This window comes from Amborella trichopoda, chromosome 1 (assembly GCF_054954075.1).
Source record: "Amborella trichopoda isolate Santa Cruz 75 chromosome 1, AtrichopodaSantaCruz75HAP2 v2.0, whole genome shotgun sequence".
Taxonomy (NCBI): domain Eukaryota; kingdom Viridiplantae; phylum Streptophyta; class Magnoliopsida; order Amborellales; family Amborellaceae; genus Amborella; species Amborella trichopoda.
In genome coordinates this window covers 12,328,522-12,472,700 of record NC_142336.1, presented here as the reverse complement: position 1 = coordinate 12,472,700, position 144,179 = coordinate 12,328,522, and the positions used below count along the sequence as shown (strand labels likewise).

Here is a 144,179-nt window from a genome sequence, read left to right as displayed (position 1 = left end):
ATGATGGCCAGACTTTGCTTGAAGCCATGTCTTAAATAACCAAACAAATGACTCTTCACTTTGATCAACTAGTAAAGCACAACCAAATAACACAGATTGATGATGGTGGTTTACTCCTGTAAATGACGCAAAAGGCATTCGATACTTGTTTGTCACATAAGTTGAGTCAAACACAACAACATCCCCAAAAATTTGATAGTTCATCCTTGATCTAGCATCAGCCCAAAATATTCTACTTAAATGTCCATTCTCATCTACTTGCATCGCATAGAAAAATGCAGGATTCTCAAATTGCATATTTCTAAAGTATTCAAGGACAAGTTTAAGATATCCTTTTTCAAATATCTTTTCCCGACTTTTGGCAATGTGATTTTGACAATGACGATCGGCGAATGCAAGATTGTCACTTCCACCCGCTTCTTGGCTAAGCACAGCCATTATAAGGCACGGACGTAATCCTGCATTGGTGTATGTGTCTATAATATGTTGTGCCGTGTTGGTCATCTTCTTACATGATCGTAAATATTGAACTTCTCCGGGCTTCGCTAGCAAATGGTTGTGATCTTTCACAAACTTCCTAATAACCCACTTTCCACTATCAATTTTCATCACCATCATCATTGCCTTACACCCTTCTCGAGTAATTGCACGTGGTCTTTTAACTCTGTTTTTATTGTCCATATATCTTTTCTCTCGGAATTCTCGTTTCGAACAAACAAATTTTCTAACATTAGCAGTTCCATCATCCATATAATAAAGGGTACTGGCATCCATACCGAAACCTATCCGCCTAGCATATTCATTATAGAACTACTTCCCAGATTCCTCAAATTCAAATTTCAATCCTTCATATGGTTCAAAATTCAAATTTTCATTAGATTCAATTATAACTTTTACCATAGAATTTTCTATCATTATGGCATCATTATTGATATAAGGAGAAGTTGCTGCCAAATCTTCAACTGTATACTTAACCTCACCTACAATAGGAGTAATGTCCCAAGAATCCATCCCACTGTAAGTCACAACATCATTGGTGAGGACGTGACCTTGATCTTCGTTAATATCCATGATAATATGTATTAAAAAATAACCTATGCAGGAAACATCATTCCCATGAGAACTTTGAAATTTTAATAATATCTGAACACAATAAGATCATATATTGTAGAGAGAGTTAATAAGTTTAAAGAGAATATCAACTTGACATAGCTTCAAAAAAATATCAAAGTGAAGGGAAATATGAAATCTTTATGTAGAAAACTAGTCCATCACAAGCATCATAACACCCAAAGTATAAAGTACAAGCACCATGAACCAAAGGAAGCCAACAAAAAGATCTTCTAATACAATTCATCGCATACAACGCAAAATCTTAAAACGAACTGACCTACATTACTTACAAAAGTTAAGAAAATGAGGATGAGCATAGTCAAACACTAATTTAAAAATTAACAGTGAATTTGAGAACTTAAGCATAAGATGTCATAAAAACCAATATGATCAATTTACAATTAGACAATAAAACCTCTAGCAATCAAGAGAATCCCTACATAAATCAAATGCAATTGTCATGATTTTTTCCATGGGAAGTAATAGAACAAAGAATCACTACATAGAGAAAATGGTTTTGAAGCAAAGGAATCTCAAAAACAAGCAATTGAACACAAGCCCAAAATTCCTTTTTTATCATTATCTAAGCAACAACAAGAGTAAATGATGTTGAAAGCAATGGTCTCTTCTATCCATGTAGGTAAGCTGAATCCATTTGGTTAGCCCTTACAATACATTCTTATCAAACACTACATCCATTAATATTCCTAATAGTTTCTTCACTCCCCTTTCAATATTTAGTTACCTAGTAATAAAATGGTTATGCAATGGAATCAAAACAAAATAGCTACACAGCAAAACAACCACATGGCTTACATGGCATATAAAGAACCATGGTGTTCAAGGAGATGAAAGAGAGCATCTATACCATTGTGTTGAAGAACATATTATTGTTGTTTTATTGGGTAGCCATGAGACCTTAAACCCAAGGAGCAATAAAAACCCAATGTTCGCTGAATGAGAATGTTTGGGTAGCCTTGAGACCTTAAATCCAAGGTGCAATAAAAAAAAAAAAGCATAAAAGGGTTACTGAATGAGATTTAAAAGGACCCGATACAGATCTCTGTGTACATAAATGTGCAAATATTTAGCAAAGTTGGCCTACCAAATACCAAACTTTGGCCTAACTTCCCAATTCCAAACTTTGGTTATTCTCATTTACGAAAGGAGAATAAGAGCAAGTTTTGGAAGCAAAGAAGAACATGGGCCATAAATGCTATAGGAATAGTCTGTAAAAATGGTGGTCCTCTGTGGATGGTTTGATGATCTCTGTTTGTTAGATTCCACAAGTATGGTAAAGAAAAAAGGAGAGAGAGGGAGAGAGAGAGAGTTACATATTTTTTGTTGTAACTGATGTAAAGAGATAGAGAGAGAGAGAGACTGAGAAAGTTACCTATTTTTTGTCGTAACTGATGTAGGGAGAGAGGTACCTGTTTTTTTGGGTTAGGGTTTCCCGTTGAGGATGAGTTTGAGCCTAATGAGTTCTCTACTTCGGGAGAGAGTTTTGTCAAGTGGAAGTGGGTATTGAGAGAGAGCTTTAGCGAGTGGAAGTGGGCATTGGGAGAGAGCTTTGGCGGGTGAAAGTGGACAGAGGTAGATTTCGTTTTGGTTTCCCCCGCTTTTTGTAGTCCCTCTTTCTTAGGTGAGCTTTGAGCCACATCTCACCGTTGATTTTAGATTAATGTAACATACGAGATGAAGCCACCTCGTCGTCTCCTTCCACTATAATACAACTATTGCACCATATCACTTCTCTCTCTCTCTCTATATATATATATATATATATATATATATATATATATATATATATATATGAGTTATGTTATAGTGCTCACACTATAAAGCATTTTATAATTGTACTCAACAAATTTTGAACACTTATATCTCATTTTGAATACTTGTATCCCATGCTTTGTACATGGAGCAATTTTTAATAAAGGTATCATTTGTCATTAGGAGGGTGCGACATCATCTACATAGGATGTGAGATCACCCACATAGAGCATACTAGTGGCATTTAATGTTCCATGTACGTGATGTCGCGTCCTATATGGATGATGTCATGCTCCTCCCAATTATCAAAAATACCTTTACCAAAAAAATATTGTATTATAATACAACGGTAAATAAGTACCCAAACTTTGTTTAGCACAATTATAAAATACTTACAAGTGTATTAGTTGATCTTCTATTGTCATTTGCTTTTAAATAACCCTTGATACACATAATATTTCCTTATCTGTGTTTTGTTCCTTATATTTTTCTATTATGCAATTCCGCCATTGTTGGTTCCGAGCCCAGATAAAAAGAGAGGAGGGTTGTATTAGGTTGACAGCCAGCAAAAGCTTTTGTCACATCCTTCCATGAATCTAATCCAATATTCTAAGGGGTTCCCAATAAGCGACATGTTGTACTCACATCTGGTTTTAGTGAGAAATGAGCAAGGTTAGCTAGGGCATTTTTTGGAAGCGACACATCGCAATCATGTGCAGCGGCGACCTAGAACAACACCAGTTAGCACAGGTGATTTGATTCACAGGAAGGCTCTAAAAGGGTGAGGGGATAACTCCAAATGACAAATGGAAGTAGTGAGAAAAGAATATGGTGATTTATGGTCTGACTGAGGATGTGACCTTTGATAGAGCAAAATTACAGGACGAGATTCATGTAGCTGATCCGAAATAATCAGGATATAGCTAAGATGATGATGATGATGATGTTATTTCGATTGTACCATTCTTATTCAACTTTAGGACTCTTTATGACCTTGCATAATCTGAAAATTTGTTGGCGCGTTTGTTTGAAATCCATGGGTAAGAACAATCCAGCCAAATTTTCCTGGTTTGCTATCATCTACCTTTTTTTCTTGCATTAGGCTCCCTAGTGATGCATACAAATTTTATTTTTGGTTAATTTTATTTTTAGAGTTTTGGAAAAAATTTTATTTTTATTTATTAGGATTAATTATTAAAATTAGAACTTTTAGGTTCAGTTTGATAAGTTTGTTAATTTTAGAACCCATGTTTAATTTGAAATAATCTCTTTGTTTTAGAGATAAATCTCTTAGAAAAAGGTTGACCCTTTTGAATTGGTAATACGTGCTTTAGGATTGTTTCTTTAGATAACATTTAGGATGGAGTTATCCATTAGAGATAGAAGGTCACGTTGTGTTTAGGAAAGCTTATATTTTGCATGGGGGGGGGGGGGGGGGTAGGATAGGACATATCATTTAGTCAATTCTTTTTAGGAACTTATTGTATTAGATGAAGTTTATCTTTTGGGATTGGCGCCTGAGAAATAAGAGATGAAGAGCTTTTGGTAAGTTACGTCTTTTCTTCCTTTTGGATGAGTTGGGGCTTTGGTATGTTAATCTTTTTTATAGCTTTTAGGGAGATGCCTTTTTGGATAAGTTGGGGCTTTCGTATGTTTATCTTTTTTAATGCTTTTAGGGAGATATTTTAGGAGGTCTAGAATGAGATCCGTAAATTGAAGGAGGCACATCCCCTATCATAGGGACATGAGATAAAGGAAAATTTATAGCAAGGTAATTATCTTCTTAGTTCTAGAAAGGAAAAGTTACACTTTCTTTGTAAATTGGAATAGGTAAAAGTTGGCTCATAGTATTTTGTTTGTTATCTTTTAGTTTTAGTAGTTATATTTAGGATTGTGAATGTAAGGTCCTATAAAAGGAGCACATGAATTGTAATTGGGGGATTAAATTTTATGAATGAAAAGAATTGATCTTTGAGATCGTGTAGGGGTTATGAATGCAAAGAATTGATCTTTGAGATCTTGTAGAGTGAGAGAGAGAGAGAGAGAGAGAGAGTCTTTTGTGGGTGTTGTTTCTTCTCATTTGTATATGAATACTGATATCTGCACATTTTGTTCTTTCTTCTTGTGATTCACATCTGGATTTTTATCTCTCTCCAAAAGGCGGTTAACTTTATAGGTGTTGTTTGCCGGCAAATTTTATACTGCATCAGGTGCACCTAGTGGCACACCAGAAATACATCAGTTTTTTCGTCATACATCTCCATAGGCTCGATCTCATCGATTTTTTCATCATACATCTCCATAGGATCGATCTCCTCCGGGATCAAGTCGTCTTGATTCTCCACCTGACATAGTATAAAATTTTCTTTTCTATAACGAAGAAGATAATTACCTTACTATAATTTTCCATTATCTCATGTCCCTATGATAGGGGATGAGCCTCCTTCAATTTACGGATCTCATTCTAAACCTCCTAAAATATCTCCCTAAAAACCTTAAAAAAGATAAACATACCAAAGCTCTAACTCATCCAAAAGGAAGAAAAGACGTAACTTACCAAAAGTTCCTTCATCTCTTATTTCTTACGCACCAACCCCAAAAGATAAACTTCATCTAATACAATAAGTTCCTAAAAAGAATTGACTAAAAGATATGTCATATCCTACTTCCCCCATGCAAAAGATAAGCTTTCCTAAACTTGGGTTTGGTGATAGCTAAATCACTATACCCATATTTTCTTCTAAAGAGTAGGGCATTATGGGAAATAGAAAATTGACTTTCTTGATAAGGGAGAAAGTGATATCTTTATAAGAGAGTGAAGGAGGACATAATACCCATCTTTTGAGGGTCATCCCTTTGGGAATGGATCTCTAATAGAGATAGGTCTCTAAGAGAGAGAGACATGGCATCTGAGAGAGGGGCGGTAATCCCATGAGTTTTGGGTTGGTTAACTTTCACTTTTGAAGAGATAAAATCTCTCGGTTGCTCTCAAAGTTATATTTCCAATAGCGGTATCGCGATGGGAAAGAAGATGTTGATCGACTTCTTTTACCAATGTTTAGAGATAGGTATTATCTCTTGTAACCCAAAACTGTAATCTTCATTGTGGTATGGATTTCGAGTTGCCGAGTAGGGTGAACCACATAAATCGTGTGTTGTTGTAGTGTGCTTTTTATGTTTGCTTTATTTCTCGCACTCGATTTATAGTTGTATTCATCTACTTCGCATTACGTCAATCATATGCATGATCTTGAGTGGGATCCAGGTATTTGGGATTCTCGGTTCTGCAAGCTAAGGGTTCACGATAACCCTACAATTGGTATCAGAGCATAAGGTGTGTACGGAGCTAAGAATTGCATTAAGAAAATGATAAATATTGAAGTTTAATGGATATATGGTTTGAGGTGGAGAAATATGGAGGCAAGTGTTTGTAAAAGTTCCACAATGGAGGCAAGTGAGATGAAATCAATAAATATCCATGATTTAAGGTAGAGAAATATGAAGGAAAAGTGTTTGTGAAAATTCCACAATTGAGGTAAGTATGAAGAAATCAAAAAAATTATTCAATGGAAATTGTCAAGGTAATTATGGTGATTTTGCTATCAAGGTGGAGATTATTGGGTTTGGTGATAGCTAAATCACCATACCCATATTTTCTTCTAAAGATTAGGGTATTATGAGAAATAGAAAATTGATTTTCTTGGGAAGTGAGAAAGTGATATCTTTATAATAGAGTGAAGGAGGACATAATACCCATCTTTTGAGGGTCACCCCTTTGAGCATTATGGGAATGGATCTCCAAGAGAGATTGATCTTCAAGAGAGAGAGACGTGGCCTCTGAGAGAGGGGTAGTATTCCCCAGAGTTTTGGGTTGGTTAACGTTCACTTCTGGAGAGAGAATATCTCTTAATTGCTCTCAAAGTTATCTTTTCTTTAGCAGTATTGTGGCAGGAAAGAGGATGTTGATCGACGGTGTTGCTCAGTCTGGAGAGTGGGTTTAGAAGGGAAGATTGGTGGTGGTCTTTTACCGATGTTTAGAGATATGTATTAGCTCTTGTAATCCAAAACTGTAATACTCATTGTGATAGTGGATTTCTAGTTCTGAGGCAATTGATGTAGCCCTACAAGGTGAACCACGTAAATCGTGTGTTGTTGTGGCATGTTTTTTATGTTTGATTCATTTCTTGCATTCGATTTATAATTGAATTTATCTACTTCGCATTTAGTCAATTATGTACACGATCTTGGGTACGATTCCAGTGTTTGGGATTCTTGGTTCCGCAAGTTAGGGGTTCACGAGAACCCTACAAACTCCACCCTAAATGTTATCTAAAGAAACAAACCTAAAGCACGTATTACCAATTCAAAAGAGTCAACCTTGTTCTAAGAGACTTAATCTCTAAAACAAAGAGATTATTTCAAATTAAACATGGAGTCTAAAATTAATGAACTTATCAAACTAAACCTAAAAATTCTAATTTTAATAATTAATTATAATAAATAAATTCTACTCAAACTCTAACAATAAAATTAACAAAAAATAAAATTAAAATTTATAGCCACCAGATTTTGATCTACGTCACTAAGCCCTTCTTTAATGATTGGTGCATAATGTTATATTCTATATACTTATATGCTATATACGTATGTCATTCTCAATCCAATATCAAATTAGATTTCTTTCCACCAAACTCTACTAAACTAGCATCATAAATTTTAGGTGTAAAGTCATAAGAGACTAATTTACCATTATTTTTAAGATGATCAAAGGTATTGGCCTTGGGCTTAAGCTATTTGTGATATTGACAACTCAACACTACATCCCAAATTTGATTTCTAAAGCCAAACCACCCAATAAGAAAAAAACAGTATCATTTTCATGTAGCATCATCCTTTACACTCACAAGTCACTAAGATAATGTCAATATGGCTTTAATGAATATGTAACCTTCAAATAACCAATCAAGGCTCACACTATAGTTGCATTTATCTTTCATATCATGTTGAAACTTAAGGAGTGATGTTTACAAAATTGATATGTCACATGGTAAACAATTTTGATATGTTCAAGTTGCTTTAAACAAACCAAGTCTAACATTTCTTAATACTTATATTTTCTTTTTTTATGGTAAACTTGGTATTCATGAGCAATGTTCAAAACCTTGACCTTCCTGCAAACTGGGTGTGTCAAATCCAATTGGTGGACCAAATCCAATGTAATGAAATTTTAATCAAAGAAATTTTGATCTTTACCATATCGAAATATGATTAAGAAATATTTGATTTGATGACTGTTTATACTTTGTAATGAGGCATAAGAAATCTAATAAATCATGATATATATGGTATTCCAAAAGCCTAAATTGCTTTAAAGGCAGTCTTGAAAATATGACATCCTTAAATGGTGATAATGACTTGTAACATATTAAAGTTTTGACCCACAATGACAAAAGGTATTTTTTTCCTTCTGTTTTTCAGCTTTTAAAAAGATAACCCTGCTAATTATTGTATTTTGCCTATAGATGGGTTTACAATCTTGAAGGGGTTCGGTTTATATAAGGTATCAACCATGCTTGTGGAAATAATGTTGTAAGATTTTTTACCATCTATTTTAGTTGAACAGTGTAGTCGTGGCATATCTTGCCAAATAATGTTAAAAAGTAACACGTTTTTAATATAATTTTATATCTATGTTATCCAACTAAAATAAATTGTATAGCTTATGTAACCTTACTTTTACAAATAATATTGCAAACTTATATAAGCATTTTCCTTCTTGAAATTGTGCCTTTGATTAGTTGCAAGTTAATCCAACACCACAGCTAGGCGCAACATTGGGAAATTTTCCCTATAGCTAAAAAAAGTGGGCTGCTTAGAGAATTTGGTTTCTATAAAAATGGGAATTTGACAGCGAGACTTGTAATATGGTGCGGTTTGTATAGGGCCTAGGCTCTAAACCATCAAATTAGAACCTACCTTTAAATAGTGTCGAGAAATGTGGTTTCAATACTTGAAATATTTTTTATAGCCTTAAAATATATTTCTATTTTTATTTATAAAGTTTAAACTTTTAAAAATAGTGTAGATCAAGAGATCTATGAAAACTTGAAAATCTTGAAAATTGACGGTCTAAAAATGCGTTACAAAATACACTATTTCTAAAAATTGAAAGCCATTTTTTTCTCATGTCCATGCATTTTGATGTCGAGATGATCAATTTTAGGATATTTGGGCATCAAAACAACCTCTTCTAGTGAAATTTTTGAGATAAGCTCTAATTTGATTGTTTAGAGCCTCGGCTATGTATAAACTTTTCCCCTATGATATATGTAACGGCCAGAACACTTCTATGTATGGTTTAGGGTTTGGAATGGATCAATAATACAGCGCTTGTTGATTTTATGGAGCTTTGCTCCTTTATCTACTGAAATTTAGCGGTAAAGTTAAAAATAAAAAATAAAATAAATAAATAAATAAATAACAACTATGTAATGCTTGTTCTTAACTTGCACCGTCAATAAAAATATAACATTCCAATTGGACGTCTTGTTGCACTATCCACGCCGTATCTTAAGTTAAGGACAACAATATAAATAGCTACCTCCTTTTTCCGTTTTTTTTTTTTTTTTTTTTTAAAGGTTGATAAGTGGGAAAAGCGTCGCTATCTGTATTAGCAATGGAGCTCAAGGCATGATGGCATCCACCAGCCTGATCACCTATGCCTTATGTATATTCCTAAATAGGCACTCTTCAATGCTTACAATCTCATGTTTTTGTTATCATAATAAAAAAAAGAGTTTTGTTTTGTCCATTTATCAATTAGGCTAAAAAGGAGGGTATTGCTGCATTTGGGAGAAGTGGAGTTCTAATCCTAATTTTACGCCATGGAATGGTGGCATGTTGGAGTGGAGATGGACCCGAAATCCGATAGGTAGACCCGACTTGGGTTTAGGTATGGGTTAAAAAATTAGACTGAGCTGGTTGGATCCGGTCCAAATCTTGGACCTGAGCACTATTCGAGTCTGGGTCTGAGTTCATGTGGACACGACCTAGACCCAACCCCAATAGTGTTAATAGTTAAAAATATTTAAATAAATTTAACTATATATTTTAGTTATAATTCTTAAATAAGGGATTGTATACAATGAAACTATTTACTTTTATACAAGGAGGTCACAATTATTTACAACCATCTAATGTGAAATCTGATAGTTTGGATGTGTCATAAAGATCGAGAAAATTTCTTTTGAAGTTTGAGCTGAGTCAATGGAACAAATGAAGCCATTTAATTTCTCATCCAATGGGAATATTAATTGTGATCACTTTGTACAAAAGATAAATGGCCTCATTGTATCCTTTTTCTTTAAATAATACATATATACATTTAACAAATTTACAAGGAGTAAACCGTTGCAGAGGGAGTATCAGTGGCGGGTGAGGAGAGTGAAAAAAGGGAGTTCTCAATGATGTTGGGATTAATAAAAAGTTTAGAAGGCGGTGGGGCAGCCGAGTCTATCCTAGAAAAAGTAGGGTTTGGGCCACAATTTGTGGATGGAGGGCTGGGCCAATGACGGCCAAGCCAAGACGGTGATGTGTTGGCCAACCCGGCCCTACCTTGCCCTATATTTTCTTTTGTTTTTTTTTTTTGGCTCCTTCAACCCAATTTGGGCTAAGTTGGGGCCAGCTAGCCCGTTGCCATCCTTGATACTATTACGGCCGTGCTAATTAGAGATAAAATCTACTAATTCATAGATAATTAGTAGCTCGGAGGGTAAAAAGTGAGGAACAGGCCTACGTCTAAAAGAAAAATTGGAGAGGCTCGAGCGGCTTTTCATGAATCAAAGGCTTCTGACATCAACTCATTTTTTTCACATCTGCATTATTTTTATTCTGTGTTTGGAAACATAGATCAATGGGTAGATCGTCTAACTCATGGATCTGTGTCAGATCACCAAACCTTCAAATAGGTGATCCAAATTAACAATAAAAATAAAATAGGAGAAGGAGGAAGACCGAGGCGGTACCAATTCCTTCCTAAAACTAAATTGGTCCCGACCAATTACTAGTCTAGATCGACCATTTTCAATCCGAAACACCGTATTTTCAGCACTTCGTTTTATCCAAAGGTGAAAGCAACTACTAATGAAATGTCCTATGATAATGGAATACACCATCTATTTTCTCTATGTTAAAAAGTTGACATGTATATGGGCCGGATTCACCTAAATTCAGCTATAGTTTATTCCAGGCTTTAGGAATTGAGTCATACCCTATTTCATGACATAGGTTAGGTCGCCCTTTTGAACCTTAAAATGTTAGGTATCTTTTCTTTTCACATTAGTTGCTTGTGCTCGCCAGATTGGCAGTCTATACTTTCAGCCACCGGAGGTACTTCTCATGAGGCCCGTTTGACCTATGAAAAAATATTATTAAGAAATAAATTTTAAGGAGATTTTTCATTTTATTTGTTTGGATCAAAAATCATGGGCAGAAACTTTTTATGACAAATCATATTCTCTATTTTGAACCCGAAACAGAGAAAGTTTCCTAGAAGCTAAAAATTAATTTCCTTGGCAGATTTCCTTACAGAGCTGAACAAAAAAGAAAAGAGTTTGAAATGAACATAGAGCTAGTTAGGGTTAGGCTTCACCTCTCTCTCTCTCTCCAAGATCCAAGTATATTTGCTTTCTCATATTTCTTTCTCTATCTTCCTATTTATAGAAATCTCTTCTTTTTTTCCTTTTTTTTTTTGACAAATAGTATGAATTTTTATTAAAGCAATGCTTCAAGAGCATGAGATTACAAAGATTGGATCAGATCGTTAGAAACTTGTAAAAAGGGAAGGGAAACACCATGTTTAGTAAGTTTATCAGCTACATCATTGGCTTCACGCATGGTATGGCCAAAGCTTATCATCAAACTAGGCCAGGCACATAGGTCTTGAATTTTTAACCAATGAGTAAATAGGGACCAGGGAATCCTTTACTCTTTTCTACACCACTTGATAACATTCAGGGAATCCCCTTGAATTGTAATATCACCAATGAAACCCTTATCAATGATAATATGAAGGCCTTGAAGGAGAGCAGCTAATTCAGTATGATTGGCTGTTGTAGACTCACAAGGGCCCGAATAAGAAAAAAGAACCGATCCAAAATTGTTGCGAAGAAGCACACCAACACCTGCAGGCCCTGGATTTCCAAATGAGCTGCCATCAAAATTAAGTTTGAGGCAAGCTTCTAGACGTGCAATCCAAGTTCTAAGGGGACGACTAGAGTGAGAAGAAGAATGAGCTAGAAATTTTAAATTGATATAAATATCAGCTCGAGGAGCACCTCGTCCTTCAGGCGTGGAGGATTATAAAATGAGAGCTTTTACCCTTTCAATACTATGAGACACCCCATCAAAGGTTCTCCTGTTACATTCTAACCAAATCTGATATAAGATTGCACTTTTGAAAATTTTCCAAATCACAACTCCTTTTTTTGGTAATCCATTGGCAAAAAGATGGTTAATAATGTTGATGAGATTCAAAAGTATCATGAAGAAAAAACCCAATAAAGAGAAGGCCCAGTGCCATAAGCTAGAGGCAAAAGGACAGTGAATGAAAAGATGAGATCAAGATTCTTCATCATTTTTGCACATCAAGCAGATGTTTGGAAGAATTTTACCTCTCTTTTATAAATTGTCTATTGTTAAACTTTGACATGCAACGCATAAGAAGACTTGGATTTTAACTGGAACTGGCCATTTCCAAATAGAACCCAAAGAAGTATCAACAATATGGACACGATCAATAAAAATGAGCTTATACACTGATTTGACAGAAAAAAATCCGTCAGTTTCTGATTCCCACATGACCAAGTCTTCAGCATTAGAAGAGATGTAAACTTGTTCATACTGTTGGAGGAGATTATGAAGCTACGAAATAAACATGTCTAGTAGTCTATTGTAGCGGGATTGTTCCAGACCATACAATTAGAGAGGGAAAGGGAAATCAACTCTGAAAGTTTTACATCAGGTTGAGAAACTCTGGCAAAGAGGTCAGGATAAGTAGAAGAAAGAGGTACATCACCAAGCCATTTGTTAAACTAAAAGAGAGTGTTATCTCTATTGCCAATAAGCATCTGATAGTGTTAAAAACAATATTTCTGCAGCTATAAATATCCTTCCAAATTTGTGACGTGAATTTGTATCCTCTACCAGTTTTAATTGAGTGGGTGAGATGATCGAAACCATATTTAGCAATTAGCACATCCTTCCAGAGATGAAAAGAGTCTTGAAAGATTCTCCACCACCATTTGGATAAAAGCACCTAGTTTACAAGCTTAAGCTTTCTGATATCCAAATCCCCTAGCTTTAATGGCGTACAAACCTGGTCCCAATTCACCAGATGAAACTTGTTGTGATTATCATCCATATTACCCCAAATGAAGTTTCACATATATTTTTCAATAAGCTTAATTACTTCACTAGGTATTTGTAGGATTGATATCAAGTAAATAGGAAGATGTGCATAGGTGAATTTAACCAAATTGATACGCCCACCAAAAGATAAAGTCTTGGTCTTCCATAGGTCAAATTTAACTTGATACATGTGAATAAGAGGGTCCCAAGCTTCACGAGTGAGCTTACAATCAGAGATAAAAACCCCTAAATATTTAAGGTGAAACTTCTCAACTCTGCAACCCAAAATTGAAGCAAGAGAATCCAAAAGGCTATTAGAGCAAGAGATGCCCATAATTGAAGTTTTATGGAAATTTACTTTGAGACCCAAAGCTAACTGGCAAAATGGGAGGAATGTGCTCAGATTCTACATTTTCGCTTCACTGGTATCACAGAAAATCATGGTATCATCTGCATATTGCAAATGTGAAATAGTAGGCCCAGATGGGGAAACTTGAAAACCTATAAGAAGACTTGCATTTACAACATTTTTAAACATCAGGCTAAAATCTTCTGCTACTAAGGTAAAAAGAAAAGGAGATAGAGGGTCTCCTTGTCTAATGCCCCTAGAAGCATGGAAGAACCCCTTAGGAGATCTGTTAATAAGAACCGAGAAATGGGCCGAAGAAATGTACCTAATAATCCAAGAAATCCATTTAACACCAAAACTCATTCTTCTCATAATCTCACTGAGCACTTGTCATTCAACTTTGTCAAAAGCCTTCTCCATATCCAATTTAATAACCACTCCTGGCTGCTCAGAAAGATTTCTAGAGTGAATGCATTCCTGGGCCATAAGAATGTTATATGTGACCATACGGTCTCTAATGAAGGCTGATTGTTCATTAGAGATCACAAAAGGGAGAACCAAATTAAGTCTCCCTTCTCTCTCTATCTCTAAAGAACCCTTACATTTAACCTTTTCCAAGTTAAAATGTATCTTCCAGCGCATTCAGATGCTATCGAAATAGTGAAACCCCATTTTACATAAAATATTTTTTGTAAGAGACATATTTCAAAGGAAATAGTTTTTCTAGGCAATTTGTTCCAATGATCCACCTAAGTGTGCCTTTGATATGCGGAGTTTTTGGGAGTGGGAGGGACTCTCCCGCAAACTATGGAAGACTGCTCTTCCATCATTTTTTATGGAAGGGAGGTCTTCCAAAAATGAACACACTAAAAAAAAGGTGGTGGAAGGTTGCCCTTCCACTTTACAGCTTCCACACTGCAACATCAAACATAAAAGTGGGACATTAACTCCCACTTTAAGAAACTCCCACTTATCAAAACACACCCTAAGTGATTTTGATGGGCAATGCACGGGAGAGAGAGACCCCTTTACTTTTCTTTTATGTGGGGTTTATTTGTAGGGGTTTTTGGTACCTCTCTGTCCACATTTAGTCAAGTGTGTCCAGTTTTTGAAATTTATTTAGTACATGGATTGAATTATCAAATTTTTACAAGTTCATCATTTCAACTACCATTATTATGAATTTCAAAAGAAAAAAATAGACTAACAAAGCTTCATTTTGTACTTTTCTGAGACCCCTTGGACTGATTAATTCTAACTTTCTAAAACAATGTTTTTGGAGCTCTAAATTCATGGAGCTAGTATGGACCAAACCCAACCTTAGCTCCATGAATTTAGACACTTATTTCCACTCTAGGTTTTGGACCGAACCCAACTTGTCAAGTGCAAACATTGCACCCATACCAATACCCATCGGGACCCGTGTCTATCCCATCGGGTCCCTGGTCTGGTTGGGTCTATTGTCACCCTCACTATGAGTTTCTTTTTCTTCTTTTTTTAACCCTTTTTTATTATCATATACCCATATTATTGGCAACAAGGTCACAATCACCCACCATTAGAGTTCAAGCCATTTGATTTGTCATTTAATGTTTAAAGATGACTACGAGTTCTTATTGTATATGATCCTTAGTATGCCCAAACGAATAGGGCTTGAAGTATTTTATCTTTACATGTACAGGTCGGGTACAACTGAACCCAGACCCGAATACTGCTTAGGTTCAGGTTTTGAACCTAGACCTGACCCGCCGGGTCCAAATGTTGGATCCATACCCTACCCATATCGGGTATACCCGGTGGGTCTTGGGTCGAGTCCATGTCCACTGCCACCCCTACACCTGAGTCAATGTATTTACTAAAGGGAAAGCTTTTTGTATGCCACTAGATGTAGGCAATTTATATAAACCACTCTCTCTTAGTCGTTCCACTAGATGTAGGCAATTTTTATAAACCACTCTCTCTTAGTCGTTTGATCAAAATGGATCTCTAGGATAACAACAGCCATAATAACCATAAATGAGACACTGACCGTTTGATCTAGATTTTATGTCTCAGAGCATTACTTTTAGTTTTTTTCTACAAATCATAAAAATAGAAAAAATATTTCAAAAAAATAAAATAACCAAACTACCTCTGAAACTTTTATGAGCATTTTCATCAATTTTTCTATCAAGAATATTTATTTATATTTTTTGCAAGTGCAAGCTTAAGAGATGATTGACGCCTCGATTTGAGTTTCAATATCATTTCTAAAAAATTATTTAAGTGTGACATTGTAATTGAGATCATCTCAACCGTCCATTCAAATTGAGCAGCAAGGAGAGCGGTGGTGTATATTAATTCCTTCGTGATATATAAAAAGCTTTCCTTTCTAAAAGCTTTTTCTCTGTTATTCATGAGACAAAAATAAATTTGTTGGAACTTGTGCTTGCAAGTTAGATAGAGAGATAGAGAGAGATGGGGGGTCTTGTAATTAAAATGACAGAATTTTATGCTCCCTTTAAAAGTGTAATCATGATTTTCCTCTGCCTTTTGAAAGTGAAATCATGATTTTCCTGGATGGTGGGTGGTGCCCTATAGAGAGAAGTTGCCAAAATATCAATGCGTGCGAGGAAATTGACGACCTAATAATACACCTTAACCCATCAACAAATAATATGGAAAGATAACTATTACCACTTTACAAATAATTTTTGATTGAAATCTTTATCCAAAGTTCTAAACCATACATATTCTATCATTTCAGCAACTGCCCCACCACAAATATTTTGCATGAAGACAGAGGGAAGATGGAGTCTCTGGTTGGGGATGATGGTGCGAAGGCTGAACATGAGAAGGTGGTGTCTTTAAGGTATGAACCTTTAAGTGGATTACTTGCAGGGGCTAACTTTCTTGTGATCGAGTCATTTTCTCCACCCTCCAATGATATTTTTGGCCTCTTGGATTGGGTGAGAAGAAATTGGGGTTTATCCTATGCACCCAAGGTTAGGATAATGGCAAAGAACAAAATCATTTTCTTTCTGCTGTCTAAGGAAGATGCTTCTCGCGCTATGTCCTACTGTTTTGTTCGGGTTAAAGGACAACTTTTCTCTCTGGATCTATGGAAACCAGCCTCACATCTATCGTATTTACTTAAAGGAAGTCATAGGATCAGGATTTCAGGTGTTCCCCTTCATGCTTGGTCTTTATCGACCTTTCGTAAACAGGCTAATAAGTACGAGGAATTTTGCGACATTGACAAAGCTGCTTTTCATGGTGTTGACCTGCGTTTTGCTCGTATTCGTATTTGGGTTTGGAGTGGGGTCCCCATCCCAAAGTCTTTGAGGTTTCAGGTAGGCCAAGAAAGTTTTTTTATTTCGATAGTGCAAGTGTCTAAGATGCCCAAGGAAGAAGTGGTTACCCAAAAATTGCATCTTAAGGGGCAGTCTAGTGCACTGCTTAATGCTTAAAAGGTAGTCTGGTGCACTACTTAATGCTCAAAGGTACCACTGAATGAAGATGGCAGGCATCAGGTGCATCGTCCCAATACAAGGATTCAAAAGCCTGCAAGGAATCACCAGTCGACCTGTATTTTTCGGACAAGGATGGGTAATTTTCAAATTTTGAAACTTAGGAAGAGATGGATACCGGTGGGACGCATTGCGAATATTGCGGCTGCTTCCACGCCAAGCGCTCAAGGCTGTCCTAATTGCCCGGTGACGGTTTTGATAGGTGAGGGACCACAAAACTTTTCTGATACGCAGGTGTACGTATCTTCCACAAAAGGAATTGAATCCTCCTTGGTAAGTGGTGTGAAGACTATGGAGAAATGTGTGGCATCTACTGTTTCTCAATCGAAGGCTTATGTCAATCCTTCCCCTTTTCTCTCTTCAATTCCAAAAATTCAACATCTTTGGTCCAACTTGCTTCTTTCGCATGCTAGATCTATAACATCTCTATTCTCATTAGCAGGAGTGGAGTGGGCTTCCTCTTGGGCACTACAGGGAACCTTTGCAATCCTTGGAGTAATGTATCCTCTCTGGCATTACAAAGTAGCAAGGAAAAGTCGCCCTTCGTTGCGTTACTCATTCGACCCTCTTGATGTTAATCCGTTGGCAATGGTAATAGTGGAGGATGATGTAGCCCCTTTGGAGATGGTTGTGGAAGATGAGCCAAATGCTGCAGTAGTGGAGGTTAATAACGCAGTGGAAGCTGTGGCGATGGTTGTAGGGGATGAGTCGGTTGCTGCAGTTGTTGAGGATATTAACAATGTAGAAGATGATCTACTGAAGGAATAGCCCCTTGCGATAGTGGAGCCTAGCCTTTCGGGTCCTTTGTCAGCGGTTAAGGACTGTGGTCTAATGCTTCAATTGACTGCTGATCGGGGTGGTGATATGGCCTCGGACTCCAACCCTCCCACTATCGATATTAGTCTGGATGAGAAGAAAATTGGTTCCATAGTTGAAGATAGTGGGATGGATTTTGATGTTCCAGTGGGAGTAGTTTTTAAGGAGATTGTCACGAATCTGCAGGTGGAGTATTTAGTTAATCGTGCGAAGGAGGCTGAGAACGTCTGTAATAAGGTTGATGTGGAGATGGTTGTTGTGTAGAAGCTTCCTATGTTTGAGGAAGCCGTGAAGAAGAAGAAAGGCAAAGCTATTATGAAAGGTACTTGGTCATCAGCTAGGTTGCAGGCTAAGGGACGACGCCAAGGGGACGCACAAGGTATTGTGATCCATGATTTCTAGGATGTTGATAGCAACTCGCCATCTTCTTTCTCATCTTTGGATGCTGCTCTTGAAGAAGCGATGGAGGAGCCTCATGATGATGAGGCTGCGAACCCCTTCAGTTCGTAACTCTTAATGCTTTATTTTGTCTTGGAATGTTAGAGATCTTGGTGGCCTAAACATAAGAAGGACGTTTGTTTTTTGGTCTCGAACTACAAACCCTCTGTGCTAATTCTACAGGAAACAAAACTTCCATGTCCTTTATTAGGGGCTAGGGAAGTCTGGGGTCCAGGAGCTTTAGATTTTGTTGGGGTCGACTATATTGTAGCTTCTAAGGGTTTCTGAGTAATATGGGATCCTACCATTTTACTTTCTTTCTCTTTGATTAAAAAAGATAACTTTTTGCTTATTGGTTTTGTGGGTCCTGATGAACATTTCCAATGAGGTTTGATTAATGTGTATGGTCCACAGTCTATGGTCCAAAAAGTATCTTTTATTTCTGATCTGATTTGTCAGATGTTCTCTCCATTTGTATTAGGGGGATTTCAACCTCACTAGATGGCTTGAGAAAAGTTCTAGTGGGGGGGGGATCACTGCAGTTATGCGACTCTTTAATCGTTTTATCGAAGCCCGTGCTTTGATTGATCTTCCAATTTTAGGCACATACTTTACTTGGACTAATGGTAGCTCAATTAATCTATCAATGTCAAAGCTTGATAGATTTTTTGTGACAGGAGAGTGGTCCGAGATGTTTCCTTTGGCTTCGATCAAAAGTGTCCCCCGGCTTTCCTCCGACCACTGCCCAATTTTGCTTTCCTCCAAAGCACGGTCTGGGGGCCCCAAACCTTTTAGGTTTGAAATTGGATGGCTCCAGGAAAAAGAAGTGGTTGATATTATTAAGAGTACCTAGGACAATACCATTTTCCTAGGATCAGTAGATTTCCAACTTCATAAAAAGCTTTTATGTATCAGGTAGAAATTTTTGGACTGAAAAGTCAGCAAATTTTAACTCTCTTAAAAAGAAAATCAATGAGGTGTTGGTTAGTATAGAGGAATCAAATGTTTTAATGCAGTAGGCAGGGGTATGGACGGAAGATCAGGCTATGGCTAGGAGAACTAAAATTGACGAACTTGCTGAGCTAAGAAGGGTGGAAGAGGTGTATTGGCGACAAAGATCTAGGGTGAAAGGCTTAAGGAGGGGGACTTTAATACTAAATATTTTCATGCTATAGCCAATGCGTATAGGTGGCAAAATGACTTGGATGGCCTTTCTGTAATGGGAGTAGAACCTGATGATCGTGATGGTATGTCCCAGGCTATTGTTTCGCATTTTCAAAATGCCTTGACTTTTGAAGTTCAATTTCCTCCTCGTCTTTCTAGGGTGGGTTTCAAAGTCCTTCCTTCTAATCTAGTGTCCTATTTGGACAAGGAGGTCACTATGGAAGAATTAAAACAAGTCGTCTTTGCTCTTCCAAGAGATAAGGCACCTGGCCTAGATGGTTTCCCATTAATCTTTTTCCAATATTTCTGGAATTTGGTTAATGGTGAACTATTGGAAATGATAAAAGACTTCATGATGTGGGGGCAGATCTTTAAGGGTATTAATTTCACTTACATAGCCCTAATTCCAAAGAAGTCAACAATTACGCAGTTGGGAGACATTAGACCTATTAGGTTACTTACAAACCTTTATAAAATTGTGGCTAAGGTGCTTGCTGAAAGGCTTAAGGAGGTTCTTCCTACCATTATTTCAAGCCCTCAAGCAGCCTTCATTAAGGATAGGCTTCTCTCGAACAATGTTTTTATTGCGAAGGAATGCATTCATTCCCAGATTTGTAGTGGAAGTCCTGGGGTGGTGATTAAACTTGACATAGAAAAAGCCTATGATAGGGTAGAATGCGTAGTTCTTTTAAAAATTATGAAGCTTATGGCCTTTAGTACTAAGTGAAGAAGTTGGATATATGGGTGCTTATCTTCAGCCCATTTCTCTATTTTGTATAAGGGAAGTCCAACTGGATTCTTTAATGCTACTCTCTCACCTTTCCTTTTCACTTTGTATGCTGAATGCTTTAATCTAATGCTGACCAATGTTGCTAACAGAGGCCATTTTTCAAGTTTTTAGCTTCCTAATGGAGGGCCTTGCATCTCCCACTTACAATACGTTGATGATACGCTTTTGTTCGGTGAGGCGAGTATTGAACAAGTGATTAATATTGCAACTTTTCTCAAATGCTGCCAAGTTGGTTTAGGGCTGAAGGTTAACTTTGCAAAAACATCTATTGTTGGTGTTAATTGCCCAGACGATATGGTTAATGCGTTGGCTCAAGAAATGTGTTGCAAAGTTGAGAAGTTCCCTATTGTGTATTTGGGAATGCCCATTTAGGATGGTCGTTTGCCAATTGAGGCATGGGACAAAATTATCCAGCGTATTCAAGTTAAATTGGACTTATGGAAGTTCAAGTACCTCTCTTTTGGAGGCAGAATCACCCTTCTAAAGGCATGTCTTTCTAATCTCCCTATTTATCAGATGTCCATTCTATTAATACCATCTTCAGTTGCTAGGAGAATCGAAACAATGATGAGGGATTTCTTATGGGGTTCTTCGGTGGATGCGCGTAAGTTTCACTTGCTTCGATGGGACAAAGTGTACACACCTAAAAAGGAGGGAGGCCTTGGTGTGAGGAGAATTAGCACTATGAACTAAGCTTTACTTTGCAAGTGGTGGTGGAGAAGCTTAAACTATAAAGATCAATTGTGGTACCAGGCTGTGGTTTCCAAGTATGGAGTGGATAAGTTTAGTTTGTGGGTTGGAACCAGGAGGGGAGGTAGCCCTTTTTCTCCCCTTTGGAAATTGATTAATAACTGCAAACCTTTTATTCACAAGGATGTTCGTTGGTTTGTGGGTAATGGGAGTAACATTTCATTCTAGAACCACAAATGGATTGGGGATGCACCACTTAAACAGATTTTTCTGAATATTTACCATAAGGTGGCTAACCCAGATGTGATGGTCTCTGGATGCTATGAGCGGCGAGTCGACCAGATATTGTGGAGCATTAATCTCCCTTACAATAGAATCTCGGGCTCACTTTTCCTGGAGCATTCTAATCTGCTTACTCTTCTTGCAGGGGTGTATATTTCTCAAAATGCCTTCGATGAGGTTATTTGGGAAATTGATTAAAGTGGATTATTCTCGATAAAGGCTATGTATCACCTCCTCTTCCATGATAGATGGAGATGGTCAAGACCAGAGTTAGCAGTTATTTGGAAGTGGCCCTTACCCCTAAAGATTCAAGGTTTTATTTGGTTGGCAACCCAAAATAAAGTGTTAACAGTGGATAATCTCATCAAGCGAGGCAAAGTGCTGCTTAATATATGCCTGATGTGCAAGGAAGATGGAGAATCAGGAGCACACCTTTTTTTGCATTGTTCTTTTACTTGGCAGGTATGGAGAAGTTTCTTTGAAATGTTAGAAGTCTCTACAGCTATGCCATCAGATGTGATTGGCATTTTACACACTATGTCAGTAGAGTTGCCCCAGACTGGTTCTATCATTTGGCAAACTTTTAGAGGAATTCTTATGTGGAAGGTGTGGAAAGGGAGGAATAGACGTGTTTTCGATGGTAAGCGTTTGCCTTTTGAGATGATTTGGGGGAAGATTCTGCATTCTATTTGGTTATACCTATCAGTAACCAAATATGGGGAAGATATCTCAGAAGTGGAAGTTCGGAGTAACTTGAGGATTCTTTTCCAATTAAGCTTCAGGAAATGCAGATCGAAAGTTAGGTGGGTGGCGCATTCAGAAGGAATCTATAAGCTTAACTTTGATGACAGCTCCTTGGGGAGCCCTTGGCCAATGGGCTTTGGTGGTGTGCTTCATGATTGGTGTGGGAATGTCATCTTTTCCTATGCTGGTCCATTAGGCGTGCGAATTGCAAATTATAAGGAATTTTATGCCTTCTTTTTTGGCCTACGCCCTTTTTTTTATAGAAATCTGGGTAGCCAATGTATTCTAGAGGGTGACTCTTTAGATGTGATCAAGTGGTGTAAGGGTGAACAGAAGGTTCCTTAGGAGTTAAAAGCGCTTCTTTGTCAAATCTTAGATCTCTCCTTATCCCTTCCTTTCTCTTTTGTTCATGTTTTTAGGGAATCCAATGTTTTGGCTAATACCCTTGCCAAAGGAGGTTCCAGTCTTTCTAAGATTGCTGTTTCCAATTCTGTAATTTCTCTTTAACTCAATAAAGTTATGGAATTTCTCTCAAAAAAAAAACTACATATTCTATCATTTTATTTCCAAAACCTCTCAAGAACCCTTATTGACATGTGGCACATATCATACTCCATTAATAGAGTATGATACGTGACAATGTCTATTACGTATCATACACCAATTGTGCGAAGTCTCTTTTTTTTTGTAAGTAAAGGTGGTAAGTCAATGGGCATTTTTCGGGCCCTTACACTTTTGGTTAGAAGGAACAGATAACTCATCATGGGGCTCAGCAATACTACCACCAACGCCCAGGTCATTCTCGAAAAAGTGATTTGGTCCCCTACCCGAAGATAGAGTCGGAGACCTCGCCATTAGGCTTAGTCTTTTTATTTTTGGTCTTCTCTCTCCTAAAATATTGGTTCTCCTAGCTGTGATACTTATTCTCTAAGTTTGAAAGCAATTAATAGATGGATATGGTCTTGTCTCATAATGGTCAGTAGCGAACAAAAGAGTGACTTCAAAAGCTCTGAATTCCCAAAATTGGAGTGCATTTCAACAAATTTGAAGCAACTTTTTCACAATTGATCTTTTCTTAAAGTTGAATATGAATTTTAGTCTTTTCTCAAAAGCACCATGGCCTGTTTGTATTGTCTCAAAAAGGATTATAGGCCCGTATGGACAGACCATTTATTGAGAACAACTCCACTCTATCATCCACCCATTAAGAGCTTTGGTCTGCTATTTGTGGGTGAGGGCCTATCTATCCTTTCTTATAAAGAAATCTCTGAAAACCCCAGATGAAAAGATCTTTTTTTCAAACCTCTAATTTTAGTAGAGTTATTGGGCGATCCCAATAGGGGGCCAAGGTTGCACTATTCATGGGTGAAAGGCTTATATAACCTTGCTTATTAACAAAACACCTATGCAACCCTAAGAAAGAGCGGTTTAGACCTAATTTACAAACATCTTTTCTTTATGGGTTGCCAGCATTTTTTAGCACATTTTAATAACAAACGAGGATAGAAAGGATTGTACTCAGAAATGACCTATAGCAGAGCAATCAAGCTATTGTCTTTAGAAAAAGTTTACATAAGGTTGTAACTTTATTTGTAAAAGCAAAGTTACAATAATTTTCGCCATCATTTTTATTTATGGGTAATGGGCTTATATAATCCCGCTTATCAATAAAATACCTATTTTTCTGACACAAAAAAGAAAAATGAAATGTTATCCCTACATTCTATAAATAGCTCCTTTCTTTATTGGACTTGTTCCCCATCTAAACGAGGCTTTGAGAAAGGGATTGTTTAGATGCAATTGACAAAATTCATGAGTTACCAGCATTTTTATGGTACTTTCCTAATAAACAGGGATAAAAAGCTTGTAGCCATGAATTGTTGTGCACGGAAGCTCTAAACTCGATGGGTTAATATTTGATAAATAAAGTATGAGAAATAAAACATGAAATACACACCACAATAACACAAATATTTACGTGATTTGCCCAAGAGGGCTACATCCACGGGCACGGCAAATAGAAATCCACTATACCAATGAAAGTTACATCAAAGATTTTGGAACAAACCTCGACAAAATATACAAGTTGAGCAATCCCTTTTAAACAACTATTCATTCATTCTCTTTACTTCTAGCAATATCGACAACACCAGATAGAGACGCGAGAGCAACGGGAAACTGACTTTCTCTCTAACTAAAAGGGAAACAACCCAAAATCTCCATGAGAACCGCTTCTCTACAAGAAACCAACATCTCATTCTGCAGGAATTTCAGGAGGCATCATCAATGCTTCTCTTCATATGAAGCTCTCTTCTCTCTAAGAGGAAAGAGAATAAATTGCATCTTATACACAAGAGGTTTTATCTCTATCTCTCTTTAGATGAACCACTATTCTCATATCATGACCCAAATAGGGCACACCAATTCTCTGCACTTTCATCTCAAATATATAAGATTAGGAGTCCATACTAAATAAAAAACTTCCTATAGATCTTACATATATCTCAAACCCCAAGAGGTTAATCCAAGAGTTATAATCTTTTTGGATTTCTATTTCCTTTACGAAACTTATCAATATCAATCTCAATCCCTATGGGAATATATCAATCCCAAATAGTATGAAAATAAATTAATCCCACAAAATATGGGATTTTCTTATGTTGGTAATTTTGGATAGCACCAAATCTAACAATCTCCACATTGATATCAAAATCACTAATTCACCATGCGAACATCCATCGGATAGCTTCATAAAATCTTCATCTTTTGCCAAATAAATTTCTTCATCATTCTTGCTGAAAAATAGTATTTGCCATCAAATTTCTCTACCTCCTTACATTCGAAACCTTTACTGTCATACCGAAAATCAAACCAGGCTCTGATACCACTTGTTGTGTGTGGAAGCTCTGATACCACTTGTTGTGTTTTGTTATTTTTCTCGTACTTTATTCGCCAAAAATTAACTGAATAACAAATAGTAAAGTGGGTCAAGCTATTGTCTTTGGTAAAAAATTTATACAAAGTTGCAACCTTATTTGTAGAAGTAAAGTTAAAACAATCTACAAAATACCTGTGTTCGTGACCCTACAAAGAAAAAAAAAAGACATTTTTTTCCCACATTTTATAAGTAACTCATTTCCTTACTGGACTTGTTCCCCATCCAAACAATACTGGACTTGTTCTCCATCTAAACGAGGCCCTGAGAAAGGGAATATTTAGATGTAATTGAGAAACATCTTCTCTTCCATGGGTTGTTAGCATTTTTTAAGGCATTTTCTAATAAACAGGGATTGCAAGGCTTGTGCCTATGAATAACAAATAGCAGTTCACCTATTGTCTTTGGAAAAAGTTCATATGAGGTTATAACCTTACTTGAAAGGCTACAACTATCTACACCGTCCATTTATTCACTGGTTTATAATACCCAGTTCATCAACAAAGCACCTATGCTTGTGGCCCTCCAAAGGAAAAGAAAATCATGTTTTCCCCACATTTTATAATAGGACAAGATCCGGTCAACCCACTAGTTGATGGAGTAGTGTAAGTATAATGGTTTAGATTCAATTTAGGCCGATTTGATGGTCATACGTGTATTTGATATTTAAATTTTAATTTTTTTCTATAAATTCAAATTACTTGAGATATGAAGCATGAACTATTCTCATTAAGGTGCACCTAAAAAAAAAACTAAAAGGATTAATCGAATAATAAATTGACCAAAATACCTCTATAACCTTTAGGGGTATTTTGGTCAATTTAATTATTATAAATTATTTTATTATATTTTATAGGTTTTAATATTTTTTAAGCATAGGCACTTAAAATTTCAAGTAAATTGGATTTGTAAAAAAAAAATTTAAATTAAATTCAAATATGAAATATAAGTGTGACCATTAGATTGGCCCAGATTCATTATGAAATATTGAGCGGCAGTTGTCAATTAGTGTGTTGTCCTCAAACTCTCCTTTTTATAAATAACTCATTTCCTTGTCGGACCTGTTCCTTCATCTAAACGAGGCCTGGAGAAAGGGGTTGTTTAGACCTACTTGACAAACATCTTTTCTTTCTTGGGTGCCAGCATTTTTTTGAAAGCAATTTTCTAATGAACAGTGATGCAACGACATGTACCCAAGAAGAACAAATAGCATACCGGATCAAGCTATTGTATTAGGAAAAAGTTTATACAAGGTTACAACTTACTTGTAGAAATAAAGTTATAATAATCTACATTGTCCATTTTATTCACTACTAATAGGCTTATATAACCTTACTTATCAACAAAATACATACATGACACTTTAAAGAAAAAAAAAAACATACTTCCCCCACATTTTATGAACAACTCCTCTCTTGGACTTGTTCCCCTTTCAAATGAGGCATTGAAAAAGTGATTGTTCATAAGTAATTGACAAACATCTTCTCTTTTGTGGGTTACCAATAATTTTTATGGCATCTTCCTAATAAACGGGGATAGAAAGGCTTGTAACCATGACTAACAAATAGCAGAGAGTGGGGTTGGGGTATGATGGTAGCACTTCTTGTACCCCAGTTAAGTTCTAGGCTTGCATTCTCGCCTAACACCTTCAAAAACTACTAACGATATAGAAAACAGATAGGGGCTCGTCATCCCCATTGAATTACTCAAAAAGGAAAAAAAATAGCAGAGTGGAGCAAGCAATTATTCTAGGAAAAAATTAATCTAAGGTTATAACTTTACTTGTGGAAGTAAGATTACAATAATCTACATAGTCCATGTTTTATGTATAGTATATATTTGATACTATCTTAAAAGACGTATTACTTTTGACAATATCTTAAAAGACATGTCAAATATACACAATCCAACAAAAATAAACTGTGTAGAACATTGTTACCTTGTTTGTTACAAGGTTGCCACCTTATATAACACCCACTTGTTTTCTTTCAGGAAAATATTTATCCAAGGTCAACACCTTAAATGTAGAATTAAGGTGCACCTCTAAAATCTTTCGAAAAGGTTGTTTCGATATCGAAAAAACATCTAAACTAATCATCTCAACATCGTTATGTATAGAAATGGAGAAAAAAAAATGAGATTTCAAGGCCTAAAAATAGTAAATCTTACAACACATTTTCTGACAATCCATTTTCAATATTTTCATGCATTCTTAGATCTGCCTAATTTGAAATATTTTTGGAGTTTAAAATTTTATAATTAGAGACAAAAATAAATTTTTACACCCTCCTAAAAACTTTCAATACCAAAGTTATGACAAAGTTTGGAGGTGCACCTTAATTTAATTGCTTAAAGTTGCAACCTTATGCAAGCCACACCCTTTTTTTTATGAGAAAAGTTTACATAGAGTCAAGGCTCTAAACAATCAAATTAGAGCCCACCACAAAAATTTTATTAGAAGAGGTTGTTTTGATGCTCAAATTTCCTCAAATTGATCATCTCGACATCAAGATGCATGGACATGAGAAAAAATGGATTTGAAGTTTTGAATATAGTGTATCTTGTAACGTATTTTAGACCATCAATTTTCAAGATTTTCAAGTATTCATAGATCGATCTACACTATTTTTTAAGTTTTAAATTTTATAATTAAAAAAATATATATATTTTACGACTATCACAAAGATTTTCAATATTAAAACCACATTTCTCAAAACTATTTGAAAGTGGGCTCTACTTTGATTGTTTAGAGCGTTGGCTCTATACAAACTGCACTCTTTTTCTTATTGTCCTATAAATGGCCAAGAGAGTAAAAAATACTAGATGGCTAACAAAGGTCGGTTCAAATGGAGCCGAAACATGTATTAATTTATTTATAACAAACCAAACGTTATTCTATCTTTGAAGCCGTATGAAACCAAACCGAATATTCAAGTTCCAAAATTGCGGTGTAAGCTGAGCTAGTCCTAGACCCATTGGTACCAAATCCTCTAAACTTTGACATTAATGATGAAGAAGATATTTCTTCAAATACGACATTAATTTTGATAGATGACATCTTTACACTCTTTATAACTTTATTGCGACATCACATCAAAAATGTCAAGACATGGAAAAAAATGTGACCATGTATCACATGAATAATGGTGTCATTGCCTTGTACACATCCACTAGTGCCTCCAATAGTAAATCGTCTCCTCTTTATTTTTAGAAGTATATATCATGCTTCCCCTTCTTCACTTCCTCCCTTTTCTGTGCTATCTTTACCCTGGCAATTGCCCCAAACAAAATATATAATTTCGGCAAATGATCTAATGTAAGGTTTGTTTAGTAATATAATACAACTATACCTCTAAAACACTATATTTTGGACATTTGTAGGAGTCCAAAATTTATACACATATTATCTTCATCCTCATAACCACTCCTACAAAAGAAAAAAAGCATTCAATTTCCCTCTTAGATATGGTCAAAATTAGTACCCATCCAACAATGAATCTCGACCATCCATTTGGTGAATTTCAAGATCTAGACCGTAACAAATTCAAAATCGCCTTTTTATTTTTTAACATTATTAATCTAATGATGATAACGCTATATAAAAATTTTGGAAATAAAAAAATCCTTATGAGACCTATTTCTAACCATCTCAATAAAATGGACGGCTTATATTTATTGGGCTAGAATGAAGACTTTCTAGAGCATTTTTTCAAAATTTTCTTTGTTGTGATTTTCTCCATAATGAAAAGAGAGTACATATAAAAAATCGTTTCAACAAATGTCTTTAACTTGGTTTTTTAATATGATTGCATTATACTACTATACAATCGTTGCATTAAATCATTCCCCTATAATTTTTTTCCCAATCTATCTTCTTTCTGAAAAAAGTAAGAGATGAGAAGGGGAGTAGTTATTTTCATAAAAAATTAGTTCTTTACGACAATTAGTGATATAAAATTAAAGAATGAAGAGGAGAAATGTGAGAAGGGGGAAGCATATACATACTTATAAAAATTAATGCCGCACAATAAATTAAGGGTTAGTAAATTGTCTCCCCTCTATACCCTATGGCATTAATTTTTAGAAGTATATATCATCCTACCCTTTCTCACTTTTTTATTCTTTATCTTTTTTTTATATTTTTACCCTAGTAACTGCCCCAAACAAAATATATAATATTTTTTCCCAATAACATCTCTGTCTTCTTTCTCAAGAAAGCAAGAGATGGAAAATGAGAGTTATTTAAATAAAAAATTAATTCTTTGTAGTAGTTAGTGATGTAAAAGTAAAGAATGACGAGGAGAGATGTAAGGAGGGGATGGATTGATATATACGTATATAAATTAATGCTGCACAATAGAATAATGAAGGGTTATTATGAAATTAAATGAATTTTGAGAGGTCCATGCAATATTTCCCCTAAAATAAAAACTCTAGCTGCAATTCTAGATATTAATGGTAATTATTAGACTAGTAAGATCATCACATGGGCTAATAAAATGGGAACTTTCCCTCTCTTCACAGCGGTACTAAGCCATGAAAAAAAAAAAAAAACCCCAATTTGTTATTTTGCCTCACTTAAGCCCTACATTAAATCATAGATAAGGACACTAAATGGTTGGACCACCATCGAGTAGCACGTTTGTCTATATTGTCCAAAGTAAAAATAAAATTTGATAAAACTTGATCAAATCAATATTTAACGGGTTTTGACCTATTGGATTGGCTAAAAAAAGTTTGACAACTATAATTCTCATTTGTCTTAATTTCTGAATATAATGATTGACGATCGGACAAGTTTTTAGTGGACCAAACGCCTCATTGTTCAATGGCCGATCTAGTTCTACTAACATTTATCTAAATTAATATGTTATTTTGAATAAGGGTGACGTTTATATAAGGTGATGACCTTACTTATAGAAGTAAACTTGTATTGGTTTACTCCATTTATTTTAAATAGACAGTATTGTTTTACTCCATTTATTTTAAATAGACAGTATTGTTTTGCTCCATTTATTTTAAACGAACAGTATATATATGACATATCTTTTAAGACAATATTAATCTACACTATTTAAATAAAATGCATGTGACTTAAACAATCAAAGTAAGGCGTAAATCCAAACTTTATCATAAGATGTAATTTTGACGTATAAAATTCTTGGAATGGCCCAAGAATTTCTTTTCATCTCTAATTACAAAACTTTAAACTCTAAAAGTTATTCAAATCAAGCAGATCTATGAAATACATAAAAATCTTGAAAATAGATGATGTAGATAATATATTACAAGATGTATTATTTTTTAGACTTGAAATCTTTTTTTTGTTTTTTATTATTTCAACTAAAAGCAACCTGAGCTGCGCTTCCACACCAAAAACATACTTCCAAAGGGGGTCTACAATTTTTGCATTCCTCATTCCAGCTGTAGCATTCAATCCACGTACAACAGTTGTTTTGGTAAAGTGGCACCCACCTGAAAATAGTTGTTTGCTTTGCCCGGAATAGTTTGACATGAAAATATCTATAGGAAAAATATTTATATATGCAAACAATCTAAGGGAAAGAATTACCCCAATCTAACTTTCCCGTATTTGGTATACGCACTTGGAAATAGGCATAGAGAGAGAACCCAGACAAAAAAACAAGCATCCATAAAATGATGGGTGCGGTGTGTATAAAGCCGAGGCACTAAACAATCAAAGTAGAGCGCACCTTCAAATAGCGTAAAAAATGTGGTTTCAATATTGAAAATCTTTGTGATAGCCTTAAAATATATTTTCATCTTTAATTATAAAATTTAAAGCTTTAAAAATAGTACAGATCAACCAGATCTATGAAAACTTGTAAATCTTGAAAATTGACCGTCCAAAAAGACATTTTAAGATGCACTATTTCCAAAACTTGAAATCCATTTTTTTCTCATATCCGTGCATCTTGATGTCAAGATGATTAATTTAAAGATATTTGGGCATCAAAACAACCTCTTCTAGTGAAACTTTTTTACGCTAATTGGATTCTTTTTCCTAAAAAGATTGCATGGAAACTAAAAAATATTGGAATTTAAGATAGTTTCTTTCTCGAAAAGCTTTAAGATAGTTTCTCTCTCTAAAAATTTTAAGATAGTTTCTCTATCTAAAATTTTGAGATAGTTTCCCTTTAAAATTTGAAATTTGATATAGTTTTTCCCTCTAAAAATTTGGAAATAGATTCTCTCTAAAACTTAAAACTGGAATAGTTTCTCTCTCTAAAACTTAAACTTTGAGATAGTTTATCTTTCTAAAAATATTAAGATTAATTTTGTCTCTAAAAACTTAAAATTTGTGATAGTTTCTATCTTTAAAACTTTAATAAAGTTTCTCTTTAAAAATTTTGGGTAGTTTTTCTAAAATCTGAAATTTGATATAGTTTCTCTCTTTAAAACTTCAAATATAGTTTATCTCTCTAATATTAAATTTTGAGATAGTTTTTCTATCTAAAACCTAAATATTGAGATATTTTAATTGAGGTTCGATATAAAAAATGGCGACATCATGAGATAGGGAATTCTTTTCGTATGAAAAGGGTCAATTTTGTGATAAACATTTCTTAGGGCTATTTTTTTTATCAACCGGTCATTCTCTAAAAGAAAAAGTGGAATCGCGGTAAAATTTTATGTGGAAAATTACGTAAATATCCGTTTTAGTTCCGTTATTATCAAAATACATAATATTTTCCATTATTACCGGGATGTTAGTTTTTTAGACTTCATAACATTTTTTTTTTAAAAAAAAGAAGCCCTTTTTAGTTTTTTTGGAAACCGAAATCAAGCCAATTTCAGTTTTTGAAAAATCAAAAATTTTATTTTTTTTCTCTCTCTACATTATATGAGTAAAAACAGTTTTTTTTTGGATCCCTCTCCTTCACCCAGCTTCTTTTTTCTGGATCTCTCTCCTTCACCCAGCTTTTTTTTTTTGTTTTGTAAGTTTCACCCAGCTTGTCTTGAGAAAAGAATTCGGCCTTTTTGGATATTCCCATAGCTTGAATTGACGAGAGATCTCTTCTTGAAAGAGAGGCATTATGGGCTGGGTTATCAACACACCAATGCAAATTATGGGCTGGGTCATCAACACAACAAAGCTTTTTATTTTCTGCAATTCTGCAATTTTTGCAGGTTTTCTAAGTCTTTAAAGTCTTCGCACTCAGAGAGAGCTAGGACTTACAATTTTAGCATAAATTTTCCAAGTTTCTTATTAAAGAGAGAGTTTTTGATATAAAATCAGAAAGAGTGCATGTTGAAGGGAAAGAGAGAGGATTGGGTTAATCTAGGGCTAAATTTCTATGTAAGTTTTCTAGGTTTTTCTAGAGAGAAAGAGAGGGTGGGAGAGAGAGTATCAGAGAGAGGGGGACAGAGGGAGAGAGAGAGAGAGGAAGTGAGAGTTTAGGTTTTCTTTGTAGAGAGAGAGAGAGGAGTTTTTAATTTTCTTCTTAGAGAGGTTTTTGGATGCCGATTTCTTGGTGGGGTAACCAATTTGAAGGCTATGAGCTCTCGATCCTTGTCAATGAAGGCGAGAAAGAAAACCAAGATGCTAGTGAGCATACAGTCGAGATTATTCATTGCTTCTCCCAATGAATAATCTAGAGAGATAAAGATTAGCTTCTCCCAATACTATTTCAATGATCTGAACTAGTACGTTGTCTCTTCTAATATTAACAAAGAATGTTTTTTATAAGGGATCTCTGCGATTGCCACTTTGCTTCATTTCAAAAAACCTACCCAATGTAATGTATAGAGAGAGAATGGATGAACATAGACAAGAGTTCAAAGGAAAAAGATAGGGTAAAGCGTGGGGTGAAAGAAAAAGGTATAGAGAGAGAATTCGGTTGTTCAAAAATCGAATTTAAAAACAATTCAGTTGTTCAAAAACCAAATTTAAAAAAAAATCGAATTTTGAACTTGATTAGTCGATAGAGTGAGAGGTAGAGAGAGAATACGCAAAGGACCCACAAGAGAGATTTTTCAAAAACCGAACTTGACATGATTTCAGTTTTTGAACAACCGAAAATAGGTAGTTCTGTCTTTTTACGAAAAATTATTACAAAGTCCAAAAAACAGAAATATCATAAAAATGGAAAGCATTCGTTATTTTTGTAATACCATAAACTAAACCAGATATTTATGTAATTTCTTCATTTTTATACTAGCAGGAACCAAAGCTCCTGGACAGATAATATAATATGAAACTACAAAGACACACTACAGGTACATAATAATAAATGAATAAAAATAATAATAATAATGATAAAATAAGCACTTCATTTTCATTTTAAAGACAAATACAGATAAATTTATAAGTTGACCCCAAATAATAGAGATAAAGCTTGAATGATGATGATAGAGAAATTTAATTACAAAAGTAAAACCAAACAAAATTAGAGAATACCACGATAAAGCTTGCATGATGATGATGGACAAATTTAATTACAAAAGTAGAATCACAGGAAATTAGAGAATACCCCAGTTAGTGCATCAATACATCAACATAGATTTTACCCTCAGAAGATAAATTAACATGGTCTAAGAAGGGATGGGTGCTCCTTTTACAATATCAAGCAATCAGCGATGGGAAATGTTCTTAGAAGGGATACAAAATTACAGACATAAATACATAAGATAGATACCAAAAAAAAGTTTGGCCTTGCGACAATCACATAAAACATGATTATAACAGTCCAACAATAGTGTCAACACTAACCTTAGATGAACATATGAAGCAGACTTGAGTAAGATCAGCTCATGAGAAAGGTGGTCTCAGAATCAAAAGTGGTATCAGAATCTTAACATCTTACCTCATTTTACTGTGTTTATTTGCAGATGTCATGGACATATGAAATTAAAATCGTTGGCCTAAAAAGGATCCATAACTTGTATTTCTAATCAGTTAGAAAAAGGCCCTGCTGCCATAGAAGACCCTTGGTCCTTCCTTCTTCTTATTTGTTTCCATCTTGTTCTGGCTAAGCTTAGCATCACCACCATCTCCGGCCCCTTGCTTGTCGAGATCCATTGGGAGCTTCATGTTTGCCAGAGATTCAGTGAACTGTTGCATGCTTTTCATGTACATATCGACAATTTGTTGTTGAACCACTGATTGCTCAGGCTCGAGGTTTATATTCACTAATGGAGATGTGAAAACTGAACCCAGTTCAACAGAACCCATGTTACGCCCATCTTTCTCGGCCTCCTCTTTCTCGCTCATTCCGTTCGCTCTCTTCGAAGTCGGGGTCTCTGGAGAATTCTCAGGGCTCTGAGCTGAGGCAGACCCAACATGAGATCCGGTGCCCAAATTGGTCTTTTTCTCTGATGAATCCCCAGAATTATTGCTCAAACTAGTGGTTGTGGAACTTAAAATTCCTGAATTTCCATAAGAATCTGGATTCTCCATTGGACTTTGATAAGACCCACTTCCTAATTTCTTTGGAGAATCGTCAGGACTAGTTGAATTCTCCTCAAAAGCATTTACAGTCATGTCATAGTCAGCAACTCCTTGAGATGAGGAACCCAAATGCAAGAATGGAGAACCAGGGCTAGGCCTAGTTGCAAAATACTCTGAAACCATCTGTTGATCTTCTCTCACTGCATTAATGTCAGGGAATTCTATGCTACTGTACTCAACTGGGTCTACAACATCTCCCCCCTTTCTGTCTAACAAGACCACCTCTGAAGAAATCGAGGAGGGAGAATGGGTCTGAGAATTCATGGTATCCTGTATATGTTTTTGCTGAGAGGAATTAGGGTCTAGAAAGAGAGACAATCTCACGGTTCCCGCAGGTGAATGGATGAGATCGGTCGATGAGAGAGTAAAATCCTCAGTCATCTTACCCTTGCCTAAAACTGTAGAGAGAGACACGAGTGCGAATCCGAGAAGTTGATCTTCGAGGTAATTGCGAGCTCGACTGAGCATCCAGATCTCACATTTGAGAACTGCATCAGGTTGGGTGATCTTCATTTGAAGATTTTCATTGAATTGCGGGTTCCGACCTCCTCCATTGATGATTCGAGTCGACAGAGTTTCATCAGGGGAAGAAGTGAGAGAGAATTTAGCATAGACATCTTGATTGTCATAGATGCAGATGTTATGGATGTTTCGAGCATGGTGGACATAGAGTTCAAGCATGGCTGAGAACTCTGCATCTCCCATGGCTTCTGAGCCATGGCTGTAACAGTACCCAGATGACTGGTTGAAGGAATCCATTGATGCAAATTGAAGAAAAGTACAGGTAAGGGGATACCCAGAGAGAGGAATTCTAAAGAATTAGAGAGAGTGGGAAAAAAGATACTTTATCAAGACTCAGGGAAATTGAAAAAAAATCCAAAAGAGAGAGAAAGAGAGAGAGAGAGAGAGAGAGGGGAATTGCAAGAGAATTCCCAAAAATAACAGAGAAAGAAATCAAGAAAAGAAAACCAGAGAGAGAGGGGCTCGTGATCTCCCAAACGAAGCAAAGGAATCGCGAGGACTTATTTGACAGACTATTTGAGGCTAAGCTGTAAAGTAGGAGAGAGAAAGTACTTGAACCCAAGAAAAGGAGAGAGAGAGAGGGGGGGGAGGGGGAGGGGGAGGGGGTGGGAGGTGGGGGGGAGATCAAAAGTAATTGCAGGACATAACTTGAAGGAGTTGGTGAGGCATGTCCTGAAGCAATGGGATTATGGGTTGGCTTGATAATGATGTCAATGGTGCAATGTGGTCTTTATTGTATTCTTTCTCTCTCCTCTTTTTCTTTACTCTCTCTCTATGAAAGGTTTTGGTTTGGGTTTGCGTTGCTTGAGGTTGCAGCTCTGAGAGAAGGAGCGCGGATGCTCCACTGAGAGAAATGGGAGGCCCACCCATTGTTCTTATCATTCACATTCACACCACCCTTTTTCTCTCTATAAAAACTACCCACCAGGGCAGGACTCAATAATTAGGGGTGGCAAGTCGGGTCCGACCCATCGAATCCAAAAGTTGGACTATTGCCGTCGAGCTTTTTTATTTTTTTTGTTTTTTACTTTTTTTTCAATCCCGTCATTAGATTTCAACCCATCTGATTTGTCGTTTAATAATTCTTATTGTATGTAATTTTTAATATAGTCAAACGCATATGGCTCAAGTATTTTATTGTAACAATTTACATGTATGGGTCGAATCTACCAAACCTAAACTGGAATAGTATTGGGTTTAGATTTTGAACCTAAACCCGACCCACAAGGTCCAAATATTTGACCGATACCTAAATCCATGTTGAATATACCCAGTGGTCCCGGGTTGGGTCCGGTTCAGATACAACCTTTATAAAAATACACGAAAGTTTCTCTCTCTAAAAACCGACCAAAAGACAAGCAAACACGCGCCATCCTAGTTTTGCTTTTACAGCATGATGGGAAGAGAGAGAAGGCATGGGTCAAGAAATCATTGTGAGACTTTATCAAATGACGAAAATGCCATATATTGAGAACTCCATTTATATGTTTATAGAGAATTAGAAAGCGCCCTTTCTTGACATTCGACTTTTTGACGACTACACAGTCAATTGAATAAGGGTGGGGTTTGTGTAAGGTGACACCCTTATACTATTGACGTAAGGTAGAACTCTAAACTATGCTTAAAATATAGTTTCCGTGGGGCAAAGCGATGCGAAAATCTATTGTTTTTTTTAATTATGAAATTTAAAATACCAAAAATGATGACAATTACACAGATTTAAAAACACTTGAGATTCTTGAAAATAGATGGTCAAGATAATGTGTTAAAATCTTAAAGTGAAGATAATCGATTTTAAGATTTTCTAACCTGGCAATAACCATCTTTAATGGGTTTTTTAGGTACACCTTACCCGTATAATATAAAGTGGACAGCTTATATAACACTTCCCATTGAAAGGGTAAAATTTCAACAGGCATTTAGTTAATTTTACGGGCGCGCGTACTTTGCATGTCAGGAGCATAGTTCATTTTTTATCCTTCACTTCAGTTAGAAGATTTATTTGGGAGGATTTTAGAAATTTTGAGAACTACTTAAAAATTACTAGATGATTATGAAAAAGAAAATGTTTTTCGACACTAAGATCTCATCATTTAAAAACTAGATGGACTTTATTCTTTCTCAAAACTTTGTTCTTTAAGTGCATAGATAGTACAACTATAAAAAAAACAAAAAAAAAAATTAAGGTTAATCTATAGGGTTGAAATATACATACATGTTCTGAACCACCCAATTTCACATCGGACGGTTTCTTATATTAAGAATGAATAATGTTATTATATAGGTTAATCTATAGGTTAATCGTAGTTAAGTCGTCAATAACTAAGACAAAAGATGTACAGGTTCAATGTTGACTCATGATGTAGACCTATTGTCACTTAACATTATGGATATGAAAAAAATAGGATTTCAAACTCTAAATATAGTGTATATTGCAACAAATGATCTAGACCATCAATTTTTGCCTAAAAATAAGTGCTCATGGATTCGCAAAATCTGTACTATTGTTTTAGTTTCTAAGTTCAATAGAGAAAATATAGAATGAGACTATTTACCTTTGGTACAAAGTGGGCATATTAAGCTTGACTATTAAATGTGAAATTGGGTGGCTACAATTATTCTATTGACCAAGCTCAAACTTCAAAAGAAATTTTTTCGAACTTTGTAACGCATCTAAGCTATCAAATTTCCACATCGGATAGTCGTAAGTAAATGTTACCACTTTATATCAATGGTAAATGGTCTCATTGTATACAAAACCCATTGGATTATCAATCTTGAAAATTTATTTGAGAGCCAAAATTGATAGTTCATAAAAAGTGCTTTATTTTGTTTTCATAAAACGTAGGCCCCATAGGAACCTTATCCTACTTTAAAATCAAAAGATGGACTTTCTCTGTCCTTGGTTCAAATAGAAAAGTGAGTGGCACACCTCCATTATATGGGTTAAAAAAACGGGCGCATTCGGAAATTTTAGCTTTTGGGTTCACCTTGGCTACAATAATCTCCTTTTTTTCTGATTTTGCCCTTTAAAAAAAAAAAAAAAAAAAAATTGGCAAACATACACACATGTTTTTAACCACCCAATTTCACATCGGACGGTATCTTATATTAAGAATGAATAATGTTATTATATACTTTCCCATTCTTTAATACCGGTCCCATCCCCCTAGGAACATAGAGTAGAATAATCAAGGAGGCAAAAGTCGATAGGTAAAGCATTACTAGACTTTTTAAATTAAATCATGGAGTGTATGGCGGTGGCAATGCTTAAACAAATATTATCTAGATCGAAACTGGCCCATTTGAATTGGGAATCATTGAAGCAAATCAGTTCTAATTGGTTTTTTTTTTACAAAAGCAGTCGATTAAAATTGTTTTCACTTCATAGTTTTGTATTTTAATTTTTTAATAAAATTTGGTAAACCAATCATCAATCCATCAAACGAGATCAGAAATCCGAATGCATGATTTGAGTCACTAATCTGCCTTTGGAAAATTTGAGCTGTGGAGAGTTAAAATCCACATTGACTTAGAAATTCTTTTTTATACAACACGCGCATGCTCTTAATAACTCACAATAAAAACTAATAGAATCAAAATTCAAACTAAGTTAGAAAAGATTACACTTTTCTATGTTGTTTGAGTCTTATTTCTATTAGAAACTTCTCTCTTTATGCTTGCTTTTATTCATCCTCTCTGTACACCACTCTCACAATAATTCCCTTCTCCCGCTTTCAATTTCTTTTAAGTTGTGAAAAATATCTTGGTGGGGAACTCCCCATCTTTCTTTATGCAATAAACATCCAAAACCCATGGAACCCAATTCAAACATGATGTGTTGATAGGGATTCAGTGTGATTTCCAAGTAATATCGTTGAATATACATATTTATTGTGTTATTTTTCATAAATTAGGTATATTGCCACTAAGGGAGTAAATGGACACGGATGAGAGTGGTGCCGACTGCTTCTAAGTTAAACCTGGGTGGGGCCTAAGTCAATTAGACCCGAACCCACATACCAGGTCAGGTCTATATATATATATATATATATATATATATATATATATATATATATATATATATATATATATATATATATATATATATATATATAAAGAAAAGTGTTATATGCATCGAGGGGCCCATTGCGATATTTGTGTCCCTCAAGGCATAAATCATCCACCCCAAAAGTGGATTTAAACGATAGTCTCTCAAAATAAAAAAGTAGAATCCACAATTTAGATATTCCTTTAAAGATATTAATTTTATTTTATTTATTTATTTATTTTTACACATATCAATGATCTTCATACTAGGGATTTACATATTCCTTAAAAATTAGGATCAAAATCTATTTCAAAAAGGGGGGCCAAATTTTAAAATGTTAGTATGAGGACTTATAGAAACCGTGTCCTGTAGTTAATATTATTTATAAGTAATTTTTAGAAAAAAATTATAGATACTCCCTTTTACCCTACTTTCTAGGCATGTCACTCCATAATACTTTGTAAATCACACTCCTAACTTTAAAGCCTTTTATATTTGTAACCATCCACCAAAGTAAAAAAATAGGACCAAAATACCTTCTGTTTAGGTCACATTTTTCACTTTATCTCTTAAGCCGGTCCATCACCAAATGTGTGGGACTGACACAACTTGATATAGAAAAGTCCTACACATTTTATGTTCAAGACTTGCTATGTATTCAAGTAGTGCTAGTCTTTCACATTTTTGTGCTGAACTGACACATGTTGGGAGTCGGGTTTTGGGGGGAGTCAAGTTTTTTTTTTTTGGGGTGAGGGGAGGATTGTGTGAGGCAGTAATTGTAGTCTAAAAAAAAGTTCACTTTTTTACTTTGGGGGTTTGGTTGCAATTGTAGTCTAAAAAAAAGTTCACTTTTTTACTTTGGGGATTAGGTTGCAAAGAAAAACAATGTTGGGGTTAATAATATGCTATCAAAAGTGTTACAGGGAAGATGTCTAGAAAGTACAAATTGGGAGTATTTTATAATTTTTCCGAGTTTTTACTAATATATACCGAGTCGGATTGACCTCGATCTTATCCAAACTTGACCTACCAAGCTGGACCCGGACCCAGACCCATACCAGAGCCATCTTGGGTCAAGATCAAGTGGACCTAGAAACCGACACTTTGGGTCCATTTTTTGGGTCCAGATCAGGACCCAATTGTGTCAACCCAGACCCATTTCCCATCCGTATAAATAGGTTTCGAAATCCTAATGGGGTACCTGATCCAACTAAAGTCCGGTCGGATCTAGGTCAATTGGACCCTAGCCTGACGTTGTCGGATTGTAGTCAATTCCATTGTATGCATGTGTGTGTATGTGTATATATGTATCATATTGCGTCACCTAACCCAACCTAGTACGGTTTAAAGGACCAGAATGTGGATTACTCTCATCAAAATGGACCTATCCCGACCCGACAGGTCTCACACCCCTTATGCCCCACCCCATTGTTCCCCTTAAATCGATGAGTTCCTTCTTTCTTATAGACTGGAAAATGCTTTTACTAGATGAAATGGTTCTTGAAGGTTTGGAACTATTATAATCTATTTTAGGATATTCATAATCTAGAATTCAATCAAATCACTTGAATTATTTAAAGCCTACCTAGATCTACGATAGCTTAGGAAAACCCACTAAGAGCTTAAACACTTTCTTCAATTAATGATGACAGGTAAGGCTTTTGCGGATCAACACAAAAGGGAATAGCCATCAACACAAAAGGGAATAGACCCCCCCCCGCGCTGCATGTTTGGGTAGGTGGATTAAATGGATCTCTCTAAGCTCTAGAACAATCCAACATTTATCCCTAGCTTGGATTCACACATGTGTTTTGGTATTATTGGTGTGTTGTTCAGACAAATCCCTAGCTTAGATTCACATGTGTGTTTTGATATTATTGGGGTCGTTGTGCAGACCAAACACTTTGCTTTTATGTGCCATGATTTGTGTCCCCCTTTTTTTAAAAAAGAATTTCTCAGTGCTTGTTTAATAAAAATTAATTTGCTTGTTTAAAATTTGATGATCATCTAATGGATTTTCCCCATTGGGAAGTGTTTCTATGTGACCCCAACAATATATAAATTATATGTTACCTCACTTTTTAGCCACTCGATCTTAATCGAACAGCTACGATTGTTCGTACCACAATGTCACGCCAAACATTGTTTTATTTTTCATTTTTTTATACAAAACAATTTTGGATCAAAATTTGGGTGTCCCACTCGTGAACCAGGAAAAAAAATGTAATGCCGCTCATAATTTTTTACCACCGGAATTTTTTAAATTTTTTTATTATGTGCGCCCCTATCATATTTATGCATGCCCCAAAATTTGCTTCAAAATTATTTAAAGAATAAAAATAAAAAATAAAAAATATGAGTTATCTAGTCAAAATCTTACGATTGGACACAAATCATCTCAACCATCTACTCTGATCTAACGGTGACCAAGGGTCACATATACGATATATGTAGGGGGGTTATATAGAAAACTTCCCCTTCACATACTGCTTTAAAATTGGTTGAGCGCAGTTTAGCTAATACTTTCACTTAATAGTGAGCCCTCAATCGAAATTCATCTAAATTTGCTAAAATTTTAAACCCAGCACGCAATCGAAACTCAAGTCCAAGTTATGGATCCAAGTAAGATCCAGGACCTGGTTGACTGGAAACACACGCATTGTAGAATCCTATAGGTTATGCTTAGAAAGGGGTGATGTGCTTATATATATATATAAAAGGAAAAGTATCTGGTGAGTTAGCCGACTCACACTATTCTTGTGTGGTCTCCCAATAAAATATATCTCAAAGATGCATTTTCGATCCAAAATTTTAGAGTTAAAAAATCTCAACCATGACACTAATCTAAATTTGGAATTTTTCTTTTTTTTAAAATACAAATATTATTTTTTGAATTCCTTTCTTCACCATCCTTTTTCACTTTTAGTAGAAGTAACATTTTTTTTACATCACTTTAGATGTAACATTTTTTTTACATCACTTACCCAAAAAAAACATATTTTTTTACATCCATCTTAGAGATAGACATTAGAAGGACAAGGGACCGGTGATAATAGGTGATTCCGCTGACTCATCAAAACCATGTCCTATATAAATGTATAAATATTTGTAAAGAACCTTATTAGGTCTATCACAAAAAGGTTGCAAAAGGAAATGAGGTTAAAGCCTTATGTTGAAGTGGTTAGAAACCTAGATATTTTAAGGTTTCTTTATATGGGCAAACGGGTCATGATTGTAGAAATTGTCCATTAAGAAAAGGTTAATTTAGTAAGTAATCATTATATGTTAGATAATATCATTCTTGATATGATATTGACACTATTTTGGGGCTAGAAATGCTTGTTTACATAGGAGGTTTTATAGCAGTTACATGTGACTACTTTGTATATATAATTTTACAGTTGTATAAAGGTGGCAATAGACCCGACCAAACCTGGGACCCTACGAATAGACCTGACCTCAGATCCGGGTATAGGTGCAAATTTTGGACCCAAAAGGTTGGGTCTGGATCCAAAACCTAGACTTGAATACTACTCGGGTCCAGGTCTAGGTCTAGCTGGGCCACCTATATGTGGGTATTCATAAACATTGCCAATACGTTAGTTTCTGAGGAATTTCCAGTTATTGTGTAAAACAATAAGGAATGTAGGTATTCATAATGTATAATACTGTAAATGTTGCCAATAATATGGGTATATGATAGTAAAAAAAATGAAACTTATAGTCATAGGATCGCAATGGACCCAACCAGTCCAGGGACCCAAGGGGTAGATCCAACCTCGAGTCCGAATATGGGTCCAAATTTTGGACCCAAAAGGTTAGGTATGGGTCCAAAACCTAGACCGAATACTATACGGTTCCGAGTCTAGGTCCAGTCGGACCCAACCCATTGCCACCCCTAGAATTGTATATAATGATTATGGTCCTGACTCTGAGTGATTTTGTTGAGAAATTATTGTAAGGTGGAATGCGGATGCAATCTTGATGGTGTGTATCAAATGTAATAAATATTATTTTTACTTGATTAAATGCACCATCTTTTACTAATTATTGTTTTCATATAGGTTGGAGGCCAAGCTCGTTATATTATCAATTGTATTATTTTTTTTTGAATGGTAATGTACGACTTATTATTAATTTATATGTAAAATACAAGATGTCCAAGCAATGACCCAATATTGCATAAAAGAAGTAACCAACAGAGAGGGAGTATAAACTCCTCCTTTAGCAAGAACATCAACATCTTCATTCGCCTCTCTATAGCTATGTTGGACTGTTACTATAGAGGTTGACAAAATATCCCAAATTTGTTGAAAAATAGTCATTAATCTCCAAGGGATTTTGGCATTTCTCTTACTCCAGGCAATGACATTTGCCGAGTCTCCTTCGATAATCCTGTCCCCTTCCAAAGTGCATAGCAATTTCAAACCTTCTAATAAACCTCGTGCTTTTGCCTCATTTGCTATTGTGACACCACAAAGACCGAGTCAGAAAAAAATAATGTGACTCAAATTATTTCTGATGAGGCCACCATAGTCGGCTATCCCTAGATTGCCTAGTGAACTTCCATCAAAATTAAGTTTGAAGGAATTCACTGGTGGTGGCATCCAAACAACCTCACTATGAGTGTTGATGGTAACACCGATAGTCATCACTGCAGAAGGATTGCTAATGATAAGGCTTTTAGGAATGAAGCCACTATCCTTATGTGCAAGGAACCAATCAGCTGTAACTGCCAAAATATTCGATTTTAATATCGACAGATATGCACTTATACTATCAGAGACTCTTCTATTTATTTCCTTCCACATATTCCAAAGAAGGATAACCCAAATAGATCTTCAAAAGATAGATCTCATCTTTGAAATATCGGGTGTGATCCATTGGTCAAGAAGAGCTCTGACATTTTGGGGCAAAAGTAATGACAGATTGAGGCACTGGCGAGCCCAATCCCAAAGATAAGTAATAAAAGCGCATGAGAGGAAAAGATGCTGCGAAGTTTCATCACTGGCTTTGTACATGATACATACATTGGTGATAATAAACCCCATCTTTATCAAGTTGTCAGGAGTTGCTAATTTATCTTGGCACATGATCCATAAGAATAACTGCACTTTAAAAGGTACATGCAATTTCTTAATTTTGAATAAACCAGCGTCTAATTCTCTCCAATGATCAGAAAATAATAGGTTATAGGTTGACTTAACCGAAAAGTCTCCCGAACGGGTAAGATCACCAGCATCTAATTCTCTCCAATGATCAGAAATAATAGGTTGTAAGTTGACTTAACCGAAAAGTCTCCCGAAGGGGTAAGATTCCAATTAAAGCTATCATCTATATTTGGGGTCAAATATATGTCATTCAATAATTTTAATAATGTCTGATACTCCTCAATGAATCTGTATGTACCTCTTCTATACCTGCAAAGAATAGACCAAACAATATTAGTATAAACCCGCATGAGCTTCCTTGACATATGCTAGCAGGTTTAAAGTTTTTGAGAAAACCTCGGGGAAAATGTATCTCAACGGTTCATCTCTAATCCATTTGTCAAACCAAATGAGACTGGATTCTCTATTCCCCACTATTTTTTGGAATTGTTGTAGATCCACAGATCTGTCATAATCAATACCTCTCCAAATATGGGACAAACTTGTCTTGTTTCTTGGACTTTTAATGAGGTCAAAGTTCAAATCTATTTCATATTTTTCTCTCAAAAGAAGCACCCAGAAAGACTTAGGTTATGTGTGGATCCTCCACCACCATTTTACTAAAAGCGTTGAGTTCATATGTTTCAGTCTCCTAACACCCAATCCCCCATCCTTTATTGGTCTATAAACTTTTTCCCAACTCACCAGATGAAATCTCCTCCTTCTTATGTCATCTCCCCACAATAAGTTTTTAATAATTCTCTCCAGTTGTTTTTCATTTTCTTTTGGCATCTTAAATAAAGACATAAAATATATTGGGAGGTTAGACAAAGTGGATTTAATCAACATATATCTTCCCCCCATAGAAAGAGTTTTAGCTTTTCAAGTGTTCAGTTTTTTCTCAAATCTCTCCACCACCGGATCCCAAATTGATCTTGAAAGCATCAAATATACTAGGGGAATTCCTAAATAAGTATGAGGTAATGACTCAACACCACAACCTAATAAATGTGTCATTCTTGATACTACCATTTGCAGACAGCCAATACCAATGAGCTTCGTTTTACTTAAATTAACTTTAAATCCAATTGAGAGTTTCACGTTTTTCAAGAAAATCCATACGCAAGTGATTTCAATAACCGTGGGATCACATAATATAATGGTATCGTCAACATACTATAAATGTGATACTATAAGACCATTATTACCAATATTAATACCTGATATGATCCTTTGCACCGTCAATAATCCATTAGGCATGATACTAAAGCTCTCAGCTACCAAGGTATATAAAAAAGGTGAAAGAGGGTCCCCTTGTCTCAATCTTCTTGATGCTTTGAAAAAACAACAAGAATTGAAAAATGTGTAGAAGACAGGCAACCATCAATCCATAATCTCCATCTTGAAAGAAAGCTCATTTTAGCCATGATACTTTGTATTACCGCCAAATCAACTTTATCATATGCCTTCTTAAAGTCTAACTTACAAATAAGGTCTAGTTTGTCATCCTTGATTCTTGAATGGATACATTCTTGTACAACTAAAATACTATCCATAATTTGCCTATCCTTCAATAATGTTAATTGTAGTCCTATAACAACTATGTGAATCACCTGGCGCAGTCTATTAGCTAAAATCTTTAAATGATTTTATATAGACTGCCAATAAGACTAATAGGTCGAATATCCTTGATATCCGCAATGACATGTTTCTTTGGGATTCAAGTAATAAAAGTAGAATTCATGACAATATTAATTTTACCCATCCAATAAAATTCTTCCAATAATTGAAGAATATCATCTTTCAAAATATCCCAAAAAGATTGAAGTCAATGAATAGTAATTTTACCCCTCGTTATATTTTCAATTGTAGTTCACACATATAAGTCAATGAATAGGATTTTCGAGAAAGTGCTATTCTTTTTTTTGTGTGAATGTGTTTGTGTGTGAGAGAGAGAGAGAGAGAGAGAGAGAGAGAGAGAGAGAGATTTTACAACAAAATTAGTTATTTTCTATCAAGTCATTCTAGGTAATCCCATTTTCACATCAAATTCATAAATAATGACATTTACATGACATGTAAAGAGAGAGAGAGAGAGAGAGAGAGAGAGAGAGAATTGAATGTGCAAACTACAACTTTCCCATCAACTAAGAAAAGCTTTATTGATGTAGACATATAAAGAAAAAGTGCATCAATTATTTGAAATTTCAAAGAGAGAGAGAGAGAGAGTATGCAATAATTCCATATGGAAAACGTTTATATATGGGTGAGACCTTAAACAATTAAATTAAGGTGCACCTCAAAAAGCTCACATCAAGAAGTTGTTTCGATATTGAAAAACTCTCAACTCGATCATCTCGACCACAAGATGTATGGACACGAGAAAAAATAGATTTCACGCATTGAAAATTTTTGGAGTTGTACCCAATAATTATTGTCCCGACTCTAAGTGATTTTGTGGAGAAGTTACTGTAAGGTAGAATGTGGATGCAATCTTGATGTTGTGCATCAAATATAATGAACATAATTTTACTTGATTAAATGCACCATCTTTTGCTAATTATTATTTCCATAGAGGTTGGATGCCAAGCTCGTTATACTTTCAACTGTAATTCACACATATAAGCCAGTGTATAGGATTGCTAGGAACGTGCTACTCATCGTTCCTCTTTTTCTTTTTTTTTGACATGTAACCTTCATTAAGATAATGAACGAAAGTTCAAAAGTTTAGAAAAAAAAAACCTAAAGAAAGGGAAGGGAGAAAGAAGAAGAAGCGAAAGGATAGAACAGTCAGAAGGAAGGGTCTTAAAGAAGAACCCCCTCTTTGGCAAACATGTCTGCAACAGAGTTTCCCTCCCTGAAACGTGTTGCAAGTTGACCTCTATATCAGAGAGTGTCGAAACAATGACATTCATAGTTGAGGTCAGGGCCCAAGGAACATTTGCAGGGGCTTTATATCAAGAGATGACATTAACAGATTCGCCTTCTATAGCCAGTCTGGAATGATGGGGGTAGTGTTGAAGCACTCCTCGCACCACCCGAAGCTCGACCTCATTTATATCATTGAAAGGCATTGATCCCCTATAAGTGTCATCTCTGAGGACGCCTCCAAACCCTGCACGCCTCTCTTCAAGGATAACACTTCCATCAAAGTTGAGTTTAAGCCAACCTGCAGGGGGTGGGGTCCACACTATCGAACAAGAGCCTCTTCTCTGTTTGAAAAAGAGCCAGTCTTTGAAGTGCAAGAATCGAGGTTCCTTTGTCACAAAAGAGAAAGGGGAGTACGCTCTTGTCCAGGTGGTTGCCAAGACATGGACAGTCTGAATCACAGAGGCCACATCTCGAGATTTGCTTTTAAAAGATCTCAAGTTCTTTTTTTTCCATAGAGATCAGATAACAACAACCAAAAGAATTCTCCATAATATAAGTCTAATCTTGGAGAAAATAGGGGACAATATATGGTATAAGGTAACATTTACCTCCTCATTAGGAATAAATCTTTTAACCCAAGACCATACCTCTGAAGCAAAAGGGCAGCGAAGTAGAATATGATCCAAAGTCTCCCCTTCATTTTTGCAAAATAGGCAGCCTGAGACAAGTACCACCCCCCTTTTATGCAATTGATCAATGGGAAATGGTCGTCATAGCCAACAAGCCATAAGAATGCTCGCACCCTGAGGGGAACCTTGCAAGACCAAAATCTCTTTACTTTTAAGTCCACTTTTATGTACATGCCATGACTCAGAATCTCATAGAGGGAAGAAATTGTGAAATTGCCCTTCAGTTCTAGTGTCCAGATAACCTTATCAGGTCTACTTGGAAAATAGAAGAAATGGTAAAGAAGACCCATAAGGGTAATGAATTGCTCGACCTGAACCCCAACCCTCCTGATATCAAGAGATATCAGAGAAAGAACTGATGTTGTTTTGTGAATAGACCTAACCACTTGCTATGCCAAAAACTCTCCATTCCCCAACTGGACCTTAGAATAAGCCAAGAAAATGGTTCTGATTGAGAGAATCTCTTTCCAAACCTTACAGGTAGGACATCTTGCCGGTGGCTATCTCCCAATGGGCTAGAATTAGTCTCTTTCATACTTCTCAAGAAGCACTAGCTCCCAGAGCTGGCCTTGTTGCCTAGGAAAACTCCACCACCATTTCGTAGTGAGTGCCTCATTAACTACTGAGATTCTCCTAATACCCAGCCCTCCTTCCTTTTTAGACAAACATACTTTGTCCCAACGAAGCAGGTGGATCTTTGTCTTATTTTGACTTCCACTCCGCAGAAATTTCCTCTTTAGGCTTTCCAGTTTATGGATCACCCACTTGGGGGTTTGAAAAGTGAGAGGCAATAAATGGGCAAGTTGGCAAGAACTATTTTAAATGAGGTGATTCTACCTTCAAAGGAAAAAAATCATGGCTTCCAACCATCAAGTTTAGTCTGAAAGCATTGAATGAGAGGGTCGCAGTATGCTCTTGGAAGCCCATCAATGGTCAAAGGTAGACCCAAGTACAAGATTGGGGAAGGAATCAACAATGCAATCCATCCACTATGCCCAAAGAGAACACTCCCCCTCATCATAATTGATACCCAACGACCTTGACTTGTTCATATTAATTCTGGCCCCAGATATCTGTTCGAAGCATTTAAGGAAGACCCAAGAATTACAAATGTTTTCCTTCTCTCCATCCAGAAGTAACAAAGTATCATCAGCATATTGTATGTAATAAAGAGGAGTACCACCTCTCCAAGCTAGAAGTTCCTTAATTAAGCTGTTGCTGACCACACCCCCCAAAATAATGCTGAAAGACTCACCTATTAAAGCGTAAAGGAAGGGTGAGAGGGGGTCACCTTACCGAAGACCTCTAGTAGCATGGAAGTAACCACAAGATTTACCATTAATAAGAATTGAAAGATGTGTCGAAACCAAACATCCTTTAATCCATTTCAGCTATTTAGATCCAAATCCCATCAGCCTCATGATCTTGAAAAGAAACTCCCATTCAACCTTATTGTAAGCTTTTTCGAAATCCAGCTTTCATAAAAACTCCTTTGGACCCTGAATGGAGCACTTTCCTTAGTCCATTTGCCAATCCTTTAGAAAGAATCTTATACAAGGCAGTAAGGCGGTTAATCAGACGAATGTCCCGCAAAGACTCCATCGAAGGCTTTTTAGGAACCAAGCCTATAAAGGTGGAGTTGATCATGTTACTAATAAAGCCATCAAGATAGAATTGTTGAAACCATCAGAGTAAATCTAGTTTAACCACTTCCCAAAAATATTGGAAGAAGGTCAAGGGATAACCATCCGGGCCCGGAGATTTATCCCGAGGAAGGCCAAAAACAGCCTATCTCACTTCCTCTAGAGAAAAGGCAACTTCCAGCTCTGAAGCGTCCAAAGAAGGGATCTGCTTGAAGGGAGCATCATCGATAGAGAAAGGGAGATGAGGCTCTGAAGAAAAAAAACCACAAAAGTGATTGACAATATCCTCCTCCATAGCACAGAGGTTATCACTATCCACCCCAAGAATTATAAACTGCTTAGATAATTATGCCTTTGTCTAGAGTTGGCAATAACATGGACGTATTTGGTATTATTATCCCCCTCTTTCACCCATTTGGACCGAGAGCAATGGAACTAGAAAACTTCTTCCTGTGTTAAGGAAATCTGCAAGGTGGTTCTTCAGAACCACTCTGCTATTGAATTGAGCTTCAGATAGACGACCTAAATTTTGTTTAAGTGAATTGAGGATATCAATGGCTCTTGAAGTAACACTAATGGACTCAGCGAGAGAGCCAAACACCTCTTTGGTCCAAGATCTCAGCCTTGTCTTGAGATTTTTACGTTTGCACGATAGGACATAGCCAAGCCAACCTACTAGTGTCTCATCCTACTAGACTGACGCTACAATGTTCTTTAAAAAAGGTTCTTCCAACCACATAAGTTTAAAATGAAAAGGCGCAGGGTCTCTAGTGGGTGCCTCCAAATCCAACAATAAAATAGAGAACAATTGACAACGATCATTCAGCACAAAAGAAGAGACCCCCATTAAACAGGTGTCCCAAATAAAAAGAAGGCCTCCAGCATGGCCAACGCAAGGAGAGAAGTAAAAGTCCACTGGGCCCCAACCCCAAAACGATTGAGCGGGAAGGAGATCAATAGAGGGAAGCTTAGTCTCCTGCAACAACACAAAAATAGAGCAACACTTCTTAACCAGCCTAGCAAGCCCCCTTTTTTTCCTTCCATCTCCCAGACTCCTCACGTTCCAACAGATAATCTTCATTTCAAGCGGAAGTCTCTCCCCCTTAGTGACCCCTAAATGGGTAGTAGTGAGAGGATTATAAGGCAGACTAACTGCCAGCGAACTCGCCTCCTTTTGCAGTTTGGTGGGAGCTCTTCTCAGTCGGGGATTAGGGGGGTTCACAACAGCAACCGGCACTATGGCCTCTTCAACAATCTTGACATCACCTTTGAAGTGGACATGCATTGCCTCAAGCATCTTCCCTTTCTTTGCTCAGACTTCCTCCCTTCTCATTATATGCATAGACTAGTTCCTAAATGTGGGAGAGATATCTTCATCCGAGGCGTCCGAGGACTCAACAACCAAGTTTGGAGAGGTCTATGTTTATGCATAGACCTCTTTGTTCTTTGTGAATGTGTTTGTGCGTGTGTGTGTGTGCGTGAGAGAGAGAGAGAGAGAGAGAGATAGAAAGAGATATTTTACAAAATATTTAGTTATTTTCACTATCAAGTCAGTCTAGATAATCCCATTTTCATATCGAATTCATAAACAAGGACATTTACATGGCATGTAACTTGAGAGATAAAGAGAGTTGAAGGTTAAAACCACAACTTCCCCATCAAATAAGAAAAAACTTTATTCATATTGATACCCCAATTATTTTGAAATTTGAGAGAGAGAGAGAGAAAGAGCATGTGAAAATTCCATATGCATTACAAGAAGGAAAAAGTGTGTGTGTGTGTATATATATATATATATATATATATATATAAGGGTGAGGCCCTAAACAATTAAATTAAGATGCACCTCAAAAAACTCACTTGAAGAAGTTGTTTCGATATTGAAAGACCCTCAAGTTGATCATCTTGACCACAAGATGTGTGGACATGAGAAAAATATAGACTTCAAGTATTGAAAGTAGTGCATCATGTAATGTATTATCTAGACCATCAATTTTCAAGATTTTCAAGCGTTCATAGATCTGCTTAATTTACACTATTTTTTAATCTCTAAATTCCATAATTAGATATCAAAATAAATTTTCAGACTATCATAAACAGTTGTTATGCTAAAACAACATATTTCGGCATTATTTGAAGGTGCGCCTTACTTTGATTTTTAGGACCTCAACCTTATACAAACCACATCCTTACTAGAAAGATCTCCATTAACATTGCTCATATAAAATTCAAATAATATAACTACATCATTGCTCTATCTCTCTCTCTCTCTCTCAAAAAGAACTTTTGACCTTGAAAATACTTATGTTTAAAGGTCTCATGCCTTTGACTTCATAGCTTTGAAACCCCATATCTTCATCACCACACTTCAAACCAGATCCTCTTACTTTCACTATCCTCCTACTCTCGCTATTCCATACAAACTATCTTTGTTCCCCATTCAAAATGCACTTCTTTGGCTTCCCAACAAAGTAAGTTGTGAACCTCCCAATGCCCTTGACGCAAATTATAACTCTAGGACCTTCATCATTGCTCTCTTACGACAACTCTTCTATGACTTCTCTGCTATTCAACTTGGTCATGCTAAACCTTTTTTATAGAATTACATGAAGAGGTGATTGTAATATGGAAGTATATCATATTATAATGCAGATACTATCTTACTAGATTCCTCATAATTTCCATAAAGCAAATACGCATTTTTAAAGAAGATGAACATAGACATGTTCTCACATTGTTGAGAAAACTGATGTGCAAGATAAAATAATGATTAGAGAACCTCTCATATAAATTGATGTGCACAGCCACATTAGAGTGAAATTGACATGCATGTCCAAGTTGTTTCCTTTCAAGAAATTTTCTTTTCCATATGTGACAATGATGCATATGCAATTACACTTTTGTACATGTTGTGCAAGCTTGTTACACATTGTGTTGTACATTTGTTGGAAACATATCACACTATAAAACATTAACTACCATAGCCATACCTGATGGAGGGTGTAATAGAGGCACACAAGAGGAATTTTATTCAATATAATTTTTTTTGAGAAAATTATAAATGCTCCTCCAAAACATACTTTGTAGACATCTTTCCCTCGAATACTTCGCACCCTTGACCCCAATACTATTTTTTCTTGTATTTACCCTCTAGTCAAAAAGTCAAAAAAATTAAGACTAAAATAATATTCTCCTCTCTCACTCTCTCTACACACTCGTTCTCTTTCTCTCTACCCATTCTCTCTTTCTCTCTCTACCCATTCTCTCTTTCTCTCTCTACCCATCTTCTCTCTACTTGCCCTCTCTCACCCTCTCTACCTGGACTGTCTCTACCTGCCTCTCTCTCTCTCTACCCACATTCTCTCTGCACCTGCCCTCTCTCTGTCTACCCCCTCTCTATCTCTCTTTTTCTCTCTACCTACCCTCTCTCTCTTTGTTTCTCTCTCTAATTTTTCACATAGTATTTGAAAAACTCAAATCAGATAAAGAGAGCTTCATAAAATATGTAAAATCCAATTGAAAAGAGGAGAGAGGAGGTTGAATCCTATGAAGAGGGGGTTGCAGAAAAGAGGCAAGAGAGAGAGGGTTTGGGGAAAAGCTTTGTGAGTTGAAACCATGAACAACCACAAATTTTTGGGGTTTGTAACGTTTCAACACTAGGGATGATCATTCACGTTTCCTAAAACCCTTATTTGTGAGTTTGTTTTTGTGTTTCCATCTCGGCATTTTATGTGAGAGAGCTTAAAAGTGTCATAGCTGAATCTGGTTTTGCTCCTCCATCTAGCTCCACTCTTGTGATCAAATGTGATGCAGATTGGGTTTGAATATGTGTAGTGGGTGCACATATTAAGGCAGTAATCGACTACAATTTCATTGAGGACTTTTGTTTGATTGATGAGTGGAGTTGGGGTAGTGAGAGAAAAAGGTTCAGTGTGAGTAGAGAGAGAGGGCAAGTAGAGAGAGAAAGAGAGGGGGGGTATAAAGAGGGAGCAAGAGAGTGAGAGTCGGTAGAGAGAGTGAGAGAGAAGAAAGGCATTTTAATCTTAAATATTTTGACTTTTTGACTGGGGATAAGTACAAGAAAAAACAATATTGGGATTTAGGGCGTGATATTAATAATATTGTGGGGAGGATGTCTACAAAGTTCATTTTGGGGGGCTATCTATAATTTTCCCTTTTTTTAGAAAGCGACTTCTCCATGAGTGCATCTATTAAGAATTTTATTGAACACTTTGCAAATTTATTGTTTCTCACCAAGTTTTACAAACAAGTTGATAACTGGAGTGACTACAATGAATAAAACAATAAATTGATTTAGTGGTTATATGTTTCTAATGGGAAAGGTTGTGGTTCTATAGGGCTATATTACAATAGCAAGAGTCGCCCCAAAACAACATTTGCTTCATGAAAATATCGAAATGCTTGTATAAGAATCCTCTCTCTCTACAATTGGCGTGACAGAGAGAGTTGGATGTAATGGGGGAGGGCAAGGTGAGATAGAGAGATGATTACCTCATTATAAACCTATCCCAGTTTTAAAAGCCAGATTTTTACAAATTGATTCATAGTTTTTATAATCGGTTTTTTATTTTTGAACTAAAAGTAAACAATGCACATCTATGTAGGCTTTGGGTTCTATTAATATGAGGGTAATATGGGTAAAAAAGTATTTCACAAGTGATTCTAACTTGAACTTATATTTTTTAAGAAGTTGATAAACTTATGGGCAGTGATTTCATGCAACGGTTGTATCATAGTATAATGCAACTACATTTCTAGAAAACCATGTTTGTGGTATTTGTATGACCCAAAATTTTGCACACACACTCTCTTCATCTCAATAATCGATCTAAAAAAAAAAAAAAAACCTAATTTGCACCCTATATATGGTCAAAATGTGTCTCATTCAACAATGAATCTAGACCATCCATTTGATGAATTTCAAAATCTAGGCCTTATGAATTCAAAATTATTTTTTTATTTTTTAATATTATTAATCTAATGATAATTTTATTATTTAAACAATTTGGAAAGAAAAAATATCATTCTAAGGCCAAGATTTAAGCATCTCACAAAAATGGACGGCCTATATTAATTGGGCTAAAAAAACTTTCTAAGTCTCGTTTTCAAAATTTTTTTTTTCGTGACTGTTCATTAGAATGAAAAGAGTGTATATTTTAAAATTTGGATAAAACAAATGGCCCTACACATGGTTTTTGAAGGTTGTTGCATTATGTTACTATACAACCGTTGCATGAAACCATTGCCCAAAACTACAAGGAGTTGATTTGCCTTACCCCCCGAGTAGCACTATTCCCACACCCAAACATGTGTTTAGTATCTACAGATTCTTATATATTAAATTTCATAGTAAGGGCATGTTTAGTTGTAGGGCTGAGAATGGTCCGGATCAGGTCTGGATCCAAATTCAGATTTGAAAAGTATACATGGGATTTGGATTTAGACCCAATTGAATCCAGAATATTCAGATCCGGAGGTAGATCCAAAAATTATACATGGGATCCGGATATGGATCTGGACCTGATTAGATCCAAAAAAATTATAATATATATTGTTTTACATTTATAAAACAATATATAACAAAAAAATACTATAAACATATGTATATACAAAACAATATATAATATGTTGGATATGGTGATTATTCAAAATCACCCACATAAGAAAATCCTTTATTATGTGGGATTGAGATTGAGATTGATAAGTTTCCTAAAAGAAATAGAAATCCAAAAAGATTTAGACTCTTGGATTTATCTCTTGGCTTTTGAGATATATGTAACACCTATATGAAGTTTTCTATTTGATGTGCGCTCCTAACTTTATATATATATATATATATAGCAGATAATTGGTGTGCCCTATTTGGGTCACTATACGTGAAAGGTGGTTTCCTTTAGAGAGAGAGGCAGAGCTTCTTGTGCATGAGATGCAAGGCCTCCCCTTAAAGAAAAGAGAGCCTCCTATGGAGAGAAACTCCATGTTATGCCTCTTGTAGATCGAGAGACTGGTTTTTAGTAGAGAAACGGTTCCCATGAAGATTTTGGGTGGTTTCCCTTTTTAGTAGAGAAACGGTTCCCATGAAGATTTTGGGTGGTTTCCCTTTTTAGTGAGAGAAAGTATATGTTGTTATTAAGGTTCTCTTCCTGGACAGTTGTTTAGCTATGGAATGAAGATGGTATTTTCTTGGACATTGGTTTAGCAGTGGAATAGAGATGAGATATCGATGATGGTGCCAATCGAGAGACTGGGTCTAAAAGAGCTTACTCGACTGAGTTTTGTCGAAGATTATAGAGGGAACTCTATCTCTTAAAATTTGTAATATAAATTTCATTGGTATAGTCGATTTCAATTTGTTATGCCCATGGATGCAGCCCTTTTGGAGTGAACCACATAAATCTATGTGTTCTTGTGGTGTGTGTATGTTTCATGCTTTATTTCTTGTATTATGGCTCGTGCTTTCTTCTATTTTGTTTCTAGCTAGATAAGTACACGATCTTGGTGGGATCCAACTTTTGAGATTCTTGTTTCCGCATCTAAGATGGTTCTTAAATCCTAACATAATATATAAATAATTGCGACAGATCTGAATCGGATCCACCTGTACCTTGATTCAATCCAAATTACTATTCGAATCCAAAATTTGGATCCAGATTCGACCAGTTGGATCCAAACCGGGTAAATTATTGATCCTATTTAGTTGACAGTTAATATTATCAGGAGTAGACAACCTTATTCGAAGTTAATATACTTTGCATGATATTATTTTGTTAGTTGTTGGGTACATAACTTCCATTATATAGCATATTGTTTAATTATTTAACTTTTTGGTGATTTTCAACTATTTTTATTTATTTTTGCTAAAAATATGTAATCTTCAACAAATTACTTTGGATAAGTAAGTAAACTCTTCAAAAAGATAAACATGCTTGTAAAACACCTCCAAGATTTTGTAAAACACCTCCAAGATTTTACGTGAGACACTACTAGACTACTGATAATTCATTATTATGGATTAATTGTGTTGAAGTAGTTAATTGTGAGGGATAACAATACCTCAACCAAGCTCTAAGACTTTGCCATAACATCTTTTGAACATCAGATACGTTAAATTTTATTTTTTAGCAAGCGCATAAACATGTAATTACGCAGGAAGGGGTTTCGCCCCTGATAACTCCAGTGTACCATTATTTTAACATTTTCTTGAACACGGGCAACAAATTGGGACGTAGAGAAGGTACTGGTCGATCCAGATGGGGAGCCTGAGAAGCCGGCCTAGTTCCCCCACAATTTCAAGAACCGGGCGAGTTCCTTTTATGAACTGGCCGGTTTTGGCTAATTTTTTGATAGAATTTGTTGGTTCTATCAAAGAACCGGCCCCACCTTTCGGTTTTTTATTTTATTTTCAATTTTTTTTCTCTATGTTTATTTTATTTTCTAGTTCACTTGGTTAGACCACTATCCGCCGAGCCAGACCGGTTTTCCGAACGGGTGATCCAAGCCACCAATCTGTTTTTTTCAAATGTTGGGTACTATATTAGAAGGGTGTCTAGGCTTAGGTAATCTAAGGCGGTCCAAAGTTAACATTGAAAAAAAAAAAAAAGAGAAGAAAAATATAAATCTCACAAATTAATGATAGAAAAATATATCAAATAAAAAGAAAACAAAAAAATATAAATCTCACAAATTAATAATAGAAAAATATATCAAATAATTCTTTTTTTTCTTTCTTTCTTTCTTTTAATAGATCTAGAAGGAAAAGCCCAAGTATAAGCATTAAGAACCTTCCAAACTGAATTTTAATGCCTTTCAGATCATGAAGGCTGGTACAACTTCAAAATGTAAACCATACAACATGGTGGGTGGCGTATAGGTTTCAAGCCTTGGATGAAATTTTTTTTCTCTTGCACATAGCTTGAACTTGAGTGCAAAATGATCCTACCAACATTCATTTTGCGTAGCTTAAAGTTGTATACAAGATGTTACATCTTCTGCCAACACTAGGATTCTTATGGTTAAAATTCCCATATTTTGTAATATAATAACCAATACTCCAAAATTCGCTAATTTAAATTGGATATTGTTAGAAAAGGGACTGGGTCGTGGTGGTAGCACCGTGGTTTTCAATCCTGCTGACACCACCTATTGACACCTTAAAAAAAACTAACTTCCTAATCTATATGAAAAAATCGGTAGGGGCATGTCTTCCCCACTGAATTACCCAAAAAAAGAGAGAATGATATTGTTGATGATTGTACCGGTTCTTGGTCAGAATTGGCAATTAAATATTATTATATACTTTATAAGGTATATTTCTTATATCATGAAGGTTTTATGTCAGGTATATTTCTTGTATTATAAAGGTTGGAGGTTCAAATTCTCGGACCCTCTTTGTTTTCAAACTAGCTCCAGCTTTGGTTGTATTTAAAGGTAGATTTAACTTTTATTAAAAGTTTAAGAGGGATGTGAGGGAATTGAACCTACCTCCTTTGGGAGATGAACAATATTATGGCAGTATTATAATAACAATATAAATGACATACAATGTTTTCACTTAAAGTTTTTTTTGCCTTTAAATTAGCAAAAATTAGATAGAAAAAATGTAAGGATTTAAACTATATTAAGTGCATTAAGAGTAATGATCAAAGGGTCTTGGTGAAAGATGAAGAGGTCAATGAAAGGTGGAGAGTTTATTTTAAAAAATTATTAAATGATGAACACAATGGGAACAAAGTGGTAAAAAGAACTGTTGGCATAAATGAGGGCAGAGGACATAGATACATTTGTAGGGTTAGGATATCAGAAGTGAAATAATATTTAAAGAAGATGAAGTTGGGAAATGCTTTAAGACCAGATGGTATAGAAGTTTAGAAGTGCATGGGGGAGATCAACATTAACTAGTTGACTAAGCTGTTCAACAAGATGTTGAGAACAAAAATAGATGAATGGAAGAAAATTATTATAGTAATTATTTATAAAATCAAAAAAGATATACAAAATTATGCAAACTATCGAGTGAGAAAATATATAAGGGCTTATGACCTCACTGAATAATGATGATGATTCAAATCTCTCTCTATGCCGGATCCCTGATCTGGCCCATTGGGATCAATTGATGGGCAATAATCCACCCATCAATTCATCTTTTAGAACACCAATAATGACTACATATAGATTTCTAGTGACAATAAATCACTAAAAATTAATATAATGGGGAATATAGGTTACAAAAGCTAGGGACTTACAAAGAAGAATTTTTAGGTTTGTTCAACTAAAGTTTTTATGGCTCCAACAACCTCCCGTTCCCATTTTTACCTCAATAGCAACTTCCAACGACACAAACCTTGGGCTATTTGCATTTTTTATTGTGCAGCGATACAGGGATGTTGAATATTTGTTCATGAAGATTGGATATTTGTGAGAAATTGTTAGGGATTCTTTGATAAAGACATAAAAACATCAACTTTAAGCAATTAAAGTAAAACGCATCTCGGATCCTACTGAAAGATGCAATTCCGGTGGTGGAAGCTCATGCGATGGCTTAAAAATCTAATTTTATTATTAATTGTGATATTTAAAGAGCTAAAGTTGGTGCAGATAGAGATATCTACATGTACTTAACAACATTGAAAATGGATGATCCGGATTATGTATTATAATATGCACTATTTTTGGGACTCGATTTTTCTTGTTTTGTCCTTCTTTCAAGCAATTGTGTTTGAGTTGTGCATAGTTCCAATTTTCGATCTCAAGGCCCAGTGAAGTTTCTTTGATCTCAAATTAGAGCGTAGAAGTCTTCAATCATACATATTCCTTTTCTTTAGTACTATAATTGACCTGTAATATGTTCAGTTTGATTTGCCATGCATGACTAATCGATCTTGATGCTGCTTCTTAAAGATCCTTGAGATCAAAGAAAGAGTATGTTTAGACTCAGTGACCAAGATGCCTATTTAGGAAGGCAAGACAAGAATTAATGAGTTCAAAAATGCACTCAGCAAAACCCCAACAAGTATTGTCGTTAGCACAATGAGCCCATGAAGTGAGTTCAACAATTATTGCAGCCAACAAAAAATTGGTTTGGGGATATTGAATATTTGTTTATGGAGATTAGATATCTATGATAAATTGTTTCTGATTTTTTTAAAGAGAAGTTTATTAAAAGATATTGTTTACATAAAGCTTCAACTTTAAACAATTGCTTCTTTGAAATCTTACTGGAATATGCAGTTTTGGAGTTGAAAACTCATATGATGGCTTGAAAAATCTATTTTTGTCCTTAATTATAATATTTAAAGCTAAAAGAATGGTGCAGATTGAACATGTGTATAAACACTTCAATAGTTCATTCTCATATCCCCAACTATTTAGGGTTGGCAAACACTTCAAAAGTTCAAAATATTAAAAATGGTTAGTCTAAAAAATATATTAGAATATATACTATTTTTATGCCTAGATATCTTTTTTTTACATCCATACATCTCAAAGTTTGAGATATTCAATTTGAGAGATTTTCAATGTCAGAATAGCCTTTTGTGGTGGCTTTTTTTAAGTGTAATTTACTTTTGTGCTACAAAGCTAACATGTCAAATATTATCAACTATTTAATAACTTAACTATTTTCAACATTCCAACTCCACAATCATCTCAATTCTAATGATTTTTTGAAGTTAAATAAAATAAATAAAATATTAAATAATTAATCTAATGGGAAAAGTTTATATAAGGTTGCAACCTTAAAAATATAGAAATACAGATGCACTTCAAAAATCCATCGAAAAAGGTTATTTTAATGTTGAAAAGCCCTCTAATTGACCATCTCGACATTGAGATGTATGATATGAAAAAAACAATAAAAAATAAAAAATTTGAGTCAGAAATAAAGCATCTTGCAACACATTATCTAGACAGTCTATTTTCAAGATTTTCATATGTTTATAGATCTACTTGATTTTAACTATTTTTAGAGTTTAAAATTTTATAATTAGATATAAATTAGGAATTTTATAATTAGATATAAATTAGGAATTTTTAACTCAAAAAATACATGTTATGATAAATTTTGGAGGTGCACCTTAATTAGATAGTTTAAGGTAACCACACCCTTTTCATATCTCTCTTTTTTATTTGTGCGAGGGGCACTAGAAAAAACAAACATTTGTTTTTAAATCTGAAACAGTTTTATAAGCCACTGGATCCCCCGTTGATTGCCTTCCGAAATTTTCACGAAAAATTGCCTTCCGAAAATTTCAAGGGGTCATAGTGCCTTCTGCTCAAACATTTTGGGTGCGTTTGATAATAGAGAAAACATGGGAAAGTCTCTGACCTTCTTGAAATATTTTGAGTGCGAATGATAACTGAGAAAACAGGGGAGAGACTGGCTCCTTTAGTGTTGTCTATGGATATAATTGATTCTTCAAATGGGTCTCTAGAACTTTGAGATGATTTTGGTCTCTCTCTCTCGACATTGTGCTTGGAGGTTTCATTCATACCTCTCTAGATGTTTAATGGGGTTTTTGTGTTAACTATGGTTTTGCATTAGAGAATACCCAAATCTAATATACAGTTTTTCTGTTAAAGAGATTATACGGAATATCAATACCCAACTTTAACAGGGTCAAGTTGGTTTATTCTACTCATTTAACTGAAGAATCATTCACAGGTTTGTTGTTTAGTTCCATATTTTTTTCTTCAAATTTTCTGCATTTTTGGTCTTTAACCATGAATGACATGTTTTTTTTGAAGTAAGTTCAACTGTTGTATTGAATGGTATGCCGTTCATTCATGAATGGCATGAATGGTCTTGTTCATATAGGTAATTTTTTTTTTTTTGCACTGTCTTGTGAGGTGTGATTCTTTTTTGCCTCTTTCAAGGTGATGTTCATTTGCCTCGTTTTATGTGCCATTCTTTTGTTAATTTGTTTTTGAGGTGGCATTCGATCATGTTTTGGTGTGATCTGATTCTGGTTTTTCATGATCTGCTAATAATTGGCAACCTCGTTGATACGTTATTCATCTGTTTATTGTTTGATTTCTTTGTTAATTCTGTAATTTTTCACATCTTAGGATTCTTCCATGAATATCTTATTCAGTTTATCCATGATTTATTCATCATTATTGCTCATTTTTTCTATGCACTTCTTTTGAAATTTCTGCTATGGATAAGTTGATCGGTCAATTATTTTGTTCCATAATTTTTGTTGCAAATTATTGCTGTTGTTATGCAGAATTGCTATAGGTGGACTTTGTGGTTCGATTGAAATTTGTTCTCCTTTTGTTTGGTTTCTAGGAGAAATTATTGTGTTAATTTCATTCTTTGGATTAGAGTTGGTGTTTCGCTTCCAGTTGTCGATATGCTCTTTCTGTTTTTTGGGACTTAAATGTTCAATGAACATTGTACGATATAAGAACAAACTTCAATCTCAACCATTACATTTTATAAGATATGCATTTCTGAAAGTTTTGGCCTAAAAGTATTAGAAGGATCCGTAATTGATTTTGAATGGATGTTTTCATGCAAGTATTTTCATGGAATGATCCATAGTGGATTACATGGAATTGTACGAAGTCAGATTGTTCTCCATATATGTTCATATCTTTTACCTCGAGTTGTAAGGGAATATTGTGATGCCTCGAGTCTCAGAAGGCCTTCGTGGTGAACTTTTGATATGGTTATGCACTTATCTTTTCTGTTGTACTTGTGTGGTTGAAGTTTGATATTTTTATTTTCTCTCTTAAGTTACATGGATATGAGATTAAATTTCAATTTTAATCATACATTGTAAGAAATGCATTAGATGAGTTGTAGCAAGAAAATCTTATTCAAAATATACATTTTGCGCATCAAATCAATAAAATACACATTGAACAGTTAAAACAGGTTGTTTCTTGCTTTTCCACTACCAAACAGGTGAAAATAATAGCACCACAGTTTATCAAATAGGGTTCCCAACCTTTAGGTTACCAATTTTCACTTTCTTCCTGGATTCCGAAAGTTAGCAGCAGAGAGAATCCTAGGGAAATTATCAAACGCACACTTGGTGATTTTTTTTTTATTTTTTATTTTAATATTTGATTGTACCCTGAGGTTTTGATTTTTAAACTTTTTAATAGGAATTGAGGGTTCGAATCATAGTTGTTCTCTTTCTTTGTGAAGTACCTTCTGGTTCTCTATTAATTTTGTAGTACAGTTTCAGTTGGGCTTGAGGGTTCTAATCCTTTCCCCCCCTCTAGGTTTTTAGGGTTAATAGTGGTTGCGATCAACCAGCGAGATGGACACGGATAAGCGAGATGGTGGCTTTGCTCTAATTCACACATTCTTCTACCTCATCGGTATTCCTCTCTCTCTCTCTCTCTGTAACGACTTAGCTGGAATTTCTGATTTTTGAGCTGGCATGGTTAATCATTTCTTTTGAGGCCTTTTCTTTGGATCAGCATCGCAGGTTATATCTCGGGCACTATCGTTTCTTCTTAATTTGCTGATTGCCAGGCAACTTACAGAGGTGGACTATGCGGTAACTGTTTGGTTGCTTCTGTTTAGTGATTAATGCTGCAATAGTGTACAAATTATTCTCTTTTTTTTTAGCCACTGTTAACAGGAAAGAATTTATAACAATTGTTGATTGAATCATGAGAATTTGATATTTTTATGGACTGATATATTAAATGGTATTTGAATTGTTTGTCTTGAATTTTATGCTAATAAGTTTCATGTTTGATACAGCTTTATGCAATACAATTTCATCTTTTGGTTACGACAATTTTATTCCTCAGTCGTGAGGGCTTTCGACGGGCTTGCATGAGGACAGAACTCTGGTAATAAAATCTAACTAGAATACTAATATGAAACTTAGCTTGTTTTAGTAGATGAGTTCAGTGACTTTATGTTTACCAAGTCTAAGTATCTTCATTAAAGATTTCATGTTTTCCAAACCCTTATGCTGCTCCGCATTGTTTCCTTATTTATATTAGTTTGTAATGCTTTATTTCAAGCATGCCTTACACAGTTATTCTGTGAACTTCTGTTATTTGATGTCTGTGAATTTTTGAATGTGATGTCTGTGAGGCTTATTATATTTAATTATTTGAACTGATGAATTACCGTAGTAATCTTTACTGCTCTTGCGCATTTATGTGAGTGCATTTTGAAGATTATATATAACTATAAAACACTAATGGTATTATTTATCTGAATTAGAAGAGTTGAAGCTGATTGGAATTTAAATGAATCATGAGAAACTTGTATCATATCCTTGATAGATCTTCAAGGGTGCCAACCTATAAATTTATAGCTTTCCTTGGTGCTTTCTTATGATGTTATTGTGATCTTCATGTTTCTTGCATCATGTTAGTAAAGGTCTAAGAGCTCTCCTTTAAGGAAATTTTGATGTGTATCATTTTTGTACTGTTGTACTGTATTTCATATTTTGTATATATTTGATACCATCTGAAAGTTTTTGTTCACTTAAATTACAGGGATGAGGGGTCTATGGAAGAAAATGGTTCAAAACTCTTAGCTGTAGCATGGATAACTGTCCCAATTGGTTTTCTTCTAACAATTGCAGCATGTTCTTTTGTTTTATGGTGGCAAAGCCTCAACCTTTCTGGAAAATATGCACAAGCTGTTCTCATTCATGGTAGTATGGTGACGCTAAACCTCTTAAAAGTTTTACAGTATTTTCATAATATTTTGCACGTTAGAGTGCAGGGGTAAATTTCTTATTTATGTTATTTTGAAACTTGAAAGTGAAATCATACAAGCATTGTGGTTCCTCTCCATATGAGCAGTGTGGTCTCTCTTTTGTTTTTAGTGTCTCATTGTGACAGCATCTCGGAAGTTATCTAGGTAAGGCTACTGAAGGTGAGTAATTCAAGGATTCTGTCCTACTGGAGAATGGTGACAAACTTTAACCTTTGGGCCAGTTTGGTCCGAAGTTTTTTTTAGCACCAATGCTGGTTTTTTCTTTCACCCATTTAAGATTCATGGGCTTCATGCCTTTGTCCACCACAAAATATTTGCTGTGGTAAACTGTTATCGTAACCTAGTTGTTCTGAAATGCTATTGAAAACTCTTTGCAAGACTACAAGAAAAGAAAACATGTTTTCTCTCTATTCCCCAAAAAGGTAGACTTCTTTGTTATGATAGTTACAGTTTATGACTACATTTTTTTAAGGATTGCATGTAAAGATACGCACGGTTATTACCTTGATATGTCGGTTAAAGTGTCCAATGAGGTCTTTCCTTGTAAGATGATGCTTTTGCTTATAGAAATGCTTCAGTAGAACCTGCTATATTGGATTCATTCTCTATTTTCTAAAGAATCCTATAAAGAGTGAATTTAAAAAATATAATCATTAAGATAGGATTAACTCTGTTATGGCTGGTCCCAAGTCAGTGATGCCGGTCCCAAGCCAGGTGAAAGGAGGGTTGTGTTAGGTGGGCAGCTAGCATAAAACTTTGCCATAGCTTTTCATGAATCTTAAACCAATGCTTGATTGAGGGTATGGCCCTTGATAGAGCGGAATGAGTTTGTGTAGCTGATCCCAAATAGTTGGTATAAGGCTCGGTTGATAGTGATGATGATGATAATTATTTAGATAAGATTGTCTGCCAAATCGACTTTTTTTTGCTCAATTTACGTATGAAGTTTCTAGATGTGGGTATGGTTTTGATGAAGTGCTATAGTTTACCACGTGCATTGCCATGTGGCTTGTTTCTCTTGCACATCACAAAAATTCAATCTCACTTATGAGGATTAAAATTTAACCCACCTTTTAGGTAAAGCGTTTATTGCTTATTGTTGTGTTTGGCATAAATATATCCTTTAAGTTAGTTCCCAAAAAAAAAAAAGGAAAATAGAAAGGAAAAAGAAAAAGCAGTACATTAAGTACCCATGAATTGACAATCAAATCTTGATTTCCTGTGTTTTCTTAGTTATGGATGAATTTAGTGTCATATTTTCTTGTATTTCAAAGGTTTTGCGTGCATTTTGGAGATTCTGGCTGAACCTTTATACATTCTTGCTCAAAACATGCTTCTTTTCGGATTAAGACTTAAGGTTGAGACTGCAGCAACAACTTTACGATGCATGACAACATACTTTCTCATCATTAATCAGACCAATGAGGTGAATTACTCCAACTTGGTTTTTTTCTTTTGGTCCATTGAAATCGTCCAATTTGATTAATAAATGTTTATCATGATGCAACCTTCTTGTTGGTAATATTTGTGGTTTTATTTGTTGAGTAATTATTGCAAAAATATATTGATTTGAAATATGAACATTATTATTACTGTACTCATGATGAGCTTCACAACTCTTAAGAATAATAATGACATTTGGGAACAATATTAGCGCATGCCATATTGAACCCAAATAACAGGATCCCACTCAAGATTGTGCATGTAGTTGTCTAATTGCAAGTAGATTAGTACAACCACAAATTGGATAAAAAAAAAAGACTAAAAGCAAAAACACACCACAACAAGACAAAGATTTATGTGGTTCAATCCGTAGGGCTATGTCTGCAGTCTTGGGGAGAAGTATCTTAATGAAGACTACAGTTTTGGGTTATAAGAAATATACCTCTTTCTAAACATCAACAAAAAACCTTATCAAACTTTCTTTCTAAACCTGCTTTCTCGGTCGAGTAATACCAACCTCATCTTTCCAAACTCTATAGTGCTACGTGAAAGAGAATGTCGAGCGCAACTAAGAGACTTTCTCTCTTCAGAGTAGAAGTTTAACCAACCCTAGACCTCATTGCAATACTATCTCTCTCTAGGGGGCCATGTCTCTCATAGAGACACATTTCCTTCTTGGATATCCCTTCTCATGACCCCAAAGGGGTGACCTTAAAAGGATGAGTATTATATTTTTCTTAACCCCTTATATAGAGATAATTACGGTTTCTTTCTTGGTCCCTTAGAAAGCCCCTTTTTCCTTTCACTCAATGACCGCAATACCCTTAACATTTTTAAGAAAATTTAGGAGTGTTGATACTCTGGCTACCACCAAACCTAACAATACATTGTTGGATTGGTGATCCAGACACCCCTCGTGGTATTTCATTCATTGTTAAGGGCATTTATGGTCATTGTAAAAACCACTTTATCAGGGCTTTATAAGCCATTTCATCGTGAGAGAAAGTAGATCTTGAGAGGGAGTTCTTGTAGAGGTTAAGATTGGGGCAAAACCCTATCCTGCTACTTTGTGCTATTTTGGGTGGTTTCATCGGCATTTCCCATTGTAGGTGGAGCCACAATGATGAGTCGATAATGGAGGTTGGTTCGGTGATTCTTTTGTGCTAGTGGAAAGCGAACTATTAGTGCTTTGCCTATTGTGAGGTAACCCTTGTATTCAACCAATTTTGTAATTCTTCCATGATAATTGTTTCCTTGCCAATTGCCCATGGATATAGCCTAATTAGGGCGAACCACGTATTTGTGTTGATGATGTTTGGATTATGGTTTGTAGTGTGCTGTGGTGGTTTGGAGTTTTCCTATTTTTCTTTTTTTTTTTTATTGAAGTTCACTATAATTGTATTTCACAACTATAGAATTTACAAAAGGTGGTGACCGAAATGGTCACGCTATACAAGCCCAATAGGGACGAAAAAAAGGAGAAAACCCGCTGCAAAAAAGGGAAGAGAAGGCAAACAAAAGGCTGAAAATCCTAGGAGGAAGAACTAAGGAGAGCCCCTTCTTTGACCAAACTGTCAGCTTCTGAATTTGCTTCTCTGAATGCATGGCGCCAAGTGATCCTATAGTTGCTCGTTAAATGCATAAGCTCGTCAAAAATGTTGTTGAGGTGGCAAGGCATTATGAGCGATTGGATGCCCAGTGAATAATTTTTTGGTGTCCCCTTCCACCACGATGTTGTGACATTTAGTGTGGCCAACTTGTGAAGGCCCTCCAAAAGGGCCAGAGCCTCAGCAAGAGTGGAGTCTGTAAAACCGATAGGTAGCGAAAAGGTCAGCAAGGTGCTGCCATCATTAGAGCGATACAAATCCCCAATTCCTCAGGGACCAGGGTTGCCAAGAGAGCAACCATTGAAGTTAAGTTCATCGCTCCCTCTTCGGGTGGTCTCCACCACGAGGCCCTCGAGGTTTTGAGGTTTGTTAAAAGTAATAAGTTGGACCAATAGCTCTAGAAGTCTATGGAGGAAGAAAACTTGAAAAGAGAGTGATTGGAGGCTCAAAAAACTACTAGGTTCCCAATTTTCTCTGCCAACTGTTCGACTGATGACCTCGCACCCCGAAAGATTCTATGATTTCTCTCTGTCCACAACACCCAAATAGTTGCTGAGAGCGCAGCTTCTGAAAGAAGCCTGCTTGCCTTAGGCCAAGGAGGAGAGAGACACGCTAGAAACAAATAAGGGATATTGGAGGGGGTAACCCATACCTAGTTGAATAAGCTCAGGGTGGACCTCCAAATTGCTTGAGAGAAAACGCAGTGGAGAAGGTGTGAGTTGGACCCCTCTTCTTTGGAGCTGATCCACAATCAACAATCTTTCATGCAACGCTATCCAGCACAACACCTGTACTCTTGGAGGAATAAAGGGTTCCAGGCCTTGGAGGCTAAGGCAGGAAGTGGGCCCGAGGGGTTGGGAGGGGCAGTAATGGTGCTGAAAAGGGAAGCCACCGAGAATATACCCGAGGAGGAGGGGATCCAAATAATCATATGCTCCCTAGAGGAAGGAAGGAAGATCGAGTGTAAGCTTGCTGCCAAAGAAGTAAGGTCTTGAAGCTCATGACTGAAGATGGGTCTCTTGAACATAGGACTCCAAGTTCTGAGGGTTCTGGTGAAACTGAAATTTTTGGCCATTGAGGATTGGCCATCTTAGGCTAGATGGAAAAGATTGGGAAACTGATCTCTAAGGCGGGGTATGGCTGATCCATGTGTCAGTCCGAAATTTGACCCTTGTCCCCTCCCTAGGGCAGAAATCAATGTGGCTGAGAAACATCTCTCGAGTCTGAAGGATGAACCTCCAGAAACCTGCAATCTGGCCACTAGTTTTGCATTCTGGGGTCCAATGGCTATTCCCAAAACAATATTTGTGTCTAATGACCTCTGTCCAGAGGTGTCTCGGTTGGGTCGCGAGCCTCCATCATTTTCCCACAAGGGTCTTATTGTGATTTCTGAGGCCTCTGATTCCCAAACCCCCTTGAGATTTTGGAAGGCCCACTTATCCCAGGAGACGAGATGAAACTTATTACCATGCACCCCTCCCCAGAAAAAATTCCTCATTGTGCACTCCAGTCTAGTGGCCACCAAGGCCAGGATGAGAAAGAGAGACATCTGATGCACCGGGGTTTTAACCAGTGTGGCTTTGATCAAAGTGAGTCTCCCTGCCTTGGACAAAAATCTGCCTCCTAACCTGTAAACCTCTTATCAAACTTATTGAGAATGTGGCTCCATTGGGTAAGATGAGGCATGCCGAGGCAGGGTCGAAGTCCGAGATAAGCGGACGTCAGGTACTCCATTGAGCAACCCCATCTATTAGCGAGAAAGAGGACCGTCGATGGTTCACAGCATACACCCATCATTTTAGATTTGCCCAGGTTTACCTTAAACCCTGTTGCCATTTCGAAGCACTTAAGGAAAACCCGAAGGGTATCCAGATGGGAGGTAGTAGAATCACAGAAGACAGGGGTATCGTTTGCATATCGTAACATGGTAACAAAGGGGCCGAGCAGAAACCACACAAAATGACCAGCTTGGTAAAGTCTCAAGAGGTACTGAAAACCTCAGCCACAATCGCAAATAAGAAAGGCGATAACGGGCCGCCTTGGAAGAGGCCTCTACCAGCCGGGAAGAATCCCTTAGGAGAGCCATTTTTTCCTATTTTTCTTCTCTTGGTTCATATAAGTATTTCCAAATTTATTGTACCAATTAATGTTTTTGGGTGTTTAGGTTTCTTAAAATCAGCTTTCCATTGAAGGTGACTTAGTTTTGAGGTATCAAATTTGTTGTTGTGAGGGGTTCAACACAGCAAGGGGAAGTAAGTCTCAATTTCCAACAAGTGGTATTAGAGCTCAAGAGAAGTGTGTAGTAATTTGCAAAATGGCCAGTTATGAATATAAAGTAGAATAGTTTGATGGGAGGAAATATTTTGAGTTTTTTGAAAAATAAGAGTTCATGATACATTAGTGCTACAGCCTACAAGGTCAATATAAAGCATTACGAGGAAAATCAAAGAAACCTGATAATATGAAGGGTGGTGGTAATTGACAATAATTCTATACAAAGACGCTTGCGACCATTTGCTTGTATTTAGCTGATGAAATACTACTTAATATAGCAGGATAAGATGGCAGAGGATTTATGGGCAAAGCTAGAAAGCTTGTGCGAAATATGGTAGGAGAAAAGATGCTGGTTAGTAATGTGGTTTTTTCATCAATTAATTCTTCAAGTGGCATGGTTAATTTTTTATCAAAGTCGAAGGGGTGACAAAAGTTGCTATTGATTTTGTGACAGGCCTGCCACATAAAGAAAAGTTGTTGTGAAGGAAAAAGCATACGTTTCTCACAAGGTTCCAATTCAGGAATGGAATGGCAAGGTGGAGCCAAAAATGAAGCATACAAGTTTAAGAATCAACATGTAGTTATGTTGAAGATTGGGTGTTGACGGTGGGATGCAATCCCTTGGACTTACAAAGTTGGGTTCTTGATAGGGGAGCCACACATTATATGTGTCCGCATAGATCTTGTTTTGATGCATATAATCCATGTGCGGGCAAATTGGCGTCAATAAGACAAGTCAATGAGTAAGACAATCGGTATAGGTTCGGTTCGCACTAGGATGTGTGATGGAACGGTTCAAACTTTTGAAAATGTGAGGCATGTGTCAGATTTGAAAAGAGTCCAATTTCACTTTCTTCTCTAGTTATGAAAGGTTACAAATTCACTTGGTAAGGTGAAGTTTGGCAATGGAAGATCTTGATGGTGCAAAGTAAGGTCTTGATAAGGATATTTGACAAGTTGGAGGAGGCCTTGGGGCTTTCATGAAAAGAAGTGAAGCTAGATGCCTCCTTTGAATTTCTTGCAACTTGATGCATAAAATTTGGTTAAGGGCTGATATGACTAGAGAGTATTGTACTCTACTCTATTGTTAATTTTGATTATTCCATTGGTTAGTATAAATTTTGTCATTGCATTTGTTTGTAATTTTCTTAGGTTGGCTTCTGACTAGCCTAAGAGAGAAATTTTGGATTGGAATGGAATGGGGTAATTCGATATTTGAAAAGTATGGGTAGGTATTGCCAAGGCATGGAGCATATGCACAAGCTTCATAGGAATGTCTTATGTAAGGGATCTTCGTGAGTAGGTCAACCGCCGATTGTCCTTGTAGGTGTGTGGGAAAGGTTGCACCTAAAGCATGTATGAAGTCTTAAGAACTCAAGAGTGAAGAGTTGAAGTAGGTGGAATTTGCATGAGAAGGGTAAGCATGAAGGAAAATGAGTAAGGTGTGTTCATAGAGGTTACTTGGCTAAAGAGTTTATGAAGTTGGCTAAGTTCTCTAGGTTCTATGATAAAATAATAACTGGGTATGATTGAAAGGAGTGGCTATGTAGAACTTAAGGTATTAAATTTAAAAAAAAAATTATTTTTCCTTTTATTTGATGTACCAAAATTTACATAGGCCACTATATACTGCTGTAAATCAAAATTAATACCCCAGATACAACTTAGGATCTTTACTTTCATTGCCAAAGCAAATAAAAAACATCTAGGAGCAATAAACATTCTTCCACTATGGTTTTGAGTACAATATATGTTCTTGAAAATTCACTGAAATATTACTGAAAAAATAATTAAATCTACTGGGAAGACTTACTAGAAGATGCATGGAGTTACCCCCACAGTTTTGATACACCCTACATCCAATTCCTCGACCGTTATCGTACTTTTAGTCCTTTAGGTCTTGTTGGGATTTCTGAGATAGGGAAGCTTCTTAGGCAATACCCTTTAGCTTTAGAGAGCTCAAGAACTCTACTAAGGTTTGTAGAAACCCTATAGGAACAAAGTAGGGCAAGCCTTGAGGGTTTACTTCTCTCTTACCTGAATGTACTTCTCTTCTTCAAAACTAGCAAAGTTCCAACCTAGGGTTTCACACACCACCTCCTTTTCTTTTCTTTTTGAGGGGCATCACCTTGTGGTGCAAAGAGGAGAGTAGCGTGATTAAAATTTTGAGAGAGAATATTGTGGTGTGGATAAAGAAGAAAGAGGGAGAGAAAATTGGGGCATGGAGAAAAAGAGAGATTTTCCCTGGCGTGAGAGAGAGAGAGCTTGTCACGAGAGAGGGGTTCAAATCTTGTTTAAATAGATACAAATATATGTCCCACTTGAAGTAGGATTCCATCTAGGTATGCCTTATCGTATTTTCCAGCTTGACCATTAAGATATTTAGGAAATCTGTGGGGTGAGAGAGATTCAATCTGAGCCATCCATCCCACAAATCAGCCATTATGATTTTGGGTGGAAAATGAGAACTTTATCCCTTTATAATTTGACCCAAATCCAATTCCTATTTAAATATGAATTATAACCACTTTTAGTATTATCTAGATTGTCCAAAATCTATAGGAAGTCAAAGATAATATTTTAAAAACAAAAACTCTCAATTTGAATAGGAATAAAATCTATTTCAATTTTAAAAGATTCCCTAACTAACTAAACGCTAACTTAAAGTGGAATAATAAAACAAATAAGGGGGGCATGCCTCCCTATGGCCATCTTATGGTCCCCACATAAGCACAACCCCACACATGGGTGGCATACACATGTGGGGGCTGGATCTTTGGTCCCGACATGTGCCCTTCCAAGTTCTGTAAATCTCAAAACTGCGCTTTCAATGAATGTTACAGCAGAAATAAAATTTTAAAATTCTGAAAAAAATTATAAAAGTCCTAAGAACATTTCTAATACCAAAACAAAATATTTTAGAAGTGGACTGGTACCAATGGTGTCAAAATTAACGACATTAAGGGCACTCCACTTGATCCTAGAATCGTGATCCACTACTTTTTTTCTTCTCTAACCCAACAAGGACCCATGACCCACAGTTTCAATGCAGGGGCGCATGGGTGGCTTGTCAAAGTTGGACTATAAATAGTGGGACCATGATCCTGGAATGTGGATTTCAGTTCCCCCTTTAAGAGCAAGTCTAACACTTGTAACCACAGTGCATAGGGGGCTCTTTCTTAGTAATGCCTGTACATGTCGTGCGGAAGTTTGTAGAGGCTGACTCTTGCTCTCATAGGCCTTTAATCATACAAAGGAGATCACACAGTTCTCCTGGCCTACAAATATCATCCCTAGGCACCTTACTAACCTCAACAAGGGATGACCCATTATAGGATTTTCTTGGTAGTATCACATGTCCAACCCATTGTCAGTCAACACATACATTTTCACTGAAATGCATATTCCACTATATATCATCATATTTACAAGCTCTTTAGGCCTTTAAAGGCCACAAAACCCAACAATGATTGGCAAGGGGAGGGTGTAATTTTATATCAAGGTAGAGATTGTTAGGTTAGTATCTAAAATCACCCCCAATGGTATATCTCTCATTGTCAAGGGCATTTATGGCTGTTGTAAAAACCACTTTTAGTGGGGCTTTATAAGCCATTCTACAGATAGAGAAAGTAGACCTTAAGAGGGAGAGCTCTTGTTAAGGTTGAGATTGGGGCAAAACCCTAACTACTATTGTTTCCTATCTTGGGTGGTTTCATCAGCATCTTATTATACAAGGTGCCACGATAATGAAGCCGATGATGGAGGTTGTCTTGGTGATATTTTTGGTAAGGAGTTCCTTTGCAAAAAATAAAGACCCAATAGAGTTGAGGATGCTATGGTGGTTAATGGTCCATTGTTGCCATTTTTTTTTTGCAATTCCGAGGGTATTGAAAATGCCATTTTTAGCCTCTATTTTGCAATAGGAAGAAAAGATATTAGGAGATCTTTTCTTTCCTGTTTTACTTGTACTGAAGTGCTGCACTGATGGTGTAAGAGGTGGAATGATGCTGTTGACAAACAAAGCGTTATTTATGAAGACATAAGAATTTCGAAGCATTCTTGGATAGCTCTTCTTGAGCAAACATAGCGGAACAGTTGGAATGACGCTGTTGACAAACTAGAGTGCTTGAGCACTCTTGTCATGTTCATGCATGGGATATGATTTTAGTAGCTTTTATTTGTCTTCTTGTGATCTTCGCTTTACAGAACTTGATCAAATTGTATTATGTCTGAACCACGTGAGTTAATCTTACCAAGGAGGACTATCACATTGTTTATATGGCTATCCAGATAAAGTTTTACAGTTTTACATTGTGTTTTTATGATGTATGTTGATTCTGACATGGTGAATCTTCAGTTTACATGAACAAACATTCAACAATCTTCTGGACTATATTGATATCTCATTTACTTGATTTATTATATGCATTGTTGAAGTATATTGTTTGTTTTTAACAAATTTTGAAATACATTGTTTGTAGTCGAAATACCATACCATCTCTTCTGTCAATAGACATGATAGTAACAAATTAGTGTTCTCATTTATATACCTTGCAGGGGAAAGAGTTGGTCTTTGCTTTATCGCAAGTTGCATATGGGGCTTCCTTGTTTGTAGGCTACTGGGGATATTTTCTTAGCTTATACATATTCCAAAATCAGAATTTTATCACACCTGGCTTCCTTTTCCCTCTCAGGTCAGATTTTGATCTATTAGAGCTTTCATTTTAACAAATGCACTTCTGTTTGATTAAAGTTCCCCTTTTGGCAAATTTTCCAGTTCAGGTGTAATTACCTTTCTTACTTTACTGGTACATTATCAAAGCTGAGTTTTCTTCCCATCTAGAATGCATAGATTTTTTATATTTTTTTTATTGGAAATGGAAAATACAAATTTTTTAATGCTTAGCTCTTATTTATCCATATCTGGTGCAGAGTATGGGAAGAAAAGACGTATGACCGGCAGCTTTTGCTGATGTCTTTCCTGTTCACATTCCAGTCCTTCCAAAAATTGGTCCTTCAGGAAGGGGAGAAGCTCATTATTGTACTTTTCGATACTCCTTATAACCAGGGCGTATATGGCCTTGTAGACAAACTAGGCAGGTATCTGTTTTCTTAAATGCCCTTAAAATACAAATGGAATATTTTTCAATTACTGCTCTCACAGAGAAGTAATCAAAAGTAATTGGTTTGTCGTGTTATGTATTACTCTCTTGATCACGAATCCCTTTTTCGATTTATGCCTTCAAGTTTCTTGAGCATCTCAGTTCTTGGATTGACTTTTTGCTGATGTTCAGGTAGTTTGGTTGTGAGATCAGTGCTTCAGCCTTTTGAAGAAAGTTCCTTCACAATATTTGCAAAGTTTGCTTCAGGTTAGATTTGTTTACGTTCTTATGGGGGAATCATTCTTGTTGAGCCAAAAAAAAGGAAAAAAAATTGTTCACCTGGGGTTTCTAAGAGGGAGTCAATTGTATTTAGGATACTTTTTGCGATTTCTTCTTCACATATCAATTTCAGCATGGTGATGTCTTGAATGGTTATTTTAGAAACTTGTGAATTGTTAAAGTGGCAGCAATGTCTAAGTCATGTTATTGTTATATTTAAGTTGCAATAACTAAGGTTTTTTTATTTATTTTCCATTTTCACAAAAATGTCAGTCCAAAGCTATCAATAATAGAGATGATTTTATATTTCAAATTATTTGATCCTTTTTGATCAGGAAAGTGTGTAATATGGTTTAGTTTTCCTCTTTTACATTTTTGAACACATGTATATTGTTCATTGCTCTTATGGTGGGTCATGAAATGAAAGTGTAAGAATTGAGGCAAATGTCTCCATTCTACCATTTCGCATCCTTTCTAAATTGCATTTGATTTTGGGACACAAGAAATGGATCTGTTCTATCTTTAAACTCCTTTTTTTTCCCCCTCTGCATTGCAGGACGCATTACAACTAAGAGCTTTGGCCTAGAGAATATCTTTCTGCTGGCACTAAAGCTTGTGATCTTATTAGGTGTGCCTGTTGATATAATTCTTTGTGTACAACTCTTGGAGGTTCTTTTGTTATATTAAAGATCAGTCTTTCATATTAAGATAATTATTGGATTTGTGATGTTCATCTAGCTGTTAATTTGTGCATGTATCTTTGTATGCCGGCATATGTACATATTTGCATCTGTTTTTTTACTTACATTTGTTGAGCCAAGGTGGTCTCCAAGCTTTTGCAAAACTACAATGAAACTATTAAGGATATTCCCGACACATATATACTAATGTTTTAAAATTTTGTTCTCGTCAATGGATGGTGAAGCTGAGCCACCCTTCTGCTTTTAAGTTCCTCGGAAGAATAACAACTCATATCCAACTAGTGTTTTTTAAAATGTGAGATGCGGATCAGATACGATTGGGGGGGCGATGTGGTTCGATGCGGTCCAGATGTGGGCACATCACCCCGGTGCAGTCAATAAATAAAAAAATCTCCAAAAATAGGTTAATGCACAGAAAAAATATGGAGGTGATTTATGTGATACTGGGTATTTAATTTATTTATTAACTCTAATATCAACTATCAAAGTATCAACTATCAGAGACTTTAAATCCCCTAATAGAAGACATTAGAAAGTATAGTATAAACTAGAAACTTGAAAGTAACTATTTAGAAGACATTACTAGACATCATATTACCATAACATTCATAAACTATAATTGCAATTGCAAACTTTAAATTTGCAAACTTCAATAATCGAAAGCAATCCCAATCAATAACCCAGCCAAGATCAAAAGCAATCCAACGATTTTGAAAAAAAAAAAAAAAATTTCCCAAATTTTTTTTTTCAGTTTTTTATGTCTGTCTTATGTGTTTTGGGGGGTGCGGTTTGTACCCCCCAAAATCTTTCCCTCCTTTTTGTGAAGGAAAATTATCCAACGCCCATGCTTGTGGGCATTATTTTCACCCACGAGCATGGGCTGTCTATGTATGCAGGCGCATTCCTAAATATGGCATATGCGGCCTGAGGCAATGCTTCTCAGGCTGCATAGCACATGATACGGCCACATGAGGTGCTATGTGGTCGCATTTTAAAACAATGTCTCCAACTGTCCATTGTTGAGGATAATATGGTGAATGGCCCAGTCTATGACATATATGGTATATACTTACATGCAACATTCCCACCACACAGACCCATCTTGCAATGGGGTACTGATTTTTTTGTTGTTTAAATTATAGGCCTTGTTGTGTTGACGTTTGGTCCGAGCTACTCATATGTTCTCATTAGAATATTGTATGGGAGGAAATGGAGTGATGGAGAAGCTTCTGAAGCTCTTGCCTGCTATTGTCTGTATGTCCTTGTCATGGCAGTTAATGGTTCGTACTATGATTCTCCTTTTAATACCTTTGTATGCTTTCACATTTTCTCTGCTTTGATTGATTATAACCTGAATTTATTGAAATATATCATGAAATAAAGATTTGCTATTGTTTCATCTTTGTTGATATTAAACTCAGCAAATTTCAAATTAGTAGAATGAGTTCATGGATGTTTCTGACATTGTATGGGAGGAAATAAGCTATTGGCTTTTAAACCTTATACTATGTCTACCAAAGTGTGTAGCTCTAATTTTACCAATCTCAAGATTTGTTTTATTTTATTTTTGCATGTTATTGATCTTAACTCTCCAATGACCGGTCCCAAGCTCAGATAAAGGAGGAGGGCTGTGCTAGGTAGGCAGCCAAAGTAAAGTGTGCATCTTTTCAATCCTGAACCTTATCCCAATAGTTGGGATAAGGCTCAGACGATGATGATGATGATTGATCTTCCTATGTGTCATTGGACTGATCATTGTTCATTCTTTAGTTGACACAAACTGCTATACGTAAATCAATTGGTTTCCTGCCATTTTGTAGTGTACACCAGCAGGTGCCTAAAATACAATATGTCAGCCACTTCATCAAACTAGTCTTGGGGACTGTGTAAAGACATGTAAATTTGGTCCTATCAGTTGTCCTTAGCTTACTGGAAAAATGAGAAAATAAATGTGGATTTACGTGGATGCCATATTAATTAATGAGCAATGACCAAAAAGTCGTTTGCCCAACGGCCTAGGCGGCCTTTTGGAGAAAACGCCTAGACGTTCTTAAGGAGGACACTATTGGGCGCCAGAACTAGGCGCCTACCTAGGTGGTCGGGCGGACGATTAGGCAGTCGAAAAGGCTGAAAAAGGTGGCCGCCTAGGAGGCTTGCAAGAGTTTGGCAGAAAAAAATTTCGAGAGGGGACAAAAAATGTCATTTTACCTCCTTAAAAGGGGGGATAAGGGTTTGGGGGGCCATTCTTGTCCCCAAAAACAATTTTAGTAAACTTTAGAGTGAGAAACAACTTGAGAAAAACTAGATTTGAAGATTTTTTGAGAGATCGGTTGTTTTTTTGAAATCCTCGAATGGTCATGATATTAAAGGATATTTATGCCCAATCTTTTGAGGCTTATAAGGGTTGTATAAGAGGAGATTTGGGATCCCAAACATTTTGGTTTGGCCCGAAATCGAGTCCACTTCAAGAAGGTTGGTATATTTTAATAGTTTTCATTAAGTTTTGTATTTTTTTTCCCTTAATGTCGAATGATGTTATTTTTTGCTGTTTGTATCTTTTTCTTTGATACTTTGTGATATATATTTGATATGTTATTGTCTATTGGGTGCGGTTTGTATAGAGCCTAGGCTCTAAACAATCAAATTAGAGCCTACCTTCAAATAGTGTCGAGAAATATGGTTTCAATACTAGAAATTTTTGTGATAGCCTTAAAATATATTGTCATCTTTATTATTAAAGTTTAAAGCTTAAAAAATAGTGTAGATCGACATATCTATGAAAACTTGAAAATCTTGAAAATTGATGGTCCAAAAATGTGTTACAAAATATATTATTTCCAAAACTTGAAATCTATTTTTTTTCTCGTCCATTCTTGATGTCGAGATGATCAATTTGAGGATATTTGGACATCAAAACAACCTCTTCTAGTGAAATTTTTGTGGTTGGCTCCAATTTGATTGTTTAGAGCCTTGGCTCTATATAAACTTTTCCCTTGTCCATTTGGATTATTATTTTATTAGTTAGTTTAATAATTAAGCAATTCTTAATTCCTTATTAAATAATTGTATGTTTGATGTGTTTTCTCGATGTATGATTCATAAAGCATAATTATTTTATTAGTTAGTTTAATATTTTCTTAATGCTTATTAAATAATAAAACATACAATTTTTTATATAATAAAATGGGGGGAAGCGTGGGGGATCCAAATTTTTTTTTAAAAAAAATCACCGGCTGTTTTTGGGTCTGGGTGCTCGCCTAGGCGGCCCGATCGCTCCCACTGCCTAGGCGGCCGCCTCCAACTTATTGAAAATTGTTAATGAGATAAGGGCTCATGTTTTCTCAACTAGTTAATGAAAACTAATTAAGATAAAGAATGAAAATAAAATATTGGTTTTACCCAAATCCAATAAAAAGGTGCTCTCTGGTTAGTACTTACCCTTATGTAAGGTTTTAAAACTTGACTGTGCTTTGGCGTCGCTTAAGTAGAATGAGCCCTTGAGCCATGCTGACTCTGGGAGACTCATTGTCCAAGAATTAAATTTTCTAAAAAATGTCAGAAAAATATGAAAAACCATAAAGTAGGAGAAAAATAGAAGGCCACGATACGGGGCTCAGAAATGCATGGTGGGGTAGAAACTAAATGCCATGATGGTTTTTCAATTGGAATTCAAGTGACATCTTATTGAGAAATAGTTCGAACCAGTTTTAAATCAATTACAATGTTGGCCGAAAGATGGAGGATCATGTTTCACATAATGCATTGACAATTAACTTCTCCTGCCAGTTTATGCAGAAGGACATTTGTATATGGCAATGAGTTTTGATCTAACATAAGAATCACTTTTTCCATTTCTTGATTGCCAAATCTTGTAGCCTATTGAGTACTGATATCATTATCTTCTTTTTGTTTCCAGGAACAACTGAAGCTCTTTTACATGCCGTTGGCACTAAACAACAGCTTGTTTGGTCTAATGCATCACTCGTCCTATTCTCTGGCATTTATATAGTCCTAAATATTCTGTTGGTTCAAAGTGCTGGAGCAATTGGGCTAATTGTTGCGAACTCCTTAAGTATTCGTTTGGAATCTGTTTTTGTACTTTTTTGTTTATTATTTTTTTCTTATTTCTTGTTGCTTTCCTTAGTGCTGAGTTGTTCCAATATGCACCATCATTTTTGGTAAAGTTGCATTCACCCTGGAAGCAAGAGAGAAGTTTCCTTATAGCCTCTATGATATTTTATTTGAGCGCTATTTATAACCACATTAATGCTTGTCATTTTAGAGAAGAAAATTGCATTTTGTGTAAACATGCATTGTTGCTATCTACTTTTGTTTTTGCATAGATGAATAACATGGGAAAGACACCCCGAAGTTTTATAATAAAGGTTGACATTGGATCATAGCTACTACCAATATAATAGAATATATAGTAGTTTTCTCATTACCAAACAAGTATATAAGAACCTAGTTAGAACGTAATATTTTGGAACTTTAAGAGAGTGGGTGTGAATGGTTGGTCGTTGCAGTGTAAACTGCTCTATCAGGGGTCAACATGTAATTTGTACTGTCAAAGCCTCAGAGGTAGGTTAGATATGTTTATGTTGTAGCAAATGATGTTGTCTTGTCTTGTTGGGGTGGTGGGGTGGATATTTGGTCGATTAACCTGGATCACAATTATCCCAAAGAGTATTAACATATTATTTATAAAAATAAGTATCAAAGTTCACCGACCACAATGGGGTTGCAGTCCTGAATATGTTAATCTATAATCCAACATTGTCTGTCAGAGTAATCAACTTGAAGAATAAATGTTTGTTTGTTTGAAGGGGCGGGCAGGAAGCTAGCCGGAGTAGTAGCTCTGGGGCAGGTTCTTCGACTGGATCAATGCATGTATGAACCCGTAGCCGCTAATCAACAGGACCTGGCAATCTTCCTTCCTCGTTTCCTCTACCCGCTTCTATTTTGGGCAGGCAAAATTGGCCATCGAGAAAATCATCTTTTGCCGGATTCCCGTAAGAAAGAGGTTCGCGCTTGGAGGAAGCTTGAACCGAATATCTCCAAATCATGTCCTGTATTTTGGTCTATTGTGAATTGAGGCAGATCTCATGGACGGAACATGAATATTGTTGCAAATTTTGTCTATTGCCTGTGAACTGAAAATCCTGCTCTATCCTTTTCCAATTGCTGAATTTCTTCTTGGTTCCCTTTTCTAGTCTGTTGCTTCGTTTGTGGTGGATTCAGGGTTTTACTCCTGCTCTGCTACCATGTTAGAGTGCAAGTAGTTTTTCTATTTCATGTTTTGATTATCGAAATTTGGCTTCATGTAGAATGCTTTATAATAATTTTTAGTTTAGAATAGGAAGAAATCCTTTTGGTGCTTGCATAGTTTCTCAGTAGGTTGTCCAGTTGTTTCATGATATATGATTTTCTTAGAACTAAGATCTATTTCAATGCAACTGGACTTGACATACCGATTTAGAATTCGAGCACACCATGATATTGAGATGTATGCATGCATTATGAATTCTCAGGTCTCTCATTGGAGGGAGCACATAAATTTTCTGCCCTGCATATTTGAGTATATTTTGTCAGCATTACTTGGAATGTTTTGTTTGTTCTTCATACTCCTTAATCTATTCTTTGTTGTTCTTGACCACCATTCTAGATATGATGCTGAGGATTATCTATTCAACACTTTTCATCAAACGCTTTTTTAGGGTAAGCAACTTGATTCTTATTTGTAGTTTTTTCAATAAGAAAGTTCGACACTGCTTTAGCGGGACCCACCTGTTCATTATATTTATTTCAAGGTTTTTATAATCTTGAATCATTCTGGTTACTAGGCATTTTAACACATTGTCGTGAGCAGGACTCTCCATCATTTGGTTTTCGTCATTGCTTGCCTTCAGCTGGAGTGTTTGCAGTTCTGTTTATATCAGGTGTAGCTACACATATTTCCAGAAGAAAATTGTTTGATCGTGAAAACTTCTTCTCAACAATGATCATGCATGTCACAGTTGGCCTGACATGCTTCGCTGTATCAGTTATTGTCATGTATCCTCTTCCACATTTTCTCAGCACTATCTTGTGTGTGTATGCGTGCATGCATGTGTGGGTGCATGCGAGCTACGTATTCCTATATTTCCATGTTAATGCTTTTATTACTCAGCAAAAAATTAATCTTTTAGGTTTGGGTGGGAACCATTCCCTTCATCTCCCTCTACGACAAAAGAAAAAGGGCTAATGGGTAAATTATTTTGATATTGTTGATGCATATCTTTCCCCACAACGAGAGACAATAGGCAAAAAGGGTGAAGGAAAAGCCATCTGGACTCTATTTTCAGTGTTTAGGCATCCTTTATGCACTCAAAACTCTCCCCACAACAAGAGAACAGGCAAAAAGGGAAAAGGAAAAGCCATCTGCACTCTATTTTCAGTGTTTAGGCATCCTCTATATACTCAAAACTTTCCCCACAACAAGAGACAACAGGCAAAAAGGGAAAAGGAAAAGCCATCTGCACTCTATATTCAGTGTTTAGGCATGCTCTATACACTCAAAACTAGGGAATGAACTTAAGAAAGCGAAATAAAAAGCTTCCTTATAGTTGCATTACTAAGCTGGATACATGTCCTCGTGCGTACTCACCTTGTTTCATTAACACACTGAATCTGATGGAGTGAGGGCATATTTATAATTTGCATTCTGAAATTGCTGAGGTTGTTAGAAATTGAGCATTCGGGAAAGTATAATTCTTTAGAGGCTTCACTACATTTGCATGTACCCCTTAATTTCTCCATTAACAGATATCGCTGTGAGAGAGATTTCATTCAGAGGATCAGACAGCTGAATAAACTTAAAACTGACCACACTGATTGAGGAAATGGAGCTTCCACCATTGATTGGTAATTCCATGACACTTAGGGTGGGCAATCATTTTGATACTAGTTCCCAGAGTCGCTAGACATGTTTTGCAGATAATTCGCGAGACTTTATGGAGTGGCAATTATTCAGTGATCAAAGGCAACTCCCACTTCCTCTTCTAATTTTTAGAAGACAAATGGAACGTCGAAGGAAAATGTCTGGTATCACTTATACTTGTAAAAGGGCTTCTCTTTCTATTATACATCACGATTCCTGATTTGACACCTGTCTTGATTTGTACTGATGCCGCTTTTTGCTTGTGATTCTCCATTTTGCATTGCTTTTGGAAGGTTTCATGCAACAGCTAAGGCATCAGATATAATTTATGGCCTCCTGGGGTTAGGAAATTCTCTTATCAAGAATGACCATGATTGAGCTTTGTCAGTCGGATTCCTTTGATTAACATAAGGTTAGTGGGAGTTGAAAGCAGGTAGTCTTTGAGGCTTGCAAGGAGGATTTCCTCTCGAAGAGGTTTTGCCTTGTTTCTTTTTGTGGATTGAAAAGCAGTTGTGTAAATTATGATTATGATAATTTATGGTTATTGTTCAGTTCATTTAATTTTCGGTGTTATTCCATCTTCTTTCTTGCGCGGTAATATAATTAGTTGTTTCTTTGTCTGATTATTATCATGGCAAGATTTTAGTATATGCTACCTTAAAATGTTATTAGTTGTTTCTTTCTACTGATTTGCTTTTGTGGAGAGGCTATTTAGAGTTGAAGGTCAGTCATTCATGCATATTTTCCTGTGTTCTTATGGAACATCTTTGATGTGTATCTATATATATAGGAAATGGAATTCGTGGTAGGGAGAAAGATGAAAGATTGTGTAGGTGGAATTTGGAAATGGGGAGGTTTAATGGAAGGTATAAAATGAGCGAGATGATGAATGTGCCATAAACTAGTTAGAACATGCTTGGAGGTTAAAAGGGTGACTGGCATGGGGTCCTTCACAATGATGGCCATGTGCAATTAATGGTTCAAATGAATATGAAAAGACTGTATTGCCCTTAACTATCTCAATTTCTTACGTTCTAAGCCTTTTGAATTCTGTTGAGCTTCTCTTGGAAATGAATGTATTCACCAAGCACTGAATTTTATTGACCCCATTTTTTTATTTATTTTTGGCAATAAAAATAACTCACTATTTAATGCTGTACAGGGAGAAAGACGTAGATATTGAAAACCAAGACAGAAGTGAAATGATTTTCAGGAATTTCTATATAGGTTTCTTTAGTTCCAACTAAATGATACTGGTTGAGTGGTTAACTGCTTCTGGCTGGAACACCATATTGGGTGCAAGTGATACTATGATCACACGGAAAGAATCTTGCAATAATTTGATCGCACTGATCCATGCACATCTATCGACAGTATAATACCAGCCTATCCAAATTCCTAAGACATACTCTTGAACAGTGATTAGAAAAGATGACTCAGCCGAGTTGACTTGGGACCGCAGCGTACAAGTCTGAGACTCGCTCAACACAAGCGAGCCTCCCCATACGGTTGAAAAAACCAGGATAAAATTCATTTTAATCCCCAAAATTGATTTTTAGGTCTATGCTGTATTTTGTTTTGGATTGTTATCCATTTAACCCCCAAAATTGATTGTGGAAAACCTCATTTTTATTCAAAAATTGATTATTTGTATTTATTTGAGATTTTGATGTGGTTCTCATCAAACGTACTTGCCCCTTTTTTTTTCTCATCGAACTTACGATTCGGTAAATCTAAACTACGTATCCGCCTTTCTTCCAAATTCTTACTCAATTCTTAACAAAATAAAACTTCATATTTGTTTCAAATGATCCGTCGTTTGGTTCGCGTGAAATAGTTTTCTTGTAGTAAATTAAGTTTTTAGGAAATAAATTTCTTAAAATTAGATTTCATATGAAATTATTTTCTTTCGTTTGGTAAATATTCGGGAATCTACTATAGAATCTGGAATGTATATTTTTAACTTTTAATTGCTATTACAAATATTATTGAGAAGGCACTGATAATTATCTAATGAATACGAGATAAAAAAAAAAAACTCATTATAAGATGATTGTTAAGAAATCCAATCTCACTAAAATTCCAATCACCCTCTCTCTTTCTCAAACTCATTTGCTCTTTAGAAATCCAATCTTTTTTCTCTAAAAGCTCATTCTCTCTAGAAACCCAATCTCTTTCTTTTTAAAAGCTCTCTCTAAATGCCCATTCTGTCTCTACAAATCCAATCTCTCTTTCTCTTTTTTAAAAACTTATTCTCTTATTCTCTCTTTAAAAACCCAATCTCTCCAAAAATCTAATCTCACTTTCTCTCTCTAAAAACCTATGGACTTTCTAAAAATCTAATCTCTCTTTCCCTCTCTAAAAAACCATATTTTCTCTCTAGAAACCCAATATCTCTTTCTTTCTTTGAAAACCCATTCTCTTTCTCTAAAAATCCAATCTCTTTCTTTATCTAAAGATCCATTTTCTCTCTAAAAATCAAATCTCTTTCAAAACCCATTCTCTATATCTTTCTCTCTCTAAAACATAGTCTTTTTCTAGGAACTGAATCTCTCTCTGTCCAAAAAAGCCTCTCTTTTTCTCTTTAAAAATACATTCTCTCTCTATAAAATCCCAATCTCTTTCTCTCTAAAAACCTGTTGTCTCACTCTAGAAACTCAATCTCTCTCTCTCTTTAAAAACCTATTCTCTTGCTCTAGAAATCCAATCTGTCTTTCTCTTTCTAAAATTCCACTCCCTCTAAAAATTCAATCTATTTTTCTCTCTCTAAAAATACATTCTCTCTCTAGAAACTCGATCTCTCTTTAAAAACCCATTCTCTCTCTCTAGAAATCTAATCTGTCTTTCTCTTTCTAAAAACCTGTTATCTCCTCTCTAAAAATTCATTTTCTCTAGAAACCCAATATCTCTCTTTAAAAACCCATTCTCTCTATCTAGAAACACATTCTCTCTCTTTATAACCCCATTCTCTCTAGAAACCCAATTTATCTTTCTCTCTCTAAAAACCTATCATCTCTCTAGAAAACCTATCTCTCTTTTTCTCTTTGAAAACCTTTCACTCACTCTCTTTAGAAACCCAATATCTCTTTTAAGAAATCCATTCTCTTTCTCTATTTAAAAACCCATTTTCTCTCTAAACCCCAATCTCTCTTTCTCCCTAAAAACCCATTGTCTCTCTCTAGAAATTCAATCTCTCATTCTCTCTCTAAAACTCATATTCTCTCTCTAGAAACCCGATCTCTCTTTCTCTCTCTAAAAGCTCAATCTATATCTCTCTCATGAACCCACTCTCAGTAGAAATTCAATCTCTGTCTTTATAAAAACTCATTTTCTCTAGAAAAACAATTGCTCTCTCTCTTAAAAACCCATTCTCTATCTAAAAATCCAATTTCTCTTTCTCTTTCTAAACACCTATTTTCTTTATCTAGAAATTCAATCTCTCTTACTCTTTCTAAAAACCTATTTTCTCTGTATGGGAACCCAATCTCTCTCTCTAAAAATCCGTTCTCCCTATAGAAACCCAATGTCTCTTCCTTTAAAAACACATTATCTCTCTAGAAACCCAATCTTATTGTTCTCTCTAAAACCTATTCTCTCTAGCAATCTAATATCTATTTCTCTCTCTAAAAATCCAATTTTCTCGCTCTAGAAGCCCAGTTTTTCTCTCTCTACCCAATCCCTCTTTCTCTATCTAGAAACCTAATCTTTTCTCTTTTTAAAAATCTAGTCTATATTTCTCTCTAGAAACGCAAACTCTCTTTCTTTCTCTAGAAATCAATCTCTTTTTCTGTCTAAAAATACACTCTTTCTAAAAACCTATTCTCTCTCTAAAAACCCAATCTATCTTTCTCTCTCTAAAAATCCAATATCTCTTTCTCTCTCTAGAGAACCAATATTTTTTAAAATAAATTTTCTAGCTATTGGTTGGGCTTTAATATTACATTGTGAGGCAGGCTTTTCAGGCACATTTTTTGGCCGGGCCTTACGGGGGACCTTGGGCCAGCTTGGTCCGATGGCAGCCCCCCAACTTTGATTATTTTCTTAGAAATTGGAATCATACCTACATAGGTACGTTTCCAATTTCTTAGATTTTGGATACTTTCTATGAAAATTAATTTCCATGGTAAAACTATTTCTTACTTTTATTACGAACCAAATGTGAGAAATTAGTTATTTTCTAAGAAAATAATTTTTAAGTAATCATTTTCATGCGAACCAAACGTATCCTAAAACCTCTATAAAACCCTATATGATTTTTTAGTATAAAAAGCCAATATGAGATAAAAAAACTTTTCAAATTTTGAGGGCTTTTTAACCCAAAATAGGAAATCATCTTTGATTTCTTTCCCTTTTTTCACCAAATTTACTCCGATTTGTCCTAAAATGCTCCAATTGTATTGATCGACAAAAGATCAAACAATTTTTTTGAATCAAAACCCAAAATCTTGAATTTTGATTTTGGTTTTCCTAGCCAATTTTTTATGCTTTTTCCTTTTCCTTTTCCTTTCTTTAAAAAAACTATATAAAAAGAGGGAAAAATTATGTAAATATCCGTTATTATCAAAATACTAAATACTTTCCGCTTTTACTCGCATGTTCGCTTTTTTCACTTTATAACAATTTTTTTCAGAAATTTGCTTTTACCCTTTTTCGGTTTTTCAAAAACCGAAATTCTTAAAATTTTGGTTTTCAAAAGCCCAAATTCTTAAAATTTTGGTTTTCCAAAAACTGATTTTTTTTTAGTTTTGGTTTTAAAAAACCGAAAACTTTTGCTCGAAAAAAACCAATTTGGCCACATCATATGAGCATATAGAGCATTTTTCTTGATATTTTAGGGTTCCAAAAATTTTCTATCCCTCAGTACAGTATCCTACGAACTTTTCTGTCCTCCAATACAGTATCCCACAAACTTGAAGATATTTGCTCTTAGTCTCGTCGTGATTGGTACCTTTCTTAGTCTTGCCATACACTGTTGCTTAATTTTTTTACAATTAATACAATATTTTATTTTTGTATTACTATTTATTGCGTATTAATACAATCTTCCTCTTACCAACATAGATAAGATTCTTTGCTATGTACCCTGATGCACTCCAAATTGTCGACGCACACGATCTTGCATATATAGCTCTACAATGTAATCAAATATTAGCATCGTTATGCACATCGAAGTTTGGAATGCCAGCTTCATTAGGCTTGAAATAAAGATTTCATATTACTTGTCATATGATTTGAACTCCCACATACGAAAATCAATGAGCAAACAACTAGAAATACTTAAAAACAACCAAAATCACTTAAATTAACAAATAACTTAAACACATTAAAATTTAGTCTAACCTCATTAGATTGGAGGTTATCGAATTCCTGCCGTATGTGAGGCATCAGGTTATGTGGATTCCTGTAATAATTTTTGGTGGCTCCCATCTTTAGGCCAATTAGGAGGGATACTATGTGGTATGGGCCTCATATGCAAAATATGCTCATAGGTCCAGCACTGCATTATATCAAGATATGATAAACTATAAATGGAAAGGTTTCTATACGTCCCCTACAGCATAAAAGATCTATGCTTCTCCTATCATCCAGCCGTCCAATTTTGATCAAGAGAGCGACTCACTGTTTGATCTTAGATCTGACGTCTTAAAGTATTTTATTTTTAGTTTTTTTTATACAAATTGTATAAATATGAAATTTGGTACGTGCCATCTTCTCATTGGGGCTCACCTATAAAAAACATTAAAAAATAAATTTTCGATAAAATAGAATGATCAAAATATCCCTTAAAATTTTTAGGGGTATTTTGGTCATTTTATTTTATTGAAAATATTTTTTAAATATTTTTTGCTAGTGCGAGTTTAATAGAGGATTGGACATCCAAAATTTTGTGCCAAAATAGTTTATAGAAAAAAATAAAACTACAATAGTGTAGAGACATGACATTATGATTGGGGCAATCTTAGACCTCCATTCAGAATGGACGGTTGGATAAGGGGAAGTATATAAGTTTTATGTTGTAAAGGAAGCATATAAAGCTTGCCCAACTATAAATATTTTGGGAAACTGCCTAAACTATTATGCTTTTGTAAGATTTGAGTAAACAATATTTACCTGCATAAGAGCGGTCGAGGCACTAAAATGTTTGTGCTTCAAAGTACATGCTTTTCCAAGAGAAGGATATAGATAAGGGAGTATTGCAGCACCCCAAGTATATCTGCCAGCTTGCTCAATCTCTTTAAAAAATTGTAAATACCTTGTTGGCATTGTTGTCTACGATGAATCTGAACAAATAGTGACGCTGATGAGGAATAACAAGTAGGCACGAGTGTACCTAATAACGTCCACATGCCCAGCATTAGGTGGCAATGGATGAAATTTATTCTTCAACCACGAGTGCTTGATGGTTGTCAAGTTAGTCCTAGGGGGACTTCACCCAATTGATTTTCTATATACTCTCGATAGTCAGTAATTGGCCGACAGTTTATAGGCTCGCCATTCATAGCAAGATTGAGAATCTCGTACATATTAAAAAGTGTAGGTATCATCTCACCAATTTGAATATTGTAATGTAGAGAATTGGTATCAGAACGTCACCTCTCTGTATTGTCTGCGATCAAGGGATGATCTATTTGACCTGGCCGGATAATTGACAACCCACAAAGTCCATAAGCATTCACTAGTTGAACTTGAGCATTGGTTATATGGCAATCGCGCAATTGATGAGTTTTCTCCTCAATTCTTATATCTGGTTTTTCCTGCAATACAACAAATATACAACATATGGGTCACAATTCATACACATATACTACTCGTATGATGTTCAAACAGACTACAATTTATTAAAAATAACGAGCTAATGTAAAAAGAAGATGAATATATTCATATACTTGTCCTTCCCATATATAATAGGATGAATGATCCTTATATAGCTGCAACAAACTGGGATCCTCAGGACCTCCAGGGTATCCCCCATCTGGATGTATATAATCCATAATCACTGGAACCCTATATGGTCACCATGTTAATCATAAGGTTACGTATGCAAAACTTAACTGAATAATTGATAAATAATGACATGCTATTATTAAACGGAAAATATGATCAATTTTAGACCATAACCTAGTGTTATGGACCTCTTCAACTGAACCTATAGGTTCCAATACAATACTTGGCTTATCATCATTTTCCTCTCTTTATTATTTACCATTACAATAAAAACCACTAGCCTATGAAAAGAACATGATCATACAAAGGAATGGATATTGAGATAGCAAGAACTCTTCACGCATTTGCATATAGAGTCGATGAAACAATGCGAAGTCACATATTAAACCTCCAAATAGGTGGTCACAAATTTACATATCGAATGAGCTCTCAAATAAATATGGTCTTTGAATTATTCTATAAAAAATATTGAAAGCATAAAGTTCTTTATTTCCTATATACTCCTAAAACCACAAGCATTTGCAAAATGTTCAATACATGCATCATAAATCGGATATAAATTTTCATTTTTAAGCAACTCAATCTATAGACAAAAAAACTTCAAACCTTTACACAGATATCACTATATCTATCACTAATGTGTACTTAAAACTATCTAAGAGTATCTAAGTTCTCGCAAGAAAGAAGAAAAGGATGACAACAACAATCAAGAATAAATAACAGCAACAATATATGAATTCTAATAAGACTTAGAAAAGGAAACTCATGATTTACCAAATTCACCACTAAAATATTATGATCATAAATAATGGTAAGCATAATATAAATAAATAAATAAAAGGGAAACTTCATATTCATAACTCTCAGACTCAACAACTAATCTCTCTATAAAACTAACATGATTCATAAAAAGCTGAACAACAAAAAATTGTGATTTTATGAATCCACATAAAATGTAAAATTTGCAGCTAAAAAGTAAAATTAACTCAATAGAACCTCATGCATAAATTTCTAGTTCTAAAAAAACCCCAAATTTACAGTTCTTAAAAACCCAAAATATCACTCAAACGAATTGCCATACTAATATGACTGTGAAATCCGTCGAATAAACCCTAAATCAACCTCTTATACTCAAGTATGAAACCCTAAATCATAATCTTATACAATCTAAATATCTAAAATCGAACAACAAATAATTATATGCATACACCTTCAACAACTGTCAAATGCCTTCAAAATCCGTCAAATGCAATTAAAATCCGTCAAACACAATTAAAATCTGTCTGTTTAATAGGTTTTAATGTGAAGAGGTAAGAGAGAGAGAAAAAAAAATACAGAGAGCAGAAAGAGGAGCCCCAAAGTTCGATTGTGAGAGAAACATAGTTCGTCGGTTTAAATGAGGCAGAACAATTTCGGTTTTTCAAAAGCTAAAATTTGCTAGATTTCAGTTTTTGAAAAACTGAAAAAAGTGTAAAAATATATATTTTTTTAAAAAATCGTTATGAAGTGAAAGAAGGGACATACGAGTAATAACGGAAAGTATTTGATATTTGGATAATAACGGATGCTATAATGAATATTTATGTAATTTTCCGTAAAAAGAACGATACTAAGAGTTATTAAGCATACGTTTAATATTTGTGGTTTGATAGAGCAGCATGTGCACATCTCCTTTTTATTTATTTATTTGTTTGTTTTTTAATATTAACGTCACATGTGGACACTCGTTTTTTACTCACGATATGATACTAAAATTTGCAGCTTAAGAACCTCATGCATAAATTTCTAGTTCTAAAAAAAACCCAAATTTACAGTTTTTAGAAATCCAAAATATCACTCGAACAAATTGTCATACTTATAAAACTGCGAAATTCGTTGAATAAACCCTAAATCAATCTTTTACACTCAAGTATGAAATCCTAAATCATAATCTTATGCAATCTAAATATCTAAAATCGAACAACAAATCATTATATACATACTTTCAATACCGATTGGAAAACCGTCAAATGCCTTCAAAATCCGTCAAATGCAATTAAAATCCGTCTGATTAATAGGTTTTATTGTGAGAGAGGTATGAGAGAGAGAGAGAAAAAAGTGCATACAGAAGAGCGAGCCCCAAAGTTTGACTGTTGTGAAAGAAGCAGAGTTCCTAGGGTTTAAATGAGGCAGAGCAATTTCGGTTTTTAAAAAACCGAAATTTGCTAGATTTCAGTTTTTGAAAAACTGAAAAAGTGTAAAAACGTTTTTTTTTTTAAATTCGTTATGAAATGAAAAAAAGAGACATACGAGTAATAACAGAAATTATTTGATATTTTAATAATAACGAATACTATAATGAATATTTATGTAATTTTTCGTAAAAAAAATGATACTAAGAGTTATTAAGCATACGTTTGATATTATGGTTTGATGGAGCAGCATGTGCACATCTCCTTTTTATTTATTTATTTATTTTTTAATATTAATGTCACATGTGGACACTCGTTTTTTACTCACGAACCTACCTACCCACCCACCCAAAAGAATGTGAGCACCAAACCACATTAGATATGGTCCATGGAGTGAAGAAAATTTCTTGCTATCCTCCCTTGTATTAGTAGAAAATCTAGATTATCCTTTTCTTAATGTGCACTGCTTCTTAATTCGACCTCGATTCACTTTTTGAAACATTGATTCTACAGTTCATTTCGAGCAGAGACTCAACATCTACAATAATTCGAGCTTAAGGCCAAACCCTAGTTATGTGAATTCAAATACCTATTTTGTATAAATATACACTTATTTTATTTTATTTCATATGAAATATTTAATTTTATTTTATTGTTATGTTTTGCAGAGGTTAAAATCCTCATTATGGCAAGGATGAGTTATGGTTACATCTTTAGAGCGCAACATTTTGTGGCCCTTGTTAATAAGCCCAGTTAAACAATTATTGTTTATCCAACCAAATGGGAATCTTTGGGTCCTCTAATCATTTGAAACTACGGACCAAACTTTGCTTACCAGCTTTTTCTTCAAATATAACTTTCCTAGCAAATACCTCCTAACTCAAAAATAAAAATAAAAATAAAAATAAAAATAAAAATAAAAATAAAAATAAAATTTAAAAATAAAAATAAATAAAAATAAAATACCCTCTTTTAACTTTTACCCCTTTTCCGCACCCCTATCTCTCTCTCTCTCTCCTTCTCTCTCTCTGTGTCATATTTTCCCAACTTTAACATTTCACTCAAAGGACCCACGTTGTCTCCCTCTCTCTCACTCTCTAGACCCAATGGTCCGTGCTCCCTCTCTCTCGCTTTCTCTCTCGGAAGCTAGGCCCGAGCTCTCTCCCTGTCCCTCTACAAGGGATATAGCACTCATGACCTGAGAACTCACCTTCTCTCTTGATCTCTTTCCCCGAATCCAGGACCCGAGCTCTCTCCCTGTCTCTCGCTCTCTCTCTCTCTATAAGGACCCACAACTCTGTGAATTAGCTCGGGCTCTCGATTTCTCAGCCCTAGCCCAAGCCCTCAAAGCTCAAGCTTGATTTCTAGCTTAATCTCTCAGCCCCAAATCAACCCCATCAAATGTATGAAGAGTATTTTATTTATTTTTATAAAAATTATCTGTAGCAAATTCTTTATAGAAAAACATAAAAATAATCCACCAGAGTCTCTAACCCTAATTCTCATTTGCCTGATAATTGTAAACAATCCCTATTTCTCATTTAAACTAGGATGTTTCATATCTTGAATTTTCTTTTTATCTTAGGAGCACCTATTCTAGGGTAACTTGAGGTCATTATGTTTCAGAAATATTAATGGATTCTAGGGTTCTTTTCATTTTCTTGAATTTTCTTATCCATACATGGTTACGGTTCCTTTGAAAAGAAAGACCTATGTGATTTCATTACAGGGGAATAAATTTTTTTATTTTTATTTTTATTTTTTTATTTCAACCCTTTTGTTTTGGCAAAAAGATCACTTACAGGTGATCTTATTACAATATTATGAAATTCAAAATAAATTAAACATAACAATAAAACTAAGATCTTAACAACTTGATGTCATTGAAACAATCTGTACTATCTTTGAGAATATAAAGATAAAATTGCAAGAAACAAAATTGGAAGATACCAGATATTACTTCAACCGGGCTTATTACACCTCACACCGAGTCACCACCATCCGATGACATGGGATCAACGGTCTAGCTTCAATCTCGAACTAAAAAAGCAAATTTCGGCCAAATTGAGTATGCACCCTTAAATTTCTACAATCTCTAACCCTAATATTTTTGGCGTAACCCTAATTTCCCAACAATTGAGAGAGAGAGTGGGAATTGGGTCATGCCCCTCTATAGGCTTAGGAGAGAGAGGGTTAGAGAGAGAAAGGCAGAGGAGAGAGAGTGGGGTGTGCCCCTTTGGGAGAGAGGAGAGAGAGTTGTGGGAGAGAGAGAATAGGGGGTGTATTCCTATTTATAGTACAAACTTAAGTCTAGGGTTTCTCATAGTTTACTTCTTTTGTTGAGATTAAATATGAACCGTTGAGCAGGGTGAGAGATCTGAGCCATCCATTCCATAGATGAGCCATTAACATTATGAAATGTGCCTAGACCATTATCCCCATTTCCTTAACCATTTTTCCATCATTAAAAAATAAATAAATTATATCTAATTAAAATATTATGCTTTCCATACCATAGCTTAATCTTTCACAAAATATTCCAAAGATATATCAAGTTAATATATGCTTTCATATTTTAGTCAAGATATGGTCAATATATTTCCATATCTTCATATAATCACATGTTACAAGATAACTTATCAAAACTCAAGATAACTTGATCTCAAAGAAAAGCATCCAAGAGGTGGCGTGTGCCACTCATGTGTGGCATGTGTGGGCCCTACCCACTTGATACATGGTGGGCCCATGTGCACAATGGCCCCCCCTGTTAATTTTATGTAATTTTAAAATTGACGAAATAATTTCTAAAAATATTATTTGAGTTTTATACTTTTATAAAATCAATATCTTTATTTTTATAAGTCTAAATATTGTAAATAAAATATCAAAAGTCTCATAAAAATTCAAATAAAAATTTTAAATAATTTCTATTATAAAACAAATATTATTAAATTAATATGATGAGAAATTGATCCATATGGTTTAGGAATTGAATCAGCAATCATAGGGCACTTCACTTTCAACTGTGGACTACAGGACACTCTTGTTTTATCGAATGGATCTAATAGTTCTCATGACCTACAATCTAAGCACAGGCTTATTAGTGGGTCACCAAAGTCTGGCCGATGAGCCAAGGGGCTGCAATCTCAGTTTGCGGATTACAAGTCTTCCCTTAGAGACGAGTCAAGGTCACCAAGACCTTATGTGACCATAGCTCTATGACGCATATGGGTATCTCTCGTACATGCATATGCTTCACCTTAAAAAGTGGATTTCTGGCTTTCCCGAACGATCTATCGATATTCATGCCGTGTGATGATACATGGATGGGGTTTTCGCCTCTATCTCTGTAAGCCACTATCACACACAAAGGTTACACAGTCCCTCGGCTCACTCATCTAGGCATATTCTCCGACCTCATCAAGAGCTAACCCATAAACCCTCATCGGTTTGTTCTTCATGTCCAGATAATATGGGTTTTTTCCAACCGACTGGCCTAGATCGTCAAGCACAGATTGGTATCAACAAACCATCGTTTGCTTAGTATGGTCCACGAGGGACCACACTCCCACTGAGTTCATGTTCCACTATATCAAATGTTTTTATTGGCCACTTATAAGGCCTTTAAGGGCCACATAAACCCAAGACCTTTCACTGTGCAATTTTCTTTTATGGGATATATTTAGAGAATATGCCATTGCAAGGTTATGCACGTCTCTCTAGTACTTCTTGTATGGTTACCTACCTTATTTTCTTATTTATCGAATTATCTTTGACATTAAACTATTATAGAAGCATCCATTCTAAAGTTACTCTTTTTTCAAAAATATTTTGGTGTTTTTTATGCTATATAATGTGTTATGGAGTTCGTCATTTTTTTTTCCTTATTCTCATTTTAGGGCTTGAATGTTCTTGGTGGTAGTAAATTTTGCATTTGTTTTTGTTGTATCTGTTTTCTATTGGTTTTCTTTTCCTGAATTGTTTCTTATTTGATGATCCATCCTCTTTCTCTTGTTAAAATTTAGTTTGTCATTAAAATAAAAATGCCTAACTCTCGTTAATTTTAGCAGTAGCTCTTTTAACTTGGATATGAATTAGTTTTTTAATCGTAGAAATATTGAATTGCATGTTCATCTTAAAAGCTAGGTTTCATCTTTTGAGGCTCTTTATTTCAAGGCTATTTTTCATCATTAACTAAAAAATCGAGACATTAATAGGGTAAAATCATTAAGATTGCAGTATTCAAATAATTAATTCTAAAACTATTTTTATAGGTTATATTATAAATATTTTTGTTGGTTATATACCTCCCAACAATATGCCTACCTCTTTTTAAAATTTAATTGTAGTGATTTGAAACAATCTAGTTTGAGCCTTTCAAATGCGGACAAGTTTACGGCCAGTATTAAGACATTGTAATACAATGTATGGAGTGTAAATTATTACAGATCTTGTGCATGACAAAAGAAAATGGGTGATAGTGGATTTATTTATTACATTTTTGGTGGAGAACTCTGATAAAGTATCAATGAGACTTTAAATTATATTGGTAGTGATGCATATACATTTATGATTGACAATAGAGCTCAGTTAGGTGACATGTGAAAATACGTAGCAGAGCAGTTCTCATTCGTATCCACTTGATATCATTGAGGTATTTTTTCCTGATAAATAGAAGTTTTATTTTGAACCTATTCATTAACAATGATATTGAGAGGATGTTGAATGCACATGAAGGCGAGAATAATGTGTTTGTCTATGCATTTGATGAGAGTGAACATAGGGATGAAAGTACTTTATATAATACTAACGTAATCGAAGAGGTCAGACGCCCCTAATCCTCTAATATTTTGGTCCATGGTTCTGAACAAAGTAATGCATCAAGGTTGCTTAGTTCATGGGATTCACTTATTGGTATAGGGCAGCGGTTTGAATCTCTAGATGACTTCTAAGGTCAAGCCCCCCAATCATCAATTGCAAGGCTTGGCGAAGGAAAGAAATGACTATCAAAGACATACATAGTTCGTAAGAGGAGACATACAACCCGTTACTTGCATATAAAAACCATGTGATGGAGACAAATCTTGGTAGTTATGTGACAGGACAAGTAAGACAAGATGGTAGATTTTGTTGATTGTTCTTAACCTTTTATGACTCAATACATGGCTTTAAAAGTGGATGTTATCCACTTCTATTTCTCGACGGGACAACATTGAAGGCACGGTACCTTGGGATTCTACTTTTTGCCAAGTCACTTGATGGGAAGGACAAATGTTTCCCGTTGTATTCACTATTGTGGATGCCGTAAGTACCGATAACTGGTTATGATTTATGGAATCTCTAAAGATTGTCATTGGGACATATTGTGAAATCATTTCTTTATGAGATAGACACCTTGGTCTAGTTGCCACGTTTGTCAATTTTTTTAGAATGCTCATTATGGCTTTTGTAAGTGTCATTTAGCAGAGAATTTCAAGAAAGAAGTAAAACATATACCTAATCATATTAAGAAGGCAATTGTAAAATCCTTTATCCAAGCATGTAGAGCATACAGACTGAAAGAGTACTTTGAGAAGATGAGCAAAATTAGATTAATTTATGATGATGCATTCAAGTGGTTCATGGAAGCATCATCAGACTGTTGGGCCACATCGCTCTTCAGGGGTAAGCATATAACCAAGTAACAACTAATGTGGTTGAGTCATTTAACAACTGGATTCTAGAAGTACGAGACATACTAATTCTCTAGTGCGTTGACTTGATTAGAAGACAAATCATGAAACTAATGGCCGTCTGCCACTTGGAAGCTAACCTGGACTACAACTCTTACACCACACGCTCAAGATGAATTGAGAAAGATCATAAAGCAATCCATTTCCGTTAGTGATTTTCTTGTGTGATTATGTATTTGTAGGTAATCTATTAAAGACAAATACAAACATGATTAGTAGTTTGCTTGTGTGCTTATATAATTGTGTTATTTTTTGTTAAAGGTGAATTGACAACCATATGAGGAGCACAACCCATTAGATACACTCAGTAAAGAAAACACATTGTGCCAATCATACTTGATAAGTTTTCATAGTCAAGAATATTATATACTTGATCGTGTGTTGCGGCAATTTGGGAAGATGCAAAAGATTCCTGTTGGGCCTCTCAAGTGGGATAGGAGGGAGAAGGTCGGTATACACCCCACAAGTTGGATTGACAAGTTGAGTAGCAAGTGAATGACGGCAATGAAAACACAATGTTGTCAAGTCAGTCACGGATAAATATGATAGAATGCCTATAAAAGATTATACGGCTTGGTACAACATTTTCACCCATAGATATAGAAATACCCCCATGTGCCGCCCTTCGCAGTCGCAATCACATGTACAATGCTCCATAGGCCATGATGAAGACAGGAAATAGATATTATTTCATTTATGTATTTTAGTTTTTATTGACTTAATATGCATTCCAACTAATTATCTATTTTGTTTTGTTTTGTATTGTCTACTTAGAATGATTAACCTAGTATAGGGATGCTACAAGCTGCACTTAGTAGTGAAGTATTAGCAGGAGAATCCAGACATCATATACAGGCAGCCCAAGATTTGCTATTACAGAACACTCTTATAGTGACAGGTGCTGAGGAGATGGTAGAAGCGAGAGCAAAGATAGAGATGATGGAGATGAGGAAAACGAGAGCGAGGAAGAAGATAGTGGAGACGAGGAAAGGGAGAGTGAGAAGGGATGGTTGAGATAAGTAAAGAGAAAGCGATGAGAGAGATGGTAGAGATGAGGCCAACGAGACTGATGAGGACAATGAGGAGAGAACAAAGAACAAAAATGACCAGATTAAAGTTGTCCAAGAGGAATGAATTTGTGATCGCGAATAGAGGGGGATGTCTAGGAGGGAAGGACTATGGAGGAACCCCATGTGAAGGAAAGGGTATAGCAATCTGGCCAAAAAAAAAATGGCTGAGGCGAAGAAAGTGACTAATATTTTTCAGTTTGACATGTATTTTAGAATCATATGTATTTTTTAGATGTATTTTTTAGTTTCATATTTGTTTCGACGTATTATATATGGACATTATTGATGTCTTGTTCCAAAAGAATTTTGTATAGAGTTTTATGCAAATTATTTAAGTGCTAGAAAGTAGTATTTTCATTTTACACACATTGCTATTGACAAAAAGATTATGAAAAATAGATATCTTAGGTTGCATATGCCTTAAGGCTCTATTGATAGAGAAAGGGAATTTCTCTAGGTCCTTTCTATTTGTTCTGTGCAAGGCAAATCATTGTGACCTCCACTTTATTATATGGGCTTCCAGTGAGTGGCATGTCACTTGCAATGCTAGTGGGGCACTGGGCTGTGGATATGGCTCATGTGTGCATCTTGGCTGTGGATATAGGTCATTTGTGCATCTTGGTAACTGATTTGATTCTTTATTATTTTATGTGACGGTTGTGGGAGCTGCAGCACTAAGGATCGTTGCTAAGTCTTTTATGCGAAGCTGCAAAGTTTTTTTGCTTGGCTTTTTTTATTGTGTTTTTATGTATGAACTATATTTCACTGCCTTGCAAAAAAATTTCATGTGCTGAAAAAGCTCCCAAACCATTTATGCACTTTCTCTCCCTCTATACCATGCTAATGGAATTTATTTGAGGCCAATCCATTGGGACTTAGTCATTGCATAAGCAGTTAGATGTCTATATTCATATCCTTTTCATCATAATTCAATATCTTGATAACTAGATCTCATAATGTTCATAATTGTGCATGTTGTTATACAAGAGGGATATTTGAGGAGAGTTGGGGTGTTGGAGGGGGGTGGGGATGTTTATTGGTGGGAACTAAAAGTTATTTGTAAATATTGATATGATGCCCTTCCCTAGTTGACATGAGGAGGATGAGTTTGTGACTCTTAATGATGCTACAATCAATGCGTAGGAGAGTGATATGCTCGACAAAATTGTTGATGGATTCACTCTTTTGGGGAACTGGGAAATCAAATAGAGCGATCCGAAACTTCAAGAATGCGATCCGACACTTCACTATAAAGCGATTTAGCATATTGCTTTATGGAAAAAGGGGTGATCTGGCACTCGACTATCGCGGTCCGACATATTTGTCACTGGAATAAGGGGACGTTCGGCACTTCACTATAGCGGTCCGACATATATCTTATTGGAAAAGGGGCGGTCCGGCATTCCCTCGGAGCAATCTTGCATTACAGGTGTCGGTCAGGCAGTCTTTATTATTGGAGTAGGGTCATTCCAACATTTTAAAGTGGTAGTCCAGTACTTGGTTGCTGGAGTAGGGGTGGTCTGGCATTTTAAAGTGGCAGTCAGACAATTAGGTTACTGGAGTAGGGGCAGTCCGGCATTTTAAAGTGACGATCCGATGCTTAGGTTACTGGAGTAGGGGTCGTCCAGCGTTTTAAAGTGGCGGTCTGATACTTGTCTAGTAGTTAACAAGTGCGGTCCGACATGTGTTTCTAGATTAATGGGCGGTCTGACATTTAGAAGCTACGGTCTGGCACAATTGTGTCTGGAATTAGTGGTCTAGCATTTAACAAGTGTGGCCCGTCAAATTTGTTTTTGGAATAAGTGGTCCGGCAGTTCACAATTGCTGTCCGACAGAATGGATGGGGTCCGATAATTTGTAACCGCTGTCCGACATAAGTATTAATGGGGTCCATCAATAGCTAGCAAAATGATTTGTTATGTATGGGAAGATACGGGAAGGGTATTTTCATATAAAAAAAAGAACTTTTTGTCTTTGCAGGGTATTTGCTATAAAACTTGGTTTTGTGAAAAAAGTTGCAAAGAAAGTTAGATTGGGGGTAAATTGCTTAGAAAGTCTATTTTTGAAAGTTTTATGCAATTTTCCTAAAAATAATTGACATAATCAAATCATCCCATTTAATATTTGAAGGGTTACCTTTTAAGTTTCATTTTAATAAAGCACCTCCTCATAAAATATGTTTAACCGGTTGAATTACTTATGTTTAGAATTGGGAACCTTGAAAAAGTAGGACCATTTCGACAATGCAAATCATTTATGGTTATCAACATGGAACAAGGTACAAAGTTAAAGTGAGTTAAGTGTCACCAATCGTCAACAACCAAGGGCATGTACAGTCATGTCAAACATTTCTATATTGCTCGCCTTGAAAATAATGGTATCGCTGTCATTCAGCTTAGGTCACTTAAGTGAGCATAATTACCAAGGTGCCTTTGATTGTGTATGGTTCTCTCAAGTTTAAATAAGAGCAATTTTATATTTTATAACGGAAGTAATTGATTGAAATGAAATTTAGAAAATAACTAATGTGATATTAAACACAAAAATGAGATTATTTGGGCATTTTAGTAGCTTTTTATAAGGTGGTTTGACTATGTAAGGACATGTTTACCTGTAAATTATGATAGTGAAATATATGTATGGATCTGGATAAATTTATAGAATTATCCTTTGGTCCATAATTTTGAAACTATACAGTTAAGTCCTCTTTTAATTTTTTTTTTCTTTTTTCAATTTTGACAAAGTTCGATGGCGTAAATATCAAATGATATTTTTATACTTTTTTTTTTTTTTTAACTTTTTATAGTTTCTGGGGCAGTATGATGCCGCCTCATTTTTGGGCTGGTTTGATATTGGAAACATCAGACCACCCTATTGTTCCATTTGATAGGTTTGAATTAGGTAATCCGATGTTTGAAACATCCAACCACCTTTAAAATATATATACAAAAATTTGGATTGGCCGTTGTGAATGACCCAGTACAACGTAAATCAATTCATATTTTGTCGCCCTCAAATTTATTGATTGTAGGCAGTTTGCTAAGACTTGATTATTCGTGCCCTTTTCCTTTTTGAACAGTATTGGCTTGCAATTTTGTATTGCCAAAAGATATTATATTCCGTGTATTTACTTTCTCAAGTAAAAACCCAAGTAGGATTAGCTTTTGGACTCCAAATTTTTTGGATGCAACCTCTTCAACATGTGGATTAACTTCAATACAAAAAAATATATCGTAATTGCACTTTTTATGTATTTGAAAAAAAAAAAAAATTTCAAGATTAAATAGAGACCGTTTAATTTTAAGATGGTGATATTTAAGTGGCCCTAACACTTATGTCCATTTTTCTAATTTGATGTGGTTGGAAGTAGTCCGAAAACTATAGAACTTATGACTTCATTAAGGGTATGGACTTTAATTGAACAGAATGGAAGATCAATATTCATGTAGCCGACTCCAATTAATTGAGAAAAGGCTATAATAATGTTGGTGATATCTAAGTGGTAGAAAATTCAAAATTCAATTTTTGTTTTATTTGAGAATAATTATCTAGTGATTTTTAGAGTTTTTCCAAACTTTTTTACCACAAGAAATCCTTTCAATTAGATCTTATGACTGAGGGAGTAGACGTGCACCATGCTCCTATGGTAGCATGGTATACATGCCCATTTGTTTGTCTTTAAAATGACTTAAATGCTATTTAATGTTGAAAGGGCAAGCACATCACGTAACGGTGGTAATGGACCCGACTTGACCTAGGACCGGGATACCTAACCTCAGGTCAGGTTATGGGTTCAAATTTTCGATACGAATACTATTTGGGTTCGAGTCAAGCCGAACCCGACCCGTACCTGTAGTCATAGGGTACATGATGGTAATCATATATCTTTACATATGTTAGATGTTCATATTGTCACAATATTGGCAACATTTACAGTATTACAGGCAAAAAAAAAACGAAGCTCATAGTCCATAGGGTATATGATGGTAAAAAAAAAAAAAAGGCAAAAAAAAAAAGAAACAAAAACAAAAGCTCAATAGTCATAAGGTGGCAATGGTTTCGACGAGATCTGGGAACCGATGGATCTGGGTACGGGTCCAAATTTTAGACTTGGATACTAATCGGGCCTAGGTCTAGACGGACCCGACATGTTGCCACCCTAACACCACGGTACTAAAATGCCATCTAGCATTCAAATTGGTCCGTTCATTGTTATGAGCGCATTAGACTGCCCATTTTTTTAATTATTTAAAGGAAAAAGTTTATATAAGTATGAGGCTCTAAACAATCAAATTAGGGCACACATAAAAAATTTCACTAGAAAAAGTTATTTTGATGCCCAAATCTCCTCAAATTGATCATCTCGACCTCAAGATGCATATACAAGAGAAAAAAAATGGATTTCAAGTTTCAGAAATAGTGCATCTTGTAATGCATTTTTGGACCATCAATTTTCTAGTTTTTATAGATCTAGTCGATCCACACTATTTTTGAAGCTTTAAATTTTATAATTAGAGATGAAAATATATTTTAAGGCTATCACAAGATTTCCAGTATTGAAACCGCATTTATCGATACTATTTGTAGGCGTGCTTTACTTTGATTGTTTAGAGCTTCTCCCTTATACAAACCACGACCTTATTTAAAAGCATATGTTTAGATAAAAGGCCCTATTCAAACCTACCAAAAGGAGCAATGGGGTGCGGTTCGATGTTTCAAATATTGGATTGTCCCAAAAATGTGCATTTGCTCCAAACACCACAAAAAATAAAAAATGTAGCTAAATGTTTGTAATATCAAACAGGCGAATAGAGAGCAAAACTAAAAATAAAATAAAAAAAGGTCTTCACCGTAATATTTCAAAAGTTACATACCAAAAGGTAATTTTATAAATTTTTCTCAATCTATTTATAAAGGGAAAAATTTATAAAATGTATCGACTTCATACTATAGAAGTACCATGCACCTCAAAAATCCTCCCAGAAAAGCTATTCCAACATCGAGGAGAATCATCTTCACCTTGGGATGTATGATTATGAAAAGGAAGGATTTTAAGTCTTAAAAATAGTGGATTTTGTAATATTTTTTTTTCAAAAAATTTAAGTGTTTATAGATTTCCCCTATCCATGCCATCTTTGAAATTTCAAAATTTATAATTCGGTGTGAATATACATTTCTACGTCATCATAACGATTTCTATCATTAGAGCGTGATCTTTTAGGGTCTGCTTGATTTTAATGATTTCACTTCATGGATACAAGTGGGGTTTTTTAAGTGTCAATGGTCACTTTTTGGAACGCCACCCCTTTTATAAAAAGTGATGAAAGGGCAGTCTTCCATAATTTGTGAGATACTCCTTCCCACTCCCAAAATCTCCAGGGGCCCTTAATAAAACATGCATTTATGTTGATTATTTAAGATTCATACCTTATATAAACTCACCCATTCATAAATTAATCATTATGATATGAGCACGTACATAGTTTACTTTTACTCCCATGGTGAGAAAACCTACTTGGGAGAATTTTTTTTAGTATAAAAATTTGTGAAGTACCTAAAGATTATTAGGTGATTATTCTAAAAAATAAAAATAAAAATTTGAGTTTGCTAACTCTTAGATCTCTCGATCTAAAAATTGGATGGTCTCTATCCAATCTGGAGGCATTATTTTTCTCCGGTGAGTAGAGGTTACAATTAGGTTTATTTATTTATTTATTGAGATTAATCTACAGGTTAAAGATGTTACAACCTCAAATTTTGAGGTACTGAATTTCATTCTAAATCAAGTTTTAACAAGGGAGTAAATAAATTTTGAGGCAGTCGTCATCATTATCAAAGCTTTTTTTCCAATCAATTGGGACCGGCTACATCAATCTTAGTCTACTAGCGAATTCATAAGAAATTTTGATAAAATTTTATATTAATTGTTTACCTAACACAATCCACCTTCTGTACAGGTGTTTAGGATTGAGGTAAGAAAAAATTTGAATCAAGAATGTTTTTGATAGTCCACCTGCCTATGAGCTCTTTATCTCAAAGAAAATTAAAAGGCACCATTGTTGAGGAAGGATGCGTACTCCATCCTTATAATTTAGGACTCATGTAATTCCAAAAACACGTACCCCAAGGTAAAACACAAGTTTGTGGAGCACAAAGGAGGAGGGAGAAGGTAAGAGAGAATAAAAGACAAATTTATGGATGGGGTGGAGGTATTTGAGAGAGAGCTTAGCCAGACAAGTTCATGGCGACAGTGATCCAGGGAGAAGCTGAGAGAGAGAGAGCAAGTTTATTTCTACTCCCTTAGATGATCTATTTGAGAGGATTTTTTCAATATGAAATTTTGGTAATCACTTCTGTTAAATTGTTTTTTTGGAAATCACTTTAGAATAATGGGATGATTACTATCTAAAAAAAAGGCAAACTTTCTATGTTTATTCTATAGCATAAAAATTATATATTTCCCCTTATCCGACCGTCCATTTTGAATGGAAGGCTAAGATTGCCCCAATCACAATGTCACATCTCTACACTATTTTATTTTAAATTTTTTTTTTATAAACTATTTTAACACCAAATTTTGAACGTCGAATCCTCTATTAAACTCTCACTAGCGAAAAATATTAAAAAAAATATTTTCAATAAAATAAAATAATCAAAATACCAATGAAAGATTCAAGAGGTATTTTGGTGATTATATTTTATCGAAAAATTATTTTTAATATTTTTTATAAGTGTGCCCCAATAAGAAGATAGCATATATATATATATATATATATATATATATATATATATATATATATACACCAAATTTCATATTCATACAATTTATATAAAAAAAAATGAATATAAAATACTTTAAGACGTTAGATCTAAGATCAAATGGTGAGTGGCTCTCTTGATCAAAATTGGGCGGCTGGATGTTAGGAGAAGCATAGATCTTCCATGCAATAGGGGAAGTATAGAAACTTTTCCCTTAAAAAAAAATTAAAATTTGAGTTTTCTACATTTAGATCTTACCTTTAAAAAAATAGACGGGTTATATTCCATCTGGAGATATTATTTGTTTCATGTGTTTAGAGGTGCAATTAGAAATTTTTTATTGAGGTTAATATATGTTTTAAAGCGGTTATATGCCCAAAAAATTTGGGATCGCAATTAATTGTAGGTGGCGTTTTGCATTCGGGAATAAAGAGCGTATACACCCATGCGAGTAGAATATCCTTCTATTTACGCCTTCGAGTATATCTATTTACTCCCTGGGTAAAACTAGTATACGAGTAATTTGAGGACTCTAAATTTGAAAATTTAATCAACCTCAACAAAAAATTGAACTCTATATATTAGAAAACACTAATGTCTCAAAATTGAATATAGACTGTCCAATATTTTAATACCAAGATTTAGGTACCAAAAAAACCTCAAAATTCAATTTTTTTGTTTTTCCTTCTAAAAATAATTATCTAATAATTCTTAGGTGGTTCCCAAAATTTCTATTAAGTGTTTGAGGAAGTGTCCTTCCTTGAAAGAAGCCCGACCTAGAGCTTCCAATCCAAGTCTAACGTAAATGTAAGGTATGATGCGATGTCGATATACTCTTGCTTATAGGTGTTTTCAAGAAGCTAGGATTTGAGGGAGTGAAATGATCGAGGCCCTACTGATTGGAGTACTTGAGTAGGAAATCTTCCTAGGCCGGTTTGAAACTAGTTTTGTAGAGTAGAAGAAGAAGCATGCCCTTGCCTTGTGCGGTGTATGAGCCGTTGTGGCCAATGTTGTCAGATTCGCTTCGACATCTTTTTTGATTTGGTAAAAAAATGAAGTAATTCGGTATTTCAACAGATTTAGAAGAAGACTTTGGATTTTTTTTTAATATAATATAAATAAATTAAATATTTATATATAAATAATAAAAAATTTAAAATAAAATTTTTAAAAATAAAAAAATATATTTATATAGATATTTCTTTGCTTTAGCCGAAAGAACCGAAGCTTTGGTCGATTTGGCGACTCGAAGCTGACCATAGGGACAACATTAAGCTCCACTTCGCTTCGGTTTAGCCTAAAATTTGAAGGCAAGCTAATCCAATAGTACTCAAGGTATTGACATTCATAACCAATTTGTTCAGGCCTATAAAAATGATCGGTCTTTTGTCGTTTGGCTTAAGGACATATACTCCCGCGGGAGCATAGTATATGGAATCAATGAATAGCGCACAAACCTAAGGTCCTTGAGAATCATTCCTCCCACTCATTAAAGGGAATTTCAGCACAGGAGGGCGAATACCATCTTAAAACCAGGTACCCCTCTCTCTCTACTCGCTGATATTTACATTCATAACCGTGAATCTCTGCAACATTTCTATCACTTTTTTTATTCTTGAAGGCGAAAAGCTAGTGAATTTTTTTTGTAATGTCTAGATTACATTGCATCCCCCTAATTTCTAATTTTCTATAGAAAATAACCATAAATCCTTCAGTTTGAGAGCTGATTCAAGGAGGCCCTTTTTCTTTATGATGAAGAACAATCAAGTAGACTGAAAAGCCAATCTCTATGCATCCTGCCAATTGAAATCATCTCCAGAAATGAGGTTGATCACATGGGGAATGAGTAGATAACATGCACCAATCCACCTTGCTATATGTAAAACATCAACTTATGAATCAAGATTCTTGAATTCATTAGCATAACTCTTCTCTGAATTAATGAACTCAGGAGATTGCATATTTTGATTATTTTCACTTTTTCTCTGATGTTTTCCTCTCATTTACATGAATTTCATAACCTTAGTAAATTACTCGAGAGTTTAATTTACAACCAGAATGCTCCTCATCTCCATGGGAATGATAGTGAATGAAACTGTGACATTCCCCTTAAATTTCCAACTATTCTTTAAAAAGATAAAAGTTAAGAATACCTATAACTACATTATGAACATGCATAAACGAATATGATTTATGAAATTTTATTATATAGGTTATGTAGTAACTTTTAAGTGATGATATGAATTTACTGATAGCGTGAACATGCTCAGAAAATGTAGATTCTTATTGAGCCTCAGCATGTAATAAATTCTAGTATTGAGATGTTGGAAGTGGTCTTGTTTGAGAAGCTCGTAGTGCCCTTTAAATTTTTTAGTGAAGATATCTTGTTGGAAGGTAATACCTTTATTTAGAAACGTATCTGCCTTTTTAGGTGTTTGGTTCTTGTTATTCATGGTTTTCAGTAATCGTTTCTCAATATTGGAAGTATTTCTATGTTATATTATCTTCTCTAGAGTGGTTCCTATGATTGTCTAGCTGATATGACATGAAATTAGTAGAGGATCTCTGGCTGAAGGGAATTAACTCTATTCCTTTTTGGCATGCAGTCCAGCACTTCTATTTTATTTCCCTTGTTATGCTCATTATGCTCTTTTCATGTCGTTCATATTTGTCCTCTCATTATGCTCTCTTTTATGATTATGTATGTCTTTGTACAAGTGCAAGTTTTTTGATAAGTAACGTTCCATAAAAAACCTACAATGTAAATGAAGATTTCAAAAGAATGAAGCTAGGTCTCAAGATGGCCTCTCAAAAATTGAGGTGCCTTCTGTACAAATAATACATCACATCCCACACCCCACTATTTTCCAATGCACCAACTCTATATTAGCATCCTTACTCATGATGAAAAGAAATACATCCATGAATACATGAATTCAAAAACTTCTCAAAGATGTCAATTATTGCTGAGGCAATGGTTCCTCGTACAAGCCCATTTTATAGCATTAATGCAATTGCCTTCTGCAACCAATGCTTCATTCTTTAGTGGTTGGCAAATCTTGGGCTCCATGAGTATTGCTTTGCCCTCAGTTAAGTGACGAGTCTAGAAAGAAAATGTTTCTGAATACCAGTAATGAGGATCCCTTTGCATCTTTAAGGATACCTTGTTAGCCACCTGGGCCTGGTTTCCTCAAGAAGATCAGAGTTTAGCCTAATACATCTGGAACTTAGTGCGAGTCATCTTGGTCAGCGCAGCAAGGTGGTAAGAGATGTACGAGTTACCAACTTCCTCTGTTAAGGGGCCACATGTGTTACATTATGTATATGTAATTTGTGAAACGTGAGCTGTAGTGTACCTATTATCAATTCATTACCATTTAAAAAAAATCAGTTTGTGGCCAGGCTATTTTTTGATAACTTGTACATCTCTACTTAATACAATACGACAGTATACAGTTTAAAAAAAAAAATCAGTTTGTGCTTGTTTCTGCTTTTATTTGAATAATACTTATGTAATGCATGAATTTATCAGTTTCTTGTATATGCTGGCTCTATTTTGTGTCAATTGTTTTGTTATCATTTCATATAAATGTTCCATTTGATGGGTTTGTGACCCGTGGTGAGAATGTTTATGTATTGAATGGTTCAATCGACTTCTTTCATCTTCCCTGGTTTGGTTTAGAATGGGATTACGATTTAATCAAGTGAGCTTATATGTTTATAGTTGAAACGTTTCAGGCAGCACAGAAGTGGCATCTCATTATTTTCCAATGGCTGCCCTAAAGGCTTTCTGGAATAACCCAATGGGACCAAAGACCACTCATTTTTGGGGTCCTATTGCCAACTGGGGCTTTATAATTGCTGTATGCCTTGTTCCTCTGGCTGCCCTCACTCCCATGTATTGCATATTTTCCGTAATTTCTTATATTGATCTCCATAAATTCTTTTGATGGCTATATCGATTGTCATAATGATTACTTTCTTTATGCATGATGTTAGCCCTGTGAAATATTTTGGAAGTATACACCCTTCTTAACATATGGATGTCTTTTGTTGCAGTGGGACTGGCTTTTATTTGTTCCACACTATTCTGCTTCGCTATTTACCTTTTTGATAAGACTAGGATAAAAGGTCTGTACATCAATTTTGTAACTACACATACACACACACACACACTCTCTCTCTCTCTCTCTTTCTCTCTTACACACACACACAAAGAGAGAGAGAGAGAGAGAGAGAGAGAGAGAGAGAGAGAGAGAGAGAGAGAGAGAGAGTCACGTCCTGACTAATTGAAAATCTGCTTAGACCAAGATCATTAGCCATTGTAGTTGGGAGAATTTACATGAACCCAAGACTTAATATGTCATGAAATAATTGTGTAAGAAGATTCTCCTATATCAGCTCCTCTATTAAACATAATAAGTTAGGCAAATGAATCTGCAATTGCACATATATTTACTTGCGAGAGCCTAATCATTGGATGTAAACCATGGAAGCCTGCCACTTAAGCCGAGTGTGGTGCTGTTTCACTCACAATTCCAAAAGCTTTGACCCCTCATAGATGTATCATTTTTCCAAGATACCTGAATACTTGTGTATCCTTATGCTTAGGGTACTGGTATCCACATGACTTGATATGGTAGTACCACTATAGCAGATGGTCTTAATCAATTTTTTGAACTCAAGTCGACCTTGGACTAGTCCGAGTCGACTCAACTCAGAAACCCGGTGAATCTTGTGCTTTATCACGGGACTCACCCAATTCTTGCCACTGTATGCTGTTTATAAAGAAACTCTGCCACGTCTTATATTGAAACATGGCCAAGGCAACTCAACATGGCTTGGCTCGGGCAAGCTGAGTCAGTTTAAAGTTTAAAATCATAACTATTAGGATACTTGGATTATAAATTATAGAAGTATTATAGTATACTATATGGTAATTTTAGAATGTCTTCAAAAAAATAAATGGATCAATATCATATTTTGTAGCTGAGCTTCTTTTATTCTACTCTTGTAAATATAATAAGTCAAGTATTTGATGGTATAAAAAAAGTATGATCCTAGGTGTATGGAGCTCTGAGAGTATTCAGGTAAGAATTATTGTTTTATACTGCCAGTAGATGTTAGCATGTAGTATGCTAAAACAGATGTTTTATGTGTATATTTTTTGTATTTGCCCAGTTTGGCCAGTCCTATATTACTATTAATGAATCAGTTGTTTAGCCTTTAGAAATATGTGCATTTTTGTTTTATTTTATTTTATTGAAATAGTTAAGGAACATTTGCTTTTCTTAATAGTTAAGGAACATGGGCTAGAGAAACAGCTGTTACACATGAATAGCAGAGAAGAGGATCCAACATTGCCCCTCTTTACTCATGCCTAGGCCAGTCAGTGAAATTATCCAACAGAATTATTCAACTGGTCTAATCCAAACTGGGCCAAAGAGCTTCCTCAATACTAGAGTTTGTTGATTTCCTTTTACTTTTTTGGCCTTATGTGTTGTTGTGCGCCTATAGCTTAGAAACTTTGCTTAAGTATAAATCCTTTTATCTAAACGCTCTCAAGTATGCGATCTTAGTTTGGATTTCATGGGTGTGTTTTATTTATATTTTCAAGTATGATTAGTCATATTTTCAAGGATGATTTATTTATTTATTTTTTTTTAAGAAATTTTCTGGTTTGCCTCTGTAATCTCTGCTTTGGTCAACACTTTTTTGATGTTTACATGTAGTATTTTTTTTTTCTACTTGTTTGCTTATTATTTGAACAAATGTATTTGAGTTTTTTTTTTTTTGGGTAGTTTAGGAATCGAACTTGAGATGTAGCACTGCTAAACGGAAGCTAATAATCAGTCAAGCTGAAGCCCAATACCTATGTACTTGAGTGCTTTTAAATGCATGCATATATGTTATCTATTGTATATGTCTTTACCTATATATTTATTAAAACTGTATTTGAAATTTTGAATATGTATGTACAAATGTATATTACTTTGTACGATGTATGCATTTACACATGCAAATATACAAACACTCATTGCTGTTATAAGCAACATGAAAGTGGAGAATTTAAAGGCAAAAAATTGAGGAAAACAAAAAGTAGTGTGGCAAATTAAACATAAAAGAAGAAATGATGAAAGTGGTGAAATAATTGAATTTTTCTAAAGAAAAATATGATGGAGAAATCGACCACCATACATGTTATTTATTTCCTTTATGAGAGAGACACTAAAAAAATTGTTACCTTCAAAACATTGACAAAAACTCAAAGAAACACATCCACAATAATTTTTTCACTTTTGTTCTTAGATTTTTTGGTTAGGCTGGCAAACAATATCATTGGACAGCTATAAGCACAAATTTGTGAAGGGAATACACCCATGGCTTGGGAACGTGAATATTTTTTGATTAGGGTCATTGTGGGTCTCTTTTTTTGCATAATATGGTTGCTTTGCTTTAAATATAAGTTTAATTGGTTACTTCAGTGAATTGCAATCGTTGTATAAAGGTGTCTGAGATTATTTTATTCTTCCGATTATCAACCTATCTAACAAGCTCATGCTAATAAACTAAGGAACCGTTTAAGGTTCAAATATCCATTTGAAAAAGCAACATTTGGTGAATTCCAGTTTGGTGATTTTTTTTTCATTTTATTTCTATTCCTGATTCATAACCACTGCTTCTTATTCAGCCTTGATGAAAGCCACGATTGCTCTCACTAAGCTTGACAAATAAATTCTTTTGAAAGGTAATGGTTATGAATGGAACTGGGACACAGTTGGCTTGAATGCTGGACAATGAAAAAATGCCATAAACATGTTTGTCCCATGATCTTTGGTGCAATTGTGTAGCATGTAACTAGGACAAGTCATCGACCTTGTGAGTTTGCCCCTCTTACAAACAAACTTAACATATCGCCACAATAAAAAAGATGAGGGTGATGGAGTGTTTGTTGCTTTTACGGGAGAGGTATGACAGAGATGTCAAGGGCACAACTCCGGAGACTATATCGAAGGAGTCATCGACAATGAATGGCTATTGATGATCTTCATCCTAGGCCAAATAATAAGTGGCTGTCTGCGAGCTACATAGACCTTGATTGGGAGGAACACCATTCCAGCACAGTTCTAGGAGAAGGGGAACTTGCCTCAGGACAAGCTAGTAATGTGAGGCTTTCAATTCACGCATAACATTCTCAACTGAAGGGAACTGAAAATAAACTCTGCATGGCATCTATCAAAGCCATAATATGATATAGCGATTGATTTCTCTTCACTTTCCTATGCATGATGATGCACATATTTTGAGCTGGAATCTTCTTAGCTGCCTTTGAAGTCCACTGTAAACGTCTTCTCATGCCAACTGATCAAAGACCGAGCCCCTTGTTAAAGTTAGAGCTGGGACGCTTCAAACTAAATTTGGAGCATTGGGGGTTGTCCTAACTGAGAAGGAGTCCATCGTTAAGGCCTAATTTAAGTCTTGGCAGATTCAATAGCTCCTATTGCTTCCTATACTTGTGATGTAGATAATATAAGACTTTCAGATTATACACTAAAAATATCCCAACTCCTTAAAACTGTTTAAGGAAACTTGGACGTCAAGCTTCTTTGCCCTTTTCAGTCAAAATGGTTAGAGATTTGAGCTATGGTTAAGGCTTAATTTCAGCCTTGGCAGATTCAAGTGCTCCTATTGCTGCCTATCCTTGTGATGAAGGTAATATAAGACTTTCAGATTATACACTAAAAAGATCCCAACTCCTTAAACTCAAGGAAACTTGGACATCAAGCCTCCTTGCCCTTTCAATCGAAATGGTTAGAGATTCGAGCAATGGGATCTGAGGTGATCTCCATATTAGCACAATCCTGTGTGTATTTTGTCACCATAATCCCGTGAAAAGGAGATTTAAGAGGACCCTGGAAGGTGTTGCTTGAATATGAACTGAAGATATGGCTTGGGACATGGCTGCAACGTCAAGTTTTGCATTTTCCATATGGTTGTGAAGTGTCTGACATGGATTCATCACTCATTTTGAAGTATACATTTGTTATAGGTGCTGACATTGTTTTTCTTTCTTGTATATTTATTTATTTATTTTTTTTTTTGAGAATAATCAACAAAAAAGAATGGCCACTAAACTGCTAGATAAAGAGCAGAGGAGGGCTAGTAGGTTCTATTCATATGTTGAAGGTGGGAAACAGGAAAAGTTTCTAATCCGGCTTCAGATCCAATCATAAACCTATTCATGAAAAGAAAGGAAAATCTTATCATGCTACTGTCATGTGGAAGTTGACGCTGGGATAAAACATATCAAGTAGGACCATAGATCTAAACTTAATGCATCAACCTTGAGAATGGGTCTATAAACCATAAAATTTAAAGTACAGATTCTACCTACATTTTGAAATATGTACTTGCAAAGTGGCTTTTATATGCATAAAATAGTATGTACATAAGATTTTATGCCATTATGCCGTACAGTTCTGACTATCATGTGCTACAGTACATCATATTCTAATTTCTTGGTAATAGAGTGATAGATATGTAAAATGTTTGCTTATTCAGGGATTGGCTGACACAAAAAAGCCCCCGGAATTGATATCTGGAAACATGTGTGCAGGTCAGAAGCTCTACATAACTTGGATCTTAGTTTCTCCTTTTTTATTACAAAACAAGAATTGAATCATTGAAATTAAATTTCTGTACTTGGTACTGCAGCAATGTGTGTTTATTCAGGGCTTTTCATGAGGTTTGCATGGGTGATACGACCTCGCAACTATTTGCTTCTAGCCTGCCATGTCTCCAATGAAAGTGTTCAACTCTACCAACTCTCACGGTGGGCAGCTGCTCAGGGGTATGAAATTAGTTGAATAAACCTTGAGCATTAGATTTGATCTATCTAATACTTGGAAATACTGATATGCTTAACTGTTCTGTAGTATCTCTGAGCATGCACGGTTTTTTTCTCTTTGAACACTGATTTGTTTATACTGCGTTGCCAAGGATTTTAACTCATCCTTAAATTGTAAAGTTACTTTGAAGTTAATTGTAATTCTTATCAATATTCTAGAGAGAAAATGATCAATAAATTATAGCTTGTAATTTTCTTCGTTTGCAGCAAGAAGCCATCGGATACACTGTGTAACAATTATAATATTGAATAAATTATTAAAAAAAAAATGATTGAAGATGTAGCTAATTTTCCTTTTTTGGCTTGTGTGCTAGGATCCATTGTCGGTTGTAATACAGAACATTGTAAACACATTTGTGTGTGAATCGCACAGTCCTGAAATTTTGAAAACACAGCAAATTATTTATAGAAAAAGAAGAGTGTCATTCTGGAACTTCACCTAATTATATGAGCTTTTCTTCTATCTTTATAATGTGAAATTTGATCTGCAAACGTATATGGTGTTATCAATTGGGAGTCAATCTAGCATCTCAGGGGGGGTTGGGGGGAATCAATGGTGGGGCATGAACCCAGGACGTGGTGCTCAATTGTCGACACCCTAACCTTTCCTCGAAAATGGATAGGCTGGCTTGGTTTCTTTATCATGACAAATTAACAGGTTCAAAATCTTGACCGCCCTAACACAAACTGGATGCCTTACCATTGTGGCCAACCTTGAGTACAGGTGCTTCCAATATACTTTCAAGTAAGATTCTATCATCTTTTTTGCAACTGTTTTGGGGTAGTTATGATAAGTCATATTACTCTGATGGTTTAATGTGGGGAGGCCTGTGTCAAATACTTTGATTTTAAAGGTTTGGGAAGTATGGTGTGTTTTAGATGATCTAAATAATTAAAACCACTTAAGTTGGCTTTGCAAGGGCTAGTTTGGATGGGCTACTTGTTTAGATATATTTCCATTTACCTGCCTGCTTGAATTAGTTTTTGGGATTGTTCAGTCTGTTCCGGCTATTCATGAGTAGGTCCTGTTTCTCCCTCTTTACTTGAAAAATGGGAAATCCCTGTCCACATTTACTTAAAAAGGCCTGCTTGTTCTCCTATTTGTAGATAACACTATAGCTTTACAGGACTGTTCAAAGGGGCCCTAATAAAGTACCTATTGCTGCCTAAAAATTAGCCACCCGAGAATACAGAAATTTCATGTCTTGAAAACCAAGTTTGGGCTATTTGCTGAAGTACTAATGCCCCCTCATCTCTCTCTCTCTCTCTCTCTCTCTCTCTCTCTCTCAGTGTGTGTGCATGAAGCATTTTTCTACAGAACCTGATAAAACCTATTTTAGTTGATATTCCTTGAACTTCAAGAAAGACATGTCTCCCCTTGGTTGGACATTGAAGAGGATTTTTTTTCTCTATCAATTGGATATTACTGTTCTATGCAGTGTTTTCCCCAGTGCAGTGTACCTTTTGTGCGGCCCACTGTGAATGCATGAATGTATTCTTGATGTATTTTAGTATGCTTTCTCTACATATTAATTGTTTTGTTTTGGAAATGTAGTTGGTGTGAATTAGTGTTCCTACAACGGTAGCTTTTGGCTTTCTGTTGCGTATCCACACATGTCAACACATGGGGACACTGGGTAGTGTTCTTTTAGTGTGCTCTATCTACATATTAATTGTTTTCTCTTGAAAATGTAGTTGGTGTGAATTAGTGTTCCTACAGCGGTAGCTTTTGGCTTTCTGTCGCATATCCACACATGTCAACACATGGGGAAATTATATAGAAGCACATTGGGGGCTCAATCCCTACTCTTTTTGAGTTGTTTTGTTCATTCAACTCCCTCTCCATCTACGTAGTTGGTGTTATAATTGAGAAAACTATAATATGCAATATAGAAAATACACGTTCCGACATGTCTTATGTGCCAGTCACTTTTGACACTAAGAAGCAGAACCCCCTATGTATCAATGTCTATGTAACATTTGCATGAATAGCTTAATACAACAAAATCCTTATGAAGAGTTTGATCCTCTCTATCCCTTCTAAGATGGTTTTGCATGTGATTAGATTTTTGACACATGCGACCTTTATAAATTGAAAGAAAGGGGAATTTCTTTGATGAGTCTTACATTATCATTTTAAGGCCATATCACATGATGGGCTGTCACTTTCAAAAACAGATGGCCTCGAAATCAATACTATGAAAATGGTACAAACAGTTACCATTAAAAAAAAGGATTAACTATGAAAATGCCACAAACAGGTACCATTCCGGAAAAGGATTAAAAAAAAGAAAAGAAAAGAACTGGTGGCCTTAAAATCGTGAAGAGGAAGTGGAAGGCTTTGGTGGATTGTGTGGTTCGTGAAATATGCAATTTAATTGGATCATTTAAAGACACGTTGGAATATACCCATAGAATGAGTGTAGCAGAGATGAGGATGTTGAGATGGATGAGTGGCAAGACGAGAAGGGATAGCATTTAAAATAAATCTATTTGAGAGAATTTAGGCGTGGCACTAATAGGCGATAAAATGAGAGAGAATAGACTTAGATAGGCTGGCCATATGTGGTGTTGACCAAGCAGTGTATCAAAAAGCGCTAGGCGGGTCCTAGGCGGCCTGGGGGGTCCAGGCCGCCCAAGGCTTAGGTAGGCGCCCAGAACCTGGGCGGTTGTCAGTTGAAATTTGAAAAAAAGTAAAAACTATACCAAATTATTATCAATTTAATATCATATTCCAAGTTGAAAAAAAAAAAAGATAGACATTGAGAAGATAATTTTGATAATCCATATTGTTAAAACAGTAAACTGTAAAACCATACAAGTGTAGGTAAGATATAAAGTCAACACTCAACACAACAGAAATTTAGAAAATATATAGCTTAACAAAAGATATAAAAGTCAACACTCAACACAGCAGAAATTTAAAAAATATACAGCATAACAAAAGTCAACACTCATGACTCAACACAACAGTCAACAGACTCAACACTCAACACTCAGCACCAAGAGGCAAAAGTCTTCAGTTGTCGTCGTCATCATCATCATCATTAGAGTCATCTCTCTCTTCTATATAACGCTCGTCCTCCTCTGTTTCTTCTGAATCTGCCTCTTCCTTCTCCTCTTCATTTACTTTCCTCTTACTAGTTTGTACAGATGAGGCCCTAGGAGTCTTGGCTGCTTTACCCTTTTTTTTGTGCTTCTCTGAACTCAAATATTGTATAATTTCCTCTTTGGTAACCTCAGGAACATTTTTACAAGGGGCAACATCGCCCTTAATACCGGTAAGGTGTTTTTTAAACCGGTAAATGTCCCCATTAGTATCCTTTCCACAATAATTACATTTAATATAATTTTTATCACTTGGATTCAGGTTATAACCATACTTTCAACCCGGATTACCACTCTATCTAGAACCTGGAGAAGATACTTCCATAGAACAAGGCTTATTTTCATTTTTCTGGTTCTTCGAAATTCAGAAGTTGTCGAATCTCATCCCGAACTGCTTGAGGAACCTTTGTACAAGAAGCAACATTACCTCTAACACCAACAATGTGTTTTTTGAATCCGCTAATACCCCCATTGGTATCTTTTTCACAAAAATTACACCTTATACAATTTTTATCATTTGGTTTTGGGTTGTACCTATACTTCCAACCTGGATCACTTTTTCTAGGAGTGGCAAAAATAGATCTATGACAAGGATTTTGTTCTTGTTGTTTTACATAACTTATAAATTGCTTAATCTCCTCTCTGATAGCTTCATAAATATTTTTTACAAGGGGCAGCATCCCCCTTAATGCGGACAAGATGTTTCTTAAACCGGTTTATACCTCCTTTTGTATCTTTTTCACAAAAATTGCATCCAACGCAATTTTTGTCATTTGGATTCGGGTTGTATCCATATTTTTAACCCGGATCTCAACTTTGACTTACTCTTGAAGAAGACATCTCAAAATAAAACAAGCAATCTGAAAGTTGCTTTGCTTGTTCGAACTCCAAACTTCGAGAAACACTTTGATGACTCGATCCAATGAAATGTAGTTTTTTGGACGTTTCTTTATCTAAAAGGGTTTCTTGGGGGTTTAGATTTCAGATGAACCTAAAACCCATCTTTCTAAATTTTTATATCTTGAAAAAAAAAAAAAAAACTTTTCTTCCCCTGGACAGGGCATATGCCTGCCCAGTTTGGCCGCCTAGGCTTGGGCGATGCGCCCAGGCCTTCTGGACAGCCTAGGCGCACCGAGGCGCTGGGTGGTCCGCGTAAAAGAAAAGAACTGGTGGCCTTAAAATCGTGAAGAGGAAGTGGAAGGCTTTGGTGGATTGTGTGGTTGGTGAAATATGCAATTTAATTGGATCATTTAAAGACACATTGGAATATACCCACAGAATGAGTGTAGCAGAGATAAGGATGTTGAGATGGATGAGTGGCAAGACGAGAAGGGATAGAATTCAAAATAAATCTATTCGAGAGAATTTAGATGTGGCACTAATAGGCAATAAAATGAGAGAGAGAGTAGACTTATGCGAGCTGGCCATGTGTGGTGTTGACCAAGTACAACACCTGTTAAAAGGTGCAAGTTAGTTAATTGAAGGATTGAAAAAGGCAAGGGGTAGGCCCAAAATGACGTGGTTGAAAGTAGTCTGAAAAGATATGGGGACTTATGGCATCATTGAGGATATGGCCTTTAATAGAGTAGAATGGAGAATCAGGATTCATGTAGCCGACCCCAATTAATTGGAAAAAGGTTAAAATGATGATGATGATGGAAGACATGTTGGAATCTTGTTCTAAAGTTCTTAACTGCTTAAAAGTAACCAATAAGTTTCCTTTTTCCATTTATGATCAATAGTTCATATGTGGTTCTTTCTAATTGTTCTTTTCTGTACAGGTATTTTCAGAAGAAAGAGGCTTCTGAGGTTGCTGAGAAGCAATAATTCCCTCAGTTCAGCATTCCCGAATTGCTGAGAAGCAATAATTCTCTTAATTTAGCATTCCCTAATTGTGGAGTATGCAACTCAATAAGCATTTACTGATTAATCTCCACATTTATATCATGGTCAATGATCTGCTATCATTCTCTGTGATGCATCAGATTCTTTGTTGCTGTGCATATTTTCAACATATAAGAATTGGGTTATGCATTTCAAAAATTTCCTCCTGTCACTTCTTTGTGGCTAAATTATATTTATGTGCTTTATAAGGTTCAATATCATCTTATTGCCCCCCATGGTTCCCCTATTGAACATTCACATTTTCAAACTTCTGTTTTCTTTGGTTCAAATATGGATGCCTACTCCAATTGTCTGAAAATTGTTTGGAGTCCTTGATGTGATGCTTGATTAATCATCACATGCCCCTACAAACCTTTCCTTTGAGCCATTCTTACATATGGTATTGATTGGAGCCACTGTATTATTTTATGGAATCGTGTACAATAAGATCATTTATCTTTGGTACAAAGAAGTTACAATTACTTACATCCTTCTGAACAAAAATCTGATAGCTTGGGTGTGTCACAATTTCGAGATCTATTTAAGCTTTGATCTTGGTTAATGGAATAAACACAGTTACTCAATTTCACATTCAGTGGTCAAGATCAATTGTGACTATATTGTATCAAAGGTAAATGGTCTCATTGTATATTTTTCTAAAGGATAAAGATTATATGGGCCAATCGGCTACTCTGATATTTGTAGGCCAAGGAGCCTAGATTGAACAATCGGTAGGCCACAATTTATCGACACTAATAGACAAATTTAGGCCAATTTTTTTCTCCAATTTTTTTGAGAGCACTTATGTAAATCCACAAAATTTCAGGTCTATTAGATTTATAAAAACTTTATAACTAAACTACTGACATGCCACACTTTGGATTGGCTAGATTATGACTTGTCTGGCTCTATACTTAGCTACAGGCGAGGCGGCTCACACGCTACGAGCCATGAATCTAGGTCATGTGTGGTCATGGTCATATTTGTAGGTTCCATGGATCTTTGTGGCCAGCTCCTATTGAAATTAATATTGATCTTCTTGGCATGATGTACATGCTGTTGGTTAACAACAGTCTCTTTTGTCATTCTTTGCGCCTTTGTTTGTTAAGATTTGTACTTAAATGTATTGGTGTATGCTCATGCATTTGGTGTTTAGCCTATCATTATTATGAACTAGGGTTGGTTGTCCCTTTGTTAAAGGGCAAAGTACACTATCATGAATTGGGCAATGAAAAACCATGGTCCATAGGGGGGCTGTACAATGAAAGGGGAGGTAATGAGGATGGGACTGCCACTGGGATCATATTTCATTTTGGTGGTCCCGCATTCGATAGCCATCCATTACGTATGTTGGTAATGACCAACACCAACGGAATATGGGAACCATAGTTCTTTGGCCTACAGTATATGATTTTTCTAATTTAATAGGAAAATTTTGGTTCTCGTGCTGGATCAAATTGTAATATTCGTGCTGCACCCATCATATTGGGGGGATTATGTTGACTCCACAACGATCATTTTTGTTCATATCAAAATTATTTATAAAAAAAGAAAAGAGAGAAAAATAATGACACTTAATCAATGTTCTAATTCGACCACCACGCCAAGACTTTTGGCTTGTCTGTATTAGATGGACGATCAGAGACGAACTACCAAAACTAGAGGTCAAAATCATTTTCGTTTGAAATTTCATCACGAACTGAATCAATTGTGGTTTAAAAAATGGAAATGTATGTAATAAGATTATTTACTTTTGATACAAAGGGGGTCATAATCATTAGTGACGGTTAGATGTGAAACCGGGCGGTTGGCAATGTGTTATTGATTGGGCGTAAAGTCCAAAATAAAATATCTCAAATATTGCGACACACTTCAATCTATTGGATTTTACATCCAACAACTGAGGGTGTTTGTGAACTCTTTATACCAACATGATCTTATAGTATATATTTCTTTCAAAATTTAGGGGAATTTATCCAAATGCCATGGGGGATGAACTATTTAATAATTTACCCATCTCTTTTGGTTTATCTTTAAATTACCCATAACATATGATCACTCGGAATAATTCTCTAAGTGCAAATGGGTAAAATTTTAAATACTTCAACTCTTATGGGTATTAAATTTACCAAGAACTTAAGATCATAAAAGTCCCCTAATTAAAATTTCACCCACATACCAAATATACCATTTGGTCCCATGTGACCATCACTTTGCGCCCATTCTGTTATGGATTAGGAGCATGGGATGGATTAGAAGGGGGATAGCGATTGAATTTGTTGTTTGAAAGCAAGCTGATTAGGTTTAGTGTTTTGGTCCAAGAGCAAAAGGTATCAAATTGATGTAAAAGCATGCCACAATCCCGTGCTCGGCCGCACGACTGCATGAGCCCAATTGTCCAACAATTTAGAAAAGAGGAATTGAAAAAGGGTGTGGTTTGTGTAAGGCTGGGGCCCTAAAAAATCAAATTAAGGTGCACTTTCAAATAGTACTGAAGTATTTTGTTTCAATATAAGTATAATAAAATATTTATAATTGCCTAAAAATTTTTTTTTTATCACCAATTATAATTATTAAATATTAAAAAATAGTGTAGATTGAATAGATTTATGAAAGCTTGAAAATCTTGAAAATTTACAGTCTAGATAATACATTATAAGATGCTCTATTTTCAAGACTTGAAATCTATTTTTTACCACGTCTATACATCTTGAGGTTGAGATGATCGAATTTAAAAGTTTTTCAGCATTGAAGTAACCTCTTCTCCTCTTAATTTGATTGATTAGGATCTCACCCTTATATAAACTTTTTCCTTTAAAAATGCGACTTTTTCTTTTTAGCATCACACAAACCACCTTGTTAACCACTTCATGAAAAATGTATGATGGCATCACATGGTGACTCCCACTTGACAGGCAATGATGCGGTCAAAGACCACGCTAAATTCATGAAAATGTTGAAGGTACAAAAGCAAACCTTGCTAAAAAGAAAGAACATCTATGTCACTCCCTTTGTAGTTATATCACATCCTTCCTATACTCATAGGATGTATAACTTCCAATCCCCTTCCCCTCTCTCTCTCTTTATCTATCTATCTTTTTTTCTCTCTTTTCGTTTGACGGGTTCCGATCTTGCTCACTTATTCTCCGGCTTTTTTTTTTAATTGAAAAACAAAAATAAAAAGACAAAAAGAATTGGGCAAGTCCAAAGAAGTTTTTAGACTCCCAACGGCTAGTTTCAAACTAACTCGGGTGATTATGAACCAACTTGCATATTTTCAAAACATTGATTTGCAATGAGTGATGGCGGAAAAAAACCACATTTCGGGCCGTTATCCATTCAAGGGGAGAAGCAATATATCTACACTATTCATAATGTAATAGGAAGAGTTTGTCACCTCGGTCCCTCCTAAAAAGTAGACGGTGGCCACGATGTGTACTATAAAATCAGAATACTACATGTACTATTACCATGGTTCGTCGCAGCATCGAAACAAGTTCTTAATTGGATTCGACGTTGATGATTCCAAGCTAAACATCCAAACGTAGTTTTTCTTTCTTTTTTTCATCATGGGAACAAAGAAATTTTATACATTTTATCATGCAATGGAAAATACAAAAACTATATGTGAAAATGGAAAAAAACAAAAAATCACATCCTGGTTCTAGAAACCCTTCTGAGAAGCACCACCCAACAAAGAAACCTATACAATAAGAAAAACCCAACCACCACCCCAACATTCACCCACCTTTGCCCCTCTCTCAACCCCCTCCCTTTCAATACATCATCCCCTCTTAACAAACAACCCCCACTCATACCTCTATTCTCAAAACTACCCCCCAACTCTAAACACCTATCTTTCCCGCCATATTCATTTATCAGAAGTAAATCCAACGGATACTTATAAAGACTCAAATAGTACATAAAAATCCAATATTTTGGTATGTTCTCTTTGCTTATGAAATACCCAGAAAATAGGAAAAAAACCCCTAAAACCAAACAAATAAGAGAATTACCAGTGATAAAATCAGGAGAGATGGCACTGAGGAAGAGAACCAGAGAATTCGCCATTAAAACGATGCCCCATATCACCATTACGAAGAACGCGAATGCCTGAAAGCTGGGGTTTAGACCCACCAACCAGTAGACCGGCCCTGCGTAGAGAAGGGCGATCAAGAGAAGAAATGGGGCAAAAACCAGGGTGTTTGCGATCAAATACGAAGAAACCCTGTAGAATTTTCTCGATGCTTCTCTCATGAGGACTTTTCGCTCTTGGAGGAAGATGGGTAAGGCCTCTGTTGTTGAAGAGAGGAGGAAACTCAAGCTAAAGGCGAAGAAACCAAGAATCTCTGCAACTCCTGTTCTATTCCTTTTGGTTTTGAAGTACACGCTTCCTAAGCCCAGCCCTGCAACTATAGCCTGAGCGCTCCTCGCCATTAAGAGCTGATTCGTTCTATAAATGATCTTCCAGAACCTTGAGCACAAGGTCACGACCTCATTGAGTCTAGACCCATAATCATGGCTTGTTTTGATCTCTGGTTCGAATCCGAATAGGCTTTTGAGGTCTGGGGTTTCAAAATTCGGGGTTCTTACCTCTAATACAGGGTTTTGGGAAATGGGGTTTTCCTTTATAGCCGATTCTAGGGTTTTGATAATCTCCATGGCATATTCAAGCGTATTGATCTGAGCAGGTATCCTCAATCCCATCTCCACTGTAATCAAATCCCTAAGCGCTTTTAGGGTTCCATTAAAGACTAGTTCACCATGTGAGAGAAGCAAAAACTCGTCGATGATATCGAGTATCTTATAACTCGGCTGGTGTATAGAGAGTACTATGGTCCGGCCCTTCGATCTAGCCATGGCTCGGAGGGTCTGGATCAGGTTAAAAGCGGCTCGACTGTCGAGCCCAGTCGTGGGTTCGTCGAGTATGAGAATTGGCGGGTCATGCACCACCTCCGAGCCCACAGAGACTCGCCTTCGCTCACCCCCACTAACCCCTCTCGAGCCCACCGATCCCACCAGAGAGTCCGAAACTCGGACGAGTCCCAACTCCTCCATCAGGGCTCTTACACGTGACTCGGCTTTCCGCCTCGTCACGTGCAGTTTAAGTCGTGCAGCGTAGATGAGGGTTTCCTGTACAGTGAGTAGAGGGAGGAGGGCATCCTGTTGGGGGACGAAGCCGCACGTGTGTCGAAGGAGAGCGGCGGATACATGCAGACCGTTTAGGAGGATCGCACCACGTGTCAGCTGCGATGTTTGGCACGCGCGACCGGAGATGAGATGGAGGAGGCTGGATTTTCCGGCGCCACTGGGGCCCACCACGGCGAGGAGGCGGTGTGGTTTGGCGTGGAAGGAGATGTTTTTGAGGAGAGAGAGAGGCTTGGGCTTGTTATGGTGAGGGAGGAGAGAGAAGGGGAGGAGAGAGAAAGGGAGGGGAAGTGGAGTTGGGATGGAGTAGGAGAGGTTGTGGGCAGAGATATCATAGGTGTCAGAGGGGGCCATTGCAGGAGACTTTCTCTCTCTTCTCTACTGCTTTTTCTTTTTATTTATAGAGTGAGTGCTACAGGCTTTTGCATGGAACTTGTCATGAAGAGAGAGAGAGAATTTTGTCATAGTTTTAGAGAGAGAGTTGGTAGCTTAAGAGAGAGAGAGAGTTTGGTCATAGTTTTAGAGAGAGAGTTGGTAGCTTAAGAGAGAGAGAGAGAGAGAGTTTTGTCATAGTTTTAGAGAGAGTTGGTAGCTTAAGAGAGAGAGAGAGAACGGAAGGATTTAGACACTGGAGAGAGAGCCATGGCAAAGTTTAGAGAGAGAGAGATGGTTTGAGGGGTTGAACCAACCAGGAATGAAAGAAAGAGTGAAGAGAGCTTGATATTTTCCTGCGTTTGGCAGCGTTTGGCTATCCATCGGAAAACACTCCTCTTTTTTTCAACTCCTGAACAACTACCATACTCCAATGCACTATGCATTCACATGCCTAATTTACTTTTTTTCTAACTAGATTATATACTTCAGCTGGATTAAATTGAACTTTGAGTTTAGTTAAAGTAATAAATGCAATTACCCAACTTTACATTTAATGGTTAAGATTAGTTGTGGCCACCTTGTACCAAAGTAAATGATCTCATCTTATATTTTTCCATAAATTGTACAGGTTCCATGTTGACAAGAAATCAGGAGTTTTAGGACCCTAAAATTTGGGGTTGGGGATTATTCGACCTGGTGACCAACCTAAAAAAATATTGACCATAGGTTTTGATAGGGAAAATGATGCATTAAGATTGGGGCAAGCTTTATATGCTTCCGCATAAAACTTATATATTTTCCCGTATTCCATTGTCCATCTTGAATGAACGGTTGAGATGGCCCCAATCACAATATAGAGCATCCACAAAATAGATGTCCTATCTAAACGTCAAAACATAGAAAACCTCTTTCTTTCCCCTTTTTTTTTAAGGGATTGTATACAATGAGACCATTGATCTTTGATACAAGGAGATTACAATTACTTACAACTATCCGATATGAAATCTGATAGCTTGTGTACGTCCTAAAGTTCGAAGAAATTTATTTTGAAGTTTGAGTTAGGTCAATGGAATAAATACAACTATCTAATTTCACATCCAATAGTCATGGGTTACCTTGTATCAAAGATAAATGATCCCGTTGTATACTTTTTCTTTTTAAAGAAAAATTATCAAAATACCTTTAAAGATGGAGTATTCAACATTTGACCCTATTGGAACTATTCCAACTCATGACCATATCTTATCTATGGGTATTTTAAAATTAATTCAAAAGATATATATAAAATATTAAATAGATATAAAATTAATTCAAAAGATATATATAAATTTAATTCAAAAGATATATATAAATTTAATTCAAAAGATATATATAAATTTCATTTTCTTTTTTAAATTACTCATGTGGGGATTTTAAAGTGGATCAAAATTTTATATCAAGAAAATTCCTAAGCCTATTGCCTAAGGGTGTAAATGCACAATGTAGTCCTACAGGAGTGTAGTATACACTTTTGTTTTAGTTTAAATGTAAAATGCCATAATGATCCAAAAATGGTATATGAACAATATTTTCTAATATTGTCATTAATTAGTAAAATAAAATTTGGGTGAGTCTTAGGTTTAATTTAACGCTCATGTCAATTTTGCGCATGGCTTGGGGCTTTGGTGGTAATATTGTCAAGTCCTATGGTGAGGTCTCTAACTCCATTCTTACCAAAGGGTAGGGGTTCAAATCCCTATTGGCTTACCACTTTTTGTTTTGTTTTATTTTATGTATTTTTTTTTTTTTTTTTGAAAATGGGCTGGGACCTTGGTGGTAGTACCAACAAACGCTATAATGAAATCTATGACTTCATTCTCACCAAAGGGTAGGGCTCAAATCCCCATTGACTTTACTATTTTTGGGAAAGGGATTTGAGTCGTGGTGGTAGCACCCCATACTCTGGTTATCATGCCGTGGTTTCCATTCACACCACTAACACCACCTCACTAATACCTTAAAAAAGCTAACTCCTAGTCTATTTGAAAAAATAGGTAGGGCCTTGTTTTTCCCACTAAATTACTCAAAAAAATAACCATTTATTTTGTGATGTTTTAATCAAATGTACCTCTAAGTATGAATATATGATGTATTAATCAAAAGATAACTACTAAGAAACTATCCATGCATATTATTTTATTGGGGATCATATATTACTTTGATCACCTTGACATTACCCATTGAAAATCTTTTAATAGGGGTGAGGTCAGTGTGAGGCATCAACTTTGAAGTGTGTTTTTGAACTTTACAATTAAAAGATGATGTTTTGATGCCAAAAATTCTTGCAATGACTTAAAAATCTATTTTCATTTTTAATTATGAAATTTAAAGTTTTAAACATGGTATGTATCAAATAGACCAATAAGCACTTAAATTTTTTGAAAATGGGTGGTTTAGATATATGTTACATGATACACGTTTTTTAAGATTTAAAATCATTTTTTATTTATGGAGGTTGAGATGATCAATTGTGAAGTATTTTTGTGGATTTTTAATATACAAATTGCTTCCCTCATGGTAGGTGGAAGGCAGTAACTCTGTTTACTGCCTTTCTTCTTCTACTGGCTCAAGAAGCTTACAAGAGTAGAAAACCATCAAGTCCATAGTCTTCCATTAAATATTATAAACAAGATGATAATTTGATGTCATCAAAGAGAATGCTTGGGCATTTATAAATGAGCACATTCAGTGTATTCCCATAGGAACACACTATACACGTACACCATTGGGACAAATGAAACCAATAAAGAAAAAAGAAGATCTTAAGGGAATTTTGGTTGATATGAAATTTTTGGATTTAGTTTAGTATCACGAAATGAGTATTTTCAATGGGGGGAAAGAAAGAATTTAGGTATCTAAATAGTTGGATTTAGTGACCCAAAAATTGGACAGTTGGTATTGGGATGCTATTTTTTCAGGTACGTATAGGTGTACCTATAGAGGTTGGTCGCTGGGCTGAGGCCCTTATGTTCCCAAGATTTAGGGTCCTGAAAATTCTCTTAAACAGGGTTTTACCAAGTGAGTATTTTATGATATGCTCCCGCGGGCATATAATCTTTTGGCTTCATAAATAAGTCTCAATTTTACTAATGTTAACTTTGAAGGTAAAGGATACTAAACAAATTTATTTATTAAAGGGCAAAATAATCAACATCTCTATACACAATAGTGGCATTTGATGCACAATATGTCATCTTCATCACCTGTCACCCTCCCAGAAAACATCCTACTTTCAAGTTGCACAATCATTTACGCCCACCATGCTGTTTGATCATTCTGCCAAGTACCTTTTGGTCTTTAATCATATCATAGCTGTTCTTTATAATGTATAGAATTAATAAGCGGCCATAGCCATTAATCTCTTTATTTTCTTTTTTGGTAAATACATTCCAATATTTGTTATGAATTAAGGTTTTTGGATCTTCCTCCCTTGAAAATTTATTAATATGCATGTCATTTTTAAAAAGAAAATATTTTTAAGGGATTTGGTGGGAATGATACTCAAGATGTCATTTGTTAGTGATAATGTATGAAAACCTAAATAAAGAGAGAGAGAGAGGAAGAGAACACATCAATGCATTCATCCAACTCACCATCTGTTATACACATTAGTATATATATATATATATATATATATATATATATATATATATATATATATATATATATATATATATATATATATATATATATATATGAGTAATGATCTTATGAGACCCTCCCACACCCATGTGTGTAGGACCTCAAAGGATCACCATTAAATTTAACACAGATCTCTAAAAAAATTATCACACGGGTGTGGGACTTGACTTTTCTAGAGATCTGTGTCAAATTTAATGGTGATCATTTGCGGTCCTACACACATGGGTGTGGGAGGGTCTCATAGGATCTTTACTATATATATATATATATATATATATATATATATATATATATATCGTAGACAAAATTAACCTGAGGCTAAAGAATGAAACAATGACCTAAAGCCATGTGCAATATTATAAAAGACAGTCTCTGGCTTAACACCCCCTCAAGCCGAGCTTACATCGAGTGCATTGAGCGCTTATCGGTAAACTCATAGTGTCTTGGTCTTGTTAGTGTTTTAGTAAATATGTCAGCAACATGATGTCATGAAGGAACAAATGCCGTGGAAATATCACCTGATACAATCTTCGTTTTAATGAAGTGATAATCAACTTCTATATTTTTAGTGCGAGCATGAAAGACAAGATTGGTGGCTAGTCACATAGCACTTTGATTATCACATGGTAGAATGGTTGGCTTAATTCTAGAAACTCCAATTTCTTTAAAAAGCATATGAAGCCAAGTAATTTTTGCTACTTAATACTATATACTGGATTTTGATATTAATGCGTATTTTTTGCTACTCCAAGAAATTAGACTCTTTCCTAAGAAGATATAAAATCATGAAATAGACCTACGATCATTAGGGTACCTTGCCCAATCAGCATCAGAGTCTGCCTTAAGGTCAGGTGAACTAGAGGAAGTATATAATAGACCATCATGTACAGTACCCTTTAAATAACCTCAAAATTCTTTTTATGGCTTCCCAATAAAGATGTTGAGGAGCTAACATGAACTCACATAGTGTATTCACATAAGCAATATCAGGGCGGGTAAATGTGATACATTAATGACTATCAATGACACTTTTGTACAAGGAAGGATTATATAATAACTCCCTTTTTTCAGTCATTAACTTCCTATTTACTTTATCCGGGGTGGAAATAGGCTCGCACCCCAATACCATTGTTTTAGAGAATAAATAAAAAATATACTTATATTGGGTGAGAGCAATGCCTTTTTCTGTTCGATGAATTTTAATACCCAAAAAGTATTTCACTTCTCCAAGATCCTTCATCTCAAATTTCAGTTTTAATTCTTTCTTAATATGTTTAGTGCCTTTAATATCACTTCCAAAAACAATGGCATCATCCATATGAATTAGAAGGAGGATAATACCTGAGGATGATCTTTTTAGAAATACGGGGTAGTCAAACCTTACTCATTCGAAAGCAAATACTATGGAGTAGACAACAGAATTTATCAAATCATGCCTAAGGAGCTTGGTTGAGTCCATAAATCGTTTTTTTTAATTTGTAGACATGATGTGGTCGTAAGGGATCTTGAAATCCTTTAGGTTGTTACATGTACACTTTTTCTTTTAAAACACCATGAAGAAATGCATTTTCACATCAAGTTGATAGGAGTTTTCAATTAAACATATATGAAGGGGTCAAGATGCATGGAATAGTTGGTGCCTTCACAACTGGATTGAAGGTTTCATCATAATCAATACCATGTTCTTCATTTAACCCCTTCCACTAGTTTGGACTTCAACCTTTCAACTGAGCCCTTTGATTTGATATTAACTTTGTACACACATTTTGAGCCCACAACTTTTTTACCTAGAGGCAATGTCATTAATTCTCAAGTATATCGAGTATAATCATCCACAAAAATAATATAAAATCTAGAATCGGATAAGGAAGTAATAGGGGCTGGGCCCAAAACATCATTGTAAATTAGATCAAGAAGACCATTAGAGTTTATATTAGTTGAGTCAAGTGTAGAGTCAAAATATTCTCCTAACTGACAAGATGAACCTAGTGAATCAGAACGAGTAACTCAATACGACAATTAAATCTTTAGCAAATTGAGGTACATATATGAGCCATTTCTTTAGTTAGAGAAGCAGTAAAACATTGGGGATTTTTCAAGAACCAAAGGTGGTGGAAATAGTCACAGTTCCAATATAGGTTATAGGTAAGGCAGTATCATCTCTAATGAACACCATACAAGGACCGTGGTAAGGTATCATAACTTGAAATTGAGAATTATCATTTTTCATATGAGCAGTTACAACAGAGTTCACAACCCAAGAACGATTAGTTGGGGAAGCTGCCGATAGGTTGCTAAAATAATTCACTAGCGCATCATGGGATGATGAAGCATTTTTAATAAATTAGAAGTTTTTAGCAATGTGTCCATGTCATCCACAATACAAGTAGGTTACAATAGGTAGCATATCCATTCTTGGATGAGAGGTTGACTGCACAATGTGTTGGCTCCAAAAAGGCCTTGCTAATTTTGATTGTGACCTCTACCTCTTCTACCTCATCTACCTCCATAACAGTCACGTTCTTTACCATATCCATCTTTGCGCCGTAATGATGTGTTTACCAATGCTTGAGGAGTAATCTCAACGACCAATGAAGATACAAATTGAGCATCATATGTAAGAAGAGAGGATTGAAGCTTTGAAATGACAGAAATGAGGGTTTGGTCATAAAGAAGGTCTCAAAGACTTAAAATCTGGATCGGCCATTGAGAGTATAGAGGACCATATCTTGATCACTTACTAGACTACCAGTTGATGCAAGGTGTTCACATATATTTTTTAACTTGTTCAAATACTCAGTCACTGATTGAAAGCCCTTTTGTAAGTTGATCAATTTAGTTTTAAGTTGGAGAATATTGGCAAATGTTTCCCTTTGATATGTGTTGTAAAGCCTCTACCACACTTTTTGAGCTATCTGTAGGTGCATCACTTCAATGAGAAAATCATCAGAGAAAGTAGAAAGTAACCAACTTAATAGTATTTCATCATTCATTCTCTCATTCTATAAATTTGGTGCCTTTGATATACAACTTTAATTTTCTTTTGGTTCCTCAGAAATAGATTCATTTTGTGACTGACTAGACCCATCAAGATGACTTTCAAGATTCAAGCCTTTAATATAAATTTATGTTTGCAATAAGAGAAACAATAACAAGCGAAAGCAAAAAAGATCAACAAGACATATACGTGGTTTGACAATGGTGCCTACATCCACACATGGTAAATCAGTATCTCATCAATAAGGATTACTCTGGACTACCAAATATTTATAGAGTTATAATTTTTGTCTTTTAGGAAACAAATCTCACAACAATAGTAATCCCACAAAATAGGAAACTCAGTATATGAAATTTATTATCTTGTAATATACAAGATTGGAAACTCAATATCTGGTTTCTATAAATGTCAATACTCCTCCTCAAGGTGCGTAGATATCAATGGAGCCCAACTTGGACAATATCTGATGAAAATTTGTTTTTCTATAGCTTTGGTCAACATGTTTGCAAGTTGGTCTTCACTTCGAACATAAGGAGTACTAATAATTTTTTACTGAACTTTTTCTCTCACAAAGTGACAATCAACTTCTTTATGCTTGGTGCTTTCATGAAAACATGGATTGGAGGATATATGCATAACTGCTTGATTATCACTGAAAATCTCCATTGGATTGACCGTTGAGAACCCCATATCTCGAAGTAGGTATTTTAGCCACATCAATTCACTTGTAGTTGGAAGTCATAGCTCTATATTTGGCCTCTACACTAGATCGAGCAACTACATTTGTTTCTTATTTTTCTAAGTAACTAAGTTTCCTCTGACCAATGTACAATAACCAATAGTAGACCTCCTGTCAATTGGACTATCTGTCAAGTCAGCATCAAAATAACCCATAATATTGGTGTGACCATTCGATTTCAACAAAACACCTCTACCGAATGACGACTTAAGATATCTAAGAATCCTATCGACAACCTTCGTATGACATGATCTAGGAGCATGCATAAATTAGCTCACAGGACTAACTGCATACATTATATCTGGTCGCGTCACAATTAAATAAATCAATCTGCCCACAAGTCTCTACAAGCAGCCCACGTCTTCAAGATATTATCTATTTGTTGAATTAAATTTGCGATTAATGTCAACAAGAATGTCAACGGGTTTGACTCTTAGTTTCTCAGTTTCTTTCAACAAATCTAATACATATCGCCTTTGAGAAATGAAGAGTCCCCTTTTTTATTGTGCTACTTCAATGCCGAAAAAATACTTTAGTTGACCAAGATCAATGATGTCAAATTTCTTGTGAAGGTAACTTTTAAGCTTCATGATGCTTTCTTTATCATTACCTGTAATGATAATATCATCAGCATAAATGAGTACAATTGTTGTACCTGAAGCTCATCTTTTTGTGAACATCGGAGAATCAACTGAGCTTCTAAGAAACCTGATACTCCTCAAGGTTGTGATAAGTTTGGCATACCATGCGCGAGGTGATTGTTTAAATCCATACAGAACCTTCTTTAATTTGCATACTAGACGTTTTTCCTTTTCTTTAGAATGACCTGGAGGAATACTCATATAGACTTCTTTTTCAAGGTCACCATCTAAGAATGCATTTTTAACACACATCTTATGCAGAGACCACCTACAAATAACTGTGATTGACAAAAGAGCACGAACAATATTCATCTTGGCAATTGGTGCTACAATCTCCTTATAGTCGACTCCATAAGTTTGGGTAAATCTTTTGGCCACCAACCTGGCCTTATATCTTTCAACAAACACATCACTTTCATATTTGATTTTATAAACCCAACTACATCCAACTACTTTCTCCCCTTTAGGTAGCTTGACAAAGTCCCAAATATGGTTCTTGTCAAGTACTTGAAGTTCTTCTTTTATGGCCTTCCTTCACACAGGTTGATAAATAGCATTTTAAAAATTGGTCGACTCAAAATTATTAGAAATAGAACTCACAAAAGTAAAATAGTCAGAAGAGACATTTTTATAAGAAATATAATTTTGAACAGGATAAGAAACTGCAAGGTAAGTATAGAAATCTTGAAGTCTAAAGGAAGGTTGATTGATACGAGAAGACCTACACAAGGGGGGATTAGGTGGGGCTACGGTTACGACAGAGTCTTTTTCTTTTAAACCAATTTGGTGAGTTTCAGAGGTATCTTCAGCTTCGGCTTGATCATCATCACTTGTTCCGAGTGTATTGAACACATCACTACTAATATTAGGCAAGGGCAAACGACCTCTTGAACACTCCCTCTGAGTCCTATTTTTTCAAACCACTCTCCAAAGCATAATAGAAATAGGACTCTGTTTCAACAAATTGAGCATAATTGGAAATATACATATTTCTGGTTGTGTGATTATAATATTTGTATCCCTTTTGAGTAAAAGAGTATCCAACAAGGATACATCTACTGGAACATTTATCTTGGTTATGTTCCGCTACATGAACATAAGACACACAATCAAATACTCGCAAATGGGACAAATCAAATTTATTTTTCAAAATTTCAAGGGAGATTTATGCTTAATAATTTTACTTGGAAGATTGTTAATTAGATAGTAAGCAGCTAAAATAACTGCAGACCAATAATTTTTTAGAACGTGCATATAAAACATCAAAGACCTTGTAGCTCCTAAAAGCAATCTATTTTTCTTTTTAGTAATTCTATTATGCTGAGGTGTTCCAACAAACGATGTTAGTACCAAGATTTAATAAATGCTTAGAAACTGCTTTGTTCACATACGCTATGACATTATCAATCCGTAGAATTCTAATATTGACATTGTATTGAGTGTAAATCAATTTGAAAAATTGTTTGAACATAGGGAAAACTTATGTTTTTATTACAATAAATATAACCAAGTGGCAAGAGATCATCATCAATAAAACTAACAAAATATTTAAAGCTAGCTTAAGAATCAATTGAGGCGGGTCCCCACACATAAAAATATATCAAATAAAAGGGATCCTTTGAAACATGCATAGAAGACTGAAAAGGACGTCTTGATGGTTTTGAAAATTTACACACTCCATAAGAATAAGAGTTTAAAGATAGAGAGGGCATTAAAATTTTGAAAACTTTTTCTGAAGGGTGTTCAAATATTCAATGTCACAGTTTATTAACGGCGAAATTATCTTGTTTGGCAACCAAAGCCTTATTCTCCTTATTAAACAAATATAGCCCATGAGGCAATCTTTTTTCACCAATTTTCCTCCCTGTGGCCCGGTCCTGAAAAGTTACAGAGTTGAGGGAAAAAATAACATTGAAATTCGTGCTTTGAGTAATTCTACTAACAGACTTCAAGTTAGAGGAAAAAGATGACATAAACAGAACTTCAAAGTTATCAAACTTGGAGAAGAAATTGGTTTTACCAACATCATAAATAAGAATCAAGGAACTATTAGCAATAGACACATGGTGCATATTTTAATTATTTTTGAGGTTAGGTACACACTGTAAGTTACCAGTCATATGATCTGTGACCCCTGGATCTATTATCCATAAAAAAATATTACAAGAAGATACGGAAGAATAAGGGTTACTTGTGTCTGATAATGAAGAAGGATCCTGTATGGAGGAAGAATCGGTGTTGTTACTTAGTTGCTGATAATTATCACAGTTACAGTAATGGGTTTAAGTGGTTGTTGTCTAAGTGATTTATCTGTTCGTTGTTTTGTTATTAATGGGCCTTAAGTTTTGGTATAATACTTAACACATATCCTTAACATGTCTTATATTATTGCAGTAATCACATCTAGGCCATCTTCTATTACAACGACCACGTCCACCATCGTGATAATTGTTACGGCCTCTACCTCTACCACTATTTTGAAGTTTTTTGTTTAATATTTCCCATTATTAGCTATCAGGAAATATTTCTCAACACTTTCTTCAGAAGTTTTGAAACCAAAATGCCTGATTATCTTCTTGGTTATGTGTCCAAGCTTAGATTTTCCGAAGAGAACAAAAAACGTCTCTCGACTAAACAAGATAATTAATTACATTCAAAGGAACAACAGTAAGTTTTATGCTAGAATTAAATTCTAAAATTCTCATTACGAAAAAATAAGTGAACTAGAAGACTAACCTGATAAGTAAATAGCAATTAAAGAGGAGAAAATGCCTCAATCAGAAACAATTGAAGACCTCAATGAACACTATTAATTCTCTTTCTAAAAATCGTCAATATGTATCCAACAGCTTGTGAACTAAATGCTGACAATTGTAATAACAAGTTGCTTTCCTTCAAATCAAATCTTGCAAATATTGATTCCGAGAGAAAAAGATCCATTAAAATAGCAAACCAAGATCCAATAATTTGCATACCAAACCAATTTTCAAAACCTACTTGTAAATCAAAAAACTTCCAAAACTAGCAACGAGACTTTGCACTTGCAAACCAAAAGAAAACCTTTACAACAAAGCCCTCAGTGATGCTACGAGGTTCAACCATTATAATGCTCAAACATTGTTTAAAACAGCAACATGCAACCAACGTTGACCATCAAGGAATTAAAATGCTGAAACATTGTTTAAAAACAACAAGATGCAACCAACGTTGACCACCAAGGAGAAACCACCAAATGTTTCTCACCACAATTGAGAACAATCATCCAATGTTCAATTTCTCCTGCCTTCCCATTGAAACCACAGTGACCGGTTGGAAACAAGAGAGAGAGAAAGAAACAAGGGCGTCTAAGATAGAGAGGCACAACTACTGAAGAGCAATATATAGTTATTGATAAATCAACCTGCTCTGATACTATGTAGAATTTGCAATAAGAGAAACAATAACAAGAGAAAGAGAAAAAGATTGACAAGACATATATGTGATTTGTATAGTAGATAAAACCAAGATTTAGCAAAAATAAGGGGAAAAAAATGGTGCAAAAAAAAAAAAAAGAACAGAAACAAAAAGATCTACATTATTTGTCGAGTTGCCTACGTCCACAAAGCATCAAAGTTCTCTTCCACTAATCAAAAGAATACCATGCAAGCATGAGGAATATAAAGAATTACAAGTTCTCTCTCTCAAGCCCTAAAACACAATCTTTCTCTCCCAAAAATACCCACCCAAACCCCTCTTATATAATTCTTCAGTGGGTTTTATCTCTCTACATAGATGGCCTTATATAAAGAGAGACCCACGTGAGGCCTCTCCAATTCCTAATGGGAATAGGACACACAATCTCTAATAAGATTTAATTAGATTTCCCATTCCTAATTGGATTGGGTTTCCTACACATAGGGATATAGTTTCCTATCTAATAGGGGCTTCTTTTAAGGAGCACGCACCACTTCTTTGTCAAAGAAAATCTTCCTCCCATTCTTTTGTGTAGATAACAACAATCCCCAACACGTAGATTCTATGATACCCAAAAGATCTTATTTCCTAAATAATAGGAGCTTCTCAAGATCTTAACCATATTTAACCTATATCAATTGGTCACGCCACAATTTTTGGAGATATACCTTCACCAACTCAACGTTCTCCCACTTGAAGACATATTTTCATTCTAACTAGTATGCTGCAAGAAATTGCTGCCCATCGGTTACTAATCATCAAGTAACCATAAGCCCCAAGGAAGTTTTACACCAAGTGAACTTTTCCTTTCCAATGGCCTTAGTAAACAAATCCACTGGATTGTCATCAATATAAATTTTCTGCAATAAAATTTTTCCATCTTCTACACATTATGGATAAAGTGATACCGAACATCAATATGTTTAGTCCTATCATGGAAGGCTGGATTATTTGCTAAAAACAATACACTCTGGTTATCACAATAAAGTGAAATACTATCAATACTATCTTGCACAACTCCGAATTCATCAAGTAACCTGTTTAGCCAAATTACTTCTTTAGATGCATGAGTAAGCGACATATACTCAGCCTCTATAGAAGTCTATGCCACCAAACACTGCAACCTTGATAACCAACTTACTGGATCACCTCCCAAAGAAAAAACATATATGATAGTAGACCTTCTTTTATCCAAGTCACCTGCAAAGTCTGCATCGACATAACTAGTGACTTTCAAATCCATTCCACTGTAATAAATACCAACATCGCAAGATCCTTTCAAATACCGAAGGATCCACTTCATAGCGGTCCACTGATCATGGCCAGGATTTGCTATATATCTGCTCACAACTCCCATTGCTATTGCTATGTAAGGTCTAGTGCTAACTATAGTAAACATGAGGTTCCCTACTACAGATGAATACGGTACTTGAGACATATGTGTCTTCCCTGCTTCGGTGCTAGGATATTGTTTCGAAGACAACTTCATATGCATAGGAAATGGGGTACTAACTGGTTTGGTATTCTGCATATTGAAGCACCATAAAACCCTCTCCATATAACTCTTCTAAGTTAATTAGATTTTCCTATTGTTCTTGTCTCTAAGTACACTCATCCCAAGAATTCGATTAATGGCTCCCAATGCTTTCATCTCAAATTCCCTAGCCAACTGAGCTTTAAGTGTTACAATATTCTCCTTGTTCGATCCTGCCATAATAATGTCATTGACATATAACAACAAGATAATACAGCTTCTATCACCATACCCACGGAAATAGGCACAATGGTCAGCTTCACATCTAGAAAATTCAAGCTCAACATAAAAAAGTCAAATCGTTTGTACCAACACCTCGGTGCATGTTTCAACCTGTACAACGATTTCTTGAGCCTTCAAATCAAATTCTCTTTACCTTCGTCAATAAAACCTTCAAAGTTGGGTCACATAGATTTCTTCTTTTAAGTTACCATGCAGAAATACAGTTTTCATATCTAATTGTTCGAACTCTAAATCAAGAAAACAACCATAGCGAAAAAAACTTTAATAGTGGACATGGGCATAACAGGAGAAAAAATTTCATCAAAATCAATACCTGATTTCTGAGCATAACCTTTCAAACCAATCGAGTTCTGTACCTTTCAACAATATCATCATGACCTTTCTTCTTCTTGAAGTCCCACCTGCAACTAATTACCTTCACTTCTCTTGTAGTTCCATGAGGTCCCAAGTTTTATTTTTACATAGGGCCTCCATATCTTCTTCCACAGATGCACTCTATTGACAGGCTTCATCAACCTCACATGCCTCACAAAAAAAAAACTTGCTCACCCTCTTATGTTAGGCAAGCATAGGACAAGACATAGTTGTTACGCCTCACAGGAGCCTTTTTAGGTCTATCAGATCTTCTTAATTCAAGATCACCTAAATATTTTTCAAGCTCTTGGACAATTTCATGTTCTTAGTCTTGATCACCATCTTGTTGGTTCTCATGTGTGCATTCCACCTCAACAGTTTTTGCATTTGGCACATCTTTTTTATTCTGCATAGAATTTTTATTAAAAATAACAGCTCTTCTAACTATAACCTTGTGGTCAGTAGAATCCCACAATCTGTACCCTTTTGTAAGCATCGCCAAGAAAAACACACTTCTTGGATTTTTCATCCAATTTACTTATTTTCTCCTTTGGAATCAAAGAATATGTATCACAGCAAAAAACACGAAGGAAATAATAATCAACAGGTTTGCATATCCAAACATCTTCTTGTGTCATGTAGTCAATAGCAGAACTGAGAGGCCTATTGATTAGAAAACAAGTTGTATGAACTCCTTCTGCCTAGAAACACTGCTCTAATCCTACAGTACTCAACATACACTTGGCACACTCCATAATGGTGCGATTCATTCTCTCAGCAACACTATTTTGTTGAGGGGTTCTAGGAAATATCAACTGTCTAGCAATATCATGCTCACTACAAAAATTATTAAATTCACCAGAGCAAAATCCCCCATCATTATCAGTTCTTATACACTTGATGCTCTGGCCTTTATGATTTTCTACCAAGCCTTAAATTTTTTAAAACAATTGAAGGCATCCGATTCTTTTTTCAACATATAAACCCACATTTTTTTTTAATATCATCAATAAAAGTGACAAAATATGCAACACCCCCCAAAGAAATAACAGGTGATTCCCATATGTCCGAATGAATCAATTCCAAAAAATCGATACTTCTAGCGGTGGATAATGGAAATCGCCATTTGTTTTCCTTTTCAAATAAGCATGATTCACAAAAATCTAAATAAAAAGATTTTAAACCAGGGAGAAGGTTTTTATCGAGAAATACCTTGAGTCTACGCTCACTCATATGACCCAAACGTGCGTGTCACGACATGACAACGTCCACCTCTATAATATCGACTTCTCCCAAAACCGTCTCATCAACAAGTTTGTACAAAGTGCTAGCTAACTCTCCTTTCGGAACCACTAGAGCTCCCTTTGAAATTTTTAGACATTCTTTTTCACCAGTAAACTTGAAATGTTGCTCATCAAATTTTCTTAATGACAAGAGACTCCTTTTGAGAACTGGAACATGCGAGACACCAGGGATGGTGCATATGCCTCCATTGCACATCTTGATTCTTACAGCTCCAACTCCCACTATTTTACATGAGTCATTATTTTTCATGTAAATAATACGTCCATCATATATTTGGTACCTACATAACCAATCCCTATGTAGGGTCATGTGAAAGGATGCCTCTGAATCAAGTAGTCAACACTGCAAAACTTCCTCCCTATCCAAAGACAAAACTTCTCCATCTTCAAAAAACTCAATTTCTTCTACTAGATTTCCTTGAGATCAGCTTGAACTAGGTTTCTCATAAGAACCAGATTTAGGGGCTTCTTGGTTCCCTTTATGTGCCTTACATTCTTTCTTCATATGACCTAACTTTCCACAGCTCCAACACTTCACTTTCTCATGCCTTCTTGATTTGGATATTGACTGACCTTCATAGTTCTCTCCATTAATCTTCCTCGAGCTACAAACCCATTCACAGAGGAATCTTGATGAGACTATCCCCTAGACTCCTCTGTCAGAAGTGTTGAAATAACGGAATCAAATTCAAGAGATTTGTACTATTGAGATTCATAATTAATTCATTCCAAGATTCTAGTATAGAACAAAGTAAAATAGTTATTTTGTCTTCTTCATCAATCATGACATCCAGTGACATCAATTTGCTAATCAAGGTATTAAACTCATTTAAGTGTATGCACCATCACTCATCTTGATATTGTAAAGTTTCCTACGAAAAAAAAATTTATTAGGAAGAGGACTCATCATGCACTAAGAAAATATTTGCCCTAGCCAATTCATCCTTCTCATCAAGTTCTTCGTCATCCATCTTTTCTGGTTTATTTTTCCTGCCTTTTAAAGCCACTACACAGCCATCTTTCACCAACTCTGCATGCATCAGGTTGATAAATTCAAACCGTTAACTTTTATAATTTCATATCTGATTGAACTTCCTCAAGCCGTCTTCAAAGATCTACTATCGCCACAAACATTATGCCCAAGGCTATGATAACAATTGTAGAGGATAAAACCAAGGTTTGGGAAAAATAAGAAAAAAATAGTGCAGAAAAATAAAAGAACGGAAAAACAAAGATTTACATTGTTCGGCAAGTTGTCTACGTCCACGGGACAGCAAAGTTCTCTTCCACTAATCAGAAAAATGCCATGCAAGTATGGAGAATACAATGGATTACAAGCACTCTCTCTCAAGCCCAAACATGATATTTCTCTGTCAAGAATACCTACCCAAAAAGACTAAAGAACTAACCCTTCTCTTTTGCATAATTCTTCGATGTATTTTCCAGTGTTAAAAAAATCGACTCTACCAAGGTACTCGAGCCATGGCCTAGGTAATTTACTCGAGCGAGTTACTAACTCGCTTGAGTTCAGCTCTTTTCTTTAAAAAAAAAAAAAAAGATAAAATAATGATTATATATTATAAGCGCCATCTTTATTATATACATCGTATTGAGTTCAAGTGTTATTGGGGTTTAAAAACTGATTACTTTTTTAAAAGTAGTGTACTTATCACGATTTGAACCCTGGGGCTTAAAAAATGATAACTTTTTTAAAAGTAGTGTACTTGTCAGGATTCAAACCCTAAGAGCTTGACGGGGGGTTAAATCTTTTTATGCAATACCAACGAATAAGACTTTATAACACATTTGACTTAATTTTGAGCTGTTAAGATAATTGAACTAAAAAGTAAAACGTTATACACCCAACTCGCCCGAAACTCGTCTCGCCCATAGGGTGAGACCGAGTGGCCTTAGCCGAGTCTGAGTGGCCTGGGCCGAGTTTTAAAACATTGGAAAGATGGATTTATATAAAGAGAGACCCAAGAGAGACCCATGTGAGGCCTCTCTAATTCCTATTAGAAATAAGATACACAATCTCTTATAAGATTTAATTAGATTTCCCATTCCTAATTGGATTGGGTTTCCTACATATAGGGATATAGTTTCCTATCTGATAGGGGATTTCTTTAAGGAGCACACACCATTTCTTTATTAAAGGAAATATTCCTCCCATTCTTTTGTGTAGATAATACCAATCTCCAACATGTAGATTTCATGATACCCAAAAGATCTTACTTCTTAAATAATAGGACCTTCCCAAGATCTCAACTCAACAGTTCGGCAATAGTGTGTCTACATCTACGGAGGGTAAATCAGTATCTCATTCATAACCAAAGATTTATAAAATTATAATTCTTATCTTTTAAGAAATGAATCTCACTATAGTAGTAATCCCACAAAATAAAAAACTCAATATATGAAACTTAATATTTTGTAATATACAAGACAAAATACTTAATATCTAATTTCTATCACTGTCAACAATTTAAAACTTGGGCATTCTATTTGAGGTACTTGTCTCTACTAAGTTTGATAGAGATGAAAGACGGGGAAACTTAAGAAGGCCATACTTAGAAAGAGCTACTTCACTTGTAGTCATGGACATAAAGAACTCACTTGAAGGGGAACAATTTTGAGAAATGATAGTGATTACTTTGGCACCACTGTTACCGAAGTTTTTAGTGACGAGATAACCTACCTCGGTAGGTAGAGTGCCATACTTTGGTTTGACTTTTCATAGATTAGTTCGGTACAAGATTTGTCTAACTTGCAAGAATAATAGAGATGATGAGAGATGAGAGGGAAGTTTGGCACAAGAGTTACCGAAATTGCAATTTAAGTAGATGAAGGCAAATACAAAACTTTTTCAAGAAGAGGACAAATATCAATCTTAAGAGAAAGAGAAGAGGATTGTCGTTCTTGGGAGAGAGAAGAAGCAGGCGAAAAGTTAGGCAACAAAAGTTAGGTAACGATATTAATAAAGATAATAAGGTAGAGAATTATGTGAGAAAGAATAAACATAAAATGCGATAATGAGATTATATAGAGAGGAAATGTGGTGAGATGAGATATGATACTTACAGGTCATAAAGAGAAATATGGCATTGGTTTTGATACCATGTTAATGTATAAAAACCCTAGAGAGAGAAAAAGATAAGAGTACCTCAATTCATTCATCCAACCCACTATTCATTTCAGGCATATATATATATATATATATATATATATATATATATATTAGTGGACAAAATTACTCTTAAAAGTAAAAAATGAAAGAATGAGCTATTACCCTATACATTATTACAAAAGACAGTCTCTCTGTCTTAACAGTTAGTACCCACCACTTTGACCACCTCTACTGTGCCCATTCATATCAACATGCATTGTCTGTTTCAGCAGACCAACCGTTTTCATGCATGTTTTGCTATGTAACTTGATCTTTTGTCGGTCTGTTTAACTTGATTAATCACAATAATATGTAATTAGGGACTCAATTATAGGAATGATTATGGCCTCCATTATTGAGTGAAGCACTTATGATTTTTACAATTCTATAATATAAATGGATCTCGACATGAAAATAACCATCTTGAGGGTGATTTAGAATTATGACCTCTGGCCTTGTTTTCACTAATGCATCCATTTAGTTCTAATAATCCCTCATCACATCATATTTCTCAATTGTCTATCCTTTTTCAAACATCTCAATATTCTCATCATTATCTTGCTTGAATAGTGTGCTTGAATAATGAGAATGTAACTAGGGCTCTCACAAAGACAATAATTAGTATGCTAGCATTGGGATTTGAAGCAGTTTGCTAGCATCTCCTCAACCCTCCAGTGTCAATAATGGACAATTGTTTTGCAGTTCTTCCTCTCAAATGCTACGTAGTTCGGTGAGGCAGTATAGAATCGGAAAGAAATATAACTTGATTTAGTGCTGAAATCGTCAATAGTGTAACCAATCAAGCCAGGGTCACTGACTCACTTGCCAAGGTGACTTCAATGGCTTAAAAATCAACCATGTCATTTCTATTTACTTTTGATTGTCAATGTTTTTCTTCACTGATACAAAGCCTTTAGTTTATGTTATCATGAATCATCATCGAGCGTTATCCCAACTATTTGGGGTTGGTTCCACGAATCTCGTTGTGTCATTATGCTCTATCAAAAGTAATACACTCAATCAGACCATAAGTCACTATACAATAATTTTACATACCGAAATTTGTAGCCTCCTCTTCGTCTTTGACGTTTATCTTCGGTAACATGAATCGACTTACAGCAATTCTTGGTTTCATATATGCTATTGCATTACAAACTTGATAACATGGTGTCTCCTTGAGCATATATGCTCCACAAACTATGTACAGAACTGAACTTTTAAAGGCTTTTTCATTGAAGTTCACGCACCATCTATCAATGATTCAAAATTTAAAATTTTCTGTTAATATTTGAAAATTTTCTGTTAAAAATATTGTGATAATACTTTAAAAATATCTAAAAAGGATATTCTAATTTCGAATAAACTAGGAGATTTAGTGGGAGGATTATAGAATCTAACTCGGTTTGGAATAATGCAATGGATGCACTTAATTCCTAAAGAGAGCCCTTAAAGAAAGAAGGAGCACTTGGGTGAGAAGTATAAACCTCCAAACCTTGGGCATGAAGTCATCTGCC

At 35.5% G+C, this 144,179-nt stretch overlaps 4 protein-coding genes, 1 long non-coding RNA gene and 1 pseudogene across 28 annotated transcripts; 2 read left to right on the top strand and 4 right to left on the bottom strand.

The window, feature by feature from the left end:
* The window catches only part of LOC105421469 (protein FAR1-RELATED SEQUENCE 5 pseudogene), a 1,095-nt pseudogene extending 24 nt beyond the window's left edge, over nt 1–1,071 (bottom strand).
* A 26,914-nt stretch (nt 1,072–27,985) lies between these two features.
* On the bottom strand, nt 27,986–28,812 carry LOC148783558 (uncharacterized). Its single transcript, XR_016051750.1, has 2 exons — nt 28,361–28,812; nt 27,986–28,278 (listed from the first exon to the last, which is right to left on the bottom strand). It is a non-coding gene; the product is annotated as an uncharacterized LOC148783558 (long non-coding RNA).
* A 4,698-nt stretch (nt 28,813–33,510) lies between these two features.
* On the bottom strand, nt 33,511–35,645 carry LOC18444578 (Calcium-dependent lipid-binding (CaLB domain) family protein). The gene has a single exon (XM_006854744.4). It carries the CDS (start codon nt 35,239–35,241, stop codon nt 33,931–33,933), a length of 1,311 nt encoding a protein of 436 aa, XP_006854806.1. The 5' UTR covers nt 35,242–35,645; the 3' UTR covers nt 33,511–33,930.
* A 25,063-nt stretch (nt 35,646–60,708) lies between these two features.
* Nucleotides 60,709–83,013, top strand: LOC18444580 (lipid transporter). Of its 19 annotated transcripts, none has more exons than XR_016051716.1 (17): nt 60,709–60,905; nt 61,007–61,088; nt 62,660–62,758; nt 62,861–62,940; nt 63,150–63,241; nt 63,902–64,062; nt 65,402–65,553; nt 74,009–74,145; nt 74,384–74,551; nt 74,750–74,820; nt 75,389–75,460; nt 76,676–76,813; nt 79,450–79,605; nt 81,199–81,251; nt 81,403–81,587; nt 82,338–82,616; nt 82,746–83,013. XR_016051716.1 is itself a non-coding variant. In XM_088861367.1 (17 exons), the coding sequence occupies exons 3-16, from the start codon at nt 62,698–62,700 to the stop codon at nt 82,408–82,410; spliced, it is 1,599 nt and encodes a 532-aa protein (XP_088717493.1). In that variant the 5' UTR covers nt 60,709–60,905; nt 61,007–61,088; nt 62,660–62,697; the 3' UTR covers nt 82,411–82,436; nt 82,746–83,013. The 19 variants fall into 19 exon arrangements, 8 of the variants coding, with proteins under 8 accessions (XP_088717493.1, XP_088717510.1, XP_088717485.1 ...); XR_016051738.1 differs by having other exon boundaries at nt 74,746–74,820; XR_016051730.1 differs by adding an exon at nt 80,360–80,556 and having other exon boundaries at nt 60,709–61,088; nt 65,478–65,553.
* A 23,591-nt stretch (nt 83,014–106,604) lies between these two features.
* Nucleotides 106,605–119,188, top strand: LOC105421460 (mitochondrial pyruvate carrier 1-like). Of its 6 annotated transcripts, none has more exons than XM_011628906.3 (5): nt 106,605–106,665; nt 108,868–108,992; nt 113,692–113,746; nt 113,845–113,980; nt 118,927–119,188. In XM_011628906.3, exons 2-5 carry the CDS (start codon nt 108,900–108,902, stop codon nt 118,970–118,972), a joined length of 330 nt encoding a protein of 109 aa, XP_011627208.1. In that variant the 5' UTR covers nt 106,605–106,665; nt 108,868–108,899; the 3' UTR covers nt 118,973–119,188. The 6 variants fall into 6 exon arrangements, with proteins under 6 accessions (XP_011627208.1, XP_088717472.1, XP_011627209.1 ...); XM_088861346.1 differs by having other exon boundaries at nt 108,868–109,027; XM_011628907.3 differs by having other exon boundaries at nt 108,854–108,992.
* A 3,389-nt stretch (nt 119,189–122,577) lies between these two features.
* Nucleotides 122,578–125,181, bottom strand: ABCG23 (ABC-2 type transporter family protein). The gene has a single exon (XM_006854747.3). It carries the CDS (start codon nt 124,529–124,531, stop codon nt 122,681–122,683), a length of 1,851 nt encoding a protein of 616 aa, XP_006854809.1. The 5' UTR covers nt 124,532–125,181; the 3' UTR covers nt 122,578–122,680.
* Between the last annotated feature and the right edge of the window lie 18,998 nt (nt 125,182–144,179).

What these genes read in the sequence shown, in the direction of transcription:
- LOC18444578 (XM_006854744.4), bottom strand. Translation starts at nt 35,241, where the DNA reads ATGGATTCCTTCAACCAGTCATCTGGGTACTGTTACAGCCATGGCTCA.
- LOC18444580 (XM_088861367.1), top strand. Translation starts at nt 62,698, where the DNA reads ATGGACACGGATAAGCGAGATGGTGGCTTTGCTCTAATTCACACATTC. An exon ending in TTACAGAGGTGGACTATGCG is followed by an intron (nt 62,941 to 63,149) that starts GTAACTGTTTGG and finishes TGTTTGATACAG; the next exon opens with CTTTATGCAATACAATTTCA. An exon ending in ATTTGCAAAGTTTGCTTCAG is followed by an intron (nt 74,821 to 75,388) that starts GTTAGATTTGTT and finishes TCTGCATTGCAG; the next exon opens with GACGCATTACAACTAAGAGC.
- LOC105421460 (XM_011628906.3), top strand. Translation starts at nt 108,900, where the DNA reads ATGGCTGCCCTAAAGGCTTTCTGGAATAACCCAATGGGACCAAAGACC. An exon ending in ACTGGGGCTTTATAATTGCT is followed by an intron (nt 108,993 to 113,691) that starts GTATGCCTTGTT and finishes TTGCTTATTCAG; the next exon opens with GGATTGGCTGACACAAAAAA. An exon ending in CGGTGGGCAGCTGCTCAGGG is followed by an intron (nt 113,981 to 118,926) that starts GTATGAAATTAG and finishes TTTTCTGTACAG; the next exon opens with GTATTTTCAGAAGAAAGAGG.
- ABCG23 (XM_006854747.3), bottom strand. Translation starts at nt 124,531, where the DNA reads ATGGCCCCCTCTGACACCTATGATATCTCTGCCCACAACCTCTCCTAC.